General features: G+C 45.9%; 1 protein-coding gene, 3 non-coding genes and 1 pseudogene across 4 annotated transcripts; 2 read left to right on the top strand and 3 right to left on the bottom strand.

Moving 5' to 3' along the window:
- Window positions 1-4211: 4211 nt before the first annotated feature.
- Window positions 4212-60182, bottom strand: P2RX7 (purinergic receptor P2X 7). The gene is made up of 13 exons (XM_024257337.3): window positions 59947-60182; window positions 37543-37711; window positions 36357-36425; window positions 31481-31553; window positions 29923-30019; window positions 27042-27122; window positions 26298-26427; window positions 24862-24998; window positions 16906-16996; window positions 15152-15217; window positions 14918-15067; window positions 11801-11902; window positions 4212-7946 (listed from the first exon to the last, which is right to left on the bottom strand). Exons 1-13 carry the CDS (start codon window positions 60069-60071, stop codon window positions 7449-7451), a joined length of 1788 nt encoding a protein of 595 aa, XP_024113105.1. The 5' UTR covers window positions 60072-60182; the 3' UTR covers window positions 4212-7448.
- Window positions 60183-85600: 25418 nt separating this feature from the next.
- LOC112135963 (small nucleolar RNA SNORA70) lies at window positions 85601-85733 on the bottom strand. Its single transcript, XR_002917180.2, has one exon. It is a non-coding gene; the product is annotated as a small nucleolar RNA SNORA70 (small nucleolar RNA).
- Window positions 85734-96629: 10896 nt separating this feature from the next.
- On the bottom strand, window positions 96630-103543 carry LOC100456640 (ret finger protein-like 3; annotated as a pseudogene).
- An 11669-nt stretch (window positions 103544-115212) lies between these two features.
- Window positions 115213-115316, top strand: LOC112135997 (small nucleolar RNA U13). Its single transcript, XR_002917210.1, has one exon. It is a non-coding gene; the product is annotated as a small nucleolar RNA U13 (small nucleolar RNA).
- Window positions 115317-119109: 3793 nt separating this feature from the next.
- Window positions 119110-119210, top strand: LOC112136012 (small nucleolar RNA U13). Its single transcript, XR_002917223.1, has one exon. It is a non-coding gene; the product is annotated as a small nucleolar RNA U13 (small nucleolar RNA).
- The last annotated feature ends 2686 nt before the right edge of the window (window positions 119211-121896 follow it).

Below are 121896 nucleotides of genomic sequence, written 5' to 3'. Positions count from 1 at the left end.
TCTCTCACCCCTCAGCTTTATGTTTTCCGTCCCTCTTCCTGGAATGCCCTTCTTTCAACTCATTACAGCTGGCTCCTTCTCGATATTCAGATCTAGTGTAAATGTCACTTCCTTGGAGACATTATCCCTGCCCCTTGTCAGAAGTAACTCCCTTGCTCCTATCACAGCATCCTGCTTGTTTCTTTCAAACTCTGTATCCCAAACTGTCCTCGCCCCATTTCTTTTCACCATGATTGCCTGTCTCCCCCACTGCACCTAACCTCCCAAAGAGCCTGTCTTATTCACCTGTTCATCCCTAGCTCCTGGCTCCTGTACAGTGCCGGGGTGCTCAGTAAGTGTTTGCTGAATGAACAGATGAGATTGGACAGAATGGGGAAGGAGAAGGGAGACATCAAGGTGTCCTTTGAATTTCTGGCTTGGGAAGTTGAACTGATGGCAGGTGGTGCTACTGGCTGATCTTCGGAGCTCTGGAAGTCACATGTGGGTGGGGTGAACTGAGATCATGATTCGTCTTTTGTACCTGTTTGAGTTGCCTCTAAACCATTTAAGTATAGAATATCTGGAGGTGGTTAAATATATGGGCCTGGAGCTCAAGAGCAATGCTTGGGCACCATCCAAATCGTAAGAATAGCTACCATGGCTAGACATGAGAAGCTGCCCAAAGCCATGTATTAGTCTGTTCTCATGCTGCTAATAAAGACTTACCAAAGACTGGGTAATTTATAAAGGAAAGGTTTGATTGACTCACAGTTCCAGAGGGCTGGGGAGGCCTCACAATCATGACAAAGGCAAGGAGGAGCAAAGCCACATCTTACATGGTGGCAGGCAAAATGAGAATGAGAGCTAAGCAAGAGGGGAAACCCCTTATAAAACCCTCAGATCTTGTAAGACATATTCACTACCATGAGAACAATATGGGGGAAACCGCCCCCATAATTCAATTATCTCCCACCGGGTCCCTCCCACAACACATGGGAATTATGGGAGCTACAATTCAAGGTGAGATTTGGGTGGGGACACAGCCAAACCATATCAGGCCACTTGGCCAATAAGTGACCAAGCCAGGATTTGAACCAGGTGGTTTGTTTCCAGTGCCCACCATACCACTGGGCTGAGATAGGTGTGTAAGGGACAGAAACCCAGATGAGTTCCTTGCCTCTGAGGGTCTTATTGTTTTTTGGGGGAAATAAAACATAAATACTCATAACTTACCAGACTGGAAGGGCTTGCATAAGAGCCCTGTTAGTTTTAGTTGACCCTTATCCAAGCTTAAGTGCGGTGATTATTTGGTTAAAATGGTAAGCCAGTGTCAGCCACGTCCTCCGATTTCTGAAGCCTTAGGATCATGTGACCATGATAATTCATTAAAGTTAGCTAAGGATGTTGGAAATGCAAAATCCTCTCCATAGATCATCATTTATTTTGGAAATATGATTCATAGCCCTGAGGAATGGAAAACAGGAACCTGAAAAGTCACAGTAAAAGTGAAAGAAGATAGGAATTTCTAATCTATTCAAAAAAGAGAAGTTGGGTCAGGGGATCCTCAGGGATTCCTGAGTGATGACTGAATGGGATTAGAACATGGGTTGAGAAACATACAAGCAGCAGAGGGTGAAACCCCACTCGGTGCATTCCAGTGGGTAATTTGAATAAATGGGGGTGGTGGTCATAGTTCCTTATTGCCTCTAGTAGGCAGGGCTTTGTGTAGACCATGACTTTGGGCAGAAGCCAATCCAAGATTAATTTTTAGGGCTGCTGGTTGGCCTGGAATTAGGATTTTTTTTTTTTTTTTTTTTTTGAGATGGAGTTTTGTTCTTATTGCCCAGGCTGGAGTGCAGTGGTGCGATCGTGGCTCACTGCAACCTCCACCTCCCGGGTTCAAGCGATTCTTCTGCTTCAGCCTCCCAAGTAGCTGGGATTACAGGTGCCCGCCACCACGCCCAGCTAATTTTTTGTATTTTTAGTAGAAACAGGGTTTCACCATGTTGGCCAGGCTGGTCTCAAACTCCTGACCTCAGGTGATCCACCCACCTCAGCCTCCCAAAGTGCTGGGATTACAGGCGTGAGTCACCACACCCAGCTGAATTAGGGATGTTTTAACAACCTCTTTACCTCAGTGGTGAGGGAGGGATTCCCAGTTCCCACCCCAGGGTTATGGCGGTGGCTGAACACATGACACCCAACACTGGGCAAATGAGATTGGCAGCAGTTTTTGGTCACACACACTCACAGCTGGGGGAGGAAGACCCCACATGCCGTGCAGGGCCACACAGAAACAGAGTGAACAACCAGGGCCAATGGGGGGCAGGCTTCGTAGCACCAAGAGGGTGAGGAGGCCCTGGTTCCCCAGAGGATGTGACTGGCTCATTTGGACAACTCCATGGGTTGGCAGGAGACTCATACCCGCCGCTCAGGGATTAGCAGGAACTGCATCTGGTCTTTTTGATAAGGAAGGCTGTTTCACTGGGTGCCCTTTGCCAAGGGAGGACTGGGAGAGAAACTTGGGGTGAGGCTATTCCAGGCACTCCTGATTTCACCTGATGTCAAGGCAGCACCTAATATTAGAGCTTGATTTTAGGCCTTACACCACAGGGTGGGTACCCAGTGGGTCCTGCTGACTGCCCTTCATCTCCTGATTTGGTGTACTCCTTCCTGTGATCTGAAGCTCAACACACAGCCTCATCCCTGCCATCTTGGGACAGGGGCCATTCCAAAATTCAAGGCCACCACAGCTTTTCCTCCTTTTCTCTTGCTGCCGATTTGTTTTCTTTTTTTTTTTTTGGTGACTTCCCAAGAGGAAGAGGAGGGGAGAAAAGAGAAACATTCCATTTGGCCGCATATATAGCACAAATGTTTCATGGAGTAGGGAAAGACTGAAACAAAAACAAAAACTATATCCACCACCACTCCCAGCTCATTTTCCACACAGCAATCACAGTGATCTTTAAAAATTAATTTGGTGGCTGGGCGCCATGTCGCACGCCTGTAATCCCAGCACTTTGGGAGGCCGAGGCTGGCGGATCACTTGAAGTCAGGCATTCGGCACCAGTCTGACCAACATGGAGAAACTCCATCTCTACTAGAAACACAAAAATTAGCCAGGCGTGATGGTGGCACACATGTAATCCTGGCTACTCAGGAGGCTGAGGCAGGAGAATTGATTGAACCCAGGAGGTGGAGGTTGCAGTGAGCTGAGAAAGTGGCATTGCACTCCAGCCTAGGCAACAAGAGTGAAACTCTGTCTCAAATAAAATAAAATAAAATAAAATAAAATAAAATAAAATAAAATAAATTAATATGCCTGGGTGTGGTGGCTTACACTTGTAATCCCAGCACTGTGGGAGGCTGAGGCCAGTGGATCACTTGAGGTCAGGCGTTCGAGACCAGCTTAGCCAACATGGAGAAACCCCGTCTCTACTAAAAATACAAAAATTAGCTGGGCGTGGTGGCAAGCGCCTGTAATCCCAGATACTTGGGAGGCTGAGGCAGGAGAATCGCTTGAACCCAGGAGGCAGAGGTTGCAGTGAGCTGAGGTTGAGCCACTGCACTCCAGCCTGGGCAACAAAGCAAGACTCTATCTCAAAAATAAAATAAAATAAAATAAAATAAAATAATTTAAAATTAAATGTGATCTTACCACGTTCCTGCTTAGAACCCTTATGTGGCTTAGGTCTTAGGATACAGACAAACTCTACCATGGCCCACAGGCTCCAGGCAGCCTAGCCCCTGCCTGCTTGTCCAACTGTGACTCATGCCTTACTTCCCTGTACTGTTTATGGCACAGTCATACAGGTCTCCTTTAAGTTCTATAAACCTGCTGTGCTTTTCCTGACCCAGGACCTTTGCACATACTGTTCTCTGCCTAGAATGCTCTTTCCTCCCCCATTCACTAGTTAAGTAATACTCATCCTTCAGATTTTAGCTAAAACATTCCTTCCTCAGGTAGGCTGATCTCCCCAAATAGGCCAAATTCCCCTACTATAAGCTCTCATGCCATCATTTGCCTTTTCACCATAATACTCAGCCCAAGTTGCAAGATTCCATTTGCTTGAATTATTTGATTAATTTCCATCTCCTCATATCTCTATGAGACTGGCAACCTTATTTATCCTTGGTCTCTAGAGAGTGCCTCATTGAATAGTTGTTGAATGAATGCGTCAATGAATGAGTTAACTGTGATTTGGGGACCTTCTGAAAAGAAAGGAAATGAAGATTTAAATAAATTATACACATTTTTAATTATCAAAACAGTCACATTAAGGACACTTACATTGCCAGGCTAAAATCAGGAAGGGTTTAAAGTTACTCCCCTTTAGAAAGAGAAATGCAAGTCTATTACCAATACTATGTGAAATCAGCCAAGAGAAAGCAGATCCCTTCTCTTCTGACACAGAGAGGAAGCCATGAATACTGGCAATTACCATAACGGAAGTTTGTCTTTAAGTATAAGAAAACAGATCCTACAAAACGTGACTCTCATCACCTTTGGCGATGACATTATTTTCTACAGTAAACTAAAAATAAGAATACAAATATGATGCCTGTTATTGTAGGACGTGTCTGACATATTACACACCGTTGAAGTGACACATCACTCTCGCGCCCAGAGCATCAGTGGGGAAGGTGATGGAAAACAGTAGATGGATCCGGTGATTATTTGTAATTTCACATTCTGACTCCATCTGCGGCCTCATTAAGGTGATAGAAACATACTAGGAATAAGGCACCAAAAACAAAGGTACAAAGGCCCAGAGGCCATCAGAATGGAAACCTGTAACAGTGACATAGAATTCGTGAAGTAAAGAAATGTCAGCTCTAAAGAAATCATATATAATAATCCACTTCTAAAAATATCTTTGAAAAGGTAGTAAAAATCAAAGTTCGATCTGGCATAATTAACTTGGTTCCTGAGTTTAAAGCCAGGTAAAACCCTGTATCAAAAAACGGTTTTATTCGTGCTGTTTTACATGAATATAGTAGAAAGCTGCTGGTTTTTAAAAGGTATCAAAATGGTAACTCTTAGAATATGTGTTAAAAAATTCACAGATCCTTCATCAGTCACAATATTTAATAGTGGTCTCTAAACTATTTGATAAAATGGCTGTTGTTTAGAAACAGTTAAATAGCCAACTCTAGTGACCAAACCAGGAAAAGGAAATCCTGAAGCAGGATCCTAAAACCTGTCACTGTGCATTTTCATATTCTCAGCAGTTGATGTATGGAAATGGCAAAGGTGTGGCGTGGGTTGCTTTTGAAGCAGCTAGCACCCAGACTGCTTCAGTTCTGACTGGCTGCAAAGTACAGGGTGTTAATGGCATAAAGGCAGCTTTTTAGTCACTTTCAGTCATAGAATTGTTTTGTTGTTGTTGTTGTTGTTTGAGACAGAGTCTTGCTCTGTCATCCAGGCTGGAGTGCAGTGGCACTATCTTGGCTTGTTGCAACCTCCGCCTTCCTGGTTCAAGAGATTCTCCTGCCTCAGCCTCCCAAGTAGCTGGGATTACAGGCGCCCGCCACCACACCCACCTAATTTTTGTATTCTTAGTAGAGACAGGGTCTCACCATGTTGGCCAGGCTGATCTCGAACTGCTGACCTCAGGTGATCCACCCGCCTCAGCCTCCCAAAGTGCTGGGATTACAGGCGTGAGCCACTGCTCCCGGCCTTCAGTCAAAGAATTGTGATGAGGACTGGAATGCATTGGGTAGCTCAGCAGTTAGATTTGATAGATTCCAAGGCTGGTCTGGTGAGTTACCTGATTTGGTCTATAGCCCTTCTAGAACTGTCCAGTGGAAACCTAAGTTCCTGAGGCTTCCAGGGTTGGTCCGGGCTCCCTAAGAACATTAGAACCAGGGAAGGTATGGGCTGAGTCTGTGTGCCCATTCGTCAGGCTTGCCCTCTGTTCCAGTTACCTGTTGCTGTGGAACAAACAAGCCCAAAACTTAGGGACTTAAGATAGCAATGTGGTTTTCTGGATTTATGGGGCAGTTCTCACTTGGGATGTATCATGCAGTATCAGTCATATGTTAGTAGAGTCCAGAATCACGTGAAGGCTTCTTCTCTCTCATGTTTGGTGACTGGGTTTGGATGGCTTGAAAGCTGGGGCTGGTCAGGCACTGTCCACATGGCTGCTTGGGCTTCCTCACAGCAGGGCAGTCTCAGGATAGGCAGACTTTTCTTTTCTTTTTTTTTTTTTTGAGATGGAGTCTCGCTCTGTCACCCAGCCTGGAGTGCAGTGGCACCATCTCAGATCAATGCAACCTCCACTTCCCAAGTTCAAGTGTTTCTCCTGTCTCAGCCTCTTGATAGCTAGGACTACAGGTGCCCGCACCACGCCCAGCTAATTTTTGTATTTTTATTAGAGATATGGTTTCACCATGTTGGCGAATCTGGTCTCGGACTCCTGACTTTAAGTGATCCACCCGCCTTCGTCTCCCAAAGTACTGGGATTACAGGTGTGAGCCACCACACCTGGCCAGGATAGGCAGACTTTTAAATGGCATCTGGCTTCCCCGATAGCAAGAGTTCCAAGGGACAGGAAGTAGAAGCTGTCAGCCTCTTAAGACCAGGATCTGAAACTGACACAATGTCACTTCCACTTTTGGATAAAGCAATCAGAGCCACCCATACTCAAGGGGAGGAGATAAAACCCTTAGGTCTTGGTGGACTGGAGTGTCAAAGAATTTGTGGCCACCTTTAGTCTTCCACATTCTCCAACCAGGATGAAAAGGGTTTGTTTTTCGTTGGATATTATCCTAGTCTGACCTCATAATGAAATGTTTTGCATTCATGTAGATCTTTACACATTAAAAGACAGTTCATGTGCAGTGTCTCAATTTTTCCTCACAATATCTCTGAGATAGTAGTTGGGCAATGAGGAGACAGAGGCACAGAGGTGAGAGGCCTAGGGTCACACAACTTCCTGGGGACAGAGTTGAGACTTACATCTGAATCTCTTTGCTCTCAGTCCATGTAGAGGGATTCTGGTTTGTTTAACCAGGTCACTTTGCTCTCAGTCACAGAGAGCTACAGAAGATGAAAGCACATTTCCCTTTGGCTGAAAATGTGGCCACAGAGCTTTGCAGGTGAAGTGCAAGTTGTTGGTAAAGGTCATGTTAATATGGGTACTGCAGCCCCTGCTATCGGTAAGAACTCTTTTTTTTTTTTTTCCTCTGAGACAGTTTGCTGTGCCTCCCAGGCTGGAGTGCAGTGGCACAGTCTCGGCTCACTACAACCTCTGCCTCCCGGGTTCAAGTGATTCTCGTGCCTCAGCCTCCCGAGTAGCTGGGATTACAGGTGCATGCCATCATGTCTGGCTGATTTTTGCATTTTTAGTACGGACAGGATTTCGCCTTGTTAGCCAGGCGGGTCTCCAACTCCCGACCTCAGGTGATTGGCCTGCCTCGGCCTCCCAAAGGGCTGGGATTACAGACGTGAGCCACCGCGCCTGGCTTCAGTAAGGACTCTTGAAGCCACTGTACTGCCCTTCACTCTTGGGAAACTCTTTCCGGATCCTCCAGCGGCAGCAGCTGGGCAGGATGGCAAAGTCAGCCATGTCCTGGGAGCCGAAGCGCCAGGTGGCGTAGCACCTGTAGGCACAGTGCCGCAGCCGGCTGTTGGTGGAATCCACATCCAGTGCCAGCAAGGGCTCCTGGTAGAGCACGAGGAACTGCAGGACGTGTCTGGACAGGACCAGCTTCCGGAACAGCTCTGAGGTGGTGATGCAGGCCCCCGGCTTTTTCCGGCAGCACAGCTCCTCCAGGCACCTGCGGCTCTCAGGGAGTTGGGATGGGAGGCAGCTTCCACATTGGCACCAGACGGGGCTATCCCTGGATCTAGGAGTCGCCTCTTTTCTAAGCAGCTGTATCTCCTCTGGTTGTCCAGGAATTGGGGGTGTGTCATGGAGGGCCAGGGGCAGCTTGGACAAATCTGTGAAGTCCATCGCAGGTCTCTGAAAAAGCAAGTTTCCAAACCTATTAGCAATGACAAGCCCTCAGCTTCTAGGTTCTTTAATTTTATTAACTTATAAAGTTACATTTAATATTACATGAGTTATAGTAGCCATCATTTATTAGGTGTAGATATCAGGACCATGCATGTGTTCTGAAGCATTGCCTCATTCAAGCCTTTGAAGATGCTTGTGAGATAATGTATCCTTGTCTCTATTTTACAGATTTTTTTTTTTTAATTTTTATTTTTGAGAGAAGGTCTCACTCTGTCGCCTAGGCTGTAGCGCAGTCGTGTGATCTCGGCTCACTGCAACCTCCACCTCCCAGGTTCAAGCAATTTTCATGCCTTAGCCTCCTAAGTAGCTGGGATTACAGGTGCACACCACCATGCTCAGCTAATTCTTAGATATTTCTAGTAGAAACGGGATTTCAACATGTTGGCCAGGCTGGTTTGGAACTTCTGACCTCAGATGATCCACCTGCCTCAGCCTCCCAAAGTGCTGGGATTACAGGCATGAGCCACTGCACCTGGCCTATTTTACAGATTTTGGAAAGTGAAATTCAGAAAAGCCAGGCCTCTGTTGAGATGTCACCTCTTGTCCTGACCACCCTATCTAGCAGCTTTTCTCCTACATGATTCCCTTATCACACCATGGTATTCCACATTCTTCACAGGACTTAGCACTATCGGAAATGGTTTGTGTGTATGTGTGATTTTTTTTTTTTTTTTTTTTTTTTTTTTTTTTTTTTCAGACAGAGTCTTGCTCTGTCTCCCAGGCTGGAGTGCAGTGGCATGATCTCGGCTTACTGCAACTTCCGCCTCCTGCGTTCAAGCGATTCTTCTGCCTCAGCCTCCCGAGTAGCTGGGACTACAGGTGCGCACCACCATGCTCTGCTAATTTTTATATTTTTAGTAGAGACGGAGTTTCACCAAATTGGCCAGGCTGGTGTTGAACTCCTGACCTCGAGTGATCCACTCACCTCAGCCTCCCAAAGTGCTGGGATTACAAGAGTGAGCCACGGCACCCAGCCGTGACTTGGTTTTTAACAAAAATGTTTAAAAAGTAAAAATAAAAATAAAAAATGTTAAAAATAGACAAAAGTATATAGAATAAGGATATAGAGAAATAAACTTTTTTTTTTTTTTGAGATGGAGTCTTGTTCTGTCACCCAGGCTGGAGTGCAGTGGCACGATTTCAGCTTACTGCAAGCTCTGCCTCCCGGGTTCACGCCATTCTCCTGCCTCAGCCTCCCGGGTAGCTGGGATTACAGGCGCCCGCCACCACGCCTGGCTATTTTTTTGTATTTTTAGTAGAGACAGGGTTTCACCATGTTGGCCAGGATGGTCTCAATCTCCTGACCTTGTGATCCGCCCGCCTCAGCCTCCCAAAGTGCTGGGATTACAGGTGTGAGCCACCACACCCGGTGAGAAAGAAAATATTTTTATACCACTGTACAAAGTTTAAAAAATTTAAAAATTTATAAAGTAAAAAAGTCACAGTAAGCTAAGATTAATTTATTATTGAAGAAAGATAAATATTTTGAAGCAAATTTAGTGTAGCCTAAGTGTACAGTGTTCATGAAGTCTACTGTAGTGCTAGGCTTTCACATTCACTCACCACTCACTCACTGACTCACCCAGAGCAACTTTCAGTCCTACAAGCTCCATTCATGGTAAGTGCCCTATGCAGATGTACCATTTTTAAGCTTTTATATCATATTTTCACTGTACCTTTTCTATATTTAGATATACAAATCTTACCATTCTGTTACAGTTGCTTATAGTATTCAATACAGTAACATGCTATACAGGTTTGCAGCCTAGGAGCAATAGACTACACCATATAACCTAAGTAAAATAGGCTATTCCATTTAGGTTTGTGTAAATAGAGTCTATGATATTCAAACAACCACAGAATCACCTACTGATGCATTTTTCAGAACATATCCCCATCATTAAGCGACACATGACTGTAGTTCACTTCATACACAAATCCAACAAGAACATTACAAGAATGGAAACACTTTGGTCAGTCTTTCTCAAGAAGAGATGTAAAAATCCTAAATATTAGTGAATGGAATTCAGCAATAAATACAAAGAATAGTACAACCCATTCAAATTGAGTTTACTTCAGGAATGCAAGGTTGGCTTAATATTTGAAAATCAATCAGTACAATTCACCTAACAGAAAAAAAGAAGAAAACTCATTGATATTTCAAAAAGAGCTGAAAAAACTTTTTTTTTTTTTTTAGATGGAGCTTGTTCTGTTGCCCAGGCTAGAGTGCAGTGGCATGATCTCAGCTAACTGCAGCCTCCGCCTCCCAGGTTCAAGCAATTCTCCCACCTCAGCCTCCCAAGTAGCTGGGATTACAGGTGTGCACCACCATGCCTGGGCTAATTTTTGTGTTTTTAATAGAGACAGGGTTTCGCCATGTTGGCCAGGCTCTTCTCGAACTCCTGACCTCAGGTGATCTGCCCACCTTGGCCTCTCAAAGTGGCATGATCTTGGCTCACTGCAAGCTCTGCCTCCTGGGTTCATGCCATTCTCCTGCCTCAGCCTCCTGAGTAGCTGGGACTACAAGCGCCCGCCACCATGCCTGGCTATTTTTTTGTATTTTTAGTAGAGATGGGGTTTCTCCATGTTGGTCAGGCTGGTCTCAAACTCCCAACCTCAGGTGATCTGCCCGCCTCAGCCTCCCAAAGTGCTGAGATTACAGGCATGAGCCACCATGCCTGGCCATTTCTGTTGTTTTAAGCCACTTAGTTTGTGGTAATTCAGCCCTAGGAAATTGAAGATGCCCAGCAACCAGAACTCCTGGGGAGAATGTGAATGTGAACAACCATTTTTCAGCACTGTTTGTTAGTATCTCCTAAAACTGAACATATGTCTGCCTTATGACTCAGCAATTCCACTCTTAGGTAACTGCCCAGTAGAGTGCCATATGTTGAGCATAGCAGCGTTATTGGCATTAGCCCCAAACTGGACACTACCCAAATGTCCATCAACAGCAGGATGGCTGAATAAGTTGGATATTTATAAAACAGAATTATACAATGAGAATGAACTATACATGGCATCGTGAACAACTCTCACAAAAATAATGTTGAGTAAAGGAAGCCAGACACTCAACCGAGTATATACCGCTTACACACTATATGATTCAGTTTTTAGAAAATTCTAGCAGAAGTAAAATTAATCTTTGGAAACAGGATAATGACTACTTTTAAGAGAGGGCAGTTGGTGGGCTTGGTACAGCTGAGGTGGGAGGACTGCTTGAGACCAGCCTGGGCAACATAGTGAGACCTCGTTTGTAATTTAAAAATATACATTTTTTTCTTTTTTTTTTTTGAGACGGAGTCTTGCTCTGTCACCCAGGCTGGAGTGCAATGGCACAATCTCGGCTCACTGCAACCTCCACCTCCTGGGTTCAAGCAATTGTCCTGCCTCAGCCTTCTGAGTAGCTGGGATTACATGTGTGCCACCACACCACCTGGCTAATTTTTGTATTTTTAGTAGAGACGGGGTTTCACCATGCTGGCCAGGTTGGTCTCGAACTCCTGACCTCAAGTGATCCACCCGCCTTGGCCTCCCAAAGTGCCGGGATTGCAGGTGTGAGCCACCATGCCCAGCCAAATTTTAAAAATTAAAAAAAGAGAAAGAGAGGGTAGTGATTGGAGGGGGGCATAAAAGGGACTCCTGCTAGTAATTTTCAATTGTTTAATCTGAGTGCCGGTTACATGAGTATGTTTACTTTGTTAAAATCCATCAGTTTTGATTTGTACAAGTTTCTAGATGTGTTTATATTTAACAGTAAATTTTCTTAAAGAAAAAAAAGACAAAATGATTTAACTTACTGGGACTTCTTCGCCCTTGACATCTTGCAGACTTCTCCCTAGTAGCTGCTGGTTCACCATCCTAATGTGGGATTCATCCACAAAGGACACATACTTTAATGTCTAGGAAAAGATGGTTTAAAAGTTTACTCATTTTTGTACAGAATTATCAAGAATTGCCTATCTAAAGGCAACTGTAATTCCTATTTGCCAAATGATAGACTATTGAACAAGCTGGCTCAAAACTCTCATTAACCAAGAATGAATGATTTCTGAGTCTAAAGGTAAATCAGAAATGGAACCCCATGCTTTTTTTTTTTCTTTTTTTGAGATGGAGTTCACTCTTGTTGCCCAGGCTGGAGTGCAATGGCGCGATCTTGGCTCACTGCAACCTCCGCCTCCCAGGTTCAAATGATTCTCCTGCCTCAGCCTCCTGAGTAGCTGGGATTATAGGCATGCACCACCATGCCCAGCTAATTTTGTATTTTTAGTAGAGATGGGGTTTCACCATGTTGGTCAGGCTAGTCTTGAACTCCTGACCTCAGTTGATCCACCCGCCTTGGCCTCCCAAAGTGCTGGGATTACAGGAGTGAGCCACCGTGCCAGGCGGAACCCCATGCATCTTAACTTGTAAATTCAACACAGCCACAGCTTACTGCTTAATGTTTTTACATTGGACCCCCCAATTGCTGCATAAAATTTCTTTGTTATATTCTCTCAATTTCAGTAACTCTAGATTCAGTATCTCCAGAAATTTGTACTATTGCACCTTAAATTATTTATATGTTTGTGAAATTTCATCTCATCTTGGGCCATGAAGTGGTGATTAGTTTTAGCTGCAAAGATGAACTTTTATTTCAAATTGTGAATGCATATACAATGGACAGTGAATTGTGCATTCAGCTGCTGGAACAGGACAATCATGTTCTTGGATGAGAGAAAGACAAAGAAATCGTCTTTGTTTTTTTTTTTTTGAAACGCAGTTTCGCTCTTGTTGCCCAGGCTGGAGTGCAATGGCGCCATCCTGGCTCACCGCAACCTCCACCTCCTGGGTTCAAGTGATTCTCCTGCCTCAGCCTCCGGAGAAGCTGGGATTACAGGAATGCACCACCACGCCTGGCTAATTTTTTGTATTTTTAGTAGGGACGGGGTTTTTCCATATTGGCCAGGCTGGTTTTGAACTCCTGACCTCAGGTGATCTGCCCACCTTGGCCTCCCAAAGTGCTGGGATTATAGGCGTGAGCCACCGCGTCCAGCCAATCGTCTTTGTTTTTAGGTACCAGAGATTTCTCTTTGGGGGAAATCATGGAGTTGAATGCAGAGGACCTACTTAATAAAGTCTAAATTAATCAAATCAAAACAATACAGATGACGCTAAAATCTCTTTGACTACTCCCCCACCCTAAGCTCCTTTCCAGAAGCAGCCACTGGTACAATTTTGTGTACATATATACACCCACACATATGTATATGTATGTGTGTGTACACTTGTGTATATATAGAATATACATGCAGAAAATATATAGATTAGCTTCTATGTCTAGCGTTTTTTTTGTTTTTACCTATATATCATATATATTGTTCTACAGTTTGCTTTTTTTTCTTTTAACAAAATGTCTTGGAGATCTCCTCTTGTCAAGCCATATATATATACACATATATATAATACATATATATATACACATATATATAATACATATATATATACACATATATATACATATATACATATATACATATATACATATATACATATATACATATATACATATATATACACACATATATGTATATATATATTTTTTTTTTTTTGAGAAAGAGTTTCCCTCTGTCACCCAGGCTGGAGTGCAGTTGCATGATCTCGGCTCACTGCAACCTCTGCCTACCAGGTTCAAGCAATTCTCCTGCCTCAGCCTCCCAAGTAGCTGGGACTTCAGGCGTGCACCCCCACACCTGGCTAATTTTTGTATTTTTAGTAGAGATGGGGTTTCACCATGTTGGCCAGGCTGGTCTCGAACTCTTGACCTCAAGTGATCTGCCTGCCTCAGCCTCCCAAAGTGTTGGGATGATAGGCGTGAGCCACCGTGCCCAGCCTTGGGCCAATTATTTAACCTTTCTGAGGCTCAATTTCCTCACATATAGAAAGAGATAATAGTAGCATCTGTCTACATCAGGTTGTTGTGAAGATTGAGTGAGTTAATAGATAAAGCATTTAGAAGTGCTGTGTAAATGTTTGCCATTATTATTATCTATCTCATTTTTTTTAAACTGGTGCCTGGTATTCCTTTCTATGGATTTACCATAGTTTCTTTCACCATTCACCTGTTGGATATTTGGTTAGATGCTATTTCTTCACTGTTGATAATCATATATTATTGATAATTTAATAAACAATCCTGCTTTGAACATCTTGTACTCATGTACGCTTGGGTATTCACGTGAGTGTTTCTCTAGGGCAGGTATGGAGAACTGAAAATGCCAGGCTGTAAAGTATGTCCCATTTAAACATTAGTCACTGCCAAATTGTTCTCCAAAGTCGTTATTCTTCTTTTCTTTTTTCTTTTTTTTTTTTTTTTGGCCATACCAATTTAATAAATGACAAAACAGGCTGGGCTCAGTGGCCGAGTGGGTGGATCATTTGAAGTCAGGAGTTTGAGACCAGCCTGGCCAACATAGCTAAACACCGTCTCTACTGAAAATATAAAAATTAGCCAGGTGTGGTGGTGTGTCCCTGTAGTCCCAGCTACTTGGGAGGTTGAGGCAGGAGAATCACTTAAACCTGGGAGGCAGAGGCTGCAGTGAGCCGAGATCATGCCACTGCACTCCAGCCTGGGTGATAGAGCAAGACTCCATCTGAAAATAAATAAATAAATAAATAAATAAATGAATAAATGACAAAATTGGCAAGTCCTAGACATAAAAATTTGCCTTCCCTCTATCTTGCCCCTCCATTTTTGTTTCTATTCTTCTCTAAGACCAAAAAATTTATCTGAGAGTTGGTTGATCGGGGTAGAGCCCAGAGACGTATCTGTCCACTGTAGGATGAAGCCTGTGATTTGGGCCTAACTTCCGTGCATTTCTCAGTGATTTCACGGAATCTCTCCGTGTCGTGGTGTCCTGTGAACACAGCGGCCTCACCGGCTTTGGCTCCACAATGGACTCGCACTTCTTCCTGTAGTAGTATTCGTTGACCACACAGGGCTGACAGCACTTGCACCAGGGATAAACGTGGGAGCGACAGCAGTTACTGGAGTAAGTGTTGATGAGGAAGTCGATGAACACAGTGGCCTGGGGAAAATGCAGACAAGCACCATGTTAGTAACTTCCTTCTCCAAACCATTTTCCTAAAGCGTGGAAAAGAGAATCTCTTACCAGACCGAAGTAGGAGAGGGTTGAGCCGATGTACACAACCAGCTGGATAACGTCAAATTTTCCTCCCTAAAAACAGAGTGGGAGAGTTTACTCAGGTGAAATTCAGAGCAACGCTCTTTTGCTTCCATGTGCAATTGTTGGTTCTATCAGGGAGCGGAGCCTCATGCTGTGACTTGGATAGATGCGTTCAAGTGCTGGCCAAGGCAGAGACTATGCAGACTGAAACTGACTCTCAGGCATCCTGCTTCAGCTGTGTGGGGTGTGCTTGGACCCATAAAAGTTTTACATGAGCAAGCACTGGGGCCCACACATTAAGGGGAGACCCACTGAAGGGCTATCGTTTCTCCATACAAGGTGAGGGTTTCAGACAAGCTTCTCCTCCAAAACGGTTGACATTACTTCAGAAGCAGAGGGAAGGAATGTCTGGGTGGCCTCGTGGGTTTTTTTTTTTTTTTTTTTTTTTTTTTTGAGACAGAGTCTCGCACTCTTGCCCGGGCTGTAGTGCCGTGGCGCCATCTCGGCTCACTGCAAGCTCCGCCTCCTGGGTTCAAGAGATACTCCTGCCTCAGCCTCCCAAGTAGCTGGGATTACAGGTACCCACCAACACGCCCAGCTAATTTTTTGCATTTTTAGTAGAGACAGGGTTTCACCATGTTGGCCAGGCTGGTCTCGAACTCTTGACCTTGTGATCCACCCGCCTCAGCCTCCCAAAGAGCTGGGATTACAGGCATGAGCCACCGTGCCCGGCCCAGCCTTGTGGTTTTTATTCCCAGTGGTCTTTGCATTCTCTCAGCTATATCTTATTGCTTCTAGTCCTGCTTATCACCATCTTACATAGATAACATGCTCTTGAACAGGATGTTGTGGGATATGTTGATTTTTGCATACCTGGCATCTTTTCCTTCCATCTTCAGAAGGCAACACTCCAATTTTCTTTTCAGTCCATGTAGTGTGTGTGTGTGTGTGTGTGTGTGTGTGTGTGTGTGTGTCTGTGTGTGTGTGTTGAAGGGGCTGGGGTGTTGGCCTCTCTGCTGGCCCCTGGGCTGGCTTAGGGCTGGTTCAAGACCAACCACTGGGAGTATGGCATGACCCTGGTCACAGTGATTAGTTCAGCAGTGGGCATGTCATCCATAGTGGGCCAATCAGAGCCAATGACATTTATCTGAGACCTTTGCTGAACCTTCTGGCAAAGAGGTGTTTTCTTTTCACTGAAGTTGCTAAACTGGTCAGATCAAAGGTGCTGCCTGATACCTTCATAGAGAGATGGCTGCCAAGACCAAGGAGGACGTATATAAGACACGGAGGGTGGCAAGTTCTTGATGATGATGTTGTTGTTTGAACACCTGGATCCAACCATGCTTGCAGCTTAAAAATAACCCCTGGATTTTTTCAGTTATGTGAACCCAAAAAAGCCCACTCAAAATGTTTTTTTTTTCCCTTAAGCCAATTTGAATTGGATTCTGTTACTTACAAACTATTTTACAGAGAGATTTCTTTCTCTCTGTTGTTAAGTATCAGAGTATTTTTAAAGCCGAATGTTAGAATTGCTTTCCAGGCCCACTCCTGTACTCATCAGATGACTCATTCAGGGACAGCAGCCCGAGGACATCTTCTTCCTCTTTTATCCCATGTACGAAATGCCCAGTGCTAGCTGATGGCTGAGACCAAAACCCTTCCCTCCATGGAGGCCCCACAGCAGTAATTAGGACACAGTCATAGGATGCCGGTGCCCAGAGCTGGGAAAGGAGACTTACGGTGCCAAAAACCAGGATGTCAAAACGGATCCCAAAGACTTTTATCAGAGTCCGTTTCTCAACATTGTTTTCCTTGTAGTACTTGGCGTATCTGTAGGAAGAAAAGGATCTGTATTTATAAGATCTCTTTGAAAGTGCTGGGTTTTTGGGTTTTTTTTTTTGAGACAGGGTCTCACTCTGTCACCCAGGCTGGAGTGCAGTAGCAGGATTACCGCTTACTGCAGCCATGACTTCCTAGGCTCAGGTGATTCTCCCACCTCAGTCTCCCAGGTAGCTGGGACTATAGGCATGCACCACCATGCTCAGCTAATTTTTTGTATTTTTTGTAGAGACGGGCTTTTGCCATGTTGCCCAGGCTGGTCTCGAACTCCTGAGCTCAAGTGATTTGCCTGCCTCAGGCTCCCAAAGTTCTGGGGTTACAGGCATGAGCCACTGCATCTGGCAAAAAATGCTGGTATTTTATGGAAGGAAAAGCCAAAACAGTGGCCCGTCTAGTCCTCCTGGTCTGTCCCCTGGCTCTGTGACAGGTGGCAGGAGAAGGAACACAATCCAAAGCCCTGGGTCTCTCTCCAACCACCTGGAACAAAAGAGCATTCCCCGCTCCCCGTGTCACCAACTGTACTTGCATCATCTCAGAGTGACAGAAAATCAGCTTGTCGCTTAAGATTAAAATGCACATTTTAAACCAACACAGGATTAACAACAAGCAGAGAAATTAAAAAAAAAATAACTTCAAGCAATATGACTATTCCTTAAGGGGGAAGAAGAGGTTTGGCATCTAGAACAAAGTGGGAGTGGGTGGTGATAAATCTTGCATACTAATTACTGGACTGGGGACAGGCACACCTCAGCAAACTGTATTTTCTTAGATTCTTTGTATGTCTATTTGGCAATCATTAATCACAGGGCCAAACTAAAGGCTGAAGTTGTGTTTTTTGTTTTGTTTTGTTTTGAGGTGGGGTCTTGTTCTGTCACTCAGGTTGGAGAGCACTGGCATGATCAGAGCCCACTGCAGCCCCCACTTCCTGGGCCCAGGTGATACTCCCACCTCAGCCTCCCAAGTAGCTGGGTGGGACTACAAACGTGCACCACCACACGTGGCTAATTTTTATTTTTAAAAGTTTTGGCCAGGCACCGTGGCTCATGCCTGTAATCCCAGCACTTTGGGAGGCCAAGGCGGGTGGATCACTTGAGGTCAGGAGTTCAAGACCAGCCCGGACAACATGGAAAAACCCCATCTCTACTAAAAATACAAAAATTAGCCGTGCATGGTGGCACATGCCTGTAATCCCAGCTACTCAAGACGCTGAGGCACGAGAATCACTTGAACCCAGGAGACAGAGGTCGCAGTGAGCCAAGATGGTACCACTGCACTCCAGCCTGGGTGACAGAGCAAGACTGTCTCAAAAAAAAAAAAAAAAAAAAAGAAAAAAGAAAAAAAAATTTTTTCAAAAATGTTTTGTAGAGTCAGGATCTCATTCCTTCAACCAGGCTGGAGTGCAGTGGTGTAATCATAGCTTGTTGCAGCCTTGAACTCCTGGCTTCAAGCCATCCTTTCATCTTGGCCTCCGAAGGCTGAAGTTGTTTACATCTCCTCTGCAATCCAGCTTTTGTGAAGGTGTGAAATCATATTACAAACCCTCCAACCAATCCGTCAAACACCTCCTTTTCTAACTCTCCAGTATTTCTCCTTAGGGACAGGTAGGGTGAGGGCCAGACATTTAGAGACCATTCCTGTAACTCAGAACCCACTGGCATTATTCAAAGTAGTTAACCCTAAACTGTTTCCCCAGTCCTGCCTTGCCCTTCCATTGGGCAACACAATAAAGCTCTGGATCATTCTTTCCCCTTTATTCTGCCTCTTGACCGAATCTGGTACTTCCTCCTGTGGCCCTGTCTAGCGTGGCATGGCCTGGTGTGGCCTGGCATGGTGTGGTGTGGCCCCATCTCTCGGGAAAAGTATGTAATAAATTCTTCTTGGCTAGGCGCAGTGGCTCACGCCTGTAATCCCAGCACTTTGGGAGGCGAAGGTAGGCAGATCACCTTAGGTCAGGAGTTTGAGACCAGCCTGGCCAACATGATGAAACCCCATCTCTACTAAAAATACAAAAATTAGCTGGGTGTGGTGGCGGACACCTGTAATCCCAGCTACTTGGGAAGGTGAGGCAGGAGAATCACTTGAACCCACAAGGCAGAGGTTGCAGTGAACAAGATCACGCCTCTGCGCTCTGGCCTGGGTGAGGGAGTAAGACTCCCTCTCAAACAAACAAACAAACAAAATATTCTTTCAGTGGCATTGACCTCTCTCTGTCATCACTCAGTACTAACTTTAAAAATTAAGCCCCAGGCACAAATCATCAGTCACCCATGATATGCAACCCTCACCAGTGCTGTACTCAGGAAAAGTGGTGTGTTTTGTTTTTCAAGAATAATTAAGGAGGCTTAAAACGAATGCTTCATAAAACTTTTAAATCTGCCCCTTCTTCTCACCACATTTTGATGATTGTTTTTAGATAAGGTTACATATACATATATATTTTTTCTGAGTTATTAATTCACCATCTAGTTACAAGATGTGGGGAGAGAAGAAAGCAGATGGCAGATGTTCTGCCAAAAAAATAGTAAGAAACATCTGAAAATGTTTTTAAAAAACCTCTCAAAACCTGACATTGAAATCGATCAGATATTCTCAGGCACTTTAGTGCCTCTTTCTGACTGGAGGGAATTCAATTTCTTTGCATATGACTATTTCAAGAGAGCTTTTTCTCCTGCTGCTATATTGAGTGATTTATCTTTGTTGTTGTTGTTTGTTTTTGTTTTTTGAGACAGGATCTGGCTCTGTCACCCAGGCTGGAGTGCAGTGGCTCGAACACAGCTCACTGCAGCCTCCGCCTCCCGGGCTCAAGTCATCCTCCCACCTCAGCCTCCCAGCAGTTGGGACTACAGGTGCAAACCATCACACCCGACTAATTTTTAAATATTTTTTATAGAGATGAGGGTCTCACTGTGTTGCCCAGGCTGGCTTGAACTCCTGAGCTCAAGTGATGCACCCACCTCAGCCTCCCAAATTGTTGGGATTATAGGCATGAGCCAACGTGTCCAGCCAGTGATTTGTTTTTTAATACGCAAGCAAGCATGCATCGCCACTGCCTACCCTGGGATTGGCATTATCTCCTATGTGAGTTGGTTTGCCTGGGAAGGTTAACATTGTGTAGTAAGCATGTGAATTTCTGCTTCCAGAGTCTTGTTACGGTGGCTCTTAAACTGAAGGCAAGAATCACCTGGGGTGATGGCCGGGCGCAGTGGCTCACACCTGTAATCCCAGCACTTTGGGAGGCCGAGGCAGGTGGATCATGAGGTCAGGAGATCGAGACCATCCTGGCTAACATGGTGAAACCCCATCTGTACTAAAAATGCAAAAAATTAGCCAGGTGTGGTGGCAGGCACCTGTAGTCCCAGCTACTCAGGAGGCTGAGGCAGGAGAATGGCGTGAACCCGGAAGGCGGAGCTTGCAGTGAGCCGAGATCATGCCACTACACTCCAGCCTGGGGGACAGAGCAAGACTCCATCTCAAAGAAAAAAAAAAAAAAAAAGAATCACTTGGGGTGAGTGTGTTCAAAGGCAGACTCCTGAGCCCCTCCCCCAAAGAGTGGTTGCAGAAGCTCTGAGATGTTTCTAGGAGTCTGTATTTCCAATACAGTTACCAAGTGATTATTCTGATGCAGGTAGTCAGTGGGCCATGCCCTGAGAAACATTGGGCCTTGAACAAGTGTGTTTTTCGTACACTGGAACGGGTTGAGCCCCCAAATAAAATATGTTCAAGTATCTAATCCCTAGTGGCTGTGATATGACCTTATTTGGAAATACAGTGTTTGCAGATATAATTAAGTTAAACATCTCAAGATGAGATTATCCTGGATTTAGGGTAAGCCCCAAATCTAATGACTAGTATCTTTATAAGATAAAGGAGAGATCAAATCGCTTGAGCCCGGGAGGCAGAGGTTGCAGTGAGCCAAAATTACGCCATTGCATTTCAGTCTGGGAGACTGGAGTGAAACCCTGTCTCAAAAAAAAAAAAAAAAAAAAAGAGATTGAAGACATAGAGACACGGGAGAAGGCCATGTGAGGATGGAGGCAGAGATCTGAATGACGCTGCTATAAAGTTATGGAATGCCTGGAGCCACCAGACGCTGGAAGAGGCAAGAGAGGACCCTCCCGTAGAGCATCAGAGCCGAGTGTGGCCCTGCTGACATCTCGATTCCAAACTTCTGGCTTCCAGAACTATAAGAAGATTAATTTCTGTTGTTTTAAGCCACCGCATTTGTGGCAATTAGTCATAGCACCCACAGGAAATTAACACAGACACATACTCCTGCTGGGCCTGAGAAGCGCGTCGTGCATTCTGTGTGGCCTGATCCACTTCACACAGGTCGTGCATAAGCGGAATCACCTATTCACTGAATAAGGACTTTTCACCACAGATCATTTTGTAAAGGACGGAATTCTGTAATGTGATCAACTTCTTCAACTTCCTATGTTTTAGAAAGTTATATTTTCTGAAATACCTCCTATAGCCTGTAATTTCCTTCTCTTTTGTGTGTCTGCTGGAAAATAATTTGTCCACTTACCCATCAGACCTCAACAATTTATTTACTTATTTATTTATTTAAGGTTTTTTTTTTGAGACAGAGCCTCACTCTGTCGCCCAGGCTAGAGTGAAGCGGCATGACCCCGGCTCACTGCAACCTCCACTTTCCGGGTTCAAGCAATTCTCCCTGCCTCAGCCTCCCAGTAGCTGTATTACAGGCACCTGTCACCATGTCCAGCTAATTTTTGTATTTTTAGTAGAGACAAGGTTTCACCATGTTGGCCAGGCTGGTCTTGAACTCCTGACCTCAGGTAATCCTCCTGCTTCGGCCTCCCAAAGTGTTGGGATTACAGGCATAAGCCACTGCTCCCAGCCCTCAACAATTTATTTTTGGCCAAAGATTTCTTCAGGTGCTCATTCCAGACAACAAATGCTCTACCACTTTGTTCTAAAAGAATATTAACATCATAATTGGCTCAGGCCTTCAGAGGGCTCCGATCTCTCCAGGAGCAGATGTTCTTGGGCTCAACTCAGCCACTGGAAGGACATTTGCTGACACCTGATTGGTACACTGCCCCGCATGCTTCTGCTGACAGCTAGAAAAACACCCTGGAAGGGCAGTCAAGGGACCATTCATCCTGTCCTCTCTTCTTACTAATGGCCATAAGCCTATTCAGCACAGCTGCAGGGGATGATCAAAAAGTTATCACAATTAGGAGCTGGTTTCATTGCCTTGGATGAAATTCCATTGACCCAGAGGAAGCAAAAAGCATCAGCCCGCCTTTAAGTCAAGGGTTTCAAACTCAAATGCCTACAGGGGCCAGGCAGATGACAGAAATGAGTGATGCGGGCCAGGTATAAGCACTAAGGAGTGGCGGGGACAGTGAAGAACCAGAAAGCCCAGCCCCTTTCTAAATAGGACCACTGACACTCAGCTCCAGCCAGTGGCCACCATGTAAGATATGGACCTTGGGTTGTCAAATAGTTTAATTTTTTTTATCAAATAGTTTAATTTTTCAAAAAAGCAGAAAGTCCAAGGTTTTACATAGAATGTCTCAAATTTTATTTTTGTTTATTAATTTTTGAGACAGGGTCTCACTTTGTCACCCAGGCTGGAGTGCAGTGGCACAACCACGGTTCACTGCAGCCTCAACTTCCCAGGTTCAAGTAATCCTCCTGCCTCAGCCTCCTGAGTAGCTGGGACCAGAGGTGCATGCCCCCATACCTGGCTGATGTTTTAAAAATTATTTGTAGAGATGGGGTCTCCCTATGTTGCCCAGGCTAGCCTCAAACCCCCAGGTTCAAGTGATCCTCCCACCTTGGCCTCCCAAAGTGCTGGGATTATAGGCATGAGCCACCGCACCTGGCCTGTCTCAAGTTTTAAAACATCATGCAGGCCAAAAAACAAAAAAACAGAAACAGAAACACATTTAAGGGGCTGCCTGCCAGTTTATGAGGTTGCTTTGAGTAATATATAAGGAATACTCCATCATATACAGCATATGCAGAACTTTGCATAAGATCTTTTCTACTGAAGACAGTATTTCAAAGCCCACGAGGAGAACTCCCACCCAAGTTACTTCAGATAATAGGTTGGTATGAAAGGAATGATGCAGTAGAATGGACAGAAGGATTAGGATCCTTAAGGTAAGAATGGGACTCACTGGAACAATAATAGATGACTTTGAAAAAGCACCAAATAAAAATCCTACAAATGAAAATTATAGGCCAGGCGCAGTGGCTCACACCTGCAATCCCAACGCTTTAGGAGGCCAAGGCAGGTGAATTGCTTGAGCCAGGAGTTTGAGACCAGCCTGGTCAATGTAGTGAGACCCTGTCTCTACAAAAAGATTTTAAAAATTAGCTGGGCATGGTGGCGTGCACCTGTAGTCCTAGCTACTCAGGAGGCTGAGGTGGGAGGATCACTTGAGCCTGGGAGGCAGAGGTTGCAGTGAGCTATAATTGCACCCAGTCCACTCCAACCTGGGTGACAGAGTGAGACTCTGTCTCAGAAAAAAAACCAAAACATTATAACCATAGATATTTTTAAAAATAAAAAGCATATGATAAAATGTGCACAACCTTTGATTCAATAAGTCTAGAAACTTATCCTAAGGAAGTAACCTGGAATTCAAAGAAAAGTTTATGTGCAAAGATGCACACTGTGGTTACTTGTAATAGAAAAACTGGAAGCAACTCAAATAGTCAATCATGGAGGCGTGGGTGAGAAAATCATGAGATGGGAAGGAAGGGGTGGAGTGTGAGTGTGGGGTCAGAGTGATGTGAGTTAGAATTATTCAGCATGTACTATCAGCTGTGGGTCTTGGGCAAATCATCTTCCAGAAACAATATCTTCCTTCCAGGGTTGTTGGGAGATTTAGGGATGGTGACGGGGAGTGCTTGGTGTATGGAAAACCCTCCTTGGGCCGGGCGCAGTGGCTCATGCCTCTAATCCTAGCACTTTGGGAAGCCAAGGCGGGCAGATCACTTGAGGTCAAGAGTTCGAGAACAGACTGGCCAACATGGTGAAACCCCGTCTCTACTGAATATACAAAAATTAGCTGCGTGTGGTGGCACATGCCTATGGTCCCAGAAACTTGGGAAGTGGGAGGATCGCTTGGACCTAGGAGGCAGAGGTTGAGTGAGCTGAGATTGTGCCACTGCACTCCGGCCTGGGCAAACAGAGTGTGATTCCATCTAAAAAAAAAAAAAAAAAGGAAAAGAAAAGAAAACACTCCCTGAATTGTAGCAGTTGTTATTTGTTCACTTACAAAATGGAAAGTTATGATCATTAATGTGATGGTTACAAAGAATTTTGAGTGACTGGGGTATGAAAAACCCCACAGAATACCACGAGAGAGAGAGATATATATGCAATGGTCTCACAGGAGCTGTATGAAATAATTGGTACAGATGAGGAAAATTCCCCCAAGGGTTGTTATTGATTATTTCAGGGTAGAGGAATTATGGGTGATTTTGATCCCCCCCTATGCTTTTCTGTTTCCCAATAGTTTTGTTTTATAAACAGTGTGCATCCGCCTGTAATCTCAGCTACTTGGGAGGCTGAGGCAGGAGAGTCGCTTGAACCTGGGAAGCGGAAGTTTGCAGTGACTGAGATGGCGCCATTGCACTCCAGCCTGGGTGACAGAGCGAGACTCCATTTCAAAAAAATAAATAAGTAAAAAATAAAGAGTGTGTGTCTCTTTTGAGAATTTTAAAAAATTATGGAAAAAATTCAGTTATCGCCTAGTTCTTAGAGAAAGTCTTTTTTCATTCATCTTGTTGCCTTGGAAACCAAAATTAGTCTCATCAGTTCCTGGGAATGCGATTCAGCCACTGGGTGAGTTTGACCTGGGCCTTGGAGTTACCTGAAGTTGTAGCCAGGGTACAAGGACACGTTGGTGGTCTTGTCGTCAAGGCGACGGAAACTGTATTTGGGACGGCAGTGATGGAACCAACGGTCTAGGTTGCAGTCCCAGTAGATCTCAATGCCCATTATTCCGCCCTGAAGGATCAACAAGAGACAGTCTCTACGGCTGCTGGGTGTGAGTTATGCAACCGCCAGACATCTCCCTGCATAGCCATGATTGCTTAAGGTTTTTAGAGGAAAAACGCTGAATTGAAGAACCGTATGTACAGCCCCATCTAACTCGCACAAGTGTTTTTGTGGCAGCCACCATCGCCTCTCCTCACTCTCCCTACCCCCATCTGGGACACATCACCGTTAAACTCATTGTCCTAAAATACAACTTTCAACAGACCACTCCTGTACCTAAACACCTTTAATGCCCCCCACGCCCCCATTAAAGATCAAGTCCAAACTTATTAGACTGGAATTCAGGGAACTCTATCAAATATCTTTTCTGCTTTACCTCCTAGTACTCCCCTAGGGAAAGCTCTTTGCAGATGCGATTACATGAAGGATTTTTTTTTTTTTTTGAGATGGAGTTTCCCTCTTGTCACCAAGGCTGGAGTGCAGTGGTGCAATCATGGCTCACTGCAACCTCTGCCTCCCAGGTTCAAGCAATTCTCCTGTCTCAGCCTCCCGAGTAGCTGGGATTACAGGAGCCCACCACCACGCCCAGCTATTTTTTTTTTTGTGTGTGTGTGTTTAGTAGAGATGGGCTTTCACCATGTTGGCCAGGCTGGTGTTGAACTCCTGACCTCAAGTGATCCGCCCACCTCAGCCTCCCAAAGTGCTGGGATTACAGGCATGAGCCACCGTGCCCAGCCTAAATGAAGGATCTTGAGATGGGAGATTATCCTGGATTATCCAGCTGGTCCTTAAATGCCCCCTCTTGTAAGTGCTCTCTCTCTTTATAAGACAGAGGCAAAGAGCGATTGGACACAGGATAGGGAGTGAAAGTGACCACTGAGGCAAGATGTTATGCTGCTGGCTTTGAAGAAATGCAAGGAATGCAGCTCCAGAAGGTGGAAAAGCTGAGGAACTGGATTCTCCCCTAAAGCCCCGGAGGGAGCATGGCCCTGGCTCAGGGAAAATCATCTCCAACTTCTGATCTCTGGCAACATAAGCAAATATGTGTTGTTTTAAGCCACTAAGCTTTGGTAACTTGTTACGGCAGCCACAGGAAAGGAATACACCAAGTAGCTCTCACTTATTAGATTGTTTTGGGATTTGACAAGGTAGCGTAGGTAAAGTCCTTAGCGCAGTAGGTGGATTTACTAAATGCTCAGTAAATGTGAGCCACATTATGAAGACCCAGTGGCCCGGCCTCTTGGCTGTTTGACATCCTCCATCCCCAGACACACAGCCCCACATCCCAGTGTACAAAGCACCACCAACCTGAATTGCCACATCTGAAAAATTATCGCCTGTTTCTCGGAAGATGTCTCCTAGTCGGAAAATGGGACACTGTGGATTCTGAGTCTTGTGGAAGGTACAAGTGATGTTTAAACCTGGCAAGATGTTTCTCCTGTGCATAATTAAAAGCAAACAAACATCTCGATTGAAAACAGATCTGTCTCTTTCCCAGGAGTGAGCCAGTGTGGTGGAGAGGTTCCATGAAAGCCCCAAATGATCCCTGCCTCCTGGGACCCCTGGGCAGTGGCCTCTTACATTGGACCAGGGTTGATCTGTGTGACCAATGGCATATGGCAGAAGTGTTGGGGTCTCACTCCCAAAGACTGTGGCTTCCATCTTGGTTATACTCTTGGTTGCTTGCTCTGTCTCTCTTGGGTCACTTGCTCTGGGAGAAGCCAGCCACCATATATCAAGGATACTCAAGTGGTCCTAGGGCGAGGTTCACGTGGTGAGGAACCGAGCCCTCCCATCAGCAACTGTGTGAGAGCTTGGAAAAGGGTTCTCCAGCCCCAGTCAAGCCTAGAAATGACTGCAGGCCTGGTTGACAGCTTGGCTACAACCTGACAGACCTTGAGCCAGAACCACACAGCAAAGTCATTCCCAGATTCCTGACCCAGAGAAACCATGGGAGACAATAGGCGTTTGTTGTTTCAGGCTTCTGAGGTTTGGGATAATTTATTACGCAGCAGTAGATAACTAAGACAGCCAGGCAGCCTGGGCACTTACGTGGTGTAGTTGTGGCCGGGGAAGTCGATATTGTTCTTGATGAGCACGGTGAAGTTTTCGGCACTGTTCAAGAGAGCAGGCCTGGGAGAGAGACAGGCAGAATTGCCATTAGTGACTGTGGTGACTTAGGGAGCCCATGGGCCAGTGGGACCAGAGGCTTCTGGTTTCTTGGCTTGGTCTTTGGGATGCATGAAGAGAAATGGATACAGCAAACCTAGTGGGCAAAGCATTCTGAAACTCTCCACAAAGCCCCTCCAGCTCCTCCAAGAATTTCTCCCTTCTTGAGATCTGGTATGGTTTGGCTCTGTGTCCCCACCCAAATCTCATCTTGAATTGTAATCCCCATGTGCCAGGGGAGGGGCCTGGTGGGAGGTGACTGAATCATGGGGGCGGACTTCCCCCTTGCTGTTCTCGTGATAGTGAGTGAGTTCTCATGAGATCTGATCATTTAAAAGTGTGCGGCACATCCCCCACAACCCACCTCCTGCTCCATCATGGTAAGATGTGTTTGCTTCCCCTTCGCCTTCTGCCATGATTGTAAGTCTCCTGAGGCTTCCTGTTAAGCCTGTGGAGCTGTGAGTCAATTAAACCTCTTTTTTTCATAAAGTATTCGGTCTCAGGTAGTTCTTTTTTTTTTTTTTCTGAGATGGAGTCTCACTCTGCTACCCAGGCTGGAGTGCAGTGGCGTGATCTCGGGTCACTGCAACCTCCACCTCCCGGGTTCAAGCGACTCTCCTGCCTCAGCCTCCCGAGTAGCCGGGATTACAGGCGTGTGCCACCACACCTGGCTAATTTATGTAATTTTTGGTAGAGATGGGGTTTCACCATGTTTGCCAGGCTGGTATCGAACTCCTGACCTCAAGTGATCTGCCTGCCTCAGCCTCCCAAAGTGCTGGGATTACAGGCGTGAGCCACTGCACCTGGCTAGGTAGTTCTTTGTGTGAGAACGGACTAATACAAGACCCAGTGGCATTTACTGTGGCACCTCTCACCTGATGTAATTACACATTCAGGTATGTACAGAGGTTGAGACTTGCTCCGTAATTGGGACTTGTATTTTACCTAAAACTTAGCAAAGTCTCTTATGCGTAGTTACGTAGTTATGTATGAAATAAATATCTAACACCTACTACATGGTGATGGATGTGTTGAATGAATGATTAAACGAACCATTTTAGCTAATTCATATAATACATGAGAAACTGAAGTTCAGGGAGTTGCTTGCCCAGGTCACGTCAAAATCCAGCCCAGAGGCAGGCACACTGGAGATGCAGTTTATTTAATGAGTGAGTTGATGGCAGAGCTGGAACTGAAACTATAGTCAGTCAAGGGCCACTTGTCTTGAACAAGGACTACTTGAGTGGAGGCTGCTGTATCTCCCACAGCTGGGTGATTCCTTCTGTGACAAAGAAATGCCCCTGACCTAGAAATGAACCTGAGTGGAGCTATTAGCGATTGAGAACCATGAGGGGTGATGCTGCTGAGTGCACCCCCCATCTCGGCGTTGGAAAACCTTCGCCTGAGCCTTCTATAGGCCAGCTTGGGGCAGTTTTCTCTTTGCCCCACAATGCTGAGGGAATGATCCTGAATCACGTCGGTCTAGAACTGCGCTGTCCAATATGGTAGCCACTAGACATGTGTGGCTATTTAAATTCAAATTAAATTAAAAATTCAGGCTGGGAGCGATGGCTCACACCTGTAATCCCAGCACTTTGAGAGGCCAAGGCAGGAGGATCGCTTGAGCCCAGGAGTTCAAAACCAGCCTGGGCAACATAGCAAGACTCTATCTATCTATCTATCTATCTATCTATCTATCTATCTATCTATCTATCTATCTATTATCTATCTATCTATCATCTATCATCTGTCATCTATCTTTCAAAAATTCGGTAGTCACATTTCATGTACTCAATAGCCACATGTACCTAATAGCTGCCCTATTGGACAGCACAGATACAGAAATTTCCATCACTGCATCAAGTTCTATTTGATAGTGCTGGTCTAGAACCACCACACTTCTAGGGGCAGATTGTGTGTGTGTGTGTGTGTGTGTGTGTAAGCCAGGCATGGGGCTTACCTTACAATAACTGTACAAGTATCATCTCATTTAATCCTTACAACAGCCCTATGAAGTTGGTGAAATTGTTATTCAGCTTTTACAGGTGAGGACACTGAAACTCAGAGAGGTTAAGCCATTTGCCCAAGGACACACAGCAAAAATGTGTTAGAGCTAGGAATTGAATCCAGGTCTTTCTAATTATTCTCTGCTGAAATACATCAGCCCTTGTGGCTTCTGAGATTTAACATTGTGACTTTGTGTATTGAAGTGAAGCATCAATACAAGGAACCACCAAATCTGTATGTCATTGTAAGCATTTAATTTGAGAAAACTTCCTTTCCCTCCCCTCTTTTACCCTCACCCCTTTTCCTATTTCCTCCCCTTCCCCTTCTCTTTCCTTGCTTCGTCCTTCCCTTCCATCTCCCTCCTTCCTTCCATCTCCCTCCTTCCTTCCTATCCTTAATCACTCAGTATGGACACTGACAAGTCAGAAGGGATCCTGCTGTGGCACTAGAGGAGGGGGTCTGGGGGTACCCTGGAAGATCTGGGGGAGGGAAGGGGGCCAGGGACACCCAAGGATGCTCAGGGTAGTAGCTATTTACCAGTTGGTACAGGATTGTTATAATAGTTTACCAACCACCATGGCCCTCCCAGAGACACTAGTTTGTGCCAAGCAGTGCATCCAGAGTGCAGGGGTCCCCAAGCCGGTAGGACCCAGGACTTTGCAGGGCTGTGCTGAGAGGGGAAGGCCCAAGCAGCCTCGGCAAGGCCTCATCTGGTCGCCGCTGAGGGCCACTGTGTCTGTCTCCCCATGCGACTCACCGGGGTGCCTCTTCCACTGCCTCGATGGGGCACCAGGCAGAGACTTCACAGGTCTTCTGCTTCCCTTCATATACTACACACCTTCCGGTCTGAATTCCTATAGGGGTCAAAGCATCATAGAACCACAGATGTGAAAGAACTGCGGAGAGGATGTTCTCCAGGAGGGACATCATTAACTCAACCCAGGCGAGAGACTAGGCTTTGACCAGGCTTTCCAACCCACGCAGCTTCAGCTTCCATCAAGCCCATCCTAACCACAATGAACACAAGGCAAGGCAAACAAGCAAAACATAATAAAGATCAGAGAGAACACAGAAAGACTGTGGATTCTGCTGGCTCTTTTGTTTCTTTACAAGAAAAGGTGCCCATGAGGGGAGCGAAACAGGTGTATGCTCTCACTTAGTATAAATGGACTAGAACATGGCTTCTCAAAGGGGCACAAGTCCCCCAAGGGGTACACAGCCTGTCCAGGATGTGCAAAGCCATGAAATCAGCATGGCACACCTTCCTGGAGTGTCAGGATGATTAATCAGTTTCCAAGGGAGAATTAATTAAATAGTGAGCAATGTTAAAAAAACTTTTATACCAACTCAAATACACATACAGTATGGAGTAGAATGCAGTAATGGGCATATGCCTTTTTGTGTGTGTTTGCATTATAACCACTGATTTTTTTTTTTTTTTACTATTTGCAGTATTTTAAAAATTGCCCTATGCCTTTTTTTTTGTTTGTTTGGTTTTTTTGATGGGGTCTTGCTCTGTCACCCATGCTGGAGTGCAGTGGCACGATCTTGGCTCACTGCAACCTCTGCCTTCCAGGTTCAAGTGATTCTCATGTCTCAGCCTCCCAAGTAGCTGGGATTACAAGCATGCACCACCATGTCTGGCTAGTTTTGGTATTTTTAGTAGAGACAGGGTTTCACCATGTTTTCCAGGCTGGTGTCGAACCCCTGACCTCAAGCATCCATCTGCCTCACCCTCCCAAAGTGCTGGGATTACAGGCATGAGCCTCTGCACTCGGTGCCCTGTGCCTTTTTAAGTTAAAACGTGAGATAAAGAAATTCTGCAGGTATCTCAATAGCACTGCTCTTAGACATAAATAAAATCAAATGAAAATAAAATAAAACAGTACAAAAAATGTTTAAAAAATAAAATAAAATAAAAAACAAAAAACAATTCTGCTGGTTAATATGGGTATTGCTGCCAGGTTCCCTGGGGGTATAAGTTTATGGTCCTCAACCTTTGAGGAAATTCAGGGGGAAAGTTTAGAATACTCAGATGATGCTATAGGCCATGTGAATTTTCTACCAATTAGAATCCTGAACCTGCTAGGTTTTTAGGAGCTTCTTCTCTCACTGGAAAACTGGAGTCATGTTTACAGTCAGCAGCTGGTCTGCTGGGGACAGAGCCGAAGCATGGGCAGACTCGCCTATGGCTTGGTGATGGTGGAAGAGGGCAGCTGAGAGCAGAGGCTGAAGACCTGAACTGGGCATCACAAATGTCACCAAGATGCCAGACCATCCACCCCTAGGGTCTCGGGAAAAGAAACAGAAGGTACCTTTGCTCTGCGGGTCCATCCATCCCTTTTTACAACCTCGGTCAGAGGAACAGAGCGTCCTGCGGGTGGGATACTGCAGATAGAAGGATGAGAGAGTGGGGAGTAAGTGACGTGTGTTACTAAGACGTGGAGAAGCGATTCGATATCCACCAGGATGTGCACACGAAGGCTTATAGCAGCACTACTCAGAATCGCCAAAAAAGTGGAAACCACGCAAGTGGCCACTGACGGATGAATGGACAAATAAAATGTGGTACATTCATACACAGAATCTTATTTAGCCATAAGAAGGATGAAGCGTTGACACAAGCTACAACATGGATGGACCTCGAGAACATGATGCTGAGTGAAAGAAGACAGACACAAAAGGCCACACCATGTACGATTCTATTTATAGGAAATGTCCAGAACAGGCATCTATAGAGACAGAAAGCAGACTGTGGCCAGACACAGGGGAAGGGGAGAATGGGGAGTGACTGCTATCAGATTTTGGGTTTCCTTTGTAGGTGATGAAAATGTTCTGGAGGCTGGGCACCGTGGCTCATCACGCCTGTAATCCCAGCACTTTGGGAGGCCAAGGCGGGCAGATCACCTGAGGTCAGGAGTCTGAGACCAGCCTGCTCAACATGGTGAAACTCCGTCTCTACTAAAAATACAAAAATTATCAGACATGGTGGTGCGTGCCTGTAATCCCAGCTACTAGGGAGGCTGAGGCAGGAGAATCGCTTGAACCCAGGAGGCGGAGGTTGCAGTGAGCTGAGATTGTGTCACTGCACTCCAGCCTGGGTGACAAGAGCAAAACTCCACCTAAAAAAAGAAAGAAAGAAAGGAAGGAAGGAAGGAAGGGAGTGAGGGAGAAAGAAAGAGAAAGAAAGAGAAAGAAAGAAAGAAAGAAAGAAAGAAAGGAAAGAAAGAAAAAGAAAGAAGAAAATATTCTGGAATTAGACGGTGGTGATGGTTGCACAACTCTGTGAATATACTAAAAACCACTGAATCGTATGTACACTTTAAAATGGTGGGGTTTACGGTATGTGAATTATATCCCAATACAAATAAATAAAAATGGGAAAAGCAGAGGTCTGGGCAGCTAGGGATCACTTTCAGGGATGTTGGCTGGAATGGAGGACAGGCGGCTTGGTCCAAGTGGCCTTGTGGCTGAAAGGACTGAGCAGGGCAAACAGGTGCGGGGACTCAGCAGGACACATGGAACTGAGAGACATTGGCCGGGACACTCGCCTGGCCCAAGAAAACGAGACCAGCTGGGTCTCAGGGCTGAAGGACAGAACACGGAAAAGAGAAATGAGCTGCCCTGATTTATGCATATTTCTCTTCCTGTTTTCTAGGGAGCAGGCTTCATGGCCAGTCTTGGGGAAGCCAGAACGTGACATAGGTGTGAAAATAGCCTCTGCCCCTTGTCATCTGTGCAATTTGTGGCTTCTACAGTGATTCAGGTCAAGGACCTAGGTCTTGGACCCAGGTATATCTGGTTCAGCAGTAGCTGCACCATTTTCTAGCTGAGAGACCTTGGCCAGCTCACTCACTTCTCTGAGCCTCAGTTTCATCATCTGTAAAAGCAGGGTGAACAAATTTGTCTTTTTTTTTTTCTTTTTTGGAGACAGAGTCTTGCTCCGTCGACCAGGCTAGAGTGCAATGGTGTGATCTTGGCTCACTGTAACCTCCACCTCCTGGGTTCAGGCAATTCTCCTGCCTCAGCCTCCTGAGTAGCTGGGATTACAGGCATGCACCACCACGCCTGGCTAATTTTTGTATTTTTAGTAGAGACGGTGTTTCACCATCTTGGCCAGGCTGGTCTTGAACTCCTGACCTCATGATCTGCCCACTTTGACCTCCCAAAGTTCTGGGATTATAGGCGTAAGCCATCATGCCAAGCCAACAAATTGTCTTGCATGGTTGTTGTGAAGATTAAATGAGTTATGAAAAGAAAGGGTTTAGCACATAGTACATGCTTAATGAATGTTTCTTGTAGTTTTCAAACTCTCTCATGATCTCTTTATTTCCCAGGCTGCCTTGTCATGTGGCATGCCGTTGGTCTCCACCCCTTGTGGCTCCCCAAATTAGATTATGAACCCTTTGAATACGTAGCCAAGGTCATCTCTTTGTAGCCCAAGTCCCTGGCAAATAGTAGGTCTTGATAGTCACGGAAGGAATGAATGTGTGATCATTCACTGTGGCTCATGGAAAGTTACATTTTCATTATCAACTGGATATGAATCTCAGGAAAGAAGAGAAATCAGTTTTATTTTGCTCTCCAAAAGGAATTCTAAAATTTAAAAAAAAACAGCATTAGTTTTGTTTTAATCTTCTCTTTTGTGATTGTTGCATGGATTAAAGATGGCCACAAATTCTTCGTCACTTTCTCCATTGAGAGGTGGAGTGTTTCCCCTACTTTCTGAAGCTGAGCCTGTGCTGTGACTGCAAAACCAATAGAAGCAGCAGAAGGAATGCTGTTGCCAGTTCCAGGCCTAAGCCTTAAGAAGGCCTGGAAGCTTCTATTTTTTTGTTTTGTTTTGAGGAACCTGAGCCACTATTAGAAAGTTTGACTACCCTGCTGGAGAGACAATGCTGACAGACCTTGAAGAGAGGGTAACTCTTAGGGGTTCCCAGAGAGGAAGAGATGTCTAGCTATCCCTGGGTGCCAGTTGAGGCTCCAAGGGATGCCAAACCCAGCTGCCATCAGACTGCAGCTCCTTGAGAGATCCCTAGTGAGACCAGCAGAAGAACCATCCAGCTGAACTCAGTCAACCACTGAACTGTGAGAGTTAATAAAACGCTTGTGTTAAGCCCGCCATGATCAGGGTAGTTTGTTTTGCAGCCACAGATAACTGGAGCAAATATCTATTCATGTTGGTGTGTAACTGGAACTTGGTCATATTTACCGAGACAACCCGAGATAGAGGGGTGTTGATGGGCAGAGAGGAGGCAAATGCCCAATTAGACCAGCCCAAACCAGCCTGGAGCATAAGTTAAAATCCCAAAGAGTCACATGTGCTCTCTGGGCTGGTAGTGCCTCCATGGAGCCTGTTGGGTTCCAGCCACTCTGAGTGACATCCTATTTGAGGAATAACATGTCATTGAATCATAACAACTGACATTCATTGAGTGCTTATAATGTACCATGCCTTGTTTTAAGCATGTCACAGGTATTCACTCATTTGTTTCAATGATCCGAACAGCTAGGTTTTATTCTCAGCCCCATTTTACAGATGCACACAACTTGGCACAGAGAGGTGAAGAGTCACCTGCCTGAGGTCACAGAGCTAAGAATTTAAGTTTTGAACCTTTAGCAGTCTAGCTTCTGAGCCCAGGCTCTTAATCTCTGGGCTATCCTAACTCTTTTTCTTCCAAGTCTCAATAAGTCCAAAAGTGTCTTTATGTGTACATGGAGGTAGAGTGTGGTGTAGAGATGACCAAAGGATGGGACAAAAGGGAAACAGGCCCCCAAACTGGATTGGAGACGGAACACTGCTGGGGAGGGAGACAGAAGGGAGCGCTTGCCTGGCCTGGCTGTCAGAGGTTTCATCTGAGCAGCAGGGACAGTTAAGGGGTGATGAGGACAAAACAAATGTAGAAAGCTCTCCTTTTAGAGGGAGTGTTATCAAGATAGACACCAAGGGAATGTTATCTTGGTTCTGAGTTTGGGTACAAATGATGGCAAAGACTGTACTCAAAGACAGCACTTTTGCCCAGAGGTCCTGGACACTCAGGAAGCTAGACCTTATTGCCAGAGTGGTCCCGTGAGCAAAACCCCACCGGCAGGGCTGGTCCTGCTCATCAGTGGAGGATCTGGCTGGGTATCACTAGCGCTGCTGCAACCGTCAGTGTTGGAAATGGTCCCTGGTACAGCACAGTTACGTTACCTGAGAGGGAAGCCTGGGAGGTTGGGAGTTATAGGTAATGCCTAGCAGTAACACGCTGGTATAGATAAACTTAGAAGAAAAGCTGGTTTAAGAGCAGAGAGCAGGATGGTGAGGTAAAGAATAGGACAAATACAGTTTTTGTTTTGTTTTGTTTTGTTTTTAGAGACAAGGTCTCACTATGTTGCCCAGGCTGGTCTTGAACTCCTGGGCTCCAGTGATCCTCCTGCCTTGGCCTCCCAAAGTGCTGAGATTATAGGTGTGAGCCACTGTGCCTAGCCCAGAATAAAGCAAATATGATTTGATAGGGAAGAAGCTCTTCCAGAAAGAGGCGGCTCTTTGGAGAGGGCAAAGCCAAGTTGGAAAGATTGTCTGGGGTGGTGGCAGGGAGTCATGGGGGCACATGCACGTGATGGAGAGGCTGAGACTCTAAGAAGTGGATGAATGAGCAAGAGAGCTGTGTGCTAGGGTTTTCCAAGACCAGCCCTGCAGACAGTTCACTGTGAACCGTGGTAGGAGAAGCTGTCAGTGAGGACACTCAGGTCCTAACCCTGGCTCTGCCTGCAGCAAGCTGTGTGACCCTGGGGAAGTCACAACCTCTCTGAATCTGTGTTCTGGTTTGTAAAATGCCATTTTTCTCCTAAAGTCATTGTGAGCCTCAAATCAAATGTGAAATGTTGTGCAAATGCCAAGAATCACCATTGTCATAAGCTGCGAAGAGAGCCAGAGATAGAAAGAGCAGGGTTGCTGTCTGCACGGGTCCCTAGTGCTAGAACCAGAGACCGAGGCAGGCAGACAAAGATCTGGTGGCCATGGAGGGACATTGCCACATGTTCTCTCTTCCTCCACTCAGCCCAGCCCTACCCCACAAAAGAGGCAGGTGCTCAGTAAATATTTGTGGGCTCAAATACACCCCAGGGTCCTCATTTCTGCTTCTTCCAACTTGCACCTCCCCCAGGAACTCTTACGACCTGACCCACCACTCCAGGTCCCCTCCTTACCTCAGGACACAACCGCTGCTCTTGGCCTTCTGTTTTGAGAAAGTTTGTCATCACGAAGAAAGAGTTCCCCTGTGGAGAAGGAGAGGCTAAGAAAATGCAAGGCCTTTGAAAAGAGAACTACTTAATTATAATAATCCAGCTTGCTGGGCGAACCTCTCCACTTTTCTAAGCTTCTAGAAATCAGGATCTGTGGGCAACTTGGAATATGCCGAGGGGTTAATATCAAAGCTGGACGAGCAGCCCTGCTGAGCTGAGGGAGGGTGAAGGAGCATTTGAATGGGTTGAGGAGTCATTTATCAATGCAGTCTCAAAACAGCCTTTTCCTGTTTTTCTTTTTTTTTTTTTTTTACACAGTAAAATCTCACTAAATTGAAACTCAAGAGACCTGGGGAGGCGAGGGTAGGGGAGCAGGCTTCATCGGAATACTGTTCAGATTTTCCCAGACTTTAATGAAAGGGCACTAGGGCATCCCACCACCTGAGCAATCACAGGATTTTAATGACCCACTGTTAGAAACAAACAGATAGCAGCTTGGGCTTTATGGGTTTTTGCAAAGCATTTTAGCTCCCCAGGCCGCAAACATGCCCCTTTGTTCCTCCTGCCCCCTTATCTGTTTTTTGGCCTCCTCAACCCTACTTTAATTTCTCCTTTTTGGCAATTCTGCTTTCATTTTCCCTGCTTGCAAATTTAGAAGTCACACGCCTTCTCTCAGTGACCGATGCCTTTCTTCTTTTTGTCATTTACATCCTTTCTTTGTGGAAAAATGTACCCAAGAATGGTCTCCTGGAGTCATTTTTGTTGATGAAATGCTACACAATCTAAAAGGGCTGGTACTCTTTGGTAGAAAGTTCTCTGTCCTGAATCTAGGCAGACCTTGCTGGCTTGGTGGCTGTGCCTCTAAAAAGCTGTGTATAAATCAAGCATGAGTGAATCAAATCCTGTTTTCAATGCACCAGGACATGAGGCTATTTTGAGAAACCCTGTAGGACTTGATAAAGCAAAGAATCATCTCCTGGATCTCACCCAGTTTTGCAGTTTTTAGGTTTTCTCAGTTGGGATGTTCACAGAGCTTTTAAAATAGGACCAGCGTTTTTTCTGGAGTGAGGCTCCAGATCCTAGGGGAAAGGAGCAAGGCCCTGGCGATGGTGACCAGCAACGAGCCTGGGAGATGCTACGAGGTGCTTACCTGCAAAGGGAAGGTGTAGTCTGCGGTGTCAAAGACACTGTGCACCAACTTCTTCACTCCGTTCTCCACGATCTCCTCTTTCACCTCTGCTATCCCCTTCACCTTGGTGTGCACAGAACTGATGACAGGCTCTTTCCGCTGGTACAGCTTGTCACTCACCAGAGCAAAGCTAAATGGAAGACATGGGAAAGCATCAACGGGAGGCATAGCACAGCGGGTTGGGATGCAGGCGTTGGAGGATGCAGGCACTTCTGTTCCAATCCTAGCTCTGCTGCGTGACTTGCTTCCATGTGACTTGTTTTCCCTCTCTGGACAATGGGAAGAATAGTCATACCTGCCTCATGGATTGTGAGGATGAAATGAGGGATGTCTGCAGACTCCTTTGCCCAGTATCTGGCACATGGTGAGCACTTGCTACAGGAAAGCTACTGCCCCCAATCCTATTCTTTAATATTCCCTAACATGGACCCTCATAGATAGGAGAGCTTCTCAAGTCATAAAGTCCCGACCTGGTGGGTTCACCAGCTTTGTCTGGAGGCTCAGTAAGACATCAGCACCTTCCAGTCTAAGGCTGTATCTGGTGCATTTTCAGAAACACCCACCTGCTTTTTATCAATAACACTGAAAATGGCAGCTGCTCTCTCTCTTTTTTTTTTTTTGAGACAGAGTTTTGCTGTTGTTGCCCAGACTGGAGTGCAATGGTACAATCTCGGCTCACTGCAACTTCCACCTCCCAGGTTCAAGTGATTCTCCTGCCTCAGCCTCCCAAGTAGCTGGGATTACAGGCGTGAGCCACTACGCCCAGCCTCTCTTTTTTTTTATTCCAGAGAAAGGGCCTTGCTCTGTTGCCCATGCTGGAGGGCAGTGGCGTGATCGTAGCTCACTGCAACCTCCAACTCCCGAGCTCAAGTTGATCCTCCCACCTCAGCCTCCTGAGTAGCTGGAACTACAGGCATGTACCACCATGCTCAGCTAGTTTTTATTATTTTTTGTAGAGACGGGGGTCTCTTTATGTTGCCCAGGCTGGTCTCGAACCCTTGCCCTCAAGCGATCCTCCTGCCTGAGCCTCCCAACGTGTTGTGGTTACAGGTGTGGGCCACCACACCAGGCTGCAGGAGCTACTCTTTATTGAGCACTTCATATGTGCCAAGTGCTCTACACGCACCATCTCCTTTAATCCTCACAACAGTAGGAGATAGTTACCAGGATTACTGGCATGTGCCTCTGCACCCAGCCTAAAGGGTTTATTTTATTATGTTTTTTTGAGATGGAGTCTTGCTCTGTAGCCCAAGCTGGAGTGCAGTGGCGCCATCTCAGCTCACTGCAAACTCTGCCTGCTGGGCTCAAGTGTTTCTCCTGCCTCAGCCTCCCGAGTAGCTGGGATGACAGGCGCGTACCACCACACTTGGCTAATTTTTGTATTTTTAGTAGAGACAAGGTTTCGTCATGTTGGTCAGGCTGGTCTTGAATGCCCAACCTCAAGTGATCCACCCGCTTCAGCCTCCCAAAGTGCTGGGATTACAGGTGTAAGCCACCGCACCCAGCCCTAAAGGGTTTGTTTTAAATGCTTTGTTTACTCATTCAGACTTTATTTATTTAGTCCCTTCTCTCTGCCCAGCTGCTGAGTGATATTAGCAAGTCTAAGATGCTGGCTGCCCTCTATGAGCTGACCTTGGCAAGCTGAGACAGAGTGGGCCAAGGCTGAGTCCCAGCTATTCTCCACCTTGGCTGTGTAAATCACCCAGGGAGCTTTCAAAATTGCAGGTCCCCAGTCCCATCCCTGGAGACTATGATTCCACAGGTCGGGGGAGTTATCCAGACACCCACATATTTTTTAAAAGTTCCCAAGTGATTCTAATGCATAGCCAGGGCTGAGAACCACTAGTAGGCTCCTGAAAAGACAGCTCAGATTTGACAATAGCACGTACATTTGAAGAAGAGCATTCCCCACGGCCCAGCAATAAAACTCTTACATTTGTGCCCTAGAGAAACTCTTGTACATGTGCCGGAGGAGCTATGGACAAGAATGTTTCTGCAGCATTGCTTGTAAGAGGGAAAGCAGGAAATAACCTAAATGTACTCAAACAATGAATGGATAAATAAATTGTTGGATTCATACAATGAGATGCTTTGAGCCAGGCACAGTTGCTCACGCCTGTAATCCCAGAACTTTGGGAGGCCGAGGTGGATGGATCACCTGAGGTCAGGAGTTCGAGGCCATCCTGGCCAATATGGTGAAACCTCGCCTCTACTAAAAATAAAATTAACTGGGTATGGTGGTGTGAGCCTGTAATCCCACCTACTCGAGAGGCTGAGGCAGGAGAATCGCTTGAACCTGGAAGACAGATGTTCCAGTGAGCTGAGATCGCACCACTGCACTCCAGCCTGGGCAACAAGAGCGAAGCTCCATCTCAAAAAACAAAACAAAACAAAAAACAAAGAACAAAAATGAGCTGGGTGTAGTGGCACATGCCTGTAGTCCCAGGTACTCTGGAGGCCAAGGTGGGAGGATTGCTTGGGCCCAGGAGGTCAAGGCTATCGTAAGCTGTGATTGCACCCCTGTACTCCAGCCTGGGCAACAGAGTGAGACCCTGTCTCAAAAAAATAATAATAAAATAATTTTTTAAAATGAGATGCTTTGCAGCAGTGAAAATGAAATGACTAGGCCTGACATAGTGGCTCACGCCTGTAATCTCAGCATTTTGGGAGGCCAAGGCGGGTGGTTCACTTGAGGTTAGGAGTTCAGGACCAGCCTGACCAACATGGTGAAACCCTCTCTCTACTAAAAATACAAAAAATCAGCCAGGTGTGGTGGCATCCGCCTGTAATCCCAACTACTCAGGAGGGTGAGGCAGGAGAATCGTTTGAACCGGGGAAGTGGAGGTTGCAGGGGGCCAAGGTCACACTACTGCACTCCAGCGTGGGTGAGTAACATTGATGAACCTTGAAAACAATATAATTTATGGCTGGAGTTCAAGCGATTCTCCTGCCTCAGCCTCCCAGGTAGGTGGGTAGCTCGTGCCACCACACCCAGCTAAGTCAGAGACCAGTCACAAAAAGCCACATATTGTATGATTCCATTTATATGAAATATCCAGGATAGGTAAATCCACAGAGACAGAGAGTAGATTGGTCGTTGCAGGGGACAGAGTGGGGAGAAATGGGGAGTGACTCCTGAGGGCCATGGGGCGTCCTTTTGGGGTGACGAAAATGTTCTGGAGCTTATCTAGCTCCAGAGGTGGTGGTTGCACAGCCCGAAATGCCACTGAATTGTTCATGTTTACAGTGGTTAATTTTATGTTATGTGAATTTCACCCCAATAAAAAATTATATATTTTTACATATGTAGACATATATGTGCTGTAGAAATATTAAAACAAACAAGGGAATTAAAAATGTCAAATTCAGGATTTCTTTTAGGCTGGGCATGGTGGCTTATGCCTGTAATCCCAGCACTTTGGGAGGCCGAGGCAGGTGGATCATCTGAGGCCCTGGGTTCGAAACCAACCTGGCCAACATGGCAAAACTCCGTCTGTACCAAAAATACAAAAATTAGCCAGTTGTGGTGGTGTGTGCCTGTAGTCCCAGCTACTCTGGAGGCTGAGGCAGGAACCCGGGAGACGGAGGTTGCAGTGAGCCGAGATGGCACCACTGCACTCCAGCCTGGGTGATAGAGGGAGACTTTGTCTCAAAAAAAAAAAAAAAGGATTTCGTTTAGAGATGGAGTCTTGCTATGTTGCCCATGCTGGAACACAGTGGCTGTTTCACAGGTGCAATCAGCATACTACAGCCACAAACTCCTGGGCTCAAGTGATCCTCCCATCTCAGCCTCCCGAGTAGCTCAGGCTGCAGGTGCAGCCACTGTGCCTGGCTGCAGGATGTTTATAAAGCGAAAGGAAAGAGAATGGGATGAAGGATGAGTTTGCAGGGAGCAAAACTGGATTAGTAATGCTTTATTTCTTAAGTTGGATGGTGGTACGTGGGTGTTATATTATTCACAATACATTTTAGTATTTCTATAAATTTATTTATTACTTATTTGAGACGGAGTCTCACTCTGTTGCCAAGGCTGGAGTGCAATGGTGCGATCTCAGCTCACTGCAACCTCCGCCTCCCAGGTTCAAGTGATTTTCCTGCCTCAGCCTCCCAAGTAGCTGGGATTACAGGCACCCACCATCATGCCCAGCTAATTTTTGTATTTTTAGTAGAGACGGGGTTTCTCCATGTTGGTCAGGCTGATCTTGAACTCCTGACCTCAGGTGATCCACCTGCCTTGGTCTCCCAAAGTGTTGGGATTACAGGCATGAGCCACTGCACACGGCCAACATTTATTTAAAAAGAAGGATTTTCAAGAAAGATGTTGGGGTAAGATACCCAGATTTGAGACCCAATCAGCACACACGAGACATAGCTATTAAATAGAATTCCATAGACAAATATGATAACACTTGCTCATTAATACATTTCAGCCCAGCATCCCAACACATACGTGATGCGTGCAGTGCTTTCTCATGCTGAATATTGCAACGTTCTCCTGGAACAACACTGGGTCATGTGACCCACCATTTGGGAAGCTCAGTTCTGATCTCTCATGTTCATCCCACAATGTGCAACATATGATCGATCAGCCTTAATGGAATCAGGCCCTCTCCTAAACAGAAAACCTGTCTCCGTGTCATCATGAACATGTAAATTTTAAGAATTAAAACGCTTCAGAGCTGCGTCAAAGACAAAAAGGGAATGAAAGCGAGTTTGCACACTTCACCTGTCGGGGGGACCCTGTGATCATGAAAGTGAGTTTGTAGTGTCCTCCCTTTGGAAAGAAAGTGCTAATGACCATCCCAGAAATACTCTCCCGACCTTGCTGGTGACTAAGGCAAGCCATGTCACCCCTCCAGGTGGTTGGTTTAATCCCTGAATGAAGAGAGAACTCCCAGCCTCCGCAATCCTCATGACCTTTTTGCTCTAAGAGGCTATAATGTTATGCATTCTGTAGAAGACAAAGCCGCTGGTGCCTGGAGCTAATGGGAGTGTGAAGAACCTAGGGATTTCACTGGGCTGGGGAGGATGGGTAAGTTGTGGGGGTGTGGTGGTGTGCGCCTATAGTCGCAGCTACTTGTTAGACAGAGGTAGGAGGATCCCTTGAGCCCAGGAGTTCAAGACAAGCCTGGGCAACACGGTGAGACTCCAGTACCTAAAAAAGAAGAACAAAGCTGGAAACACTTTGGGAAGTAGAAGAGAGCTAATGGGAGAGAATCCAGGGCTACTGATATAGTCTGGCTGTGTCCCCATTCAAATTTCGTCTTGAATTGTAGCTCCCATAATTCCCATGTGTTGTGGGAGGGACCTAGTGGGAGATAATTGAATCATGGGGGCAGTTTCCCCCATACTGTTCTTGTGGTAGTGAGTAAGTCTCATGGGATCTGATGGTTTTATAAGAGGTTTCTTCTTTTGCTTGGTTGTCATTCACTTTTTGCCTGACACCATGTAAGACATGCCTTTCGCCCTCTGCCATGATTGTGAGGCCTCCCCAGCCATGTGGAACTGTGGGCCCATTAAACCTCTTTCCTTTATAAATTACCCGGTCTTGGGTATGTCTTTATTAGCAGCATGAGAACAGACTAATACAGCCATCAAGGGGCACTCACAGGCAAGTCTGGCTGAGGAGGAGCCCTGGAGTGGCAGAGAAATAAGGATGGAGGGTGAGGTTGGGCCCATGGAACCCTCAGGCTGCTTGCTCTGGACCCACCAGATGGAGACGAAGGTGCCCACCATAAAGTCATTCTTCAGAGTTTCAGTCCACATGCTCTGAATATGAGTGACTGTCACAGACTTACACTGGCATCGCAGGTGGGATGGGCCCCATGCCAGCATGGTTAGATTGTTCTGCAAGCTCTGCAGGGAGGACCTCCCTTTCAGCAAAGTTCCTCTCCATCTTACAGCCCCTGGGCTTCCAGAGCAAAGGTAACATCAAAGGGCTGAGCCCCCAAAGTGTATCCCTTGTATCTCTTAGCTCACGCCTAACCCAGGCCAACAAACATCTTTATGGACCCCTAAAGAATGGTAGCTGCAGGCACTGTGCCTTCAGTGCGGCACAGAGAAGCTTGGCGTGCAGCCTCTGCATCTTTTATTTAAAATTCCAAGAGGAGAATCTGATCAGGTCCATCGCTGGTCCACCCAGCCATGGTGGGGACTCAGCAAGGGGCAAGGACCCAAGAGATGCTCTGAGAAGAAAGTTGGGGAGAGCCAGCACCCCCAGGGCAAGTTAAATCCCGATTGTATTAGTTTCTGGTTGTTGCTCTAACAAATTACCACAAACTTAATGGCTTTCAACAACACTAATTTATTCTTTTGCAGTTTTGGGGGTCAGACTCCTAAAGTCAGTCTAACAGGGTAAAAATCAAGGGTTAAAAAGAAAAAATATAAATTAAGATCACAGCTGGGTGTGGTGGCCCACGCCTGTAATTCCAGCACTTTGGGAGGCTGAGGCAGGTGGATAATTTGAGATCAAGAGTTTGAGACCAGACTGGGCAACATGGCGAAACCCCATTTCTACTAAAAAGGCAAAAATTAGCTAGGTGCGGTGGTGGGTGCCTATAATTCCAGCTACTTGGGAGGCTGAGGTGGGAGAATCATTTGAACCTGGGAGGAGGAGGTTGCAGTGAGCCAAGATTATGCCATTGCACTCCAGCCTGGGTGACAGAGCGAGACTCCGTCTCAAAATAAATAAATAAATAAATAAATAAATAAATAAATAAATAAAAAAGATCCCAGCCCAAGTCATTCCCATAGGCAATGGGAGTGTCTTCTAGATATCTCTTTATATCCACACCTAGACACACAAATAGATATATTGATATTACAAATGTGGCTGCAAGCTGTTTTGTAACTTGTTATTTTTATTCAATAATATGTTATTAATTCTTTCTATGACAGTAAAGATATATCTGTGATAAAGATAGATCTATGATACACAGTCATTTTCAGTGGCTAAAGAGTATGCTAGTGTTTAGATTGAACATATGAAATGGCCCATTTTGGCTGGGCATAGTGGCTCACGCATGTAATCCCAGAACTCTGGGAGGCCGAGGCAGGCAGATCACTTGAGGCCATGAGTTCAAGACGAGCCTGGCCAACATGGTGGAAATTCCATCTCTACTAAAAATACAAAAATTAGCTGGGCGTGGTGGTGCACACCTGTAATCCCAGCTACTTGGGAGGCTGAGGCAGGGGAATTGCTTGAACCTGGAAGGCAGAGGTTGCAGTGAGCCAAGATCGTGCCACTGCCCTTTAACCTGGTGACAGACTGAGACTGTCTCAAAACAAACAAACAAACAAAAAAACAAAACTGCCCATTTTGCATTTTGTAGGCCATAGCTATAGAATATAGGCAGTTCCATATGGTTCAAGCTAAAAGGTACACTGTGATAATTTATCAACCAGCCTCCAGGATGGATATTTACTGGAACCTTTGTTCAATTTTCCCAATTATAAACATTTTTTGGTAACCCTAATATAGTCCTTACCATGTGCCAACCACTCTTCTAAGTCCATTTTGCTAACATATATTAACTCTCCCCCGCCAAAACAAAAACAAAAAACCAACTCTATAAGGAAGGTACTAGTATTACCCCCACCTAATAGCTGAATAAACGGTGGCATGAATGAAGTGAGAAGCTTGTCCAAGGTCACATGGTAAATGGCAGCACCAGCTCCAAACACAGCCATGCGGCTTCACAACCTCAGCTCTCTTAAATGCAACAGTAAATGGAATTCTTTTTCCAATTTCCCTTTCAAATGTTCATTGCTGGTGTAAAAAAAAACCCACACAATTAGCTTTTGTGTGTTGATCTTGTTCCTTGCAACTTGACTGAATTGGTTTATTTGCTCTATCTAACAGTTTTCTTGTGAATTCTTTGGGATTCTCCCTATATGGGATTGTGCCACCTGTGACTAAAGATAGTTTTACTTCATCCTTTACCATCTGGATGCCTTTTATTGGTTTTTCTTGCCTAATTGCTCTGGCTAGAACTTCCAGTACAATGTTGAACAGCAGTGGTGAAAGTGGGCATCCTTGTCCTGTTCCTGATCTCAGGGAGATGCACTCAAGCTGTGCTCCTAACCACTGTGCTCACTGTCTGTCCACCCCGCATTCAGGTTGCCAGGAATCCCTGCACAAGCTTCTTATCACACCTAAGACATTAAGTCCATAGGACAACTTCTGGGTCAAAGGGTGTGCACATTTTATATCTGAGTTCATTTTCCCAAATCACAAAAACTTGAACCATTTCATGCTTCTATCAGCAAAGCAAGAGTGTGCACACTGCCTCTTCAGGGGGGCTTGGCCCGGCTCAGTGGCTCACGCCTGTAATCCCAGCACTTTGGGAAGCTGAGACAGGCAGATCACTGGAGGTCAGGAGCTCAAGACCAGCCTGGCCAACATGGTGAAACCCTGTCTCTACTAAAAATACAAAAATTAACCAGGCATAGCGATGTGTGCCTGTAATCCCAGCATTCGGGAGGCTGAGGCAGGAGAATCACTTGAACCCAGGAGGCAGAGGTTGTGGTGAGTGGAGATCACGCCACAGCACTCCAGCCTGGGTGACAGAGGAAGACTGCGTCTCAAAAAAAAAAAAAAAAAAAAGAAAGAAAGAAAGAAAGGGTGAGTCATCACATCCACTTCCACATCTCAATTCACTAACTCCTCTACCCACTCCAGTCTGGCTCCCACCCCCATCCCTTCTCTAAAGCCTTTCTTGCCAAGTAAACAACAACTTCATTGTCACTAAATCCAATAGATACACCAAGGACCTGACCTTCCTGGAACTCTCAGCAGCAGTTGACACTGACTGTGACCATTCCCCACTTCCCTCGCCTCCTTCCCTTAGCTTGCAGGAATCCACTTGTGCCTGACTTTCATTGGATCGCCATGGCTACTCCTCAGAATCTTTTGGGGACTTCTGCGCTCCCACCCTTTAAAGGTTAGCACTCCTCGGGGGCGTGTTCTAGGCCCTTTGGTTTCTTATCTACATCTTCTCTTGCCGGTCGGTTGCAGCTTCTTCCAGGGTCTGGTTGCCGTCTATATGCTGGTGATATAGAAACCTACATCTCAGCTCCAGATTCATATATCCAACCATCCATTCAACATCTCCATTTGTACACTCCATAGACACCTCAAACTCAATGCCTTCAGTCCTGACCTCATCTTCCACCCCGAATTGACTGTTTCTCCTGCATTTCCTATCCCAGCAAGTTATTCCAGTACCCATCAGTTGCCCAAGCCAGAAGCATGGTGCACTCCTTGACTCATCCCCTCCCTCTTGTCCACTCACCCGTTCAGTTGCCAAATCCTGCTGTTTCACTTCCTAATATGCTCAAATTCATCTACTTCTCTCCTCTGCCTCTATCACCTCCTCAGTCCAGGTCACCATCAACTCTCAGATCTGGACATCCCAATAGTCTCCTAAATGCCCTCCCTTCCTCCAATCTCACCCTGTCCCGTCCACTCTCTACACCGCAATACTTTAGTGAGAGCATAGACTTTGGAGTGAGGTTCAATCTCAGCTCTATTGCTTACTGACTACACGACCTTGGGTAAGTGACTTAATCTTTCTGAGTCATTGTTTCTTCTTTTGTAATAAGAGGATATTAGGGCTGGGTGCAGTGGCTCATGCCTGTAATCCCAGAACTCTGGGAGGCCAAGGCGGGTGGCTCATTTGAGGTCAGGTGTTCAAGACCAGCTTGGCCAACATGGTGAGACCCCATCTCTACTAAAAGTACAAAAATTAGCCAGGTGTGTTGGTGCACGTCTGTAATCCCAGCTACTCAGGAGGCTGAGGTAGGAGAATCGCTTGAATCCGGAAGGTAGAGGTCGAAGTGAGGCGAGATCGTACCACTGCACTCCAGCCTGGGTGACAGAGCGAGACTCTGACTCCCCCACAAAACAAGAGGATATTAGTATTCTACTGGGCAGGGTTTCTAGTTCTAAACAACAGAACTCACTCTGCTGAGTTGAAGAAGAAAGATTGTCCAGAAAAGACAAATCTGCAGAGGCAGAGAATAGATTCATGGTTCCTGGGTTGAGCAACCACCAGAAGGAAGTGGGACTGGGGAGTGACTGTTAATGGGTGTGAGGGCTCTTACTGGGCTGATGAAATGTTCTGAAACTGGATTGTGATGATGGTTGCACAACTTGGTAAATTTACTAAAAGTCATTGAAATGTATATTTAAAACCAGTGATTTTATGATATGTAAGTTATACCTCAAAAAAGTTGTAAAAAGAGACTTTCTTTTTTTTGAGACGGAGTCTCATTCTGCCACCAGGCTGGAGTGCAGTGGCATGACCTCGGCTCACTGCAACCTCTGCCTCCTGAGTTCAAGCGATTCTCCTGCCTCAGCCTCCCGAGTAGCTGGGATTATATAGGTGCCTGCCACCATGCCCAGCTAATTTTCGTATTTTTAGTAGAGACGGGGTTTCACCCTGTTGGTCAGGCTGGTCCCCAACTCCTGACCTCAGGTGATCCACCCACCTCGCTCTCCCAGAGTTCTGGGATTACAGACGTGAGCCACCACGCCTAGCTGATATTATTTTTTTTGAGATAGGGTCTCACTCTGTCGCCCAGGCTGGAGTGCAGTGGCACAAACACAGCTCACTGCAGCCTCAACCTCCCAGGATCAAGCAATCCTCCCACCTCAGCCTTCCCAGTAGCTGGGACTACAGGCATACAGCACCATGCCTGGTTAATTTTTTTTCTGAGATGGAGTTTTGCTCTGTCGTCCAGGCTGGAGTGCAGCAGAGTGATCTCAGCTCACTGCACCCTCCGCCTCCCAGGTTTAAGTGATTCTCCTGCCTCAGCCTGCCAAGTAGCTGGGATTACAGGCACCTGCCACCACATCTGGGTGATTTTTGTAATTTTTTTTTTTTTTTTTTTTTTTTTTTTAGTAGAGATAGACTTTCACCATGTTGGCCAGGCTGGTCTCGAATGAACTCCTGACCCCAAGTGATCTGCCCACCTGGGCCTCCCAAATGCTGGGATTACAGACGTGAGCCACCGTGCCCAGCCATCTTTTTTTTTTTTTTTTTTTTTTGAGATGAAGTCTCACTCTGACCCCCAGGCTGGAGTGCAGTGGCATAATCTTGGCTCACTGCAGTCTCTGCCTCCCAGGTTCTAGCGATTCTTGGACTACAAGCACGTGCCCAGCTAACTTTTGTATTTTTAGTAGAGACAGGGTTTCACCATGCTGGCCAGGCTGGTCTTGAACTCCTGACCTCAAGTGATCCACCTGTCTCGGCCTCTCAAAGTGCTGAGATTACAGGCATGAGCCACTGCACCCGGCCAAAGTTAACGATTTTGAGATGGCGAGATGACCCTGTGTCATCCAGGTGGGCCCTGAGTGCCATTACACGCGTCCTTATAAGAGAGAGGCAGAAGGAGATTTGACACACACACAAAGAGGAGAAGGCCATGAGAAAACAGGGCAGAGAGGTCTGAAGATGCTGGCCTTGGCTGGGCACAGCGTTCCCACCTGTAATCCCAGCACTTTGGGAGGCCAACGCAGGAGGATCACTTGAGCCCAGGTGTTCAAGACCAGCCTGGGCAAGATGGTGAGACTCTATGATATGATAGAGTTGACCTGACCCAATCATATGAGCCCCTTAAAAGAAGAGAGTGTTCTTTTTCCAGTCCCGGGAGAGAAGTCAGAGATTTGAAGCATGAGAACAATGCATTATGTCATAGCAGGCTTGGAGATGGAGAGGACCATGTGGCAGGGAATGTGGGAGGACTTCAGAATCTGAGAGTGGCCCCAGGCTGACAGCTAGCGAGGAGCAGAGCCCAGTCCTGCAGCCTCAAGGGATTGAATTTTGCCAACAACAAAAATGAGTTTGGAAGTGAATTTTCCCCAGAGTCTCCAGGCAGGAACTCAGCCTGCTGACACCTTGATTTAGGCCTGTGGGACTGTGTTAATTTCCACTGCTGTGTAACAAATAGAAACTAATACAGCCTCAGACACCCCTCATTCCATAGGGCAGCTCACGGTCTGCAGAGGGACAGAGTGGGGCCCTCTAAGGCATGGGGTCCAAGGAAGGGGATCCCCTATTGCATGGGTCAAAGGGCAGTACTTCCCTCCATTCCTGAATTTGAATTCTGTGCACACCCAGCATCCAGTGTTATTCCTTGTGTATCAGAGTGTTGCCTGGGGCATATGTTTGGAAAGCTTGGGTCTCCTGTTGTGTCCTAGCTGCAAGGGAAGCTGGGACATTCAGCTGTGACATGGATTAGGGGGGTGGAACTCATAACACAGAGCATTCCCTAAACATGGTTAGGCTGTTCAGGTCATGATCACCCACTCCCACAACCAATCTTCCAGGATTATGTAGGAGAATCAAATAGGCCAATACATGTCACATGCTAAGAACAGAACCCGGCACATGCTAAGTCCTCAGCAGTACTCAGTAGGTGTTATATTTCAAGCAGAATGATCTCTCTAAAATGAAAATATGAGCATAAAACCCTTCATGTTTTCTGTTATGTTTGAATATTTTCTAATAAAATGCTGGGGGCTGGGAGGACAGCTCTCCATGCTTTCTCAGTGCCTGTGGGATGCAGCTCAAGGCGCCCCATGATCTGGCCCCTGCTGGCTTCCCCAGCCCCACCTTGGCCTTGCCTTCTCTGCCACTGTACCGGCCAGCTATGGGCCTGTGAAAAAGCCAGACAAACTGCTCCTTCCTCTTCCCAACACTGTGCTACCCATGCAGCGGGGCTGGGAGGCTCCAGCCCAGGGTGGGAGGCTGGACTGGGGCGGCATCTCTGAAGGCCTGCGGGTGCAGGAGAGAAGCCTCCATCATCACCCCTTGAAACAAGAAAATCAGACGCGGAGGCAGCTTTTCATAAGTCCACAGCCATTCATTTGAAAGAATCATGTTTATCTTTTGACATGATATGCTTCCAGCTATTTTGGTGTTTTGGTGTTAGACATGAAAAAAAGGACGCGGATAGATGGTAGTAGGCAGGTGTTTTAATTGCTTGCCTGATATCCTTTATTTATTTATTTATGGGGTCTCGCTCTGTTGCCCAGGCTGGAGTGCAGTGGTGCGATTTAGGCTCACTGCAACCTCTGCCTCCCAGGTTCAAGTGATTCTCCTGCCTCAGCCTCCCAAGTAGCTGGAATTACAGGCATGTGCCACCATGCCTGGCTAATTTTTGTATTTTTAGTAGAGATGGGATTTTGCCATGTTGACCAGGCTGATCTTGAACTTCTGACCTCAGGTGATCCACCTGCCTCAGCCTCCCAAAGTGTTGGGATTACAGGCGTGAGCCACCACGCCTGGCCCTTTATTTATTATTTTTTATTACATATATATTTTAAGAGAGGGTCTCAGTCTGTCACCCAGGCGAGGGTGCAGTGGCGTGATCACAGCTCACGGCAGTCTCCACCTTTGCCTGGCCTCCTTCACAGTGCCGTGTTAGTCCTCAAGCCTCTCCTTGGTCTTCTTCAAGTTGGTAAAAGGCATCATCGTCCCTCAGGAATCTACAGCCATCTTTCACCTCCTAGCAAATCTATCATTTCTGCCTCCAAAACACATCCCAGCTTTGTCCACCTCTCTCCAGCTCCACCAGCCCATTCTAGCCCAAGCCTCCATCTCCTCGCATCTGGTGACTCCAGGAACCTTCTCACTGGTCCCTCACCGTCATTCTTGTCCCACTACACTCTATGCTCTGCACAGTGGCCCATGAGGCTTCTAGAAACATGAATGAGATGGTTTCACTTCTCTGCATAAGACTTTTCAGAGGCTTCCCATGGCACTGAAAATCAAATAGCAACTCTTCCCCTGACCTGCCCTCAGCTCTGGCTGCACCCTCCTCTCTCCCCAGGTTCTGGGACATGCTGTCCTTGCTGTTCCTCTTGTGTTTCCAGATCTTTGCATTTACTGTTCTCTTCGTACTGTGTGTCACATGGCTGGATTCTTCTCCTCCTACAGGGTCACTTCACGAACTGGGTTATCTCTGACCTTCCCCTCAAGCTCTAGCACATCACCCAGGTGTCAAGGGTGGGATGAGAATGTGGCAGACCTCCTGCTTCTACTTCTCTGAAGAGTCAGGGGCAGGCTGGGCGCAGTGGCTCACACCTGTAATCTCAGCATTTTGGGAAGCCAAGGCAGACGGATTGCTTGTGGCCAGGAGTTCGAGACCAGCCTAGCCAACATGGCAGAATCCAATCTCTACCAAAAACACAAAAATTATCTGGGTGTGGTGGCGCGTGCATGTAGTCCCTACTAGGGAGGCGAGGCAGGAGAATCGCATGAACCCAGGAGGCGGGAGTTGCAATGAGCCAAGATCGTGCCACTGCACTCCAGTCTGGGTGACAGAGGGAGACTCTGTCTCAAAAAAAAAAAAAAAAAAAAAAAGGTCAGGGTCAGAGGGGCCATGCTTGGGTTGGATTTGGATTTGCTCCTCCTGGCGTCTGCGGCCTCCCCGGCCTCTGTGCTGGGCTCACTTCTACTCAGCTGGGGAGGCCCAGACTCACAGGTTTGTGGCCACCCACTGGGAAACAGGTGTCCAGCCAGGAGCTCCATTTTAACAGCCACAAACTAGCACAGCAGCACCATCTCCACGGCGACAGCCAGCCTGGTCCCAGGAATGACAGCACAGGCTCATGCTGGCGCCAGTGGAGGCTGACTGGGCAGTGGAGAAGCAGCAGCTCTGAGTGGAATTGTTTCCTGTGCCTCTCTCAATCTTCCTTAGTCTTCTGTGGCCATTGGAAAAGCTTCTGTGAGGACTGGTCTCCAGGGAAGAGGGAAATCCTCCAAAGAGAATGCAACCAACTTTTATTCCTTTGCTTACAATCTTCCCATGGCTTCTCAACCCACTTGGAATAAAATCTAAAGAATTATCCAGCCGAGCGCGGTGGCTCACGCCTGTAATTTCAGCACTTTGAGAGGCCGAAGCGGGCAGATCACCTAAGGTCAGGAGTTCGAGACCAGCCTGGCCAACATGGCAAAACCCCATCTCTACTAAATATACAAAAATTAGCCAGGTGCAGTGGCATGCACCAATAGTCCCAGCTACTGGGGAGGCTGAGGTGGGAAAATCACCTGAACCCGGGAGGTCGAGGCTGCAGTGAGCCAAGATCATACCACTGCACTCCAGTCTCGGTAACCAGAGTTAAGAACCTGTCTCAAAAAATAAAAAATAAAAATAAAAAAGAATTCTCCAAGGTGGTGCCACCATAGGCGGCTTGGTTTAAGCAACAGCTTGGTGGTCACAGAAACCAAATAGTAGTAAAGTACCAAGGTGAGCTGGCAACCTCCATGGGCCAAGAAGCACATCCCAGATGAGAAGCAGGGCTCCTGGTGGGATTCAGGAAGGGGCCGAGGTAAAAATAGGAGGTCAGCAATTGCTGATGGAGTCTCGGGCTGAGACAAGCCAGGACTAGAGAGGTAGACTTAGAAATCCCTAATTTCTGGGTTTTGGAAAGACCTTGTAATAGAACACTGATGTTTGTCTGCCTACCCTTCCCACTTCCTTTTCCCATTTGTCTGGTAACAGAATCTTCCTTCCTAAGGAAAATCCACTGGATGTGGTTCACGCAGGGCTCACACGGCTCCCTCGTCTTCTCCCTACTTCCTGCCACGGGAGCCAGCACATGACCCAGGCTGGCCAATGGGATGACACCTTGGCCCTGGCCACAGTGATTGGTTCAGGGATGGATCTGTAACTCACATCTGATCAATCAGAGTCTTTCCTGGGACTTTCCTAGCAGAGCAGAGCTATCAGGAAAGACTTGTTTGCTCCTCTGAGGTTGTTAAAAGAAGAGAATGTGAGGATATCTTGCTACATACAGAGGTGTTCAAGAAGGAAGCCAAATAGAAGCAAATGGAGCCAGGATGTAGGGAGAGGGATCCGCTCTGATGACATAGTTTGAACTCTTATCTTCATCCATGTCCGAGGACAGCACCATCTCTTCAGCTGCCCAGTTACATCATCAGATAAATTCCCCTTTGAGGCTTTGTGGTTAACGTAAGTTGGGTTTCTGTCACTTACTGCCCAAACGATCCTGGCCGACACAGACCTGCTTAGCATCCTATCTACACAGACCTCCAACACAAACTCATCTTGTAGCTGCATCCCTGCCTTTGACTCCAGATCTGAACTTGGTTGTGAGAATAGGAGAAGCTGAACAGCCTCTTGGTTAATTTCCGCCATAACCAGTCCCTGCTTTGTATCCCATTACAAGGAGGGATACAAAATATCCATTACAAGGATAAGGAGACAGGATAAGGCCCTGTCTCCTTATCCTGGCTTTTAGTCCTTCCAGCCCCAGTAGGGACAGCTGGCCAGAACCTGTCACTTGCTGCTGTATCCTGAACATTGCTCGAGCCTGTCTGGATTTCCACCTATGGTCCACACCAGTCCTACTTGATGCAAAATACATTCCCCAATTCCTATGCTCCATGGGTCTACCCATTTCACAGATGTCTAAGTCATGGTTACATGAACTTAAGGCTTCACAGAGCAACTTAAGGCAGCATTTCCCAAACTGTGTACTGTGAGACTCCATTTGGCCGTTTAGTGAGATGTTAATAGACAGTCCATTAACCAGGAGTAAAAAAGCAAAGCTGGCGATAGTTTTGTCTTCCATTTTATATTTTAAAATACAAACAGTAGAGAAACTTTTATTTGAAGGTTATCTTCTAAAGTTGGCACTTAAGATGAAAATCACGGCTCATCAAAATTGCCTTTTAAACCCTTAAATTGTCCACAAAGCATAGCAAACACCTCCCACTTCCCAGTGGGTCCGCTGGAGCCAATTTTGCCTCCAGATCTAGAACAAGTTGCTGTTTTTACAGTTTTGCTCCAGGTGAAGGTGAAGGAGTTGACTTATTTTAGGGGTCATGTGGTTGAAAAATATGTACCTAGATTAATAAGTAGAGCAGCAAGATGCTCGCTAAAAAGCACGTGGGAGCAGAGACTGATGGAGGGAACACCAGATGCCAGTACCCCATCTCACACCTACTCCAGGGAACCCGGTTGCTGAATCATTGCATTATTTATATTGTTCTCTCTCTCTCCATGTCCCCATGGAACATGTATAACTGAATTTGAGGGAGTTAAATACATATAAGTTATGATTTCACCATGTGAAAGAAAAATGTTTATCAATACAAGGTGTTCTCATAGTAATCTGTTTTTAGAAATTTTATTATTATACAAGAATCTGCTTTTAATAAATTGAAGGCTGGCCATGGTGACTCACACCTGTAATCCCAGCACTTTTGGAGGCCAAGGCAGGTGGATTGCTTGAGCTCAGGAGTTCGAGACCAGCCTGGACAACTATGGTGAAACCCTGTCTCTACCAAAAATGCAAAAAATTAGCTGGGCGTGGTGGTATACACCTGTGGTCCCAGCTACTCAGGAGGCTGAGGTGGAAGGATTGCTTGGGCCTGGGAGGCATAGGTTGCAGTGAGCTGAGATCACACCACTGCACTACAGCCTCGGTGACAGAGTGAGACCTCATCTCAAAAAAAAAAAAAGAAAGAAAGAAAGAAAGAAAAGAAAGAAAGAAAGAAAGAAAGAAAGAAAAGGAATTGTAGGCCAGACACAGTGGCTCATGCCTATAATCCCAGCACTTTGGGAGGCCAAAACAGGAGGATCACTTGAGGCCATAAGTTTGAGACCAGCCTGAGCAACGTAGGGAGACCCCCATCTCTACAAAAAAAATAAAAAATTAGACATCATGACGTGTGCCCATGGTCCCAGCTACTTGGGAGGATGAGGCAGGAGGATCACTTGAGCCTGAGAAGTTGAGGCTGCAGTGAGCTGTGATCATGCCACTGCACTCCAGCCTAGGGAGATACAATGAGACCCTGTCTCTAAAAAAGAAAGAAATAAAAAGATTGTATGCTGGGCCCAAGAATGTCAGGAAGTCCCATCACTTGCTACATGAAATTGTGACATACAATCTATGTATTAATGCAGAAGGGAGCATTTACTAATTATGCTCTTTACCATTGGTCCTATGATAGCTGATTTAAGTAATGTGTCTTATTTTAGATTTCAGCACATATATATATATAAATAGATATATATATAAATAGATATATAAACATATATATAAATAGATATATATAAATAGATATATAGATATATATAAATAGATATATATAGATATATATAAATAGATATATAGATATATATAAATAGATATATAGATATATATAAATAGATATATAGATACATATAAATATATATAAAATATACATATAAATATATATAAATATATATAAATATATATAAATATATAAATATACAAATATATATAAATATATATAAATATACAAATATATAAATATATATAAATATATATAAATATATATAAATATATATAAATATATAAATATATATAAATATATATAAATATATAAATATATATAAATATATATAAATATATATAAATATATATAAATATATATAAATATATATAAATATATATAAATATATAAATATATATAAATATATATAAATATATAAATATATATATATATATAAATATATAAATATATAAATATATATAAATATATAAATATATAAATATATATAAATATATAAAAATATATATAAATATATATAAATATATAAAAATATATATATAAATATATATAAATATATATATAAATATATATAAATATATATAAATATACAAAAATATATATATAAATATATATAAATATATAAATATATATAAATATATAAATATATAAATATATATAAATATATAAATATATAAATATATATAAATATATATAATATATAAATATATAAATATATAAATATATATAAATATATATAATATATAAATATATAAATATATAAAAATATATATAATATATATAAATATATAAATATATAAAAATATATATAATATATATAAATATATAAATATATAAATATATAAATATATATAAATATATATAATATATATAAAAATATATATAAAAATATATTATATATAAATATATAAATATATAAATATATAAATATATATAAATGTATATATAAATATATAAATGTATAAATATATATAAATGTATATATAAATATATAAATGTATATATAAATATATATAAATATATATAAATATATAAATGTATATATAAATATATATATAAATATATAAATGTATATATAAATATATATATAAATATATAAATGTATATATATAAATATATATACAAATATATAAATGTATTTATATATAAATATATAAATATATAAAAAATATATAAATATATATAAATATATATAAATATATATAAATATATATATAAATATATATATAAATATATATAAATATATATAAATATATATATAAATATATATATATAAATATATATATAAATATATATATATAAATATATATATAAATATATATATATAAATATATATATAAATATATATATATAAATATATATATATATTTTTTTGAGACGAAGTCTTACTCTGTGGCTCAGGTTGGAGTGCAGTGGTGCAATCTCAGCTTATTGCAACCTCCGCTTCCTGGGTTCAAGCGATTATCCTGCCTCAGCCTCCCAAGTAGCTGGGATTACAGGCACCCACCACCATGCCCGGCTAATTTTTGTATTTTTAGTACAGATGGGGTTTCCACCACGTTGGCCAGGCTGGTCTTGAACTCTTGACCTCAAGTGACCTGCCTGCCTTGGCCTCCCAAAGTGCTGGAATTACAGGCAGGGGCCACCGTGCCCAACCCAGCATATATGTTTACCATTCGGTATTTGTTGAACAGTAAACATATGAATCAAATAATAGTAATCCTAATAATAGCATTATTAATAATAAGAACTAACACTTAATCAGGGATTGCTATATGCCATATATTTCTCAAACAGCTTTGCATTTATTAGTTCATTTAATATTCCTATCAACAATTCTCCCCATTTTACAGATGATGAAACCAAGGCTCAAAGAAGTGAAGGATTTTTGAATCCACATTTCCGGATCTCAAATCCTGAACTTGGACCTGGTTACTTTGAGGGCCAGAGCAGAGGATGTATATAAAAATACATACATGTATTTTATATACATATATACTATTATATAATCAAAAAGATTATTATAATTATAATTATTATTATTTTGAGATGGAGTCTTGCTCTGTTGCCCAGCTGGAGTGCAGTGGTGTGATCTCGGCTCACTGCAACCTCCACCTCCTGGGTTCAAGCGATTCTCCTGCCTCAGCCTCCCGAGTAGCTGGGATTACAGGCACGCACCATCACGCCCCACTAATTTTTGTATTTTTAGTAGAGACAGGGTTTCACCGTATTGGCCAGGCTGGTCTCAAACTCCTGACTTCATGATCCACCTGCCTCGGCCTCCCAAAGTGTTAGGATTACAGGTGTGAGCCACCGCTCCCGAACTCAAAAAGATTATTAAGATTATTTTAAAAAATAGATATCAGATATGGAGCTCTTATCCTATGTCAGTCATCATGATAAGGGCTGTTCATGCCTTTTTTTTTTGGTTAATTGCCACAACCCTATGAACAGATGCAGAAACTGAGGCTCAGAGAAGTTAATGACTTGGCCCAGAAGACATAGCCAGTATTATGAAATAAGTTACCCTAACTCTTAGTAAACTACACTGCCACTCTCTATAGATACAAATTGCCTCCATCATCATTATCAATCAGCACAGAGAATAAGAGGCACTCATCATCAGGGAAATTCAAATCACAACCACAATGAACTACCACTTCACACCCACTAGCATGGCTATAATAAAAAAGACAGACAATCGGCTGGGCGTGGCGGCTCATGCCTGTCATCCCAGCACTTTGGGAGGCTGAGGTGGGTGGATCACTTGAGGTCAGGAGTTTGAGACCAGTCTGGCCTACATGGTGAAACCTCGTCTCTACTAAAAATACAAAAATTAGCCAGGAGTGGTGATGCACACCTGTAATCCCAGCTACTCGGGAGGCTGAGCAGGAGAATCGCTTGAACCGGGAAGGTGGAGGTTGCAGTGAGCCAAGATTGCGCCACTGCATTCCAGCCTGGGCAGCAGAGCAAGACTTCATCTCAAAAACAAAAACAAAACAACAACAACAAAACCCAAAAAGACAGACGATAACAAGCGTTGGTGAGGATGTGGAGAAACTGGACCCCTCACACTCTGCTGATGAGAATGTAAAAAACTGCAGCTGCTGTGAAATTCAGCTCCACATTCCCCCCAAAGGTGAAACATAGTTAACATATGACCTAGCACTTTTATTCTTAGGTACATATTCAAGAGAAAGGAGAATACATATCCACATAAAACCCTGTACACAAATGTTCACGTGGCATTATTCATGATAGCCAAAAAAGAGAAACAACCCCAATGTCCATCAATGGATGAATGGATAGATAAAAGTAGTCTATCCATGCAATGGAATATTACTCAGCCATAAAAAGGAATGAAGTATCGGCCGGGTGCAATGCCTCACGCCTGTAATTCTGACACTTTGGGAGGCCGAGGCAGGCAGATCACTTGAGTCCAGGAGTTTGAGACCAGCCTGGACCACATAGTGAGACCCTGTCTCTTAAAAAAAAATTGAATGAAGTATCACCATATGCTACAACATGGATGAGCATTGAAAACATGCTAAGTACAAACAGCCAGCCACAAAGGACCACATATTGTGCAGTTCCATTTATGTGAAATGTCCAGAACTGGCAAATCCATAGAGGCAGAAAGTAAATTGATGGGTGAGAAGGAGGAGAAACAGTGTTGGAAATGATGGCAAAGGAGTGTGGGATTCCTTTTGAGTCGATGAAAATATTCTAAAATTGATTGTGGGGATGGTTGCACAACTCTGGGAATAATCTGAAAATCATTAAATGGTACCCTTTAAATGGGTCAATTGTATGGTGTATAAATTATCTCAGTAAGTTTCTTTTAGAAAAAACAAAAACCAAAAAGCAGGGCCTTCCTGACATTGGCGAGGATCTAAAGTTATAATACATTTTCAAGCCTGGTCCTATTCCTCCCAAGCACGGTGACTCAGATGCCAGCATGATCACCAGGTGTGCCCTGAGATCCTTGCCTCCTCCCTGGGGTTCCAGGGTGTTGCCCTGCGCTTTCCTACCTTCCCCAGGCACGCCCTGCCCTGCTCGCCCTGGTGGGCCTGGAGTAGAGCTGAAAGGAATCCTGTGGCTTCTCTCTGCTGCAGCCTGGCACTGTTTCCTCTTGCCTGCTGCTGCTTCCTCCCTCCCGCCCAGCTGGCTGTGAGAGCACGTCTCAGATTCGAAAACCATGTGAGATTCAGAATGTGCACCTGAAGCTGCCCCCTGGGGCTTTCTGTGCTGTCGGCCACTGCATCGATCTGGGTCCTCCCCAGATCCCACTTACCAAACGTAGGAAAAGATGATCACGTGGAAGAACCACTTAATGGTGCCATAATTCATGCTCTGGATCCGAGTGACTTTGTTCGTCTCATACTGGAAAACATCACTGCAGCTGCAGCAGGCCGGCATGGTGACAGGCTCCCTCCCTGCACGGAGCCGGACCAGAGCTCTACTCTTCCTGACGGGGCCACAGCAAGCCCCCTCCCAGTAACTGCAAAATGAAACGTACTGGTTTTTAGCAGGAGTCTTTAACTTCAAGCTCCTCCAATGACTGCAAAGTTGGGGCGGGCCTTGGCAGTGGCCCCACATGTGGCTGCAATAAACAAGAAGCACCAAGTCCTATGGGCCCGGCTGGCAGATGACCTCGCCCCAGCTGGCCTCCCCCAGATGCCTACACAAAGATGGTGTTCAGAGGATAGGCATTTTTAGAATTCTCCCTTTTCCCCCCTTTCCTTTCACTTTTTTGGTCTCATGTCTGTTGGGAGAAAGGGGCAGCCTTGCAAATGTCACAAGACCCGGAGCTTCCATTGTGCCTCAGAAAAGGACTGAGATCTTTCCATTGCCTGAAGCCCCACTCAGAGATTGATTCATTCATTTCTACAACCCTTTATTCAGCCCCTGATGTATAGGAGCTCTGGGTAAATGAAGATCTCCCCCTCTTCTTCCACTGTACCTTATAATACTCTGGTCTGCAGTTGGTGGGGGAAATCAGATTTGCAGGGGTAGAGGTGGTGGAGGTGGAGGGGCTTTATTTTTCTGCCAGATCTTTCATGCTTGACCCTCTGAGTTACTCTCCACCCTAGTCTGCACCCCGGAAGGTCGACCCATGACCTAGACCAATCAGCCAAAGATCACCAGGGACACAGTGGCAGTCCAACAAAGTTAGGTTTATTGACCTATTCAGTGAGGGACACCACCCACCAGAAGAGCTACTGCATATCACCAAACAAAGGAAGACAGCGATTTATTATAGGATTCCGAGGAAAGTGGTGTTTAGATAAAATCTAAATGAAGTCATGTTTTGATAGACTCAAAGCAAAACAGGTCTGTACAAAGCTGTCAACTTCAAGTCTGGATTGCAAAGAGGACCCAGGGCCCTGTTTCCTAGGAAGCAACATAGCTAAGATAAATGTCAAATGTGTACAGAAACTCTTCATCTGAAGCTCTGCTCCTGAGTTGTAAATTGAGGCTGCTTCTCTGTGTCAAGATGACTTAGATCCTCCAGGCAAAATTGGAATATTTCAGTCCTAGTCATGTAATTTCAAACAGCAAAGTTTCTGAAGGTCTCTGATTTTAAAGGACAATGTTTCAGCAGTCACTCAAAGAAGCAAGGTTGTATTATCACTTTACAGCTACAGAGAAATATTGTTCCCTGTTATCTTTACAGCTGGCTTGATCCATTTCTGTTATTCCAGCCTGCTAAGTGGCCAGGTAGATTTTTAGTTTTTCAGTCTAAACTATTTTTACTTTCCCGCCCATACAAACTGCATCAGGGTTCCCCTCACCTTCTGGCTTCCAGTTCAAGAGACTGGAGAGCAGTGAGGATGGACGTGACTCCCTGGCCCTGCCCTTCTCAGTTGTATATAGGCGGGGCTTCTGGGCACCACTCCCTCCTTTAGTCCTGGGAGTGAAAAGGGCTCCCCACTCTTGCCAGCCCCAGGCAGCTCACTATCTCCTATTGCTTTTTCTTAACTCTGTCCACACCTTTGTAAATGGTTCCATCATTAGTTACCCCACTTGAGTATGCCATTGCTTTCCTGCCGGGAATCTGAGTGATACGGTCATCTTCATCTGTAAAAAGAGGAGATTCACAGGTTAAAGCCTGATGCTTAGAACATAGGCTCTAGGGGACTAATGGCCTGGCTTCCAATCCTGGCTTCACATCTTACCAGCTCTGTGACCTTGGACAGCTCTGTCTATTCTATTCATTCCCTCATTCCCAAGAGCACCAGGAATAGTAGATATGGCAGTGAACAGGCAGACAAGTCAAATGTCCATCAACTGATGGATGGATACACAAAAGGACAAAAGTCCATAGAAGGGAATATTATTCAGCCATAAAAAGGAATGAAACACTAACCCATGCTCCAACATGGATGAACCTTGAAAACATTACGCTTAAGTGAAAGAGGCCAGACACAAAAGGATAAATCTTTTACGACTCCATTTATAGGAAATGTCCAGAATAGGTAAATCACTTCAGTGTTGCTCTTGCTACCACTCAAAGACATCTATTTTCTTGTCTTTCTTTCTTTTTTTCTTTCTTTCTTTTTTTTTTTTTTTTTGTTTTTGTTTTTTTGTTTTTTTGAGATGGAGTCTCCCTCTGTTGCCCAGGCTGTAGTGCAGTGGCAAGATTTTGGGTCACTGCAACCCCTGCCTCCTGGGTTCAAGCGATTCTTGTGCCTCAGCCTCATGAGTATCTGCAATTACAGCCATGCGCCACCACACTCGGCTGATTTTTGTGTTTTTAGTAGAGATGGGGTTTCACCATGTTGGCTAGGTTGGTCTCGAACTCCTGGTCACAAGCGATCTGCCCGCCTTAGCCTACCAAAGTGTTGGGATTACAGGTGTGAGCCACTACACCCGGCCTGTTTGTTGTCTTTCTGCTGCACTCTTGCACTGGTCCCTCATGCTCTCCCCTCTCCACTCCTTCAGCCCTTGTCTGCTATTTCACCACTGCTACCTCCTCCACTCCATGGATTCTGTTCTCAATGAGGTTACCAAAGACTTCTCAGTTGCCAGACTGGGTGGATATATTTTATTCCTTATGTTACTTGATCTCTTGGATGCATTCAACATCACTGGCTACTTTCTGTGTCTTGGACCAGTTTTTTCCCTTGGTTTCCATGACTTTCCTGGGTCCCACGTTCTCCTGGTTTCTCATTTGTACTTCTATGACTCTTTATCTTATCTTTCTTTTTAAAAAATTAATTTAATTAATTTATTTCAGAGACTGGGTCTTGCTCTGTCGTCCAGGCTGGAGTGCAGTGGTGCAATCATAGCTCACTGCAGCTTCAAACTTCTGGGTTCCAGTGATCCCCCTACCCAGCTGCCTGAGTAGCTGGGACCACAGGCACATGCCACCAAGCCTCGTTAATTTTTTTTTTTAATTTTGTAGAGATAGGGTCTTGCTATGCTGCCCAGGCTGGTCTCGAACTCCTGGCTTCAAGTGATCCTCCTGCCTCAGCCTTCCAAAGTGCTGGGGTTACAGGCATAAGCCACTGCATCCAATTTTTGTCTTATCTTTCTCTGGCTCTCTTCTCCCTGTAAATATCAGTTCCAGCAAATTGTCTCTCAGCACTTTTTATGATTCTATCAGGATAGGACAGGTTATGCTGCAATAACAAAGCACTCTCAGTGTCTCATGGCTTATAGCAGTGATGAATTAATTCTCACTCACACTATATGTCCATCATGGGTCTCCCAGAAGGCTCAGCTCTCTGTAATCACTCAGAGATCGAGGCTAACGGAACAGCCATTGTCTTGAACTCTTTAATGAGAACTCTGGAGAGTCTCACAGCAGCAATGAAATGTTCTGACCTCGTGATGGAAAGAATATAAAGTTACCAAAAAAAAAAAAAATTGGGGATTGAATGGCGGATTTCTTAGTCTTGTGAGTGAGTGGGTGTGTTTACAATTTACAGAAAATCAAGTGACATTCTTCAGCAGAAAACGGAGTTTTTTTTTTTTTTTTTGAGGAAACACTTATCTCACAGACTGCAAGTGCAGGAAATGTGCACAGTCTCATGAAAACCTATTAATAGAATCAGAAACCAAACTGTCCTGTGCCGAGGTTGCTCTTTCAGTTTGTCTGAAGCCCGCCTCTGTTTGTCTCTGTGTGCCCATTGCGAGTCTCTCTAAACACTGGCTTCCTCTGTTTCTCCCAGGGCACGTGGTTCAGCAATGCTCTCCAAGTTAGGTTCCACAGTTCAAATGCAAGCCCGGATCCCCTGCCCAGTTCCAGAACTCAAGGGGAATGAATCTGATTGGCCTAATTCTTTATCCATGGTCCAATCAGCTATGGCTGTGGGCGGGGCCATAATCTAACATGGCGTCAAGGGCCAACCTCCGTAAGGGGAGAAGGGAGGGAGGAAAGAAAGGAAGGTGGGGGAAGAGAGAGAGGAGAGGGGTGGGAAGAGAGAGAGGAGAGGGGTGGGAAGAGAGAGAGAGAGAGAGAGAGAGAGAGATAGAGAGAGAATGAGAATGTGACTCTCAGAGAATAGAGGCTCCAAGGCTGAGAGACTGCTGGTTAAATACCCCAATTCCTCCCCCAGGTGGGACAACTCTGAGACAAGTCTAGGCAGTCTCCAGAGGGCCTGAGCGGGTCTGAGCCCAAATGCCCACAGCCGTGACCTGCTCTTTAATTAATTAATTAGTTTTATTTATTTTCAGTGTCTTGCTCTGTCGCCCAGGCTGGAGTGCAGTGGCACGATCTCGGCTCACTGCAACGTCCGCCTCCCGGGTTCAAGCGATTCTCCTGCCTCAGCCTCCCTAGTAGCTGAGACTACAGGCGCGTGCCACCACTCCCGGCTAATTTTTGTATTTTTAGTAGAGTTGGAGTTTCACTATGTTGCCCTGGCTGGTCTAGAACTGCAGACCTCAGGTGGTCCGCCCCCCTCAGCCTCCCAAAGGGCTGGGATTACAGGTGTGAGCCACTGTGTCCGGCCTCCTGACCTACTCTTTAATGCTTCCTGTGTTGACTGCCTTCCCTTCCCTGTCTCACTTCCCCACTCCTCTTCCTGGGTCACCTCCCAAACTACTTGGACCTGAATCTCGTCCAGCCTTATGTTCTGGTGTTAAAGAGTCTGTCTGGAATTTACCCTGAGAACAATAGGTGGGTTTATAAACGGGTGTGCATGGTCTCATTTGCAGCTCAGTCAGAGCACTCTAGCTCCACCATGGAAAATGGGCAGAAGGGGCAAGAGTGGAGCCAGGGGTCTGCCCAGGGAGAGGGTAGAGTGACATGGAGGGGGACCGAAGACAGATCCCTGAAGGACACCAACACCAAGGAGACTAAGCTGAGGCAGAGTAGGGAGGAGAGGAAAGCCGGGAGACAGTGAGTCCCCAGAGGCCATGGGATGAACACTTCGCAAATAAACCGGTGGCCGTGGAGATATTAAGAGCGATGGTAAAGCTGTGTAATTAAAGCAGCTCTAGTAAGGGAACTGACAGATACATTATTGGAACAGAGTGAAGTCAAGTATTAAACACAAAGATAGGTGCCGGCCGGGTGCGGTGGCTCATATCTGTAGTCTCAGCACTTTGGGAGGCCAAGGCAGGAGGATTGCTTGAGCCCAGAAGTTTGGGACCAGCCGGGGCAACATGGCAAAACCCTGTCTCTACAAAAAATAAAAAAATTAGCCAGTTGTGGGAGTGCACACCTGTAGTTCCAGCTTCTCGAAAGGCTGAAATGGGAGGATCCCTTGACCCTGGAAGGTCAAGGCTGCAGTGAGCCAAGATTATGTCACCGTACTCCAGCCTGGGCCACAGAGTGAGACTCTGTATGCAATAATGAAAAAAAAAAAAAAGAGTAGGAACTTAGTGTGCAATAAAAGCATTTAAATCAGGGGAGAAAGAAATTTCTCCAAATAGGATCTTTAAACAATTGGCTGCTCACTCAGGGGAGGTCAGAGGAGACAGGAAAATGTACTCAAACTTTACAGATTTGCAAAGGTGTGTAACTATTTAAAATGTGATAGAACTGCCATGGGTAAACTGAGTCCTTTCCCTACTTTGTGTTAGTTGCAAAGAAAGAACACACAAATTGGGGGGTTGGGGGGAGGAAGGCAAGCAGGATTTATTCTTTGGCCAGAGAAGGAGAAGGAATGACCTCTTGCTCCAGAGACACCTCCTCCTCCCCAGGTTGTGGGTAGCTGGGGAATTTTAAGGAGTTAGATATGGGGCAGGGAGGTTTGTATGTTTGTGCAGGGAGGAACTTTAGATGTGCAGGTGCAAATCATAAACACGTCTCTTCACAGGATGCATGTTTAGAAAATGGCAATTTTCTACAAAGATTAGCCAGGTGTGGCGGTGCACACCTGTAATTCCAGCTACTCGGGAGGCTGAGACAGGAGAATGACTTGAACCCAGGAGGTGGAGGTTGCAGTGAGCCAAGATTGCACCACTGCACTCCAGCCTGGGTGACAGAGCGAGACTCTGTCTCAAAAAAAGAAAAATGAAAAAAAGAAAAAAGAAAATAGCAATTTTCTTCTATGGGTGGGAATTTTAGTATTATAATGATATATTAAGGATCTAAAGATAACAAGGAATCCCTGATTCTGGGTTGCTCTGGTTTCCAGCAGGTTTTACCTTCCTCTGATAATTGGCGACAGGTTCTGAAGCTCCCAGGCCATCTGGAGTTCTTGTAAACTAGCATACCTACAGGTAAAGAGACTGAAAGAAACTGTTTAAGAAACGAAATGGAGCTTTTGCAGCTATCTACTGCTTAAGAAAATAATGAGTGTTCAGCTGGTTTGCTCTCTCAGCTATTTCTCCAGGACTGCCCCAGCAGCAGAGTCTCCAAAAGTGAGCAAAATCAGCTACACAAAATGGGACATGCAAGTTACCGATCTGTTTGTGTTGCACACATTTTGCATGAAAGGTAGAAAATGCAAACAAAGATAACTGGACACTCTTTGACGTTACTCAACTGATGACGACACCTCACTCTCTTCTCTACGTGGCTGGTGTTCCATTTTTCCTCCCACAGACGCTGTGAGCATGTCAGTACCAGTGGGGCTTTGCAGCCATGATACAAGGCTTTTCTTCTCTGTCATGTATACAGAGCCATGTACCACCATGGAACCAATGTTCCAGCCATGGTTCACTCACTGTGTGGTTTCCTTCTTCATAACTGCCACGACTAAAACAACATGTCAAAGCAATATTTTTTTCCTCTCTATTTCTCCGGGGCAATTTCTCAGTGAATGTGCCTTTTTTATCTCTTTTTCCTTTTTTTTTGAGACGGAATCTCACTCTGTCACCCTGACTGGAGTGTAATGGCGTGATCTCTGCTCACTGCAACCTCCGCCTCCCGGGTTCAAGCAATTCTCCTGCCTCAGCCTCCCGAGTAGCTGGGATTACAGGCACGCGCCACCACGCCCAGCTAATTTTTTTTGTATTTTTAGTAGGGACGAGGTTTCACCATGTTGGCCAGGCTGATCTTGAACACCTGACTTTGTGATTCACCCGCCTCAGCCTCCCAAAGTGCTGGGATTACAGGTGTGAGCCACTGCACCCTGCCGAATGTACTTTTTTTTTAAAAACTCTCTCTTACTTCCTTCTCATCACCTAATTCAGAATTCCTATAATAGTTGGTCAAGAGTCTATTGCCTAGTGATGTCAGAGGGTTAGCAGAAACTCCAGTGCCTTGGTATCACAAATGTTTTTCTTTTAGTTATGCTAAACTGGTGCTGTCTAATAGGGCAGCCACTCACACATACTTCAATTTAAATTAATTAAAATGATGTAAAATTTAAAATTCATGTTTTCAGCTCTACAAGCCATATTTCGATAGCCACTTGTAGCTAGTGGCTACCATATTGAACAGCAAAGATATACAGAACTTGCCCAGTAGTATAGAAAGCTCAATTAGACAGTGCTACAACAGTTGCGGGTAAGCAAGGAAGGTAAGGATCGTCCCAATCAGATAGATGGCATCTATTTTGTGTGAAGCCTTGTGTGGTGGCTCACACCTGTAGTCCCAGCTGCTTGGGAAGCTGAGCTGGGAGGATCACTTGAGGTCAGGAGTTTGAGACCAGCCTGGGCAACATAATGAAATGAAAATAAAAAAAATTTTTCTGTATAAAATAGGAGGCAGAGTAGTCCCAGCTACTTGGGAGGCTAAGGAGGGAGGATCACCTGAGCCCAGGAGGTCAAGGCTGCAGTGAGCCATGATTGCACCACTGCACCCCAGTCTGGGCAACAGAGCAAGACCCTGAAAAAAAAAAAGAAAGAAAGAGAGAAAGGAAAGAAAGAGAGAAAAAGAAATAGGAAGCAGAGTTGCCCGAGAGTGAGAGGGAAGGCAGGTGGGTGGGATGGTGGGATGAGTATAGAGAAGATTCAAAGGAAGGAAGGAAGGAGGGAGGGGGGGAGGAAAGAAAGAGAGAGAGAGAAAGAAAGAAGAAAAAAGAGAGAGAGAGAAAGAAAAAAAGAAAGAAAGAAAAAGAAAGAGAAAAGAAAAGAAAAGAAAAAGGGAGGGAGGGAGGAAGGGAGGAAGGAAGGAAAGAAGGAAGGAAGGAAGGAGAGGCAGAGGTGCCTGAGAGTGAGAGGGAAGGCAGGCAGGTGGGAGGTGGGATGAGCGTAGAGAAGATTCAAAATAGTTGCTATGGTGAATGGGGAGGAGAGAGCCAACAGGGAAAACAGGAATTCCGGGGTAGTGGTAAGAATTAGAGACCATGAATTTGTTATTGCCAACAGTCTAGGTGACTGAGATTATGGTAGGGGCCTGGGGCCTTCCCACCAACAGGAACCGCCTCCCACCTCCACACTCAGCAACTACCAGGACTTGCCAACTGGTTCACATAGTTTTAAGATGTGTCATCATTGGTATCTACTATGTTTGTTATGGTGTCGACATGTGTTACTGGGACAGTAACTAGTCAGACCCAAGATACAGGAGCAAAAGGCTGATTCTATTGTTCTGCCCATAGGTCACCCTTCCCTGGGGCTTGCACCCCTGCCAGGCCACAACACAGGGCAGGAAGCTTCTCTTTGTCCCCTAACTCAACTCAGCCACTGGGAATGATTTGGTTCATTCAACTTAATCTGGGTATAACTACCCTACCTTCTTATGAATGCTGGATTTCTTTTAACCTCAAGATCTCCCCTCTGTTCCCCTCTACCCAAGCCAAATACCCATGCTATCCTCGGGAACTTTAAAAAATATCTATTTCCTAGTCAAGACAGCTGGCCGCTTCACATAACAACGCAGGTCTTCTGCAACCCTAAACAAAGGCTGGAGATGGATGGGGAAACGATCTCCTAATGGTGGATGGGTAGAGAGACGTCTGAGGTTTCTGGAGGACTGAGGACCTATTGTTTTCTCCACCAGTCTAAGCAGAACAGGTATAAAAACAGAATGGAAGGAAATTTCCATTGATCCAGGACTGGGCTTTTGCTGCAAGTTGCAAATTATGTTATTTAGGGTGCTTTTGTCTGAAAGTAGCAGAATGCCTGACTCAAGCTGGCTTAAATATGAACTAAATTATTATTTCATGTATTAGGATATCCTGGGGGAAGATACTTCAGATGGGGTTGATTTAGTGATTTGACAACATCATCAAAGATCTGGGTTCTTCCTGTCTCTCTGCACTGCCACCCTTGTTGTTGGGTTCATCCTCAGAAGGAAAGATCATCAATTCTTTTGTCTCTTGCATGGGAAAATCTTTCCCAGAGTCCTCTTTACCCCACCTCACTCTACCCTCTAGAACTGGAAGTGAGTCACATGACTGTTCCTCTCCTGATAAGAGACAGGGAATGACCATGACCAACTTGGACCAACCATCTGGGTTGGAATGGATGTTGGGGAGTCGTTCACAACATCCATGACTGGGTATAGCAAAGATCATGGAATCTAGGCAGGATGGGAAAGGAATTGGAGGAAGGAGGGTCCTGAGAGGGAGAAAGTGGAAGGGCCAAGGGATTCTGGAGTTCAAAGAACTGCTAAGCTGGAATGATCAAAAGAACAGAAGGTACAAGTCTGTGATCACAGAAATGTGAGACTGTAGAGGAAGATTCATTCCAGGAGAAACTGAGGGCCAGTATATGGTCCAGGGAGATGGTGGCTAAAGTCGAGTGGAGGTGAAGGTCATTGGAATAAGAAGGGACAGGAGCTGAGGGGCCAGGAGTTCGGCCAGGTCCTGGGTCATTAAAGTCACCAATATGGCGGCAGGAACTGGGGCGAGAAGGATAAGCCAGTTGCCAAAGCCCTCTGAGAATAACAGTTGATTGATTGGTTGATGAATATGCATGAATAAAGGTTGACTGATTGATTGATGAGTAGGCATCATCAATGAGAAGGCACAGAAGCTGGTACAGCCAGATGTCAGGAGCCTCAGTGCTTACTCAAGATGGAGGACTATGGATCTGGAAATAGAGGTGTGGAGCATAGAGGACACCATGGGGGTGGGAGATGGACCACCATCCCCTGGGAAGGGCTTCAAGGACTGTCAGGGAAGAGCCAGGTCTTACTCAGGGCAGGAAGTAGAGGGAACTTTGTATGCAGAGGTCAGGACCTTAAAAATAAAGAGCACTCTCCACTCTTCCCTTTCTTCATCTCACAGGCTGGAGTGAGAATCTGTAGGTGAGCCACCGTTTACCCAGAGTTTGGGTCATATCCCTACCGGGTAATTGGTAATAGAAGCGTGCTTGAAACAATCCTTCCCACGGGGCCGTTAATCCTTCGTCCGTATCAGGGGTGTAGCAGACGCTCCTAGTTGCCCATTCAAAATCCATTTTAGGTAGGGCACAGTGGCTAATGCCTGTAATCCCAGCACTTTGGGAGGCTGAGGCAGGAGGATCCCTTGGGCCCAGGAGTTCAAGACCAGCCTGGGCAACATAGCGAGACCCCTTTTCTCTACAAAAAAATAGAAAAAATAACCACGTGTGATAGGCATGCGCCTATAGTCCCAGCTACTCTGGAAGCTGAGTGGCGGTTGTGGGGGACCATTTGAGCCCAGGAGGTCAAGGTGAGCCATGATCACACCACTGCACTCCAGCCTTCAGTGCTGAGTGAGACCCTGTCTCAATAAATAAATAAATAAATAAATAAATAAATAAATAAATAATCCATTCTATTTTCCTTATTAACAGAATCCCCAATTTTGTTCAGGTTTGAAACCCTTGAGAAAGACAACTTCATCCCCAATTCAGGAGTATCACGTTAGTCTCATTCTGCTTGTGGATGACCTGTGTAGGAATGGATATGAAAATGAGTATATGGCTACGAAACGTGAGAGGAAACTTGTTGGGGGGCTTCTAAAGAAAGATGTAGGGGCTGGGCACAGTGGCTCACACCTGTAATCTCAGCACTTTGGGAGGCTGAGACGGGAGGATTGCTTCAGATCAGGAGTTCAAGACCAGCCTGGGCAACATAGTGAAGCCCGTCTACAAAAATGTTAAAAATTAGCCAGGCGTGGGTGGCGCACACTTACAGTCCCAGCTACTTGGGAGGCTGAGGTGGGAGGGTCACTTGAGCACAGGAGTCAAGTATGCACATCGCTGCACTCCAGCCTGGGTGACAGAGTGAGATCCCATCAAGGAAGGAAAGAGGGAGGGCAGGAGGGAGGGACAGAGGAAACGAAGGAAAGTAGGAAAGAAGCCAGGCAGGATGGAGGGAAGGAAAGGAGGGAGGAGTCAGTCATTCCTAAGAAAGAGACACAAGAAGAGATGGCCTGTCTGAAATGACACGCTCTGGGTGGTAGAGCAGAATGATGGAAAGAACTTGGTTTGAACCGCTGAGTTAACTAACCCAGGAGCCACCCTACCTTGGGACTTCTCTCTCTCTCTCTGAAATATTGTTTAAGTCATTTTAACTGGGCTTTCATTTACTCATAGCCAAAGAATTCTGTGATGATCAGAAGACCGGCCACAGCATTCCTGCAGCACAGAGCCAGGCAAACATCCAGGCAAACATCTGCCTGCTGGAGGCAGCCTGCCTGGGTGCTGGGATCAGTCTCAAATCTAGCACACAATGGGCCACCCACGCTGGCATCTTTCCTGTGGTGTCCTTGCCCTGGCGTCTTCTGGTCATTGATAGGTCCTGGAATAAGGTACTGGAATGTGGCTCAGGTGTCTACTACCTTATAGAACCAAAGCCTCAATTCCCTTCCATTTTCTCATTCCCCTTGAGAGTTCTGGCAGCTTCTCCTTTAGTCCAACTAACACAGAAGAGATACTCTCATTCAAATAATGGATGGGTTGACTGCCTCTAACTAGTCCGCCCTTCTTTCCTTCCTTCCTTCCTTCCTTCCTATCTCTCACTCTCTTTCTTTTTTGAGACAAGATCTTGCTTTGTCACCCAGGTTAGAGTGCAGTGGCACCATCATAGCTCACTGCAGCCTCGACCTCCAGGGCTCAAGCGATCCTCCCACCTCAGCCTCCCAGTAGCTGGAACTACAGGCGTGCACCACCACACTGGGCTAATTTTTGTATTTTTTTGGAGAGATGGGGTTTTGTCATGTTGCTGGGCTCAAGAAATCTGCTGCCTCGACCTCCCAAAGTGCTGGGATTATAGGCGTGAGCCACTGCGCCTGGCCCAGAATTTCATTTCTTTTAAAGGCTGAATAATAAGTCTGTTGTACAGATATTCCACATTTTGTTTATCTATTAATCCGTTGATGAACATTTAGTTTCTTTCCACTTTTCTGGCTACTGTGGATAATGCTGGTATAAACATGGTTCTGTAAATTCCTGTTCATGTTCCTGCTTTCAGTTCTTTGGGGGGATATAGCCAGTAGGAGAATTGCTGGGTCATGTGGTAATTCTGTATTTAAGTTTTTGAGGAAACAAGTTTTGTTTTTTCTTTTTTCTTCTTTTAACACAAAGAGCATTTCTTCTGTGTTTTTATGTAATCTACCAGGATAGCCACGTGTGCCTGATAGCATCTCCTTTTAAACCCAAAAGCTGAATACATCACCCTTGGAAAGGGGAATACCTTCCTTGTATCAGTGAGTCACCACCTCTCTCGCTAAAGCAGAAATAAAAATTATTAATTTAATTCCAGCTGGGCACAGTGGCTCATGCCTGTAATCCCAGCATTTTGGGAGGCCAAGGCAGGTGGATCATCTGAGGTCAGGGGTTCGAGACCAGCTTGGCCAACATGGTGAAATCCCGTCTCTACTAAAAATACAAAAATCAGCTGGGCATGGTGGTAGGCACCTGTAGTCCCAGCTACTCGGAGGCTGAGGCAGGGGGATCACTTGAACCTGGGAGGTGGAGGTTGCAGTGAGCCGAGATCACACCACTACACTCCAGCCTAGGCAATAAGTGAGACTCCGTCTTAAAAAAATAAAAATAAAAATAAAAATGTAATTCCAACAGTGCATTTTGCTACAGAGGATAGAGACGGGAAGCAGAATAAATTTATGCTGAATAGTTGGACATTTAGGACATGAGACAAAAACAGAAGCAGAGAGACTGAGAGAAGGAAGAGAGGAACTGAGTTATGGTGCTGTGGTATGAAGACCACCAGCCCCAAGACTCCCTCGAGTGATCCTCAGTAGAGAGTTCCTCCCTAGTCCTGGACTCCAGGAGGCCTGACTCATTTATAACATGTCTTCCTGTTTTTTATGAGATCTCATCTTCCATATTTCTCTCTGAGCATCCGCATAAGAAGCCCTAAGTGTGTAACTGTTCAAACGAACGCAACTAAAACACAGTCTCATTCCCTTGGTCCCCACCAAACTGACAGCACCTTCATGTCAATGACGTTGACTCACTTGGGCCCATTTTGTTGAGCCAGTGACGTGGCACTCATCAGAGTAGTCATCTCAATCCAGCTAAACAGCTCCAAGCCAAATGGAGAAGCCAGTGGAATGGGTAGGAACTGGGATTGTCACCATGCTGGGGAATGGAGATGGTGACATGGGATAAAGCAGGTACAGCAAGCAGGATGTGAGGGCCAGAGCTGAGGGGTCTGCAGGTCAGGAGGATGAGCTCAGGATTGCTGGCGGCCCCAGGAAGGTACAGGGAGGGCACCTTGGCTCTGCCCACTTGCAGGAAGAGAAGAGGGGATGGCGATAGAGTCCATGATTGAAGATCTCTGTACTTCTCCCTGCCCTTGGCATAGCTCTTACCAAAACTCCCTCTTTTCACTGGACTTTTTATCCAGTCAAACCAAATTTCCCTTGTCTCTCTCTCTCTCTTTCTCTTGCTTTTTTTCATACCCACCCCCATTTCTCTTATGCCTAGAACAGTCTCCCACTTAGCATCTGCCTGCCCAGTTCTTTCCTTCCTTTACAACTCCACCTACCACTTAATTTCTCTAAGTGGCTAATTAACTGAAAGTTGAATAATTATACCTCTTTCCCCAAAACACATCTCTGAAATCCCACATGCCCCTGGGGTTGTGATCCATGAAGAAAGGTCTCTGACTACCTAATTTTCATTAAGGGAATTCAATGAGATGACTAATTACAAGCACCATGCCTAGTATCTAATACTGTTCAGTGAACTACAGCTATTAATTAATAATGATATGTTACTACTAATAATAAAATAATAATATGATATAAGCTCTTAGAAGACAAGGACAGTGGCTACTCTATGCCGAGGTTCAATAATCCAATATTCAATTTGTTTTTTTGAGACAGAATCTCGCTCTGTTGCTCAGGCTGGAGTGCAATGGCACGATTTTGTCTCACTGAAACCTCCACCTCCTGGGTTCAAGCAATTCTCTGCCTCAGCCTCCTGAGTAGCTGGGATTACAGGTGCCTGCCACCATGCCCAGCTAGTTTTTGTATTTTTAGTAGAGACAGGGTTTCACCTTCTTGTTCAGGCTGGTCTTGAACTCCTGACCTCATGATCCACCCACCTCAGCCTCCCAAAGTGCTAGGTTTATAAGTGTGAACCACCATGTCTGGCCTCAAATATTTAATTGTAGCAGAGATTGATAGATTTTTCTGCCATGCCCAGCTTCCCCCTCTAGCTCAATTTGAAATCACAGACCTTCATATCCATAGCTGTGGCTTATTGGACCAGGGTGAACATCTGCCCAGGAGAGCCAGACTATTGGCTGGTCGGTGGCCAATTGGGACTGCTCTATTGAGAATATGAGCCATGTGTAGTGGCTCATGCCTGTAATCCCAGCAATTTGGGAGGCCAAGGCAGGAGGATCACTTGAGGCCAGGAGTTCAAGACCAGCCTGGGCAACATAGCGAGACCCTGTCTCTACAAAAAAAAATTTTTTTTTTTTAATTAGACATGGTGGTGTGTGCTTGTAGCCTAGCTACTTGGGAGCCTGAGGTGGGAGGATCGCTTTAGCCAAGAGTTTATTTGTAGAGATGAGGTTTCACTATGCTGCCCAGGCTGGTCTCAAACTCCTGGGGTCAAGCAGTCCTCCCACCTCGGCCTCCCAGAGTGGTAAGATTACAAGTGTGAGCCACCAGACCCAGAAAGAGAGGGCATGTTCCTCCCTTGAAGGATGTGATCTGTCACTGCCACTTGCAGGTCTTTGGCCAGAGCGTAGTTACATGGTCACAGCTACCTGCAGTAGAAGGTAGGAAATGCCGTCCTCATTCTGCTGACCATGTTCCCCACCGAAAATCAGGGATCCAGACGTTGAAGACAACCAAGAATTCCTGCCACCAGTACCCATGAAACAGTCCTCTGAGCTGGGGCTGAATGAGTCCTACACATGGAAGGAAATCTTTGGGTTTCCAGGGGATCTGGGCAGCTCTGAGGCATATAACATAGCCCAGCCAGGAAAAAGCTCCCAAAAGAGAATTTATTTGTCCAGGAATGTACAGGCAAAAAATGACCATTCTGTGTTTTTCCATGGGGTAGAGGCCTGACCAACCTCATGTGGTTTGTTTCGTCCAGCTTGGCACTGACAGAGGCTGGTGGGGGCTGGGGGAGGATCCGAAAGTCCAGGGTCTCAGGTATGAACTATTGCTCTGATCAACTGCTAGGCTGTGTCCTGTGGGAATGTGCTGGGTTCCTACATGACCCAGAGGTCACTGATTTCACAAGATGTGCAAACAATCCAATATTCAAATATTTAACTATAGCAGAGATGGATAGATTTTTCTGCCATGCCCAATATTCCCCTCTAGCTCAATCTGAAATCAACAGACCTTCATATCCATAGCTGTGGCTTATTGGACCATTCCCTGATCCACCAGCTGAACAAGAGTCATGCTCTCCTCTGAGGCTCCACCATACCTGGAATAGACACCTCTTGGTAGGACCATGCTTCCTGTGTTGTCAGTTGATATGGCTCAGGTTGAACTGTCCCCTTCCACAAGTCCCAGGGGCGGGTCCAGCATCCAGTCCTAGACAATCAAAGCACAATTTTTCCCTGGCTCCTGTGCTTTGTTCAAGAGCATGCACATGATTCAGGTTGGTCTGAGACAAGTCTTGGAATTTTGGCTAAAATAATTGAAAAAGTGGTGCTCTTTGAGTTGGAGTTGCTAAGCTGGCAGGATATAAGCCTAAAGCTCTTGGTGGCCATCATGCCAGCAGGGAATTAAGTTGACTCAGAGAAAACCAGAGGGTAATGATGGAGGGATTTCTGATGACATCATTTGAACAACCTGATCAAGCCATACCTGAAACCTCACTAGATTTAGGAGCCAATAACCTCCCTTTATTGCTTAAGCCAATTGGAGCAGGCACACGTATCACTTTTGACCATGAGTCCTGGCTAATCTAGCATCTCTGTGTCCCTTCATAACGTGGCTTCTCACTTTGTATCTGATGTTGCAATTATTCCTGAGCACAATTAATGCGTCCTCCTTGGCTATGAGAATTTTTTTTTTCTTTTTAGATGGAGTCTTTCTCTGTTGTCCAGGCTGGAATGCAGCGGTGTGATCTCAGCTCACTGCAACCTCCACCTGCTGGATGCAAGTGATTCTCCTGCCTCAGCCTCCCGAGTAGCTGGGACTACAGGTGCGTGCCACCACACCCGGCTAATTTTTATATTTTTAGTAGAGACAGGGTTTCACCATGTTGGCCAGGCAGGTCTTGAACTCCTGACCTCAAGTGATTTGCCCTCCTCAGCCTCCCAAGGTACTGGGATTACAGGCATGAGCCACTGTGCCCAGCCAGCTATGAGATCTTGAAACCAGAATTCCTCCTAGGTGCCAGGCACAACTCAGGTGTTTGGGGAATGCTTGGTGAATGAGTGGCTGGATCGATGGATGGATGGACTGATGGATGGAAATAATTAAGATAATACACGTCCCTCCAGAACATCAAGCCTCCAATTGCAGCCTATGCTTCTCCAGGCCTTTCTCAGAATCCTTGCCCCATTCTTGTGTTCATTCACTGAGGTAATAAATGCTTATTGGTCACTACAATGTGTGAGGCTCTGTGCCAGGGAGTGTGGCGCAGTGGATTCCTCAGCCTAGGCACTGTGGACACTTTTGTTTTTTGTTTTGGTTGTTATTGTTTTTGAGACAGGGTTTCCCTCTATGGCCCAGGCTGGAGAGCAGCGGCACAATCACAGCTCACTGCAGTCTCGACCTCCTGGGCTGAAGCAATCCTCCCGCCTCAGCCTCTCAGGTAGCTGCGACTACAGGTGCATGCCACCATGCCTGGCTAATTTTTTTGTATTTTTTTGTAGAGATAGGGTCTTCCTATATTGCTTAATCTGGTCTCTTAATCTTAATCTTAATCTGGTGACACCCGGGCTCTGGAGTCATATGGACCTGGATTTGAACGCCAGCTCTGCCCCTTCATCTTGGTGTGACCCTGGACAACTTGCTTAGCATCTCTGGACCTTGATTTTCTCATCTGTAAAATGAACATTGGTGGCATTTTGCCCATATAGTTGTTGCGAGAATAACCAAGATAAAATGACCCCTTACTATGTGCTGTTTACAAATGTTAGCAGTAATTATGCTTTTGCTTTCCAATTTAACTAGCCAGGTAGGTAGGTAAGTAGGGGGAGAGAGAGAGGGAGAGAAGGAGGAAACAGCAAAAATAAAAGCATTTTTTTCTCTGATAATTTGAGGAAAATACACTTGTCTAGACCAGTGGTTCTCAACTAGGGATGACTGTGTGCCCCAGGGACGTTTGGCAATGTCTGGAGACATCTTAGTTGTCATGACTGAGGGAGTGCTACTGGCTTCTGCAGCCAGGGATGCTGCTAATATATAGGACAACCCCCGTGACAAAGAAATATCTGGTTCCAATGTGCACAGTAGCCAGGCATGGTGGCTTACACCTGTGATCCCAGCACTTTAGGAGGCTGAGACAGGAGGATAGCTTGAGCTCAGGAGTTCAAGATAAGCTTAAGCAATATAGGGAGATCCTATCTCTACAAAAAATACAAAAAAATTAGCCAGGCATGGTGACATGTGCCTGTAGTCACAGCTACCTGAGAGGCTGAGGCGGGAGGATTGCTTCAGCCCAGGAGGTCGAGGCTGCAGTGAGCTGTGATTGTGCCGCTGCACTCCAGCCTGTGCCATAGAGTGAAACCCTGTCTCAAAAACAGCAACAACCAAAACAAAAAACGAAAGTGTCCACAGTGCCTAGGCTAAGGAATCCTGGTCTATAATACATTGACATCTCTGATATTAAGGGCCACAGTGCAAGGTACAGTGTCTGGCACATAGTAGGTGCTCAATGAATGTTTGACAACCACGTGAATGAATGAATGAATGAATCATCGAATGAATGAATGATTTTATAGTTCATTTGTCATTTGGCTGAGTGCCTGGGACAGGCCTGCATCCGAGCAACTGTTCATTAAATAGGTATGGACAGGTTCCTGTAAATGTCCCCCTCTGAAGCAGCTGGGGAGTGAGGTCCTGGCGAGGGAACACCCGGCCTCACAGCTGTGGTTCCAGGTCATGATAAATTGCTGTGGGAAGCCACAGAGCAGACAGCTCATCACACATTGTGATGGATTCATTGTCTTCTCTCGTGGCCCCCTTTATCTCAAACTCTCAGCAGAGAAGGGTTGAAAGGGGCTGAGCTGAGCGAGGGACTGTGGATGCTGCTCTTCAGGAAAAGGAGGGAAAATGAGCCCAGACAGGATCATCGTTAACTGGCTCCAAGGTCAAGAGCCCGTTAGAACGTTAGAATTAGAGATGGGGGCAGGGATGGCAGCGGGACTCTCTTCATCACCACACCCTATCTAATTCATTTATTCAACAAATATTTATTGAGTACCAGAGACTCTTTGGGCATATGTGAGTTAACAAAACAGATGAAATCCTTACCCTGTTGGAATCTATATTTTAAAGAAGCAGGATGAACAATGGACACATAGGTCGGACATACCATATGTGAGGGGCCCTGTGCATTAGGAGAAAAATCAGGTAGGGAGGGAAGATAAAGCATGTTTGGGGTTGAGTTTTTCCATTGAGGTGAAATTCACATAACATGAAATTAATCATTTAAAAGTGAACAATTGGCCGGCGCGGTGGCGCAGGCCTGTGATCCCAGCACTTTGGGAGGCTGAGGCGGGAGGATTGCTTGATCCCAGGAGTTAGAGACCAACCTAGGCAACACGACAAGACTCCGTCTCTGTTTTTTTTTTTAAGTGAACAATTGAGCGGCATTTAGTTCATTCACAGTGTTATGTAACCACTATTTCTGTCTAGTTCCAGAACATTCTCATCACCCCAAAAGGAAACCCCATACCTATTCGGCCATTCCCCCTCCTCCAGCCCCTGGTAACCATTGCTTTTCTTTCTCTGTATGGGTTTGTCTGTTTTTGGATATTTCACATAAATGGCATCATACACTGTGTGGCCTTTTGTGACTAGCTCCTTTCACAAGAATTTCACCTTGTTTTCAAGGTTCTTTCATGTGGTAGCATGTGCTTTTCATTCTTTTTATGGCTGAGTAAAATTGAATTTCATGGATAGACCACATTTTGTTAATCCATTCGTCTGTTTAGGGACATCTGGGTTGTCTCCATCTTTGGCTATTGTGAATAGTGCTGCTGTGAACATTTAGGTTACAAGTATCTGTTTGAGGCCAGGCATGGTGGCTCACTCCAGCAGTCCTAGCACTTTGGGAGGCCGAGGCGGGTGGATCACTCGAGATCAGGAGTTCGAGACCAGCCTGGCCAACATGGTGAAACCCCATCTCTACTAAAAATAAAAAATAAAAATAAAAATGGTATCTGCATGAGTCCCCATTTGCAATTCTTTGGGGTAAAAACCTAAAAGTGGAACTGCTGGGTATATGGTAATTCTATGTTTAACTTTTTTAGGAATGGCCAGTTTTCCACAGCAGCAGCACCATTTTACACTCCTATCAGTAATATACAAAGGTTCCAATTTCTTCATCTCCTCACCAATACTTGTTATTTTCCATTTTTAAAATAACAGTCATCCTAGTGATAGGAAGTCGTGTGTCCTGTGGTTTTGATCTGTGTTTCCCTAATGCATATCATTACGTGGTGAGCATCTTTTCATGTGCCCATTGGCCATGTATATATATCTTCTTAGATAGTCCTTTGCTCACTTTTGACGTCGGTCATTTGTCTTTTTGTTACTGAGTTAAAAGCATGGAGCTAACTTATTTTTGTTTATTTTTATTTATTTATTTTTTTTTTGAGACAGAGTCTCACTCTGTCGCCCAGGCTGGAGTGCAGTGGCGCAATCTCGGCTCACTGCAACCTCTGCCTCCCAGGTTCAAGTGATTCTCCTGCCTCAGCCTCCCAAAGTGCTAGGATTACAGGTGTGAGCCATGACGCCCAGCCTGAACTTTTAAATAGGGTGATCAGAAAAGACCTCCCTAAGATGATGACTTTTTTTTTTTTTTTTTTTTAAGATGGAGTCTCACACTGTTGCCCAGGCTAGAGTGCAGTGGCGCGATCTTGGCTCACTGCAACCTCCGCCTTCTGGGTTCATGGCATTCTCCTGCCTCAGCCTCCTGAGTAGCACAGACTACAGGAGCCTGCCACCACGCCCAGCTAATTTTTTGTATTTTTAGTAGAAACGGGGTTTCACCATGTTAGCCAGGATGGTCTACTATCTCCCGACCTCGTGATCCACCCACCTTGGCCTACCCAAAGTGCTGAGATTACAGGGTGAGCCACCGCGCCCGGCCAGATGATGACTTTTAAGTGAAGACCTTAAGAAGGTGATGGGGGATGCCAAGGTGATGTCTGAGAAGAGCATTCCAGGCAGAGAGGATGGCACATGCAAAGGCCCTGAGGTAAGTCACTTTCATTTGTCTGTAACTCGGTTTTCCTGTCTGCAAATGGGGAGGAATAAAACCATGAAGCATCACATCAAATGCTGGCAAATTATCAACACCTGGGTTCGCCCACAACTCTTGCTCTTAAGCAAGATACTTAATGTCTCAGAGCTTCCATTTGCTCACCTGTAAAATGGTGATAATAATTGTACCGACCTCACAGTGTTATCAAATTAAAAGAAATATGATTTGCCAGGGCTTGGCACACAGTAGTGTTCAGAAATGCAGGGTTTGAACCCAGACCAGGAGGACTTCCAGTCCTGAGGGGCGTTCACAGCTCACTGCAGCCTTGACCTCCCAGGCTCAGGTGATCCTCCCACCTTAGCCTCTCAAGTAGCTGGGACTACAGGCACGTGCCACCATGCCCAGCTAATTTTTGTATGTTTTGTAGAGATGGGTTTCACCATGTTGCCTAGGCTGGTCTCAAACTCTTAGGCTCAAGTGATGTGCCTGCCTTGGCCTCCCAAAGTACTAGGATTACAGGTGTGAGCCACTGTGCCTGGCTCCCCTCCCTCCCTCCCTCCCTCCCTTCCTTCCTTCCCTTTTTTTTGAGTTAGAGTCTCACTCTGTCCCCCAGGCTGGAGTGCAGTGGCACAATTATGGCTTACTACAGCCTTGAACTCCTGGGTTCAAGCCATCCTCCTACATCAGTCTCCCAAGTTGGGATTACGGGCATGAGCCAGTGCACCTGGCTCAGTTCCCCTCATTTCTATGGGAGAGTCTGAAGGGTTTCATAGTGTGGGGGGCCTGTGGTCCATCCTGACTGCTACCCTGTACACACACGTGTGTCTGCCCAACAAATACCATTCAGGGAAATAACAAAACACAAGATCTATCTTTTTCAACACAAGTTACCATGGTGTTTTGCTTTGTCTTGTTTTTTGGTGGCAAATAGATTGTGGGCCTTGGGGTCTCAAGTAAGTGCTCAGATCCCAGCTTCCGTGCTTTACTGGCTGTTGGACCTCCGGCGAGTGTTGTAACTTCTCTGAGTTTTAGTTTCCTGGCCTAACTTACAAAGCAGTTGTAAAGATCCAAGATAATTTTTGTAAAACACCCAGCACCCAAGAGGACTTTGGGCCTTATGGAGCCACACAGATGGTTATCCTGGTATGAAGAAAAGGACAAGAAACCCGAGCACTTTGGGTGGCAAGGGAAGAACAGGAGAGATAAATTCCAATCAGCCTATTTAAAACGCCGTGCAGAGCCTAGTGAGTGAAACCACAATCCACTAGTTTCCAGCCCTTATTTTTCTCCCTCTAGAAAGAACTAGGAATCAGGAATCTCAAATTCAAGCCATCACTTTGTCCAAAGCTAACTCTGTGCCCTTGAGCAAATCCCTTCCACTCTCTGCCTCAGTTTCCCAGGAATCCCTTTGTAAAGACCTTTTCTTCTCTGTAACCATGGTGGTGCTGCTACTGACCAGCAGAGGGCAGTGTTGCACCAACATTCTCTATGGATCTGCGTTGCTTTTGCCTGACCTTGGATGGGAACATTGAAATCATTAATTAGTGGTCAGTGTCATCCTCTTTTTCAAAAAGCCTTATTTTATCCTCAGTGCATAGTCAGAACAAGGTCTTGCCACAGTGTACAGATGAGGAAGCAGAGCCTCAGAAGCATAAGAAACTTAATTACTGGTAATTTTGGTCACACCACATCCTAAATTTAGACTCTCAGAATGGTATGAACCCATTGCTGTATGTCTGAGCAGCAAAGCATTGATAATCCATTACCTGCTTTATGCATCATGAAACACTTTCTGATCCTCAATATCAGACAATTCTCATCTTATTCTCCTCCAGTTTATAAATGAGCAAACTGTGGCTTCTAGAGGCTATATCATTTGACTTACAGCATTTTTTTTTTTTAAAGAGGCCCAGGCTGGCCTTGAACTCCTGGCTTCAGGTGATCCTCCCACCTCAGCCTCCCAAGTAGCTGGGATTACGGGTGTGAGCCATTGCACCCGGCACCAGCATATTCACAATCAGTTCCGTCTTAGAGGCTGTTTGGTGGACTCCCAGAAATATTAGCTTAAAAATGGCAGAGCCCGGCGTTTTGCAGTTTTTATGTGATGAAATGTACTGAGTTCTGATACAAATATTGCACCTTGTTTTGCAAAAGGAATTAATTAGACCCCTTTCCCTGTCTCAGCAGCTGCACCAGTTATTAGCAATCCCCTAGGGAAGTGGAATAGCTTTAGATCAACAGTGGTTCTCAAAAGGGACTATCAAATGACACACCTGTCCCCAGCTCCAGATTCCGATATCCACACCCCAAACATCCAATCACTGTTTTTCTTAGTCTTTTGATGTTTTTTGTTTTTGTTGTTTTTGGTTTTTGGTATTTTTTTTAGACAAAGTCTCGCTCTGTCGCCTGGGCTGGAGTACAGTGGTGCCATCTCAGCTCACTGCAACCTCCACCTCCCAGGTTCAAGCTATCCTCCTGCCTCAACCTCCCACTATGCCTAGATAACTTTTGTAATTTTAATAGAGATGGGGTTTCACCATGTAGGCCAGTCTGGTCTCAAACTCTTTTTTTTTTTGACGGAGTCTCGCTTTGTTTACTGAGCCAGAGTGCAGTGGTGTGATCTCCGCTCACCGCAACCTCCACCTCCCAGGTTCAAGCGATTATCTGGCCTCAGCCTCCTGAGTAGCTGGGATAACAGGTGCACACCACCTTGCCTGGCTAATTTTTGTATTTTTAATATAGATGGGGTTTTACCATGTTGTTTAGGCTGGTCTTGAACTCCTGACCTCAAGTGATCCACCCACCTCGGCCTCCCAAAGTGCTGGGATTACAGGCGTGAGCCACCAGGCCCAGCCTAATTTTTTTTGTATTTTTAGTAGAGACAGTGTTTTGCCATGTTGGCCAGGCTGGTCTCGGACTCTTATCCTCAAGTGATCCAGTTGCCTTGGCCTCCCAAAGTGTGGGGATTACAGGCGTGAGCCACCGCACCCGGCCTTCTGCTTGATCAATTCTGCTATTAAGATTCTGATGCATTCTTCAGTATGTCAATTTCATTTTCAACTCTAGAATTTCCCCTTGATTCTTTTTAATTATTTCTATCTCCTTGTTACATTCATCTGATAGGAAATCTGAATTCCTTCTCTGTGTCATCTTGAATTGCTTTGAGTTTCCTCAATACAGCTCTTTCAAATTGTCTGCCTGAAAGGTTGCCTGTTTCTGTTTCTCCGGGATTGGTCCCTGGTGCCTTATTCAGTTTGGTGAGGTCATGTTTTCCTGCGTGGTGTTGATGCTTATAGATATTCATCAGTGTCTGAGCAGTGAAGAGTTAGGCATTTATTGTAGTCTTCACAGTCTGGGCTTATTTGTGCCTGTGATTCTTGGGAAGGCTTTCCAGGTATTCGAAGGGACTTGAACCCCGAACCCAATAACACTGTAGTTCCTGCGGACTCGTAAAGGTACTGCCTTAGTGATCTTGGATAAGATCCAGAAGAATTCTCTGCATTACCAGGCAGAGATTCTTGTCCTTTTCCCTTACTTTCTTCCAAACAAATGGAGTCTCTCTCTCTCTGTCCAAGCTAGGCCTCTTAGAACTGGGGGTGGAAGGACACAAGAACCCCTGTGGCCATCACCACCGGGACTGCACTTGTTCAGACCCGAAGCAGCCCAGCACTGGGTCTCACCTAAGGTCTGCTAGAACTGCTACCTGGCCATCACCTGAATTCACTCAAGGGCCTGGGGCTCTACAATCAGCAGATGGCAAAACCAGCCAGGGTGTTGTCCTTCCCTTCAGGGCAGTGAATTCCCCTAGGCTCTGGGTGGGTCCAGAGATGCTGTCTGGGAGCCAAGGATTGAAGTCATAAACCTTAGAATTCTATTCTAAGATAGAATAGAATTCTATAGATGTACCATTCCACTGCAGGTAAGCTGGCACTCAAACCACATGACAAAGTCCTTCCCACTCTTCACTCCCCTTTCCTCAGTCAGAGGAACCTCTCCTTGTGGCCACCACTTCCGCCAGCCTACAAGGAGTTCTGCCAGGCCACTGCTGATGTTCATGAAAAGCCTGAGGGTTCTTCAGGCAGCCTGTGATGAATGCTATCAGGCCTGTGACTCATCCTTCAGGCAGTGGGCTCCCCTTGGCCCAGGGCAGGTCCGCAAATGCTGACCAACAGCTTAGGCCTGTACTCAGGGACCTCAAGAGCCTGCTTGGTGCTCCACCCCGCTGTGGCTGAGCTGGTACCTAAGGGGCAAGACAAGGTCCCCTTTACTCTTCCTCCTGCTTTCCTGAAACAGAAGGCATCTTTCACTGTCTTCTGTGCTGGAAGCCACCACAGCTGGGAATGTGCTGGATCACACCTGAGGCCAGCATGTCTCAGAGCCCAGTGCCCACAGGTGGACAGGAAGTAGGATTTAGTGGTGAGTATTAAGAAGGGGAAGCACAGCGGAAGCCCTCACGAGTGCAGGGCCCACTACTTGTCCAGAGGGCCACGATGAGGATGTACTTGACCCCACACCCATCTCAGATGAGCCAGTTCTCAGCCACCATGTCTTCAAATTCATCTTCATTGAACTTGGTGAAGCCCCACTTCTGTGAGATGTGGCTCTTCTGGCAGCCGGGAAACTTGAACTTGGCCCTGAGCAGGGCCTTGGTCACATGCTCCTTGTTCTCCGGGTTCAAGGCGGATGGACATGATAATTGGCCAATGTGAACCCCGGCCATGGTGACCCGGGGCTTTCCAAAAGCACCTCACATACCTGTTTGGAGCCTACATTGGGGTAGTGCAAGGTCAGAGACATGAACATCCATCTGAAGGGCCTGTCTCCAAGGTCCCTTAGAGCAGCCCATACAAGAAACAGGCTGCATACACCACCAAGGAAGCTGCTGTTTGCAGCCATTGCACACGGCCCCCATGAGGCGAGGAACTCAGCCAGCTGAGTTGGCTGTAGATGCCCGCAGCCTATTACCTGGCTACGGCTGTTGGTTATACAGGGCCCAGGGGCTCCTTAGTCAGCAGATGATGAATGCTGCCAGGTGTCTGCTGTGATGGGAGAGCACTTAGTTCAATGTAAAGTCCCCAAGTTGTTAGCTCTCCCTCTCCCAAGTGCACAGATCTGTCTGTGCCACATGGCCACTGCCAGGGGTGGGAGTGGGGGGTGGCCCAAGAACTCCCTTAGCTGCCCCAGCTAATGTCTCAGGAGGCTGTGTGCCCGTGACTTCACAGTCCACTGGTTGTGAGCCCAGCTCGGCACTCGGGTTTGCCTGTGAATTGTAGTCCTGATGGCCTAAACTGCCCCTCAAGTCTGCTAAGGGCCCCAGAGCACTCCAGCTCACAGTGGCAAGGCTTGCCAGAACTCAAGCTCCAACTGCTAAGATGGGCAATTCCAGTGAGTGCCAGTCCAAGCGCTCCCTGTGTGAGCCAGTGTCAGCGAAGTACACCTCAGTTCTGCTTTCTGCTGTGACAGTGCAGCACCGAGTTCAATGCAAAGTCTCACAATCGCTGTGCTTTCCCTCTCCAAAGCACACCGACTCTCCGTGCCACGGGGCTACTGCTGGGGGGTGGGGGATGGGTGGCGTCAGCAACTTAAGACTGTCTTTCCTGCCCTCTTCAGCATCTCTTTCAGCGATATAAGGTTAAAACCGGGTACTGTGATTGTTCACCTGATTTTTGGTTCTTGCGATGGTGCTTTTTGTGTGTAGTTAGCTGTTAAAATTTGGTGTTCCTGTGAGGGGTCAAATGATGTAGGTTTCTTTCTTTCTTTCATTCTTTTTTGAGACAGAGTCTTGCTCTGTCGCCCAGGCTGGAGTGCAGTGGTGCGATCTCGGCTCACTGCAAGCTCCTCCTCCTGGGTTCACACCATTCTCCTGCCTCAGCCTCCCAAGTAGCTGGGACTACAGGCGCCCGCCACCATACCCAGCTAATTTTTGTATTTTTAGTAGAGACAGGGTTTCACTATGTTAGCCAGGATGGTCTTGATCTGACCTCGTGATCCGCCTGCCTCAGCCTCCCAAAGTACTGGGATTACAGGCATGAGCCACCGTGCCTGGCCAAATGGTGTTGCTTTCTATTCAGCCATCCTGCTCCACCCTCTGTGATTTTTTTTTTTTTAATTGAAAAGCACAGGCAAAGTTTGGTGGTGGTGGTGGTAGAGAGAATAGTGATTATTAGCAGAAAAAGAAAAGAGCTCCAGGATGTTGTCCATATTTAATGTACGGGCCTCCTGGCTGGATCATATTGATGGTTCAAGTAGAGGGACAGGGTTGCCACTATCCCCCCACTACTCCATGTCGTCAGACCTCTGGCTCCTCACAGGGCCCAGGTACATGGGACTCTGTTTTTTCTTTTCTTTCTTTCTTTTTCTTTTATTTTTTTTTGAGACAGAGTCTCACTCTGTCACCCAGGCTGGAGTGCAATGGTGCCATCTTGGTTCACTGCAATCTGCGCCTCTGGGTTCAAGTGATTCTCCCGCCTCAGCCTCCCAGGTAGCTGGGATTATAGGCACCTGCCATCATGCCCAGCTAATTTTTGTATTTTTGTAGAGGTGGGGTTTCACCATGTTGGCCAGGCTGTTCTTGAACTCCTGACCTCAGGTGAGCCACCTGCCTCAGTCTATCAAAATGCTGGGATTATAGACGTGAGCAACCGTGCTCAGCCAGGACTCTGTCTTTTCGTTGTGCAGTCCTACAGACCTTCTCTTTCATCTGTACCTGTTTCACTAGTCTCCTGAGGAGTGCCTAGCTAAATGCCCGGATTAATTTGCTCCTGTAAGACATTTATAGACACTCTCTGTGGACAGATCATACACTCAGCAAAGAGCAGCAAACAGGTCTTAGCACCCTGTGAACCTGATCCTGGGAGGGGCCCCACCCCCTCTCATATGACCCTCATTTAGTCTTATTTATATAAGTAGCAAATTTAGGACTCAAGATCTGCCCTGTGTCAATGTCTTTCTAGGCATTTTGTTGTCTGAAGTTTGTTATTTCTCTGGAAGACATCATGGGAATAATAGCACCTGAGGTCTTCTGTCACAGCATGGCACATCAGGGTCTTTTCTACCTGAATGTTAGTTTTGCTAGATATAACATTCATGGCTTACAGTTTCTTTTCTTAAATATGTACTCCATTTTCCCGCAGGTACAAAGTATTGCTCTCAAAAAGGTAGATTCTAATTTCTTTCCCTTATTATGTCACTTGTGCTTTTTTGTCTAGAAGCCCAGAAATTTTTATTTTTTAAAGCCCAGTATTGTACTAGAATATGACTAATAACTTGCGTTAGTCATTCTGAATCAAAATTCCATGCACTGTCTCTTTTTTTTAAAATTTATTTTTGAGACAGAGTCTCGTTCTGTCACCCAGGCTGGAGCGCAGTGGCATGATCTTGGCTCATTGCAGCCTCCGCCTCCTGGGTTCAAGTGATTTTCCTGCCTCAGCTTCCTCAGTAGCTGGGATTAAAGGTGCCCGCCACCACACACGGGTAATTTTTGTATTTTTAGTATAGATGGGGTTTCACCGTGTTGGCCAGGCTGGTCTCGAACTCCTGACCTCAATTGATCCACCCACCTTGGCCTCCCAAAGTGATGGGATTACAGGCATGAGCCACCATGCCCAGCCCATGCACTCTTTCAATAAGCGGAATCTTCCAGTAAGGGTATACTGAATTCACGGATAATATACTCTGATGTACCCAATAATCACTGGGCCAAGAATTGGCTTTTATTTTAGTTGCCTCTGTTCCATGTGACTGTCGGCAGATTCTTCTCTTTGCTGGATCTAAACAGACCTCATTGGTAAAACTCTCCATTGAAAAAAGTTTATAGATGAATGAAAGTGAAGCCAGGGCTCTGTCAAGCCTTTGCTTTTTATATTGAAGGAAGAGGGACTTGATTTCCAAGAGAAAGCCAAATCAGGGTCAGAATGACAAATTCTTGGCTTTTTCTGTGTGTGGAGAAAGAAAATATAAGCAAATAGATCTGAACAAGGTATTATATAAATGAGCCCAAAATGGGTCTGTATTGAATATCCAGTGCAACGAAACTAGAGATGAATAGCAGAAGGAAAACGGGAAAATTAAAAAATGTGGAAATCAGCAACACTCTTTTTATTGAGGTAAAATATACACGTATAATTGATCATCTTTACCTTTATTTATTTATTTTTTATTTTTTTATTTTTGAGACGGAGTCTTTGTCTGTCACACAGGTTAGAGTGCAGTGGCGCAATCTTGGCTCATGCAACCTCCGCCTCCCGGGTTCAAGTGATTCTCCTGCCTCAGCCTCCTGAGTAGCTGGGATTACAGGTGCCTGACGTCACACCTGGCTAACTTTTGTATTTTTAGTAGAGACGGGATTTCTTGATGTTGGCCGGGCTGGTCTCAAGCTCCTGACCTCAGGTGATCTGCCCGCCTTGGCCTCCCAAAGTGCTAGGATTACAGGCGTGAGCCACTGTGCCTGGCTTTACTTTTTTTTTTTTTTTTGAGATGGGATCTCGCTCTGTCACCCAGGCTGGGGTGCAGTGGCTTGATCATAGGCCACTGTAACCTTGCACTCCTGGGCCCAGGCAATCCTCCCACCTTGGCCTCCCAGAATGCTGAGATTATAGGTGTAAGCCACTGCGCCCGGCCATCTTTACCATTTTGAAGTGAAAATTGGTGTTAATAAATACAGTTGTATATATTCTTTTTCCTCCTTGTATCTCCTTTTCCCTCTTCCCTTTGCTGGCTTCTGGTAACCATCAATCCGCTCTCCATCTTCATGAGATCTGCTTATTTAGCTCCCACAGATGAGTAAGGACGTGCGATATTTGTCTTTCTGTGCTTGGCTTGTTTCTCTTAACATAATGGTCTCCAGGTCCATCCATGTTGCTGCAAATGACAAGATATCATTCTTTTGTATGCCTGAATGTTTGTGTGCCACATCTTCTTTATCCTGGGATAAAGCAAGCCTCCTGCTTCAACCTCCTGACTAGCTGGGACTACAGGCACATGCCACCATGCCCAGATAATTTTTTATTTTTTGTAGAAACAGAATTACATTGTGTTGCCCAAGCTTGTCCTGAACTACTGGCCTCAAGTGATTCTCCTACCTTGGCCTCCCAATGTGCTGGGATTACAGGCATGAGCCACCGACACCCAGCCATGTTGGCCATTTTAATGTCTGCTTTTGAGAAATATCTGTTCAGATCATTTGCCCATTTTTAAATTGGATTATTTGTTTTTTTGCTATTGAGTTGTTTGAGCTCCTTATATATTCTGGTTATTAATCCCTTGTGAGATGGTTTGCAAATATTTTCTCCTATCCGATGGGTTGTCTTGAAGTAGGAGGTGGGACTTGATGCCAGTGGCAGGGCTCAGACATCAGACCAGATTGAGGACTAGCTAAAACAGGGAAGAGGCAAAAGCATCTCTCCATAAGACATGGCCACCATTGTGCCATGTCAGTTTACCGTTGCTATGGCAACACCTGGAAGTTACTGCCCCCTTCCACGGCAACAACTCAACGACCTGGAAGTTACTACCCTTTTTCTAGAAATTTCTGCATAATTCACCTCTTAATTTGCATATAATTAAAAGTAGGTATAAATAGGACTGCAGAACTGCCCCTGAGCTGCTGCTCTGGGCACACTGCCTATGGGGTGGCCCTGCTCAACAAGGGGCAGTACCTCTGTTGCTGCGGTACACGGCTGCTTCAGTAAAAGTTGCTGCCTAACACCACCAGCTCACCCTTGAATTCTTTCCTGGGCAAAGCCAAGAACACTCCCAGGCTAATTTTGGGGTTCACCTGCCCTGCATCAATCTCTTCACTTCATTGTTTCCCTTATTTTTTAGCTTGATGTATGTAATTCCAACTGTCTGTTTTTGCTTTGGTTGACTGTGCTTTCGAGGTCCTACACAAAAAGTCTTTGCCTAGAGCAATGTCCTGGAACATTTTCCCAATGTTTTCTTCTAGTAGTTTCATAGTTTCAGATCTTAGATTTAAGTCTTGCTGGGCATGGTGGCGCAGGTCTGTAATCCCAGAACTTTGGGAGGCCGAGGTGGAGGATTGCTTGAGTTCAGGAGTTCGAGACCAGCCTAGGCAACATGGCAAAACCCTATCTCTACAAAAAATACAAAAATTAGCTGGGCATGGTGGTGTGTGTCTATATAGTCCCAGCTACTTGGGAGGCTGAGGCAGGAAGGTCACTGGAGCCCAGGAAGGTTGAGGCTTCAATGAGCCAGGATAATGCCCCTGCATTCCAGCCTGGGTGACAGAGTGAGATCCTGCTTCCAAAAAGTTTTAAGCCTTTATTCCATTTTGATTTGATTGTTGTGTGTGGTGAGAGACAAAAATAGTTTAGTTTCATTCTTCCGTGTATACTTATCCAGTTTCCCCAGCACCATTTATTGAAAAGACTGACCTTTTCCCCATGTATGTTCTTGGCACCTTAGTCAAAGATGAGTTAGTTGTAAGGCTGGGCGCAGTGGCTCATGCCTGTAATCCCAGCACTTTGGGAGGCTGAGGTGGGTGGATCACCTGACGTCAGGAGTTTGAGACCAGCCTGGCCAACATGGCAAAACCCTATCTCTACTAAAAATATAAAAATTAACCGGGCACTATGGCACATGCCTGTAGTCCCAGTTACTTGGGAGGCTGAGGCAGGAGAATTGCCTGAACTTGGGAGGTGGAGGTTTCAATGAGCTGAGATCATGCCACTACACTCCAGCCTGGGTGACAGAGCAAGGAGACTCCGTCTCAAAAAAAAAAAAAAATTGGTGTAAATTCATATTCATGGATTCATATCAGGATACCGTATTCCGTACTGTTTGTCTATGTGGTCTATTTTTATGCCAGTACCATGCTGTTTTGGTCACTATAGCTGTGTAGTATATTTTGAAGTCTGATAGTGTGATGCCTCCAGCTTTGTTCTTTTTGCTCAGGATTGCTTTGGCTATTTGAGGTCTTCTGTGGTTCCACATAAATTTTATACATTTTCTTTTTCTGTGAAGAATGTCATTGGTTTTGATAGGGATTGCATTGAATCTGTAAATTGCTTTGGGTAGTATTATAATTTTAACAATAAAATCCTTGCAATCCATGAACATGTGATATCTTTCCATTTTTTTGTGTCCTCATTAATTTCTTTCATTAGCGTTTTATAGTTTTCCTTGTAGAGCTGTTTCACTTCTTGGTAAATTTATTCCCGTGTGTTTTATTTTTATTTTGGTGCTATTATAAATGAGCTTCCTTTCTTGATTTATTTTTCAGAATGTTCTTTGTTGGTGTATAGAACTGGTACTAGCCTGGGAAACATGGTGAGACCCCATCTTATCTCTACAAAATTTTTTAAAAATCTAGCCAGATGTGATGGTGTGCACCTGTGGTCCCAGCTACTTGGGAGGCTGAAGTGAGAGGATCGCTTAGGTCCAAGAGAGCAAGGCTGCAGTGAGCCATGTTCATGCCACTGCACTCCAGCCTGGGCAACACAGTGAGACTTTGTCTAAAAAAAATATAATAGAAATGCTACTGATTTTTGTACGTTGATTTTGTATTCTGCAACTTTACTAAATTTGTTTATCAGTTCTAACAGTTTTTTCGTAGAGTTTTTAGATTTTTCCAGGTATAAGATATGTCATCTGTGAACAAGGCTTATTTGACTTCTTTCTTTCAAATTTGGATGCCCTTTATTTCTTGTTCTTGCCTAATTGCTCTGGCCAGGACTTCTAGTATTATGTTGAATAATAGTGGTGAAAGTGAGCATCCTTGTCTTATTCCAGTCCTTAGAGGAAAGGCCTTCCATTTTTCCTCATTCAGTACAATGTTAGCTATGGGTTTGTCATACATGGCCTTCATTTTTTTTGAGCTGTGTTATTTCTATATCCATTTTGATGAGGGGTTTTAATATGCTAAACTTTATCAAATTATTTTCCAGCATTTATTGGAATAATCATATGGTTTTTGTTTTTGCTGCAGTTTATGTGATGTATCATGTTTATTGATCTGCATGTGTTGAACCATCCTTGCATTCCTGGGATGAATCCCACTTGATCATGAAGCAGGATAGGTAATCAAAGAAGTAACCATATTCTCAGGATGCAGTAACTGTGGTGACTATACAGTCAACACAGTAAGCCTCAGTATTTGCATTGTAAATGAGCTCATTCAAGCAAAGCTATCTTCAGTAGGGACTTTACCCTCTAGACAGCATGCACAGTTTGATTTTACCTGTCCTCAAACTGACCCTTTGCTCATTATAATAGTAAAAAAACCACCCCTGGGTGGAGATTTAAGATGCGAATGAGACATGCAATGTATGAACAAGCATGTACAGCTACTGGTGGGCCAGAGGACCACCCAGAAGATGCTTACTACCAACACCTCTTCCAACCCTTTATGAATAATCATGTAAGACTCCCATAAAGGGAGTCTTCCTGTACCAGTTTTTGCTGTCTCGCCTTTATAAGCAACAAAATTCTCTCTTCCGGAGTGTACTATCTATTTTGCACCAAACTTTCAAAATATTATTATTATTTGAGATGTAGTTTCGTTCTTGTTGCCCAGGCTGGAGTGCAATGGCACAATCTTGGCTCACCGCAGCCTCCGCCTCCTGGGTTCAAGTGATTCTCCTGCCTCAGCCTCCTGAGTAGCTGGGATTACAGGCATGTGCCACCATGCCCAGCTAGTTTTGTATGTTTAGTAGAGACGGGGTTTCTCCATGTTGGTCAGGCTGGTCTCAAACTCCCGACATCAGGTGATCTGCCCGCCTTGGCCTCCCAAAGTGCTGGGATTACAGGCGTGAGACACCGCATCCAGCCTAAAATAGTCTTTTTCTTTTGCAATAAATTACTCTATGTTGCATCTCCTTTGCTGTGTGTCTGTTTTTTAAATTATTTTAAACTAAGAAGACAAGAACCGAGGTCTTGCATCAGCCGTCAACAATCATGGTGAATGGTCTTTTTGATGTGCTGTTAGATTCAATTTGCTAGTATTTTGTTGAGGATTTTGGCTCTATGTTCATCGGGAATATTGGCCTGTAGTTTTCTTTTTTGTTGTTGTTGTGTCCTTGTCTGGTTCAGGTATCAGGGTAATGGTGGCCCTGTAGAGTGAGTTTGGAAGTGTTCCCTCCTCTTTAGTTTTTTGGAAGAGTTTGAGTAGGATTGATATTGGTTCTTCTTTAAATGTGTAGTAGAGTTCAGTAGTAAGCAAAACAGCATGTGCCTTTGGCTCCTGGAGCAGAGGATTCCTGTCTCTCAGTGCACACACCATGCCTGGCATGGAACTGGCCTCGGACTCCACTTGCACCATTAATAACTCCATTCTTTGGACTTTGCTCTCTTATGTTTGCCTTTCATAGAAGGCTGAGAAGTAAAAAAGACAAATAACACTGGACTCACCTTCATGAACTAGTTTCAAAAACTTTCTGCTCACAAAGTAAAAACACTTCATATTTAGATCAAGGAAATTAATTAAACCTAATCAGTTTAAAATCACCCTCAGGAGACCATACTTTTTTCTTTTTTTTTTTCTTTTGAGATGGAGTCTCGCTCTCTGCAACCTCCACCTCCCAGGCTCAAGCGATTCTCCTGCCTCAGCCTCCCGAGTAGTTGGGACTGTAGGCATGCACCATCACAATCTATTTTTGTATTTTTTTTTTTTTTTGAGACGGAGTCTCGCTCTGTTGCCCTGGCTGGAGTGCAGTAGTGCGATCTCCACTCACTGCAAGCTCCGCCTCCCGGGTTCACACCATTCTCCTGCCTCAGCCTCCCAATTAGCTAGGACTACAGGCCCCCGCCACGACGCCTGGCTAATTTTTTGTATTTTTAGTAGAGACGGGGTTTCACTGTGTTAGCCAGGATGGTCTCGATCTCCTGATCTTGTGATCCACCCACCTCGGCCTCCCAAAGTGCTGGGATTACAGGCGTGAGCTACCGCACCTGGCCCTATTTTTGTATTTTTAATAGAGATGGAGTTTCACCATGTTGGCCATGCTGGTCTCCAACTCCTGACCTCAGGTGATCCACCTGCCTCAGCCTCCCAAAGTGTTGGGATTACAGGCCTGAGCCACTGCACCCGGCCCACAGCAACTGCTTTGAAAGGGCTTTTTCTCTATGATTAGGAAGATCCATGTTTAGAAGCTTGGTAAATAAATCCAAAACCTCTTCCCAGACAATGAGTTGACCATTCAGTGTCCTATTTTTTTTTTTTTTTTACCTTTGCTAGTCACCGTATCAAAAGTAAAAAATATTTTCATAATCTTACTATTTTTCTTATATCACAACTTACATAAAATGAGATGCACTTCTTTTTAAAAAGTTTTCAAAAGCATTTCATGGTGGTTTTAGATGATTTATAGGTGATCAGTTTGAAGAGTGAGAATTGAAAAACCAGCACATGTAGGGGAAGGCTGGGGAAGAGATTTGATTATATATTTAAGTGATTGAATTCAGTTCTCTCTCATTTCCTGGACAATAGTTTTCTGTTTTTTTCAGATTATTCTGATCATTTCAAATTAAAGCAAAAACACATGATCAGTTCTCAAGCCCTGTGTTCTCATTAGGAAAAACAAAAACATGCAACTCTAGCTGAACATGGTGAAAAATATTTTGTTAGAGGTCCTTTCATAGGGCGTTTGTCCGGATGTTTGGACCGAGGCCCCCGAGGGCATGGAGAGCCAGTGTGAAGGACAGCGTAGGGTGTGCCTGCAGGGAAGGTCCTAGCTCACCAGTGACAGAAGAGGCAGACTCCCCTTCTTCCAGGCCTTGGTCTTCTACATCCTAGCTCAGTGGTCATTTATTTGTCAGGCCCTTCATTTTACTGATTTAATAATGTGTTCAAGGCAGGGTGCAGTGGCTCACGCCTGTAATCCCAGCACTTTGGGAGGCCGAGATGGGTGGATCACCTGAGGTCGGGAGTTCGAGACCAGCCTGACCAACATGGAGAAACACATCTCTACTAAAAAAAAAAAAAAAAAAAATAGCCTGACGTGGTGGCGCATGCCTGTAATCCCAGCTACTTGGGAGGCTGAGGCAAGAGAATAACTTGAACCCACAAGGCGGAGGTTGCAGTGAGCTGAGATCATGCCATTGCACTCCAGCCTGGGCAACAAGAGCGAAATTCCAACTCAATAATAATAATAATAATGTGTTTAAATAATTTATCTCATATCTCTGCACCTTCACTCCATTTCTTTTCAAAGAAACAGAGAAAAACAAAAACAAAATGTCATAGTTCTGGGCCGGGCATGGTGGCTCACACCTGTAATCCCAGCACTTTGGAAGGCTGAGGTGGGTGGGTCATTTGAGGTCAGTTGTTTGAGACCAGCCTGGCCAACACAGTGAAACTCCACCTCTACTAAAAATGCAAAAATTAGCCATGCGTGGTGGCAGGCACCTGTAGTTCCAGCTGCTTGGGAGGCTGAGGCAGGAGAATCGCTGAGGGAGCCCGGGAGGTGGAGGTTGCAGTGAGCTGAGATTGTGCCACTGCACTCCAGCCTGGGCAACAGAGCAAGACTCTGTCTAAAAAAAAAAAAAAAAAAAAAAGTCCCAATTCTACTTGACCCAGCAGCAGGCTTTAAAACCAGAGGCTTTAATTCTCCCAATTTCCTCATTTGTCAAAATGCAGAAGCCAAGCTAAGTAAATCACCTAGAACGGCAACAAGCTACATAAGTTCGGGGCTGAAATGTGATATTTCTTCTGAATCTCTTTCTTTTCTTACAACATCAGAGAAATGAGTAATAAATAGCACCAAACCCAGGGGCTCCACATTTATTCCTCTTTCCGGAGGAAATAAATTCTGGCCACCATATTTCTTAATAGGAACCGACATGTAAGGAGAATGAATTTATTACATTAATGACTCATGTAGTCAATCCTGATAAACATACTTTATTCTGGTCTTCAATAGCAAATATGACCGGAGAGCCAGAGGGTCAGTGGTCCTGCTCTAAGCTGTGCAGGTGGGGCTGTCTGTGGGTGGTGGGAGGGTCGGGTGGGTGTTTCTGACCTAGGCATCTTTGCCCAGAGGAGCAGAAGTGAACACACGCCCTCCCACAGGACTCTTCTGCTGACTTGGGTCGGCAGGACGGTTGTGGCTCCGTTTAGGGTCCGCAGCTGGGCAATGAGGTGACTGGAGGGGCCTTTCTCAGGTAGTGGCGTCTGTTAATCAGCAGATGGCGTCCAAGGTCGCTGGGCCCGCCCTGCGGGCGGGTCTTTCTGGTTGACTTCCCAGGCTCTTGCGTGGGGACTCACCCCTGAGCACTGAAGGCAGTTCCTCAGTCCGAGACCTCCTCAATCTCGCAGGACGCACAGTTGCACACACAAGCCCCTCACCTGTCACGACCCACACGCTCTTACATACCCTCCCACCCACACCCCCTCTCTCAGATGTGTGCTCCAGGCTTTTCTCTCCACCCACAGCCGCCGACGCCCCCACGGTTCGTGCGAATGTGCACACTCAGTGCAGCAGATCCCCGCCTCCTGCACACGTGCACGCGTTTCCAGCCTTGCACTTTATCTCACACGTTTTCTCACCCAGAGACCCCATTTCAGACATACAGACGGTCTCAGCCTTCTCTCTTGCCTCCCGACCCCTTAAAACGGAAATCCTTTATTTCCTCCGGAATTTGCTCTTTTCCTGGAATGCCCGTCTGTCTTCTGGCTGATCCTATAGGGCAGCCCTTTCCTGCCCCTTGGTTCCAACAGCCCCTTTCATGCCAATTTTTGTCACGTGCCTCTTACCATGCTGAAGTGAAATTGACCCAGCCATTACAGAATGCCCGAACTCATGGGTCTGCAAACTATGGCACCAGAAAGGCTGTTTGTTTTCCCTCAGCTTTATCTGAGTATGCTTGAAAAGTAAACATTGTATATATTTAAAGTGGACAACCGGATATTTAATACACATTGTGAAATGATCACCGCAAACTAACACACCCACCATCCTACATTGTTACCACTTTCTTTCTATTTTGGAGGTGGGGTGGTTAAGGATCTTAAGATCTACTCTCTTAAGAAATTTCAGGTATACAATGGAGTGTTGTTACACGCTGTACATTACATCTCCAGAACTTACTCATCTTGTATAACTGAAACTTTATACCCATCAAACAACACCCCATTTTCTCCCACCCTCAGTCCCTGGCAACCACTATTCTACTCTACTCTCTGCTTCTATGAGTTTGATTATTTTAGATTCCACATATAAGTGAGATCTTTTTATTGAGATAGAGTCTTGCTCTGTCGCCCAGGCTGGAGTGCAGTGGTGCCATCTTGGCTCACTGCAACCTCTGCCTCCTGGGTTCAAGCGAGTAGCTCAGCCTCAGCTTCTCGAGTAGATGGGACTACAGGCGTGCACCACCACAATCTATTTTTGTATTTTTAATAGAGATGGAGTTTCACTGTTTTGGCCATGCTGGTCTCAAACTCCTGACCTCAGGTGATCCACCTGCCTCAGCCTCCCGAAGTGTTGGGATTACAGACGTAAGCCACCGCACCAGGCCGAGATCATGCAGTATTTCTGTGCTTGCTTATCTCACTTAGCATAGCAGGTTCATCCAGGCTGTGGGAAATGGCAGGATTTCCTTCTTTTTTGGAGCTGAATAATATTCCATTGTGTAGACACGTTTCCCTCATCCATTCATCTGTGGATGGATGTTATTTTCCATAATGGCTGTACAAATTTACATTTTTACTAACAGTGTACTGTGTTCCTTTTCCCCCACATCCTCAATAACACTTGTTCTTTCCTCTTTTGGATAATAGCCATTCTAACAGGTGTGAGGTGATGTCTCATTGAGGTTTTGATTTGCATTTCCCTGATTATTAGTGCTGTTGAGCACTTTTTCATATATCCGTTGGGCATTTATATGTCTTCTTTTGATAAATATCTGTTCAGGTCCTTTACCCATTTTGAATCAGGTGATTTGTTTTTTGCTACTGTGTTGCATGAGTTCCATATATATTCTGGATATTGCCTCCTTATGAGATGTATGGTTTGCAAATATCTTCTCCCAGTCTGTAGGCTTCTTCTTCATTGTGTCATTTCTTCTGTTGTGCAGAAGCTTTTTAGTTGGACGCAATCCCACTTGTCTATTTGTGTTTTCACTGCCTGTGCTTTTGATGTCGTATCCAAAAACGTTTCCCAGACCAATGTCAGGAAGCTTTTCCCCTGTGTTTTCTTCTCGTAGTTGTATGATTTCAGGTCTTACATTGAAGTCTCTAATCCATTTTGAGTTGATTTAGAATATGCAAAGGAAGCACTTGAAAAAGCCAGCACTAGGTTCAGCAGATCCCTCCTGTGGGCAACTGACTTGGGATAAGAGCAGGACTGCCTGGCCCCTAGCAAGCGTCTCCGCAGTGACCAGGGCTCTGTCAGCAGGGGGAGGAGCATGGCACTGAGGACTCCACATGGGAAAAGGGAGGAAGAAGACTCGGCCAATCAGGGTCAGGTATTACCAGGAGCGGGAAAAGGAAAGAGGAAGACTTGGCCAATCAGGGTCAGGTATTACCAGGAGGGCACTTGAGACAAAACAGTACATCCTACCGAGGGGGATTCTCATTGTTAATGTAGATGAACGCACATCCAAGAAAATGTCACCTACACTGAGCAATGATGGTGACAACTTGTCTTTTCAGTTCTGGATAGGACGTAGGCATTTCTCCAGCTCTCTGTTCAAATACACACACACACACGCGCACACACGTTTTTACTAGAAATAAAATCTATTGCACTCCTATTATTTAGAAAATCACATAATCCATTAGGTGATATTCAAATGTTTATTTAACTCGTAACTTCCATAATACATTAATTTGAACTGACAGAAATAAAAAGGAAAGCATTTGGAAATGGATCCCAGAATATAGGACATTTCTATATGAAACAAGACATAAAACATAAGATTCAATGAGTTGGATGGTGACAATAATTAATACTCAGGGCTCAATTTATAATCTAATTAATCAAATTACATTAATTATAATCATGAAATGTCCCATATTTTTCTCCTATGACTTTGTATAATGCTTTTACCAAGCAGAAAGTTCCTAGGTCTACCCATAAAGTAATTTTCTGACCCTGTTTCTTTGCGGCGAGTGTTTATTTGGCCTCCTCAGGATGAACTGAAGCATCACAGTGGCCGGGTTCATCACAGGACAGATTCTCAGGACACCCTGATCACCGTTAGGTGTAATTGAAGGAGCCAAAAAAGGGCTCAGGGGCTCCTCAGCAGAGACTCTCCTGAATGTATAGACGTGGGATCCACTCTCAGCATCAAAAAAGGAAACGTTCTGCATGCCCATATCCAGTCTACAAAAAGGAAAGTCAGGGGCACCGTGCTGACAGAGAGGCGGCCTCCAGCCCCCAAATGCACAGTCCAGAATCCACGCTCTGTGGTCAGTTGGATCTTCCCTTTTCAGCAGATGGATTCTCTGCAGACTCTCAGGTCGAATTCTGTGCTTGTTCCCACGCCCACCTCCCAGTAGCGGTGGCCAAAGGTGAAGCGAGGGGAGCCCAGGACACACACAGATGAACGGAATCTCTCAGCAAGGTCTTGCCGATTTGGTCTGATGTACCCACATCAGATGCTCTTGAGTCATCAGAAATAAGGGGAAGTTGTTGGCTGTGTGGGCATCCAAGGTCACATCCACTGGGAAAAGAAAAATAGGTCGCTCAGCAAATGGACAGAAGCCAAGCCCATGTCTCCCATCTACTTCAAAGTCCCAAATATCTCTTGACTTTAGTTTCTTTAATTCTGCTTCTTATCCTGAACTTAAAACTTTTTATGAGGCAACTTCCCTGATTAGTTCAAATTCTCATAGGTATGCTTTGTGGAAATACCTGATTTTTTTGTTTTATTTTGTTTTTGTTTTTAGACAGAATTTCCCTCTGTTGCCCAGGCTGGAGTGCAATGGCATTATCTCGGCTCACTGCAACCTCTGCCTCCTGGGTTCAAGCAATTCTCCCGCCTCAGCCTCCTGGGTAGCTGGGATTACAGGCGTGTGCCACAGAGCTGGCTAATTTTTGTATTTTTAGTAGAGAACAGGTTTCACCATGTCGGCCAGGCTGGTCTCGAAATCCCAACCTCAGGTGATCCACTGGCCTCAGCCTCCCAAGGTGCTGGGATTACAGGTGTGAGCCACTGTGCCTGGCCGGTGATAGCTGACTCTTATTCACGGTAGAAATTTTTATTTAACTCTATGTCATGTGTTTGCTTCATTGGACTTTTATTCATTTAGAGTGGAGGGTCTGTGAAGGCAGACATCATGACCCTCTTTCCGCCACCTTGATGCGTGAATAAATGAATGATAATTAAGACAATGCAAGTGATCAATATTAAATGAAATATTTCTGTTTCCACATTTTATTGCTCCAATTTAAATAGTCCCTAGAGCATAATTCCAGGCTTTTGTTTTCCACATTTGTAAACAAATTAATTGTGCACAGTTCTGACAGCAGATGGGCTATCTCTGCAGCTGACGGTGTGATGACAGAGGTACCAGTCCTGGACATTAAGAGGATCCAAGGCCAAGGGGAGGAAGGGGGCCTAGATGGAAGAATGGTTTCCATCCTACATGGGAGGTGAGGCCTTAAGCAAAACAGTGGTAAATTTAAGAGCCAAGAGAAAGGTATTTGAAAGTTGTTAGCCATCAATGACTGATTGTAGGGAAAAGGGGCAGCAAATACAAAGGTGTATAATTTAAGGCACTGGCTGTGTGGTTGACAAATGAAGCCACAAATCTTCATGGTGGAGGAAGAAAGGAAGGGAAGCAGTATAATCTGGCCTAGAGAAAATTAATTGTCAGGCCAGGCGTGGTGGCTCATGCCTGTAATCCCAGCACTTTGGGAGGCCAAGGCAGATGGGTCACTTGAGGTCAGGAGTTCAAGACCAGCCTGGCCAACATGGTGAAACTCTATCTCTACTAAAAATACAAAAATTAGCTGAGTGTTGTGGTGGGCACCTGTAGTCCCAGCTACTTGGGAGGCTGAGGCAGGAGAATCACTTGAACCCAGGAGGCAGAGGCTGCAGTGAGCCGAGATCGTGCTGCTGCCCTCCAGCTTAGGCGAGAGAGCAAGACTCCATCTCAAAAAACAAACAAACAAAAAAACCCCGCTAGGTGCAGTGGTTCACGCCTGTAATCCCAGCACTTTTCGAGGCTGAGGCGGGTGGATCACCTGAGGTCAGTAGTTCGAGACCAGCCTGGCCAACCTAGTGTAACCCTGTCTCTACTAAAAATACAAAAATTAGCTGGGCATGGCAGTGGACGCCTGTAATCTCAGCTACTCGGGAGGCTGAGGCAGGATAATCACTTGGACCCAGGAGGCAGAGGTTGCAGTGAGCCAAGATTGTGCCACTGCACTCCAGCCTGGGCAACAGAGCAAAACTCTGTCTCAAAAAAAAAAAAAAAGAAAAGAAAATTAATTGTCCAGAACATTAAAAAAAAATCTACAGAACATATTTCCTTCAAGTGAAAAAAATGAATATGATCACCAATGTGGATTTTTTAGATTATGATAAGACATCAGGTGATTGTTGTTTGACGGTAAATTCGTGAATGAAATGAGTTGAGTGGAAATGGACAAGGAAGGAGGAAGGGGGCTCCAAACAAGATGTGGACAGAGTGAATCTGTCCTGCATATTTCAGCAGAGAGACAGTCAGGTGTTGGTAGGTGGATGAGTGGAGATCATGAGTGTCAGGGAAGATACCGTGCAGAAGCCAGCAATGTTGGGACATCATAGGAGCCCACTACCATTTATAGGTGTAATTCTTTGCCTAGGCTGACCACAATCTCTTCATTTAAATGTCCCTTCCCTCCAGAGTTATGCAGTCTGATAGTATTTTGTGGAGCCAGGGCCACTGTTGAAGCCCATGTGGCACAGATGAGGAGACCAGAGTCTGCAACTCACCCTACACTCACAGGAACAAACGCCACAGGTGCTTGATTCCAAACTCTTCCCAACCCTGGGGTGAGGTCTCTTAGTGCAATGGGTGCCAACATTCACCGCACATTAGAATTATTGGGGCAATCTTAATGTCAGAGTCCTGGGAACCTCAGCTAGAAAGAAATTCAAATTCAGTTGCTCCATGTTTTTGCTACTCAGCAAAGTTCCCAACAAAGGGATACCAATCCTGAGATCTCCCAGTTCTGAATTTGCATTCTAACAAGATCCCAGGTAATTGGAGCACAGTAAGTTTTGAGAAATCCCTTGTCTGGGCCACGACCTGGACATCGGTAATTTTTCTTGAGGATTACCAGGTGATTCTATACATTATCAGGGCTGAGAATCACTGATACTGGAGGAACATGTCAATTTTAGGTGCCAGAGAGCAGCTAATCACCATATGGAATGGGAAGCCAATTGCACAAGTGGACTGGTCTGGTCGAAGGAAGAGGACAGGGTACACAGACTCCTTACTGTGGAACTTCCGCATCCTTGTGTTTATCTGTAGAATCTTCTTCAGTTTGATCTCCAGTTCCTTCATGTGAGAAAACAACCTCCCCAGTTGCTGACTGGGCCTGATTTTGTTCTTCTGAGACACCATGGAACAGCAATAGCAAAATAGATCCTGCCCATGGGGGTCCATCTGCAGTGAATTGATGCACTTGAGGCAGACGGTGCATGCACACTCCAGGGACACTGGCTTTTCTAGGTAAGCTGCACAGATGGGACAGCTGCTTGCTTCTGTAAGAGTCCAGCCATGGCCACTGCCAGAGGGAAAGTGAACAAGGGAATGCATTTCCATGAGTTGAAAGCCTGTTCGTTGCAACAAGTGACAACCTTTCCATGCCTAGGGGTATTGTGTTCCAGCTATCATCCCTCAAACAAAACCATGAGTACAAATGCTCAAGCACATGCCCCTGTCTTCAGAAATTTGAAGTTCTGTTGGGAAAGAGAGTCACAAGTCATCACTATGCTCCAAGCTGAGGTGGAGGAAGGGTCTATTCTCCTGCTGACCCAGCAGCTGTGCCAGCAGATGCACCTGAGCCCATGACACAGGAGCAGCCGTGTGAGATGCAGTGAGCTGGGGTCATTTCACCACCTCCTAGGGGAGCCCAAGCAAGAGATTAACATATGAATTAGGAGCTGGGCAGGGTAGCTCACATGTGTAATCCCAGCACTTTGGGAGACTGAGGCAGGAGGATCCCTTGAACCCAGGAGTTCGAGATCAGCCTGGACAACATGGGAAGACCCCATCTCTATAAAAACTGCAAAAATTAGCAGTGAGCAGAGATCACACCATGTCACTTCAACCTGGGCAATAGAGTAAGACCCTGTCTCACAAAAAAAAAAAAAAAAAAATTACATCCTTCCTGCAGCCTTGGAACTGAATAACAAAGTGGCTGCCACCACTCCTAGAGTGAGGGGATCCAGGGGGACTTTTTCAACATGGAGGCAGCCCTCAGACAGCCTTTGTTAAATTCATTAATTACTAATTTATTTCATTCATTCCCCTAGGTCATAACCCCCATTTCTAAACATCTGAGAAGGAAAAACAAAACAGAAGCGTGGACTTAACTCTTCTGCTGGAAGCTCCTCTGTCCTCCAGCTGCTTCCACCAAGAACTGTTAGAGTCCAGGCACTGTGCTTTTGGGCACTGAGATCTGCTGCCTTACTCTATATAACGTTCCCAAGTACCTAGAGCTCCTCAGTGGGATTTCTACCCAGCCAGTGAGGCTCCAGGCGCTGTGTCTTGTTCACTGGGATATGCTGCCTCTCTCTATTGTCTCATGTAAAGGCAGGTATTTGTCCACACATCAGTCTGCTGGGTTTTCAGTGCAACCCAAACTGCAAGCTCTTCCTAGAGCCCAACTCAGATGCAGGTGACTTGTTCTGCAAATGGTGAAAAAGAGGATCAGAAGTTTGAACTGTGAATAAATTAGTAAGATTTTCTCTATGGAATTCTGCCAGCAACATGTCACCAGTTGTTTTTCTTGAAACACATTTGGGAGGAGGTTGCCTCCAGGATCTCAGAGTAGCAACTGAGGAATCAGCACAGTCTATTGCTGGCCCCACACAGTGGGTCAGAAAAATCCACAACTGGCCACACAACCAAGTTCATCCAGATAAGCAATCAATGGAAGGTACTGTGGAAAGTCAGTGGAGTTCATTCAGTCATCATGATTCTAGTTGGATGAGTGTCCCATTTTTAAGACTAAACTGTCCTATTTACTGTCTCTGTAGTTTTCTTTCTCAGAATATTATGCACTCAGAGTCATGGAGAAGGCAGCTTTTTCAGACTGACTTATCTCACTGAGCAACATACCTTGACTGCCAGCACCTGACTTTGAGGTCACCACCCCCGCTTCCCAGCCTTTCCTTGCAAGGCCTCATGTTGGCCCCAGTGTGAGCTTCTTCCCATCTGCCCAGGCCCTTCAGATGTACCCAGTGGCAGCAAGGCCTCCACCAGGGACACCACGAGCCTCCTGAAATGAAGTCTTGCAGCTCCAGCCCAACTTGAAAATTTCCCAGTAACCTTTCAGCCACTACCCAGCCAGTACTGGGAGTCCTTGATGGACAGCAGCATGCAGCCCCCACCTCTGACTGCTCTTTCCAGTTTGGAGATCTGGTAGCCCAGCTCCAGCTCCAGCCTCAACCTCCACTCTAGGGCCTAACTGCCAGGGCAGCCCAACACAGTCAGCTTTGGAGGTTCCTCATCTGCAAATTCTGTCTTGAACACCCCCTCCAGCACCCAGATGTTCTTTGTTGTCCCTCCTTCATCCCCTTGGTTCACCTACTGCCTCTGGCTCTACAGCTGCCACCTATACCCCCAGCACTGGGAACAGTGTTCGGCCCCACGTTGAGCTGCTCTGCTCCACATTGGGCAGCACAAGCCCAGCTCCTTGAGGTTGGCCGTTTCAGTGGCACCCATGGGCTCTGGGAGCAGAGAGGCGACCCCAGATCTGAGTTCCAACTTTGTGTCACTCAGCAGTGCAGCAGGAAGGAGCTAGGCCTGAGCATCACACACCCTACGGGGGAAGCTTCAGCCTGAACAGGTGAGGCTCCTGTAGCCGGAGGACTCCATGGTGACCCAGGGACCAGGAACAATTGTCTCTTTGGAGGCACTGTTGTCCCTCTTTTGAGTCACATCCCTGGAGAGTCACCCAAGCAGAAACCTGTAATTCTAACTCAGGGGCCCAGGGCCACTGAAAGCAAGGCAAACCCTGGGCACAAGTCCAGGCCAGGCTCTGACCCTAGCAACCCTGCTTCTCTCTGGGCACAGAGAGAGGAAACCTCAACTCTACGGCCTCCCAGTACCCTGTCGAGGATTCTGCTGGTCACAGAACTCCAGGGTTGTCCACCAGCTTATCCTCCTCCAGATTGGGATCCACTCCCTTTGGGCCCAAGAGGGGAATGCAGGACTCAGAGGAAATATTCCTGGAGCCAGGGTCCATCATCCTCCGAGGATAAAACTTGCGTGAGTGCCATTTATTTATTTCTTCCTTTTTATTTGTACGAATTTATGGGATACATGTGTAATTTTGTTACAATCATAGACTGTGCAGTGGTCAAGTCAGGCATTTAGGGTATCCATCACCAGAGTAATGAACATTGAATTTATTAAGCAATTTCCCTGTTCTTCTAAGCAGTTCATGACTGAATACATTAGAGCACTTAGGAAGCACCAGTCTCCTCAAGGCTTCACCTGAATTCAATCATGTTTAGCCTTATAAGACAGCAGATGCCATATTAATGTTTGAACATCTCAGAACAGGGAACTGAGGCACAGACAGGTCTATACAACATTTCCAGTAGACGGCTCCTCAGCAGGATTGGAACCCAGCCAGTGAGGCTCCACGCACTCTGCTCTTGCTCACTGGTACTGAGAGGTGACAGCATGCTGGCAGTCCTCGCAGGCTCTCGGCGTCTCCTCTGCCTGGGCTCCCACTTTGGTGGCCCTTGAGGAGCTCTTCAGCCCGCCGCTGCACTGTGGGAGCCCCTTCCGGGGCCAGCCAAGGCCGGAGCCGGCTCCCTCAGCTTGCGGAGAGGTGTGGAGGGAGAGGCGCAGGCGGGAACCGGGGCTGCGCGGCGCCTGCGGGCCAGCAGAAGTTCCCGGTAGGCGTGGGCTCCCCGCCGGCCCGGGGCAGTGAGGGGCTTAGCACCTGGGCCAGCAGCTGCTGTGCTCGACTTCTTGCCAGGCCTTAGCTGCCTCCCTGCGAGGCAGGGCTTGAGACCTGCAGCCCGCCATGCCTGATCCTCCCCCCGGCCCTGGGCTCCTGCGCAGCCCGAGCCTCCCCGACAAGCGCCGCCCCCTGCTCCACAGCGCCCAGTCCCATCGACCACCCAACGGCTGAGGAGTGCGGGCAAACGGCGCGGGACTGGCAGGCAGCTCCACCTGGGGCCCTGGTGCGGAATCCACTGGGTGAAGCCAGCTGGGCTCCTGAGTCTGGTGGGGACTTGCAGAACCTTTATGTCTAGCTAAGGGATTGTAAATACACCAATCAGCACTCTGTATCTACCTCAAGGTTTGTAAACACACCAATCAGCACCCTGTGTCTAGCTCAGGGTTTGTGAATGCACCAATCCACACTCTGTATCTAGCTACTCTGGTGGGGACTTGGAGAACTTTTGTGTCTAGCTCAGGGATTGTAAACGCACCAATCAGCACCCTGTCAAAACGGACCAATCAGCTCTCTGTAAAATGGACCAATCAGCAGGATGTGGGTGGGGCCAGATAAGAATAAAAGCAGCTGCCCAAGCCAGTAGTGGCAACCTGCTCTGGTCCCTTTCCACCCTGTGGCAGGTTTGTTCTTTTGCTGTCTGCAATAAATCTTGCTACTGCTTGCTCTTTGGGTCCACAGTGCCTTTAAGAGCTGTAACGCTCAACGCGAAGGTCTGCAGCTTGACTCCTGAAACCAGCGAGACCACGAACCCACCGGGAGGAACAAACAACTCCAGACGCGCGGCCTTAAGAGCTGTAACACTCACCAGGAAGGTCTGTAGCTTCACTCCTGAGCCAGCGAGACCACAAACCCTCCGGAAGGAAGAAACTCCCAACACATCCGAACATCAGAAGGAACAAACTCCAGACATGCTGCCTTTAAGAACTGTAACACTCATCGCGAGAGTCCGCGGCTTCATTCTTGAAGTCAGTGAAACCAAGAATCCACCAATTCCGGGCACAGTACCTGCTGCCTCTCTATATCATCTCTTTTGAAGGCAGGTAATTTGCCTACGCAGTCTGCTGAGTACTGAGTGCAACACACACTGGAAGGGGTTCCCAGAGGCCCACTCGCATTTAGGTGGATTCTTGTGCAGATGGTGAAAAAGGAGGTCAAAAGTTTGAACTGTGAATCAATTACTGTGAGTTTATCTATGATACTATCCCAGCAAGATGTCTTTCTTGTAATAATTTGGGAGGACGTTGACTCCAGGATAGAGTGTTCCTGAGGAGTCGGCACACTTTATTGCTGGCCCCAGGCCGTGGGTCAGAAAAAATTCACAACTGGTCACACTATTCTGTGTAGCGGGAAAAACCATCAGTTGAAGGTACTTTGGAAAATCAGTTAAGCTCATTCAATCATCCTGGTTCCTGGTGGGTTCAGTGTCCCATATTTAAGACAAAACTCTAACACTGTTATGCTATGGTCTTCGAGTTCATCTGTGAAAAATCTAAATCGTTAAGTCAATCGCTAGTCTTACAACTAGAAAAGAAACATACTATGTAAAGTTGCGACGCTTTTCACAGAAAGCAACGTCTCAATCTAATGTTATTACACATTCAGGTGAGTGTTAAACATCATCTGAGATGAGCTCTTCTCTGGGCTCGGCCACATCTCTCAAGATCCCAAGAGAATCAAAAAGTTGAAGTGTGAATCAATTCGTATGAGTTTTTCATAAATCCTGCCAACAAGATGTCAAGAGCTGTCTTTGGCCTCATATATTTGGGAGGATGTTGCCTCCAGGATCTGACAGTGGTTACAGAGGAGTCGGCACCATCTATTGCTGGCCCCACGCAGTTCGTCAGAAAAACCAACTGGCCAGATAAAATTGAGTTCATCCCAGAAAACCATCCATTGAAGGTGCTGTGGAAAGTCAGTGAAGTTCATTCAATCATTCTAGGGGGTTCAGTGTCCCGTATTGAAGTCAGAACTCTCACACTGTTATGCCTTAGTCGTCTTGCTGTTCATCTACACACATTTAAAATGAAGTCATTGCTATTCCTGCAACTGTGGAAGTAAAGATGTATTTACAATTTAAAGGATGATACCCTTTTACTGGAAAGCAACGTCTCAATCGTATGTTGACACATTCAGCTGAGTGTCTGAATGTGTTTGAGCTGAACATCCGCTCAAAACGGTGTGGCCAACCTTGACTAAAATAGTCATTGTGTAGAACAGTTTGAAATTAACATGAAAATGGAACAGACAGCACAGAAAGGTCTCAGATCCTTTGTCCACACTTTTCTTTTCTTAACCCCATTTCCAGTGGTGTGGTGCATGTGTAACAATGACTAAACCTATATGGATACATTCTTACGAACTGAAGTCAGAAGTTTGCATGGAGGTTCACCGTGTGGTGCCCTCTATGGGTTGTGACAAACTTGGAATGCCATTCACCACCCATACAAAGTAGCTGCATGCCCTAAACACTCCCTGTATTTCCCCTGCACATCCCTCTCCCCTTTGCCAGAAGCCCTGGCAACAACTGTCCTGTTCACTGTCTCTAGAGTTTTCTCTCCCAGAATTGTATAGGTCTGGATTCATGGAGTAGGCAGCTTTTTCAGACGGCCTTATCCTCCTCGGCAATGTTCATTCACTGCCAGCATCTGTCTTTGAGGTCACCCCATTTTCGCCACTCCCCCTTCCCAGCCTTTCCTTGCAAGGTCTCTTGTTGGCTCCAGTGGGAGCTTCTTCCCATCTGCCCAGTGCCTTCTAACACCCCCCAGTGTCAGCAAGGCCTGGACCAGGGACACCAACAGCCCCCTGCACTGGGGTCCTGTGGCTCCACCCCAAGTTTGAAATTTCCCAGTAACCCTGCAGCCACTGCCCAGCCAGTTCTGGTAGAAATCAGAGAAAAAAGGATCCTCCATGCACTCAGCGAAATTTCACTCCAATCTTCTCAACTGAAGTCTACAGTTTCACTGCAGGTAATGTTGCCAAGAATGTGGAAAATGTGCCTCCCATCACCACCTCTGCCAGCCACGGCTTCTGTGTGGTGGGGCCACACGCACTATGGAAAATGGCAAAGGGGCTTCATCAACGGCTGAGCATCAGGGCAGGCACATGGCTCTGTTCCTAGGAGGAAGACATGTTAGGTTGTGCATCGCAAGGTGGGGAAAGATCAAGTCAGTGTAATGACAAAGAAATCCCCACCCGATTCCCTGCCAAACCTCTTGGGTGAAATAGGTGTCTGCTGGCTTCTGAGGGCCTTTGCAAGAAAACAGGATTCTTGCTTAAGCAAATGTAGATGTAAAATGAGGCATACTATGGCTTGAGGAACCATTTGGATCATGAACACCATGTGAAATGCTTTGTATCATCATAGAAATCCATTAGCCTGCAATTGAGCTCTTAATATTTATCCCCACAAAACAAAAAGATGAGACTGCTCCATTTGAAAAGGGTCACTTTTGCCTACAGAAACATGCTTCTCATAACAAGACTGTCCTAGACATTTCTTACTCTCTAGAACAGTTTCCCAGTGGTGCTTGAGAAAAAACCCCAGGTGAGGACCTCAATGCTGAAAGGAGTGACGACAAGACCAAGGGCTCCAGGAATCCAGAGACGGCCACTCAGTGGACTCTGCGGGAGAAGGCAGGGCTCGGGCCCCAGGCTGGGCCTGCAGAGGGAGAAGCTATGGAGGGATAGAAGGAAGTCACAAGGGTCCCCGGTCCCAGTGAGTTGGGGTTGGGGAGGATGGATTCCAGGGTTTTAATGTCAGGAGACTCATGACATCATCATCCCCTGAGTTCAGTGATTTTCCTCCTCCTCCTAAGTGGGAAAGAGCAGGGGGGACGGTCCTGGCTGGAGTGACCCTGCATGGACATCGCTGACATTTCTCAAAAGAGGGGAGTTCCTTCCTGTTGAAGCTGTGACAGGAGCTGGGGACTGGTGTCTTCATCATGCTGTGTGACAAAGCAGGCCTTTCCATCCTGGAAGCTGGTGAGAGGCAGAGTAGGAATCAGCTTTCCAGTCCTCTGAGCCACACTGGGGACACAGTTCAGCAGGGATGGTCTCAAGGTCAGGCCAGACACACAGAGGTTCCCAAGCTGGTCTTTCTGGGGCTGGACAGAAACCAGTTTCCATCTTCCACCTGCTTCTGGAAGTTGCCTGTCAAGCGCCCTCTGTAGACGGCACTAGCCAAAGATTGCCTGGCTCAGAAGTTCATTGAAACTGAAGGCGGTGTGGCCCCACCTGGCCAGGGCAGCTGCTCACACTGTAGCTCCCTGGCAGGAGCGAGGGCACCTGCTCCCATTCAGGGCAAGCTCAGCAAATTGATGGAGGCTCATCCCAGAGCCCAGGTCATCCTTGATCCTCCGTTTCACGGCCTAGAGGACATGGGTTTGAGATGTTCTCTGAAATGGTCTTGGAGTTCTCAGGCCCAAACTCTGAGTCCTCGCACTCATGGGGATCCGCATTGTGGCCACAGCTGTTCAGTGCAAGGGCAGGAATGTGCCCTCTGCATTTCCTCTCATCACAGTGTTCAGCCGTGGGCAGCCTGTCTTAGGCCACATGAAGGTCTCGTGAAAACACCCCTGGGCTGGGCTCTAGCTCGAGTGGGCAAAGGTTCCCTCCTCACACTGTTCAGCCTGTTGGACCTTCTCACTGAACGAGGCGTCTTCCCAGGATCTGACCCAAGTCAGAGGGTGGTGAGGGTGGACTGGGGTGTCCATTTTCCTGGGGTCCCTCTGCTCTGATCCTGTCTAGACAAGGTTAGTTTCACTTCTCTGTGTACAAGTGTACCCCCCTCCCCCACGGCTTCCCTCTTGGCCAAGACACTGTCCTCACAGTTGCATCCCCATATCTCACACAGTGCCTGGCCCTTGTGCAGTTGCTAAAAAAGTTCCTGCTTCCTTGCAGAGGCCCTCAGAAGCCACACATGAATGATGGGATCAGAGCACCCAATCCCACTGCAAGGAAACACCCAGGGAGGGAGTCATGTCTTCCTCATGTTTGTATCTCTAGAGCTGCACCATCCAGCATGGGAATCCCAGCCTGGAGCTGCTGTGTATAACTCATTCATTCATTAGTGCAGTTAATCAAAATAAAATGAGAAATTCCAATCCTCAGTCACACTGGCCACATTTCCAGTGCCCCACAGAGTTTGTGCCAGCAGCCACCTTATGCAACAGCACAGAGAACATTTCCATCCACACAGAACACACTCTTGGGAACCTGCTCTGAGCCTGGCATGGGGTCTGTTCATGGAACTCAGCTAACTAAGAAACCTGTGCGTCAAAGTTGGAATTTCAGGTGAATGGGACTGGAGGAACGAGCTCTAATGATCCAGTGGAAACGTGGAATTGGGAAGATGAAGGGGGTGGTCGCTCCTGAGGGTTTGCACGTGTGAGCTGTGTCTTGTTGGAGACTCTGGACTCCACAGAGTTAAAGGAGGGTTGAACAGACTAAGAGAGACAGCAGGGTGGTCTTGTGCAATCCAGCTTGACCTCAGCTGGAGGAGGAGTGATGGATGAACCTTCCTCTGGAATAATTGTCTTCCCACTTTTGTCTCTAGAGACTCCATTGTCAACAGAAGACATGATTCAAGCAGTGATGAAGAAGACACTCCAGGTTTAAAACAACCCAGGAGGGACCCGATGGAGGAGGGTGCCTGTAGCAGTTGGGGTTGGCCTGCTGCTTTAGAGACTGAGGAAGTGGGGGATGAATTTAGAAAGTGAAAGGAAACATGTATGGAAGGCTGCTTTGTCCTTGTCATCGTTACTGACTCAATAGGGAGAGGTTTGGTGCCTCTGGGCTTTGAGTGTGCAGTGTTTGTCATCATCTTTTCTTCCTGTGGTTTTTAAAAAATGATCTTTCCCGGAAAACCATGTCTTTCCTGCCTTTGCGTCAGTAAAACTCCAAAGTCTTTGGTGATGTTTGGCAGCACCTCCTGAGTCTTGGTGAGGAAGAACGTGAGCAAGGAGGTGCCCATGATGTGCTGGAGCATTCACTGCCTCTTCCCAGCCAGGCCTGAGTCGGGGATGCTCAGACAGCTGCTCAGATCTTTAGTCCATGAAGGGAAAGGGAAGCAGGGAGGTGGTGGGCTTCACTGACTGAGATAGCAGAGCACCAGTCCAGCAGCCCTCCTCCCCAGTTAACTCGCCTTCCCTGCTCGTAAGAGTTTGTCAGTTACGGTGAAGCTAATTCTTTGGGAGGCTCTGTCCTACGGGTGTGGCTGGCTCGGGAGTCCTGAGCTCTGAGCCAGTGGGGAGTCAAGCAGGACACTAGTCATTCAGGGTGGTCGCTGGAACATCTGGAAACCTCACCTTGAGGTGGCTCATGGTGTGAAGGTGCTGGGGCAGGAGTGGCGCAGATTGGACACCCTGATCCTTCAAGGGGCCTTTGGGGTCACCTACATCATATTTTGGGTCAGGATTATAATAGCATGAGCGATCTGTGCCTTAAGGATGTGTTCCTGCTGTGGATAACTAGCCAGAGCCCATCCCTTTGTTTCCCTTAAGGAATACTTTTAGTTAATCTATAATCTATACAAATAATGCTTATCACTGGCTTGCTGTCAGTAAATATGTGGGTAAATCTCTGTTCGGGGCTCTCAGCTCTGAAGGCTGGGACTCCGCTGATTTCCCACTCCACACTCTATATTTCTATGTGTGTGTGTTTAATTCCTCTAGTGCCGCTGGGTTAAGGTCTCCATGACAGAGCTGGTCTCAGCATGTTCTTTTCTCCTTTTTATTGCTGAGTAGTACTCCATCACATAGATGTGCCACATTTTGTTTATCCATTCACCGGTTAATGGACACTTGAGATGTTTCTGTTTGTTGACTGTTTGAAATAATTCTGCTGAGAACTTTTTTTTTTTTTTTGTCTTTTGTGAACATATGTTGTCATTTCTTCTGGGAGAATTTCCAGGGGTGGAATTGCTAGGAGAAATGGAAAGTTGATGTTGAACTTCTTAAGCAGCTAAAGGTCTCTTTCCAAATTGATGGTATCAGTGTACATTCCCACCAGGATGCACACTGCCAACGTTATTTACAACAGTGAACTGCAGGTTGCAGCCAGTGGTGGAAAATTACATATAAAGATTAGAAAGTAACGGATATGATGATGGTTATTTTTCTTGTTAGTTTCAAAGTCACAAGCACAAAAGTGTAGGCAGGTGTAGCTGCCTCCTACATCCCCAGCACTGGGAACGATGTTCGGCCCCACATTGAGCAGCCCTGCTCCATATAGGGCAGCATAAGCCCACCTCCTTGAGGTTGGCAGTTTCAGCGGCATCCATGGGCTCTGGGAGCAGAGAGGTGACCCCAGATCTGAATTCCAACTTTGTGTCACTCAGCAGCACAGCCAGAAGGAGAGGGACCCGAGCACCATACACACTATGGGGGAAGCTTCGGCCTGAACAGGTGGGACTCCCCTAAACAGAGGACTCCATGGTGACCCAGGGACCCAGTGCTGGAAACAATTGTCTTTTTGGAGGCACTGTTGCCCCTCCCTTGAGTCACATCCATGGAGAATCACCCAATCAGAAACCTCTAATTCTAACTCGGGGGCCCAGGGCTGCCCCTTGCTTCAAGTCTGGACCAGGATCTGATTCTAGAAACCCTGCTTCTCTCTGAGCATGGAGAGGAGAAACGTCAGCTCTACCGCCTGCCAGTACCCAGTTTGAGGGTTCTGCTGGTCACAGAACTCCAGGGCCATTCACTATCTCATGCTCCTCCAGATTGGGATCCCCTCCCTTTGGGTCCAAGAGGGGAATGCATGACTCAGAGGAAAGCTTCCTGGAGCCAGTGTCCATCATCCTCCCAGGACGGACCTTGTGTGAGTGGCATGTATTTATTTTTTCCTTTTTATTTGTATAAATTCATGGGGAAAATGTACAATTTTGTTACAGGCATAGATTGTGCAGGGGTCCAGTTGAGGTTTCTAGGGTATCCATCACCAGAGTAATGAACACTGAATTTATTAACCAATTCCCCATCATCCTTTGCCTCCCACCCCCTCGCCCTTCTGAGTCTTCATTATCTATCATCCCACTCCCTCCATCCATGTGAAATTGCTCCATGAGCTCACAGAGATTGAGAGATAATTAAGTACATAGACTTAGTGGCATGCAGGGAAAAGGAAATGTGCATAGTTGATGAAAGAACGATTTCTAGAGTTTGACAATGTTATCCACTGAGGGACACTGAATTTTTTTTTTTAATTCAAAGTGTAGAATGTGATTTTTATGGCAATCTCAAACAATTGTTACAGCAGCAGCTAGAAGCGTCTGGTGACTCTGAACTAGCAGAAATGCATCGGTGTGCCATTTCACATCAAGAATGGGAGTTTAGATCCTTCTGTAGTTCATAAGCATGATGATTGGATTTTCACGAGCACGTGTGATATGTGCCTTCCCAAAACCTTGTTACAATAGCAGCACATTACCCATCTAACAATCAAGAATGGAAGGAACTTTTTCTTGTCAAATGTTTACTGTGTGTGTGTCCACACTATCAACTCTATATGATGGGGCAGGTCCCTTTTCTCCTGTAACTCGTCTTTACAAACACAATATAATAATGTGGAGAGAGCAACTCTGTTTCTGAAGCAAGACAGGTGCTCAGAAATCACACCCATGTGCATGAAAAATACACATCTGGATGGGAGCAATGGGAACCCAGAGTGAGGCTGTTGTTCACTTAAAAATTTCGTGATGGCCTGTCCCCACAGCCATGCGCCGATTAGCATCGTCCCTTCCATTTCAGCTGTCATCCTGTGAGTGGAAGACGTTGCATTAGCAGTTGGGAATTTGAGAGACTTCTACATAGAGTCCTCAAGGATGCGAAATCTGAAATGCTGTGGACAGACAAGTTTCTCTGAGAGGGACTCTCTCCAACCCCTGCAGGGCCTAGGGAGGGATGCGGAGTTTGTGGAAACTGAGTCTTGGCGAGGGAGGATATGAGCAGGAAGGTGCCCACTCTGTGCAGGTGCAACCAGTGCCCCTTCTTAGGCAGGCCTGAGTTCACCCTGATCTCATTGCTATCAGAATTATGGTCAGTGAGACAGTGGGGGTCACTGTCTTCACTGATTCTCCCACTGAAGCACCTGCCCAAATGCCACATCCACAGTTAATTCCCATTCCTGCTCATCCAGGCCCGGTCAGTGGAAGGGAAGTTCATTCCGGCACAGTCATCATGCGGCAGTTGGTTTGAATATCCTGAGTCCTGAGGCGGCTTGGGAGCCAAGCTGACCCCTGGGCACTTGGAGTAGTCTACTGGCCAGGATGGCTCACCACGAGGCCCCCGACAGTGCGAAGATGCTGGGGGAGGAGGGCACACCATTGAACTTGTCCTTTACAGAGGCTTGGTTTGGAGGAAACTGTCATATTTTGTGTCAGGTATGGAAACCTGAAGGAAGGAGGCTGTGTTAGGATTTGAGGTCCTCTGGATCAACCACATCTTCCAAAATGTTATAGGTATGAACTGTGTGCACCTGGCCCAGATATGTTCCATGAGAGGGAAAGGATCACCCCATGTAAAGAATGAAGTGAGTCTTTATCTTTCACTTCCCCAAAGCCATGCAAGCTCCTTGTCTGCATTCAACCACTACGAAGAGTCCAGCTTGTTCTTTGGAACATTTAATGAGTGAATACTTTAGCACACTTAGAGGGAACTAGTCTATTTAAGACTTCACCTGAATTCAATCATTTATAGCCTTCAAGCATAACAGAGACCATATTAACTTTTGAACCTCTCAGAACCAGGTACTGAGGCATAGAGAGGTCTATACAACATAGCCAGGTACCTAGAGCTCCTCAGTTGGATTTGAACCCAGCCAGTGAGGCTCCAGGCGCTGTGCTCTTGCTCACTGGGATATGCTGCCTCTCTCTGTTGCCTCATATAAAAGCAGATATTTGCCCACACAATCAGTCTGTTGGGTTTTCAGTGCAACCCAAACTGCAAGCTCTTCCTAGAGCCCAGCTGAGATTCAGGTGGCTTCTTATGGAGTTGCTTGAACAGGGGTTTCAAAGTTTGAACTCTGACTAAATTACTAAGAATTTCTCTATGGAATTCTGGCAGCAAGATATCAACAGCTGTCTTTCTTGTAATACATTTCGGAGCATGTTCTGTGCAGGATCAAAAAGTAGTACCTGAAACGTCGGCACAGTCTATTCTATTGCTGGACCAACGCAGTGGGTCAGAAAAATCCACAACCGGCCACACAACCAAGTTCACCCAGATAAGCAATCAATGGAAGGTACTGTGGAAAGTCAGTGGAGTTCATTCAATCATCATTATTCTAGTTGGATCAGTGTTCCTTTTTTAAGACTAAACTGTCCTATTTACTGTCTGTATAGTTTTCTTTCTCAGAATATTATGCACTCAGAGTCATGGAGAAGGCAGCTTTTTCAGACTGACTTATCTCACTGAGCAACATACCTCGACTGCCAGCACCTGACTTTGAGGTCACCCCCATGGACACCACTCCCCCTTCCCAGCCTTTCCTTGCAAGGCCTCATGTTGGCTCCAGTGTGAGCTTCTTCCCATCTGCCCAGGCCCTTCAGACATACCCTTGGGGCGGCAAGGCCTCCACCAGGGACACCACGAGCCTCCTGCACTGAGGTCTTGCAGCTCCACCCCAACTATAAAACTTCCCAGTAACCCTTCAGCCACCACTCAGCCCATAGTGGGAGTCCTTGATGGACAGCAGCATGCAGCCCCCACCTCTGACCGCTGTTTCCAGTTTGGAGATCTGGTAGCCCAGCTCCAGCTCCAGCCCCAACCTCTGCTCCAGGGCCCACCTGCCAGGGCAGCCCAAAACACACTCAGCTTTGGAGGTTCTTCATCTACAGATTCCATCTTGGTCACCCCCACTAGCACCCAGATGTTCTTTGTTGTCCCTCCTTCATCCCCCTGGTTCACCCACTGCCTCTGGCTCTGCAGCTGCCTCCTACACCCCCAGCACTGGGAACAGTGTTCGGCCCCACATTGAGCAGCTCTGCTCCACATTGGGCAGCACAGGCCCAGCTCCTTGAGGTTGGCAGTTTCAGCGGCACCCATGGGCTCTGGGAGCAGAGAGGCGACCCCAGATCTGAGTTCCAACTTTGTGTCACTCAGCAGCGCAGCAGGAAGGAGATAGGCCTGAGCATCACACACCCTACGGGGGAAGCTTCAGCCTGAACAGGTGAGGCTCCTGTAGCCGGAGGACTCCATGGTGACCCAGGGACCAGGAACAATTGTCTCTTTGGAGGCACTGTTGTCCCTCTTTTGAGTCACATCCCTGGAGAGTCACCCAAGCAGAAACCTGTAATTCTAACTCAGGGGCCCAGGGCCACTGAAAGCAAGGCAAACCCTGGGCACAAGTCCAGGCCAGGCTCTGACCCTAGCAACCCTGCTTCTCTCTGGGCACAGAGAGAGGAAACCTCAACTCTACGGCCTCCCAGTACCCTGTCGAGGATTCTGCTGATCACAGAACTCCAGGGTTGTCCACCAGCTCTTCCTCCTCCAGACTGGGATCCACTCCCTTTGGGTCCAAGAGGGGAATGCAGGACTCAGAGGAAATCTTCCAGGAGCCAGGGTCCATCATCCTCCCAAGATGGACCTTGAGTGAGTGCCATTTAGTTATTTATACAAATAAATAAATGATAATTTATAAATAATATAAATAAAATATGTTGTTTATTATAAATAAAATATTTTACTTATTACAAATGAAAAAATTTATGAATAAATAGTATTTTATTTATTATAAATAAAATGTTATTCTTTTTTGTACAAATTTATGGGATACATGTGCAATTTTGTTACAATCATAGATTGTGCAGTGGTCAAGTCGGGGCATTTAGGATATCCATCACCAGAGTAATGAACATTGAATTTATTAAGCAATTTCCCATCATCTCTTCCCTCTCGCCCCCTCACCCTTCGGAGTCTCCATTATCTATCATCCCACCCTCTGCATCCGTGTGAAATTGCTCAGTGAAGTCACACAGACTGAGACATAACTAAGTACATAGACTTCATAGCATGCAGACAAAAGGTAATATACATGGGTGATAAGAGAACCATTTCTATAGTTTCACAGTGTTTCTTAGTGAGGGACACTGAATTTGTTAAATTGAATTTCCACCATGTGTTTTTTATTCAATCTTAAGAAATTGTTAAAGTAGCACACCTACAAATGTCTGGTGAGTCAGTAACAGCAGAGATACATAAGCATGGCTTTCCTAATGAAGAATGCAATGGCAGATCCTTCTGTAGTTCATCAGCATGATGATTGAATTTTCACGGGCACATGTGAGATGTGCCTCCTCCAGGTTTTCTTACATCAGCACATTACCCAGCTCACAATAAAAAATAGAAGGAACTTTTTATTCTCAAATGTTCACTTTGTGTGTCCACACCGTCAACTATATAGGACGGGGCAGATCCCTTTTCTCCTATAACTTGGTTTTATAAATAGAAATAATAGTGTGGAGGGAGTGATCCTGTTTTGAAACAAATCAGGTGCTAGAAACCACACCCTTGTACCTGTAACAATACACATGTCTGGATCGGAACGGTCGGAACCCAGAGCCAGGCTGTGTTGTGTATTTGATCATCCCAGGGTGACCTGTCACCAAGGCCTCGAGCTGATTAGCATGTTGCCTTTTCTTCCGTCACCCTGTGAGTGGAAGAGTTTGTGTTAGCAGTTGGCAGTTTGAGGGACTTATCCATAGAGTCCTCCAAGATGGGAAATGGAAATGCTGTGGAGAGGCAGCTCCCTCTTAGAGGACCTGTCTGGATATGCATTGTTTTGGGGCTGCCCACATTCCTGTCCTCAGATAACAGCACTTCCTCTCCTCTCCTTGCAATTAGAGAACATCTGCTTCTCAATACCAACTGTGGTTCCAACTGGGGCCATCCGTTTTAGCACTCTTCCCACGATCACCTGAGACACAGGTATACTATGAGTCCCAATCCTGGCCAAACGTGGTACTTCAGCCCATGACCACAACTCCTGACCCGCAAACATAGAACCAAAGTCCAATTTATTAGAATGCTTCCCCTACAGATGGAGGGAATGGATGAGGAAGAATTCTCAAAGTAGACAGAACTGTAAAACTATGAGCTTGAAACATGCAAATAATGGCTTTTTCCTCCAGAATTTGGAGAGGGACTGTCCCCCACCCTGCTTGTCCTAGGGAGGCATGAGGATTTGTAGAAACTGCGTCCTGGTGAGGAAGGATGTGAGCAGGAAGGTGCCCACTCTGTGCAGGTGCAGCCACTACTCCTTCTTAGGCAGGCCTGAGTTCACCCTGATCACATTGCTATGGAAATTATAGATAGTCAGACAGTGGGGGTCACTGTCCCACTCACTCAGTGGAAGGGAAGTTCAATCCTGGCACAGCCATCATGTGGCCATTGGTTGGAATGTCCTGAGTCCTGTGGCACCTTGGGAGGCAAGCTGACCACTGGGCACTTGGAGTAGTCAACTGGCCAGTTAGGCTCAGCACAAGGTAGCCGACAGTGTTAAGATGCTGGGGGAGGAGGTCACGCAGCCTGCACATGGCTTGATTTGGAGGAAACTGTCATTTTTTGGGTGAGGGATGAAAACCTGGAGGAAGGAGGTTGTGTTAGGATTTGAGGTTCTCTCTGGGATCAACCACATCTTCCAAGATGTTATAGGTGTGAGCCACGGGTGCGCGATTCAGATGTGTTTTGTGAGAGGAAAAAGATCACCACATGTGAAGAACAAAGTGAGCTTCTGCATTTCACTTTCCTAAAGCCCTGCAGGCTCCCTGTCTCTATCCAACCCCTACTGAGAGTCTGGCTTGTTCTTCTAGGCAGTTCATGACTGAACACATTAGGGCACTTAGTAAGCACCAGTCTCCTCAAGGCTTCACCTGAATTCAATCATGTTTAGCCTTATAAGACAACAGACACCATATTAATATTTGAACATTTCAGAACAGGGAACTGAGGCACAGACAGGTCTATACAACATTCCCAGTAGACGGCTCCTCAGCAGGATTGGAACCCAGCCCATGAGGCTCCACGCACTCTGCTCTTGCTCACTGGTACCTGCTGCCTCTCTATATCATCTCCTTAAAGGCAGGTATTTGCCTATACAGTCTGCTGAGTACTAAGTGCAACACACACTGCAGGGGGTTCCCAGAGCCCCACTCGGATTCAGGTGGATTCCTATGCAGATAGTGAAAAAGGAGGTCAAAAATTTGAACTGTGAATCAATTGCTGTGAGTTTCTCTATGATATTCTCCCAGCAAGATGTCTTTCTTGTAATAATTTGGGAGAACGTTGACTCCAGGACAGGAGAGTGTTCCTGAGGAGTCGGCACGCTTTATTGCTGGCCCCAGGCAGTGGGTCAGAAAAATCCACAACTGGCCACACCGTTCTGTGCAGCGGGAAAAACCATCAGTTGAAGGTACTGTGGAAAATCAGTTAAGCTCATTCAATCATCCTGGTTCTGGTGGGTTCAGTGTCCCATATTTAAGACAAAACTCTTAACACTCTTATGCTATGGTCTTCTTTGAGTTCATCTGTGAAAAATCTAAATTGTTAAATCAATCGCTAGTCTTACAACTAGAAAAGAAACATACTATGTAAAGTTGCGACACTTTTCATAGAAAGCAACATCTCAATCTAATGTTACATATTCAAGCGAGTGTTAAACATCATCTGAGATGAGCTCTTCTCTGGGCTCAGCCACATCTCTCAAGATCCCGAGGGAGTCAAAAGGTTGAAGTGTGAATCAATTCGTATGAATTTCTCATAAATCCTGTCAACAAGATGTCAACAGCTGTCTTTATCGTCATACATTTGGGAGGCTGTTGCCTCCAGGATCTGACAGTGGTTACCAAGGAGTCAGCACCATCTATTGCTGGCCCCATGCAGTGGGTCAGAAAAACCCACAACTGGGCAGACAATTGAGTTCATCCCAGAAAACCATCCATTGAAGGTGCTGTGGAAAGTCAGTGAAGTTCATTCAATCATCAAGATTCTAGGGGATTCAGTGTCCTGTATTGAAGTCAGAAC

The sequence above is a fragment of the Pongo abelii genome, chromosome 10 (genome assembly GCF_028885655.2).
Source record: "Pongo abelii isolate AG06213 chromosome 10, NHGRI_mPonAbe1-v2.0_pri, whole genome shotgun sequence".
Lineage (NCBI taxonomy): Eukaryota > Metazoa > Chordata > Mammalia > Primates > Hominidae > Pongo > Pongo abelii.
Note: the sequence above shows the minus strand (reverse complement) of the source record. Positions and strands in the feature narration are given on the sequence as shown.

Coding starts and splice junctions, on each gene's coding strand:
- P2RX7 (XM_024257337.3), bottom strand. CDS start 60,071: ATGCCGGCCTGCTGCAGCTGCAGTGATGTTTTCCAGTATGAGACGAAC. Junction 37,712..59,946: donor ATCATCTTTTCCTACGTTTG/GTAAGTGGGATC, acceptor TCTTCCATTTAG/CTTTGCTCTGGTGAGTGACA. Junction 27,123..29,922: donor GCAGTGGAAGAGGCACCCCG/GTGAGTCGCATG, acceptor TCTCTCTCCCAG/GCCTGCTCTCTTGAACAGTG.